This window comes from Mustelus asterias, unplaced genomic scaffold, assembly GCF_964213995.1.
Source record: "Mustelus asterias unplaced genomic scaffold, sMusAst1.hap1.1 HAP1_SCAFFOLD_270, whole genome shotgun sequence".
In the NCBI taxonomy this organism is placed as follows: domain Eukaryota; kingdom Metazoa; phylum Chordata; class Chondrichthyes; order Carcharhiniformes; family Triakidae; genus Mustelus; species Mustelus asterias.
This window is the reverse complement of record NW_027590234.1, coordinates 286-144,464: the sequence shown is the minus strand read 5'-3', so window position 1 is coordinate 144,464 and position 144,179 is coordinate 286. Positions and strand designations below refer to the sequence as shown.

General features: G+C 49.3%; 1 protein-coding gene and 1 non-coding gene across 2 annotated transcripts; one reads left to right on the top strand and one right to left on the bottom strand.

Moving 5' to 3' along the window:
• Positions 1-20,538: 20,538 nt before the first annotated feature.
• On the bottom strand, positions 20,539-20,610 carry trnaw-cca (transfer RNA tryptophan (anticodon CCA)). Its single transcript has one exon. It is a non-coding gene; the product is annotated as a tRNA-Trp (tRNA).
• Positions 20,611-40,645: 20,035 nt separating this feature from the next.
• On the top strand, positions 40,646-134,923 carry LOC144486018 (prolyl 3-hydroxylase 1-like; the record flags this gene model as incomplete). The annotated part of the gene is made up of 11 exons (XM_078204127.1): positions 40,646-41,103; positions 42,234-42,386; positions 42,957-43,146; positions 51,310-51,441; positions 52,275-52,414; positions 53,628-53,717; positions 54,440-54,492; positions 55,550-55,656; positions 75,074-75,201; positions 83,013-83,108; positions 134,773-134,923. Coding segments are annotated over exons 1-11 (1,675 nt in total), but the record flags the coding sequence as incomplete, so codon positions are not given.
• Positions 134,924-144,179: the final 9,256 nt, after the last annotated feature.

Below are 144,179 nucleotides of genomic sequence, written 5' to 3'. Positions count from 1 at the left end.
TGTCCGAACAGAGATTGTGACAGAGATGTTGTTTTATGAACAGAGATGTTTGTTGTATGAACAGAGATGTTTGTTTTATGAACAGAGATGTTTGTTTTATGAACAGAGATGTTTGTTTTATGAACAGAGATGTTTGTTGTATGAACAGAGATGTTTGTTGTATGAACAGAGATGTTTGTTGTCTGAACAGAGATGTTTGTTTTATGAACAGAGATGTTTGTTGTATGAACAGAGATGTTTGTTTTATGAACAGAGATGTTTGTTGTCTGAACAGAGGTGTTTGTTTTATGAACAGAGATGTTTGTTGTCTGAACAGAGATGTTTGTTGTCTGAACAGAGATGTTTGTTGTATGAACAGAGATGTTTGTTGTATGAACAGAGATGTTTGTTGTATGAACAGAGATGTTTGTTTTATGAACAGAGATGTTTGTTGTATGAACAGAGATGTTTGTTTTATGAACAGAGATGTTTGTTGTCTGAACAGAGATGTTTGTTGTCTGAACAGAGATGTTTGTTTTATGAACAGAGATGTTTGTTGTCTGAACAGAGATGTTTGTTGTATGAACAGAGATGTTTGTTGTATGAACAGAGATGTTTGTTGTCTGAACAGAGGTGTTTGTTGTATGAACAGAGATGTTTGTTGTATGAACAGAGATGTTTGTTGTATGAACAGAGATGTTTGTTGTATGAACAGAGATGTTTGTTTTATGAACAGAGATGTTTGTTTTATGAACAGAGATGTTTGTTTTATGAACAGAGATGTTTGTTGTCTGAACAGAGATGTTTGTTGTCTGAACAGAGATGTTTGTTTTATGAACAGAGATGTTTGTTGTATGAACAGAGATGTTTGTTTTATGAACAGAGATGTTTGTTGTCTGAACAGAGATGTTTGTTTTATGAACAGAGATGTTTGTTGTCTGAACAGAGATGTTTGTTGTCTGAACAGAGATGTTTGTTTTATGAACAGAGATGTTTGTTGTCTGAACAGAGATGTTTGTTTTATGAACAGAGATGTTTGTTGTATGAACAGAGATGTTTGTTTTATGAACAGAGATGTTTGTTGTCTGAACAGAGATGTTTGTTTTATGAACAGAGATGTTTGTTGTCTGAACAGAGATGTTTGTTTTATGAACAGAGATGTTTGTTGTCTGAACAGAGATGTTTGTTTTATGAACAGAGATGTTTGTTGTATGAACAGAGGTGTTTGTTGTCTGAACAGAGATGTTTGTTGTCTGAACAGAGATGTTTGTTGTCTGAACAGAGGTGTTTGTTTTATGAACAGAGATGTTTGTTGTATGAACAGAGATGTTTGTTTTATGAACAGAGATGTTTGTTGTATGAACAGAGATGTTTGTTGTATGAACAGAGATGTTTGTTTTATGAACAGAGATGTTTGTTGTATGAACAGAGATGTTTGTTTTATGAACAGAGATGTTTGTTGTATGAACAGAGATGTTTGTTTTATGAACAGAGATGTTTGTTGTCTGAACAGAGATGTTTGTTGTCTGAACAGAGATGTTTGTTGTCTGAACAGAGATGTTTGTTGTATGAACAGAGATGTTTGTTGTCTGAACAGAGATGTTTGTTGTATGAACAGAGATGTTTGTTGTATGAACAGAGATGATTGTTTTATGAACAGAGATGTTTGTTTTATGAACAGAGATGTTTGTTGTCTGAACAGAGGTGTTTGTTTTATGAACAGAGATGTTTGTTGTATGAACAGAGATGTTTGTTTTATGAACAGAGATGTTTGTTTTATGAACAGAGATGTTTGTTTTATGAACAGAGATGTTTGTTGTATGAACAGAGATGTTTGTTGTCTGAACAGAGATGTTTGTTGTATGAACAGAGATTTTTGTTGTCTGAACAGAGATGTTTGTTGTATGAACAGAGATGTTTGTTGTATGAACAGAGATGTTTGTTTTATGAACAGAGATGTTTGTTTTATGAACAGAGATGTTTGTTGTCTGAACAGAGGTGTTTGTTTTATGAAGAGATGTTTGTTGTATGAACAGAGATGTTTGTTGTATGAACAGAGATGTTTGTTGTCTGAACAGAGGTGTTTGTTTTATGAACAGAGATGTTTGTTGTATGAACAGAGATGTTTGTTGTATGAACAGAGATGTTTGTTGTATGAACAGAGATGTTTGTTTTATGAACAGAGATGTTTGTTTTATGAACAGAGATGTTTGTTGTCTGAACAGAGGTGTTTGTTTTATGAACAGCGATGTTTGTTGTATGAACAGAGATGTTTGTTTTATGAACAGAGATGTTTGTTGTATGAACAGAGATGTTTGTTTTATGAACAGAGATGTTTGTTGTCTGAACAGAGGTGTTTGTTGTATGAACAGAGATGTTTGTTGTCTGAACAGAGATGTTTGTTGTATGAACAGAGATGTTTGTTTTATGAACAGAGATGTTTGTTGTATGAACAGAGATGTTTGTTGTATGAACAGAGATGTTTGTTGTATGAACAGAGATGTTTGTTGTATGAACAGAGATGTTTGTTGTATGAACAGAGTTGTTTGTTTTATGAACAGAGATGTTTGTTGTATGAACAGAGATGTTTATTGTATGAACAGAGATGTTTGTTGTATGAACAGAGATGTTTGTTGTATGAACAGAGATGTTTGTTGTCTGAACAGAGATGTTTGTTTTATGAACAGAGATGTTTGTTGTATGAACAGAGATGTTTGTTTTATGAACAGAGATGTTTGTTGTATGAACAGAGATGTTTGTTTTATGAACAGAGATGTTTGTTGTCTGAACATAGGTGTTTGTTTTATGAACAGAGATGTTTGTTGTATGAACAGAGATGTTTGTTGTCTGAACAGAGATGTTTGTTGTATGAACAGAGATGTTTGTTGTATGAACAGAGATGTTTGTTTTATGAACAGAGATGTTTGTTTTATGAACAGAGATGTTTGTTTTATGAACAGAGATGTTTGTTGTATGAACAGAGATGTTTGTTTTATGAACAGAGATGTTTGTTTTATGAACAGAGATGTTTGTTTTATGAACAGAGATGTTTGTTTTATGAACAGAGATGTTTGTTGTATGAACAGAGATGTTTGTTTTATGAACAGAGATGTTTGTTTTATGAACAGAGATGTTTGTTTTATGAACAGAGATGTTTGTTGTCTGAACAGAGGTGTTTGTTTTATGAACAGAGATGTTTGTTGTCTGAACAGAGATGTTTGTTGTATGAACAGAGATGTTTGTTGTATGAACAGAGATGTTTGTTGTATGAACAGAGATGTTTGTTGTATGAACAGAGATGTTTGTTGTCTGAACAGTGATGTTTGTTGTATGAACAGAGATGTTTGTTGTATGAACAGAGATGTTTGTTGTCTGAACAGAGATGTTTGTTGTCTGAACAGAGATGTTTGTTTTATGAACAGAGATGTTTGTTTTATGAACAGAGATGTTTGTTGTATGAACAGAGATGTTTGTTGTATGAACAGAGATGTTTGTTGTATGAACAGAGATGTTTGTTGTCTGAACAGAGATGTTTGTTGTATGAACAGAGATGTTTGTTTCATGAACAGAGATGTTTGTTTTATGAACAGAGATGTTTGTTTCATGAACAGAGATGTTTGTTGTCTGAACAGAGATGTTTGTTGTATGAACAGAGATGTTTGTTGTCTGAACAGAGATGTTTGTTGTATGAACAGAGATGTTTGTTGTCTGAACAGAGATGTTTGTTGTCTGAACAGAGATGGTTGTTGTCTGAACAGAGATGTTTGTTTTATGAACAGAGATGTTTGTTGTATGAACAGAGATGTTTGTTTTATGAACAGAGATGTTTGTTGTCTGAACAGAGATGTTTGTTGTATGAACAGAGATGTTTGTTGTCTGTACAGAGATGTTTGTTTTATGAACAGAGATGTTTGTTGTATGAACAGAGATGTTTGTTGTATGAACAGAGATGTTTGTTGTATGAACAGAGATGTTTGTTTTATGAACAGAGATGTTTGTTGTCTGAACAGAGATGTTTGTTTTATGAACAGAGATGTTTGTTGTCTGAACAGAGATGTTTGTTTTATGAACAGAGATGTTTGTTTTATGAACAGAGATGTTTGTTTTATGAACAGAGATGTTTGTTGTATGAACAGAGATGTTTGTTTTATGAACAGAGATGTTTGTTGTATGAACAGAGATGTTTGTTGTATGAACAGAGATGTTTGTTTTATGAACAGAGATGTTTGTTTTATGAACAGAGATGTTTGTTGTATGAACAGAGATGTTTGTTTTATGAACAGAGATGTTTGTTTTATGAACAGAGATGTTTGTTGTCTGAACAGAGATGTTTGTTTTATGAACAGAGATGTTTGTTTTATGAACAGAGATGTTTGTTTTATGAACAGAGATGTTTGTTGTATGAACAGAGATGTTTGTTTTATGAACAGAGATGTTTGTTGTATGAACAGAGATGTTTGTTGTATGAACAGAGATGTTTGTTTTATGAACAGAGATGTTTGTTTTATGAACAGAGATGTTTGTTGTATGAACAGAGATGTTTGTTTTATGAACAGAGATGTTTGTTTTATGAACAGAGATGTTTGTTGTATGAACAGAGATGTTTGTTTTATGAACAGAGATGTTTGTTTTATGAACAGAGATGTTTGTTTTATGAACAGAGATGTTTGTTGTATGAACAGAGATGTTTGTTTTATGAACAGAGATGTTTGTTGTATGAACAGAGATGTTTGTTTTATGAACAGAGATGTTTGTTGTCTGAACAGAGATGTTTGTTGTATGAACAGAGATGTTTGTTGTATGAACAGAGATGTTTGTTTTATGAACAGAGATGTTTGTTGTATGAACAGAGATGTTTGTTGTATGAACAGAGATGTTTGTTTTATGAACAGAGATGTTTGTTGTATGAACAGAGATGTTTGTTGTATGAACAGAGATGTTTGTTTTATGAACAGAGATGTTTGTTTTATGAACAGAGATGTTTGTTGTATGAACAGAGATGTTTGTTGTATGAACAGAGATGTTTGTTGTATGAACAGAGATGTTTGTTGTCTGAACAGAGATGTTTGTTGTATGAACAGAGATGTTTGTTGTATGAACAGAGATGTTTGTTTTATGAACAGAGATGTTTGTTGTCTGAACAGAGATGTTTGTTGTCTGAACAGAGATGTTTGTTTTATGAACAGAGATGTTTGTTGTATGAACAGAGATGTTTGTTGTATGAACAGAGATGTTTGTTTTATGAACAGAGATGTTTGTTGTATGAACAGAGATGTTTGTTTTATGAACAGAGATGTTTGTTTTATGAACAGAGATGTTTGTTGTATGAACAGAGATGTTTGTTGTCTGAACAGAGATGTTTGTTTTATGAACACTTCATCCGGCCAATATGGCAGACGGCTTTATAAACAAAATAAGTTTCAAAAAAATATAAAAAACCAACCTTACACCTGGAATTTGTGTTTCGGGCTCTGAACAGTGAAATCTTTCACTTCCTTGGTTAACCATGGCTGATTTATTCCTCACCGAGTATCCTTGTTCCTCACTGGTGGATTTCTTTGTTGTGAGTTTCAAATTATTTTCATAAACGTATGGCATTGCTGATCATTCATGGTGTTGTACAGAGCATTGGTTCGGCCGCAGCTGGGCATTCTTGAATGTTATGATATTTCAAGTGCTCATCTAAATGTTTTTTTTAATGTTGTAAGGTTTCCAACCTCCACTCCTTTCCCAGGAAGTGCATTCATGATTCCCACCACTCTGTGTGAAAAGGTTTTTTCTCAAATCCCCTCTGAATCTCCTGCCCCTTACCCAAAAACTATGTTCACTCGTGACTGACCCTTCAACCAAGGGAACAGCTGCTCCCTACTCATCCTGTCCATACCCCGCATAATCTTATACACCTCAATCACGTCCCCTCTCAGCCTTCTCTGTTCTCGAGAAAACAATCTAAGCCAATCTAGTTGCTCCTTGTAGCTAAAATTCTACATCCCAGGCAATATCCTGGTGAACCTCCTCGGTATCTCCTCTAGTGCTATTGCATTCTTCCTATAGTGAGGTGACCAAAACTGCAGACAGTATTCCAACTGCAGCCTAACTAACGCTCGGTACAACTCCAATTGATCAATCAGCAATGCCATACATTTATGAAAATAAGTTGTAACTGACAACAAAGACCTCAACCAGGATACTCGGAAGGGAATAAATCAACGATGGTTAACTAAGGAAGTTAAAGATTCTATTCAACTAAAAAAATCAGACAATGCCATTTTTTAAATGGTCGGACAGAGCACTGGGGAAGTTTAAAAACCAACAAGAGGTGACAAAAAAAAATGAGGAAGGAGATGGACTACAAGTGTAAACTAGCAAGTAATATAAAAAGAGAAAAGGAAGAGCTTCTTTAAATATATAAAAAGGAAGAGAGAGGTCAAAGTGAACATAGGCCCCTTCGAGAATGAGACTGGGAAATAATGAGGAACCAGAAAATGGCAGAGGAGTTAAATAAATAGTTTGTGTCAGGATGGCCGAGTGGTCTAAGACACTTGTTCAGGTTGCAGTCTCCTCTAAAGGTGAGGGTTGAAATCCTGACATTGATAGGGGAAGCAGTGGCGTCATGGACAAGTAATCTAGAGATCCCGGGTAATGCTCTGGGGACCTGAGTTCAAATCCCAACTGGTGAAATTTTAATGCAAGACAAATCTGGAATTGTCAATTATCATAAAACCCCATGTGGTTTACTAATGTTCTTCAGGGAAGGAAATCTGCTGGACAGGAGGAGTGTGTTTGAATCATCAAGCCTACAGGTAACAAAAGCATGGATGAGGGTTTCAGCTACAGGTGAGTTCAGGTATTATCAACAATGTGTGATGTTACACAGCTGGAAACAGGTGATCTTGGTGCAGGAACAGATACGTGGTCAGAATCTCATTTCTGGGTCTAATGCTGTGCTAAGCTTATGTCGGTTTGTTTCAGCCTCAGGCAGTGACCAGGGAGAGGGATGGAGTCATTGACTGGGAATGGAATTTGTGGTGGGAACTTTGGTCTTCCAAATATTTAATTGGAGGAAGTCTCTGCTTATCCAGTACTGGAGGTCAGATAAGCAGTCGAATAATTTAGTAACAGGGGATTGGTTGTGAGAGGTGATGGTGAAGTAGAGCTGGGTGTTATCAGCAGACATGTGAAAGCTAACACTGGGTTTTCAGATAATGTCACTGAGGGGTAAGGTCTAGATGAGAAATAGGAGGGAGACAAGGACAGATCGGGGATTCAGGAGGCAACAGGAGTGGGAAGAGAAACCATTGCAGGTGATATTCTGCATATGGCCAGAAAGATAAGATCGGAAGTGCAGTCTTACCCAGCTGAACAATCCCTGCTCATCCTTCTCAACCTATCCACACCTTTGACATGGTTGACTGCCCCATTATGCTCCAATACCTTCCCACTGTCAGGTCAGTGTTTACAGCAGATGAAGATTGTACCTGACATCCTGGGGAAACTAATGATGAATGAATGGCTGGGCCTCAGTAAACGAGTGTAGAGATGGCTGGAGTTCTCAATCATCTTCATCTCGGCTGGCAGCTCCTCCATCTCAATGGGTGTGGTGAGATCAGGCCATTCTGCCCAGTCAGGAACACCCAGACTGACTGCGAGAGAGAGGCAGGCTGTATTTAGAACCAAAGTATGAGGGAGACCCACTCAGTATAAACCAAACCCTGTCTACAACACAAGAGCACGGGAAGATCCCAGTATCTCTCTCTGGCCTTTGCAGAGTGAGGTGCTCTAACCTGGTGTGGCACTGAGCCCCACAGATGGAGCACAGGAAGATCCCAGTCTCTGTGCTGATTGGTCTGACTTCAGGGGATTTGCAGCGCCGCCACTGCTGAGCCTGGGGTAAACACAGTAAGAAGTTTAACAACACCAGGTTAAAGTCCAACAGGTTTATTTGGTAGCAAAAGCCACACAAGCTTTCGGAGCCCCAAGCCCCTTCTTCAGGTGAGGGTATTATCAACACTGTGTGATGTTACACAGCTGGAAACAGGTGATCTTGCTGCAGGAACAGATACGTGGTCAGAATCTCATTTCTGGGTCGAATGCTGTGCTAAGGGGCTTGGAGCTCCGAAAGCTTGTGTGGCTTTTGCTACCAAATAAACCTGTTGGACTTTAACCTGGTGTTGTTAAACTACTTACTGTGTTTACCCCAGTCCAACGCCGGCATCTCCACTGCTGAGCCCGGGGAACTGCAGCGTGACATGTTTACACAGGAAGCTGCCATTGGAAACCCTGAGCTGCGGATTCACAGCCGGGCGGGACGGGATTCCCGCTGCCAAAACCCTTCCCCCATCCGGAGCCCCGCCGCGGGCTCAGGATCCGGGCCCGGGGACTGAAGCCACTGGCGGGACATTTACTGCCGCTCCGCGCGGTGTCTGATGGGCCCTGGCTCAATCCCCGCCCTCTGTCCAATCAGAAACACCGGCCTGTGACCGGCAGCTGGGAAAACCAATCGGAAATTGGGACTTGGCTGTCATCCAATGGACGCTCTGCGCTGATTGAGTGACATCCATTTTATCCAATCAGTGAACAGCGCCTGTCGAAAATGAGTGAACAATGAAAATGATGCTTTCAATTCTGACCAATAGCCGAGCGACGTTCCCGCTCAACACCTGCCCACATTGTGATTGACATCGATCTTAGCCAATCGAAGAGCGCTGCTGTAATACATTGACCAATCGAAATGTGGCGCTCAACTCCAGCAGCGTCACTCCCAGCCCAGCGTCATTGCGTCATACAATTCGCTCCGGAGCTGTAACCAATGGGAAATCAGAACGCTTGGATGCTGGTTAAACAATCCTTAAAGCGGAACCGCTATGAGAAATACTATTGTACAACCATAATTTAATTATGGCAGTTAAAGCGACAACAGGACTGGTGGAAGTCAGAGCGTGAGAGAAGTGGAATTCGGAGGAAAGGAAGAAATAAATAAATGGAGGAAACGTGATAGGAATGGAAGGGGAAGAAAGCAAGATCGAGGCAGAGAGCTTCAGAGAAGGAATTCTGGAGCTGAGCCCCAGAGAACTGAAAGCACGGCCATCACTGGTGGAATGAATCGATGGTAGTCATGATGTGGAGTTGCCGGTGTTGGACTGGGGTAAACACAGTCAGAGTTTTAACAACACCAGGTTAAAGTCCAACAGGTTTATTATGGTATTTGCTACCAAATAAACCTGTTGGACTTTAACCTGGTGTTGTTAAAACTCTTACGGAATGAATCGAATCAGGGATGCGCAGGAGGCCAGAACTAGAGGAGTTCAGATATCTCAGTGGGTTGTTGGGCTGGAAATGATTACAGGGCGGAAGAGCTGAGGCCATTGATGGAGTTGGAAACACGGGTAAGAATTTTGAAATTCAGGCATTGCTTAACCACGGGTCAGCATTTGTCAATGATCACAGAGTGAATGGGTTAACGGTAGTCGGAGTGAATTCCGATATATGAAATAGATAGTAAAACAAAGGAGGTAGTCATCCACTTTAGCAAGCATAGTAGAGGACATGCCCTTGTCTACATCAATGGTGATGAAGTGGAAATGGTCAAGAGCTTCAACCTGCCCTGCCCCCGCATGCTGATGCTATAGCTAAGAAAACCCACCAATGCCTCTACTTTCTCAGGATGCCAAGGAAAGTTGGCATGTGTGCAACAACTCTCACCAGTTTTTCCCTGCGCACCATGGAAAACACCCTTTCCAGATGTATCTCAGGTTGCTATGGTTTCTGCTCTGACAAAGACCGAAAGAAACTACAAAGGGTTGTGAGCATTGCCCAGTTCATCATGTAAACCAGTCTCCCATCCATTGACTCCAACTACACTTCCTACAGCCTCAGCAAAACAACCAGCATCATCAATGACTTCACGTGCCCCGGACATACTACCTTCCAACTTCTTCCATTGAGCAAAAGGTACAAAAGTCTGGCTACACGTACCCACTGACTTCATAGGAACATTCTGGAATTAGGGCTGAATTTTCCTACGTCTGCTCCTTCAAGCCTGCCTCTGCCATTCAGTCAGATCATGGCTGATCCTGCCCTGGGCTCAAGAACAGCTTCTTCCCTGCTGGCATCGGACTTTTGAGTGGACCTACCGTTTATTGGGTTGATCTTTCTTTAGACCGTAGATATGGCTGTAACATTATTTTGTGCACCCTCTCCTTCCTTCTCTACTTTGTACTCTATGAATGGTATGCTTTGTTGATGTAGTGCGCAAGAAACAATACTTTTCACTGTATCTTAATACATGAGACAATAATAAATCAAATCAAGTCAAAAGGGTCAAAACTCACCGAGTGCAACGTAAACAGACAGGGAATAAGGAACAGAGAATGGAATATAAATCAAAGATTAGGAACTGAGGGATACCAAGCTTCACTTTGAGAGCCTGTAGACTTCAGGAGGGGAGGATTGAGTTCAGTAGTTATCAGATACAAGGGAAAACAAGGAGCAGATGGGGAGAATGGTGTGGATTGCAGCAGAGTGAGGATATCGGGGAGGCAGACTGTATCAGTTGGTGTATTAGGGCTGTAGAAGGGACAAGAGAGGGAAGGTCACTGGATAGGATATGGGATTCCCAGGGTGTTTGACAGGGTAGATGCAAAGAGTTTGTTTCTCCATGTGGAAGAGAAACTGGAACTAGGTGAAGCAGATTTAGGACAGAGTTGAGGAGGAACTTCTTCACACAAAGGGTTGTGAATCTGTGGAATTCCCTGCCCAGTGAAGCAGTTGAGGCTACCTCATTGAATGTTTTTAAGGCAAGGATAGATAATTTTTTGAGCAGTAAAGGGATTAAGGGTTACGGTGAGCAGGCGGGTAAGTGGAGCTGAGTCCACAAAAAGATCAGCCATGATCTTATTGAATGGTGGAGCAGGCTCGAGGGGCCAGATGGCCTACTCCTGCTCCGAGTTCTTATGTTCTTATGTTAAGAGTGGAGGATCAGATGGCATCATCTCACATCACAGTGCTGTCCATTTAAAAATGAGGCAATTAGCAATTTCTTTTCTCAGACATTAGCGAACCTGTGGAATTTTTACCGCAGGAAGCTGTAGAAGCTGGATCAGTAACTATGTTTAAAGCTGACGTCGACAGATATTTTGATCATATCAGATCAATTATGATCTCACTGAATGGGGGAGCAGATTCGATGGGCTGAGCCCAAGTCTTCTGGTTTTTTGAAATCATCTTTGTTTCATGGCTGACCTGCTGATTCTGGAAAGACAAAATCTGCCACCAGTGCCACAAATGAAGCTGGCGTCTCCTTTGGAGATTCTGAAACCACAAGTTCTCATGGTGCCAAACTCCTGCCCAAAACTGGTCTCCTGAATTGAATCGATTGTCAGCTCGAATTTCTCCTGGTGTTAGGAATATGAGAATATGGAATAGTGCTGGACCACTCAAACCTGACTCAAATATTCATTCCTGAATTCCAAAATAAATTATCAGTTCACTCTCAATAAGGAAACGTGTGACCAATGAGGATGGGATTTGAACCCACACGTGCAGAGCACAGTGGATTAGCTTTAACTACTGCAGCCACCTCATCATGCAAGCACTTTATCAAACCGGCTTTAATACTCATTAAAAATCTGAAAAAGGTTGTCTTCACACAGGTTCTGACTGTGCAGCCAGATGTCCTGTGTTGAAAATGGAGTTGCTGTCACCAAATTCCATTCCCATCACATCAGCTCAGGGATTGTTATGAATGGACTGATGTGAAACACTTCAACATCATGTCCAACGTGTTCTACACATTGTAAATAAAACACCGTGGAAAGACTGAAAGATACAATCGTTTAATGTAAAGGCAATTAAATTGGAATGTAACCAAGAATTTGATGGTCGGCTCATACTTGAGCCACTGCAGTCCACGTGGTGTACGTACACACACAGTGCTGTTAGGGATGGAGTTCCAGGATTGCGAGCCAGCCACAGAAATGGCGATATATGTCCAAGTCAGGGTGGTGCATGTCTTGAAGTGGAACTTGCAGGTGGTCGTTGTTTCTCTGCATCTGCTGCCCTTGTACTTCCGGGGGAGAGATTCGGTGCGTTTGGATGGCGTCTCGCGAAGGAAAAACATAAATGCATGGAGTGGGATTTGAACCCATGCCTCCAGAGATGACTGCAACCTGAATACAGCACCCTAGACCGCTCAGCCACCCTGGCATACTGAGCAGCATGTATAAACTCTTCACATAAACCGATTTGAATTCTATCTTCCTCTTCACTGTTCTGTGTTGTTCCCACCAAAATGAATCACTTCATTCTTCATCTGCCACATGTCCTCCCATTCCACCAACCTGTCCGTGTCCTTTCGGAGTTCTACTGGAATTTCTGTAGCTCTTTTCATAACCAGAGGCCGTCCCAAAACATTTTACTGATAATAAAATATTTTGAAATGTAGTCACTGCCCACAATGTCAGAAATTCCCATATTGGAAATGGGATGGGAAATAACTACTACAGGTGTGGCTCTGTGATGTAACGGATAGCGTGGTGGACTTCTAGTCACTGTCCGCTGAGAGATTCAAAGGTTGTCAATTCGTATACCTACAAATCTTCTGTTAGATAAAGTTTGAAGAAATCAGGAACAGGTTTGTCAATGTTCTCAGAGAAGTGAATCTGTCGCCCGACCTTCCTTCTGTAAAGGTGACTCCAGTCACTCTCCAATTTCCCATCAGATCAACTTCACAGAAATAAACTCATCACCTTCTTAGAATGAACATTCGTCAAAAAAATCAAATTTTTCCAAGATGTTGACCAGAATCAGTCTGCTCACTGCTCAGGCAGATTGCAAACTGGACATGTACATCAGCGGGTAGCTGCTCAGTCAACTTTCCAGACTGTGACAGACAGCTCGAAACAAGGATGATGTGAACCTACACCACTGAATGTCAAGACCAACACGTTTATCACAGCTGTAATGAACAGCTCCTGTTGCAGCTTTAGATCAGACAGGGACGGTTTATCACAGGCACTCGGTCAGACTGCATGTTCCTTCAATCAGCTTTTCAACTGGACACATGGAATGAGCGGCTATGTGAACATCAGTGGTTCAGAGTGAGATTCCTCACTGACCCTGTAACCCCACGTATTTACCCTGCTAATCACCCTGACATTAAGTGTCAATTTAGCATGGACGATGCACCTAACCTGCACATCTTTGGAGTGTGGGAGGAAACTGGAGCACCCGGAGGAAACCCACGCAGACACGAGGAGAATGTGCAAACTCCACACAGACAGTGACCCGACGTTGGAATTAAACCCGGATCCTTGGCACTGTAATGCAGCAGTGCTAACCACTGTGCCACCGTGCTGAAGTTTGGACACAGCGTTTAACAGGCTTGAGGAGTGAATAGTCCAGCACCATTCGATATTCCCATCTTTCTAATCCTGTGAGAAACTCGAGCTGGCAATTTCAGCAGTTGTTTGAACCAAAGTTCCATCAGCGAATGCAGACAGGCAGGAGGAGATACCTGTAACTCCATGATCAGACAATGTGGATAAGGACCTGTGTGTTCCGATGGTCAGTGTTCTGTGTGAAGCTGGGAGGGGTTTGATTTTTCCTATTAATCTGTAACCCTTCAGTTAGTTCTTTGTGGAGCTGTTTCTGGGGGTGTTTCCGAATCAGGAATGGTGGAAATGATCTTTAGTTTTCTGCATGTTGCAAACTAAAGTCTCATCTGCTTCTCAGAAGGAATGCTCAGTGAGCTGAGGCTATGTTTCTGAGTTAACACCCACACAAGCTTTTCCTGCAGCCTAGAATTCAATGACTGAAGAGAAATTTTGCCTTTCAAATGAAGAGGGTGCAGGTTGAACAATTTCCTGTCCTTCCTTTGGTAATCTCCAGAGTAAGTTGCTGGGTGACAGGTGCAGTATTGCAGTGAGGAAAATGGAAAAGAGAATTGGGGCAACGTCACAATCTTGTTTGGTTGCAGACTTCACTGAACGGGGTTTGTGTTGTTTCACTTGGTGAGGGTCACTGACTGCATGTGATTGTGGAGTAGGCAGAGGATGGTGACACATGTCAGTGAGCAGACAAGTCTGAGGATAATGGCGAGAGAGTCATGCAGTACAGAAGAGGCGCCTCAGCTCATCAAATCTGCACCGACAATCCTACATGAAACCTGCACCAATCCTACCCTCCAGCACTGGGCCCATGGTCCTGAACGTTATGACATTTCGAGTAGTCATCCACATGCTTTGTAAACTCAGTGAGTGTGGTAAAGCACTGTTAGCTTATTACCTGTATATGTGACATGTCTGGACACATTCCCCCCCCCGGGTCCAGGTATAAAGGCGACTGCTCCCCACCCCCCTGCCTCAGTCTGGACCAGTTCATCGGCATGGGTGTGCTCCTAGTCTTTTGCTAATAAAAGCCTATTTGTTCTTCCATCCAAACTAGTCTTTGCTCGGTTGATGGTGCATCAGTGAGTTTTTCCACTCTACTACCTTCCCAGGGATTGCAATCCAGACTCTGACCATGCTTTGGATGAAAAAAAAATGTTTCCCTCAAATCCCCTCTAAACTTCCTGCCCCTTGGTATCAACCCTGCAACTAAGAGGAACAGCTTCCTATCCACCCTGTCCAGAATCTTATACACCTCAATCAGATCTCCCCTCAGCCTTCTCTGCTCTTAAAAAAACATAAGAACATAAGAAATAGGAGCAGGAGTAGGCCATCTGGCCCCTCGAGCCTGCCCCACCATTCAATAAGATCATGGCTGATCTGAAGTGGATCAGTTCCACTTACCCGCCTGCTCCCCATAACCCCTAATTCCCTTACCGATCAGGAATCCATTTATCCGTGACTTAAACATATTCAACGAGGTGGCCTCCACCACTTCAGTGGGCAGAGAATTCCAGAGATTCACCACCCTCTGAGAGAAGAAGTTCCTCCTCAACTCTGTCCTAAACTGACCCCCCTTTATTTTGAGGCTGTGCCCTCTAGTTCTAGCTTCCTTTCTAAGTGGAAAGAATCTCTCCATCTCTACCCTGTCCAGCCCCTTCATTATCTTATAGGTCTCTATAAGATCCCCCCTCAGCCTTCTAAATTCCAACGAGTACAAACCCAATCTGCTCAGTCTCTCCTCATAATCAACACCTCTCATCTCCGGTATCAACCTGGTGAACCTTCTCTGCACTCCCTCCAAGGCCAAGATATCCTTCTGCAAATAAGGGGACCAATGCTGCACACAGTATTCCAGCTGCGGCCTCACCAATGCCCTGTACAGATGCAGCAAGACATCTCTGCTTTTATATTCTATCCCCCTTGCGATATAGGCCAACATCCCATTTGCCTTCTTGATCACCTGTTGCACCTGCAGACTGGGTTTTTGCGTCTCATGCACAAGGACCCCCAGGTCCCTCTGCACAGCAGCATGTTGTAATTTCTTTCCATTTAGATAATAATCCAATTTGCTATTATTTCTTCCATTATTTCTTCCTCGCATTTGTTAACATTATACTCCATCTGCCAGATCCTCGCCCACTCACTCAGCCTGTCCAAATCTCTCTGCAGACCTTCTACGCCCTCCACACAATTCACTTTTCCACTTATCTTTGTGTCGTCTGCAAACTTTGTTACCCTGCACTCAGTCCCCTCCTCCAGATCGTCTATATAAATGGTAAATAGTTGAGGCCCCAGTACCGATCCCTGTGGCCCACCACTAGTTACCATCCACCAACCAGGAAAGCACCCATTTATTCCGACTCTCTGCTTCCTGTCGGATAGCCAATCCCCAATCCACGATAACACCCTACCCCCAGCTCCGTGTGACCCAATCTTCTTCAGCAACCTTTTGTGATGCACCTTATCACATGCCTTTTGGAAATCCAAAAACACCGCATCCACCGGTTCCCCTCCGTCAACCACACTAGTCACATCTTCATAAAAATCCAATAAGTTCATCAAGCATGACTTTCCCCTCATGAATCCATGCTGTGTCTGCTTAATCGAACCATTCTTATCCAGATGGCCTGCTATTCCTTCTTTAATGATGGATTCCAGCATTTTCCCAACTACAGACGTTAAGCTAACCGGCCTGTAGTTACCCGCCTTTTGTTTACTTCCTTTTTTAAACAGCGGCGTAACATTGGCCGTTTTCCAATCAACCGGCACTACCCCAGAATCCAACGAATTTTGATAAATAACCACCAACGCATCCACTATTACCTCTGACATTTCTTTCAGTCCCCTGGGATGCATTCCATCCGGGCCCGGGGACTTGTCCACCTTCAGTCCCGTTAGTCTACCCAGCACTGCCTCTCTGGTAACATTAATTGTATTGAGTACCTCTCCTCCTACCAACACTCGATCGTTAATATTCGGTAAACTATTTGTGTCTTCCACCGTGAAGACCGACACAAAAAACTTATTTAAAGTTTCAGCCATTTCCTCATTTCCCACTATTAAATCCCTCCTCTCGTCCTCCAAGGGTCCAACATTCACTCTTGCCACTCTATTCCTTTTTATATATTTGTAAAACCTTTTACTATCATTTTTTATATTTAGGGCTAGCCTCGCTTCAAAACAACCCGAGCCTATAAAGTCTCCCTTCATAATTCAAATTCTCCACCCAACTCAACATCCTGTTGAATGGCCTCTGCACCCTCTCCAGTACAATCATATCCCTCCTATAGTGATTTGACCAGAACTGCACTCAGTGCTTCAACTGTGGCCTCACCAAAGTTTTGTACAGCTCCAACATTGCCTTGCTGCTCTTAAAATCATGCATTAATACTCCATCCCTCACATGAATCTTCCATGAATCTTCACAACTCACAGAATAACAGGCTTTTCCAACGTCGAAAAATACTAGGTCCGGCAGCTGGCTCTTTCCCTTGTATTTTCAGGGATCTGGGAATCAGTGGATCATCGAAAAATAGAAAGAAACAAATCGTATCACAGTATTTATTCACATGGCAGCTGGGGAAGCTCTGAGCTGACCGTGTGGCTTAATGGATAAGGCATTTCACATCCGTGCTTTTAGTGATGATGTCAGAAGATTGTAGGTTCCAGTCCTGTCGCGGTCGCTTTCTTCAGAAATCTGGTGGATCTTCCTGGGTAAGAAGTTTAACAACACCAGGTTAAAGTCCAACAGGTTTATTTGGTAGCAAAAGCCACACAAGCTTTCGGAGCTCCAAGCCCCTTCTTCAGGTGAGTGATCTTCCTGGGAACAGAGTTCTTTTGCGTTGCGTGAAATCGGCATTTTCCTTCAAACATTGCAGGACTCTTTCTCAGAAAGATTCCTTGTTATCTTGTCAATTAAATTCTAACTCATGTTAACAATTTTAGCACCGAACAATTCCACAATATCTGTTTGATCCGGATAAATTACTGATGTTCTCAACTGGAACAAAATGCTTTGTTTCAATCGGTTTAGTGAAATTCTGTGGCGGGAATTCTGATCTCCTCAGGAAGAGGTTTAGTAATAAGCTGAATGAACTGCTTTTGTTTACAGGGATAAATTGTTATGTCGCTCGGCTGCTAATCCAGAGGCCCGCGCTAACCTTTGGGGACATGGAGTAAATCCCATCACGGCGGCAGCGGATGAAATTTAAATTAACTGATTTAATACATAGAAATATGGATAGAAAACAGAAACAGGAGTAGACCATTCAGTCTAAATAAACCTGGAATTGAAAGCAAGTCTCTGTAACGGCGGCCTTGAAATTCTCGTCGATTGGTTTCCCACAGAAAACATTTTCACAGAACAGAGAACATTTCACAAAACAGGAAACGCCTTTACAGAACAGAGAAAACTCCTGCTCAAGACGGATCATATTTACACAACAGGAAAGAACTTGACACAACCACAGTGAAGATCTGTCAACGGCAGATCCCAGTTCCAAAACAGAGAGAACAGTTCCACAGCAAAGAGCACAGTTACACAGCAGGAAACACATTTCAAAACAGGGCCTATCTTTGTGTAACAGAGAACACCTTTTCATAAATAATCATTTTGTCCATCTCAGTGTCTTGGTGGTTTGCTCGGCACCTTTTCTATCTGTCATTGCGTGTTTGTCCTGACAGCCACTTACTGCCTTTCTCTGTGTCTTTCTCCATCTGTTACATTCGGGATGCTGTCATGTGTCATTCTCCAGCCAGGGCTGTCTGGCTCCCGCGCAACAGTAATAGGCGGGAAGCAGAGTGGCACAGCGGAAGTGTGCTGGTTGATAACCTTGGGGTCTATGGGTCATAGAGTCATAGAGGTTTACAGCATGGAAACAGGCCCTTCGGCCCAACTTGTCCATGCTGCCCTTTGTTTTAAAACCCCAAAACTAATCCCAATTGCCCGCATTTGGCCCATATCCCTCTATACCCATCGTACCCATGTAACCATCTAAATGCTTTTTAAAAGTTAAAATTGTACCTGCCTCTACTACTACCTCTGGCGGCTTGTTCCAAACATTCACCACCCTCTGTGTGAAAAAATTGCCCCTCTGGACACTTTTGTATCTCTTCCCTCTCACCTTAAACCTATGCCCTCTAGTTTTAGACTCCCCTACCTTTGGGAAAAGATATTGACTATCTACCTTGTCTATGCCCCTCATTATTTTATAGACCTCTATAAGGTCACCCCTCACCCTCCTACGCGCCAGAGAAAAAAGTCCTAGTCTATTCAGTCTCTCCTTATAACTCAATACATCAAGTCCCGGTAGCATCCTAGTAAATCTTTTCTGCACTCTTTCTAGTTTAATAATATCCTTTCTATAATAGAGTGACCAGAACTGTACACAGTATTCCAAGTGTGGCCTTACCAATGTCTTGTACAACTTTAACAAGATGTCCCAACTCCTGTATTCAATATTCTGACCGATGAAACCAAGCATGCCGAATGCCTTCTTCACCACTCTGTCCACCTGTGACTCCACTTTCAAGGAGCTATGAGCATGTACCCCTAGATCTCTTTGTTCTGTAACTCTCCCCAACGCCCTACCATTAACTGAGTAAGTCCTGCCCTGGTTCGATCTACCAAAGTGCATCACCTCACATTTGTCTAAATTAAACTCCATCTGCCATTCGTCAGCCCACTGGCCCAATTGATCAAGAAACCATCATTTTCACTTATATCAAAAGACATAGTCGGCTGCTGTCCAATTGCAAATCTGGAGTTTCTTGTCAGTAAATTTGTTTCATCATCTTGATTTATATTACCGTGGGTCACACAGTGCATTAAACACAGGTTTAGCTCAGTTGGCTGGACAGCAGATTTAGCCAACGACGCGATCAAATCCCGTGTCGCTTGAGATTCATAGAATCATAGAAACCTTACAATGCAGAAAGGGGCCATGGGGCCCATCGAGTCTGCACTGACCACAATCCCACCCAGGCCCTACCCCCACATATTTATCCGCTAATCCCTCTAACCTACGCATCTCAGGACACTAAGGGGCAATTTTAGCATGGCCAATCGACCTAACGTCACAGGTGGAGAAGGTGGTGAAGAAGGCATATGGCATGCTTGCCTTTATAGGATGGGGCATAGAGTATAAAAGTTGGGGTCTGATGTTGCAGATGTATAGAACGTTGGTTCGGCCGCATTTGGAATACTGCGTCCAGTTCTGGTCGCCACACTACCAGAAGGACGTGGAGGCTTTGGAGAGAGTACAGAGGAGGTTTACCAGGATGTTGCCTGGTATGGAGGGGCTTAGTTATGAGGAGAGATTGGGTAAACTGGGGTTGTTCTCCCTGGAAAGACGGAGGATGAGGGGAGACTTAATAGAGGTGTATAAAATTATGAAAGGCATAGATAGGGTGAACGGTGGGAAGCTTTTCCCCAGGTCGGTGGTGACGTTCACGAGGGATCATAGGTTCAAGGTGAAGGGGGGGAGGTTTAGCACAGATATCAGAAGGACATATTTTACACAGAGGGTGGTGGGGGCCTGGAATGCGCTGCCAGGCAAGGTGGTGGAGGCGGACACACTGGGAACGTTTAAGACTTATCTAGACAGCCATATGAACGGAGTGGGAATGGAGGGATACAAAAGAATGGTCTAGTTTGGACTGGGAGCGGCGTGGGCTTGGAGGGCCGAAGGGCCTGTTCTGTATTGTTCTTTGTTCTAACCCGCACATCTTTGGACTGTGAGGAAACCGGAGCACCTGGAGGAAACCCACGCAGAGATGAGGAGAATGTGCAAACTCCACACAGACAGTGACCCAAGCTGGGAATCGAACCCAGGTCCCTGTGAAGCAGCAGTGCTAGCCACTGTGCTACCCCGTTATTGGTTTGTTGAGATTATTGATAAAGGCTCAGCCTTGCTCCCTGCCTGAGGTGAGAATCCTCCGGTTAAATCACCACAGGGGAGCTCACCCCTGAGATGTCCGCTGAATCATCTCGGACCTTGGACCTTGCTTTAAATTCACAAAAACTGCAAAAAATATGATCAGCGGGTGGAAACCGGAAGCATCCCTAAAATATCATTTCATCATCATTTTGAAATGTATCATTTCGGGAACATTTGCAAACAACAACTTCACCCAGATACAAAATCCAAAGAACAACTGTAGAAAAGCTTCATGAGCCTGACGTGATTTGAACACGCAACCTTCTGATCTGGAGTCAGACGCGCTACCGTTGCGCCACAAGCTCAGACTGCTTGCTGCCTTTTAACATCAAGATTATTTTCCGTGAATTGAAAATCAAACAGGGACCAGAGAGGGGACTGCCTTCCTCTGTACTTTCTGTGGATTTGCACCGAATGGAAGAGTAACAGCAAAACGAGAGGGCAGAAACACAACATTATCCTGCGGGAGAAATGCATTCTTTCTAACGGGTGTTAAGAACACAAGAGCTGGTTTGGAGGGGGGAAGTGGCTGCTTGACGAGGTGGCCGAGTGGTTAAGGCGATGGATTGCTAATCCATCGTGTTCTGCACGCGTGGGTCTGAAGCCCATCCTAGTCAGGGGTGCACTTGCACTGTCCCTGTGCTGATCCACTTATTGAGGGCGAACTAATGACTTATTTTGAGGTTCACGAACCAAGGTGAAGTTTCGACTCACAGTTCCACAGGTTTGAAGAGTGAATAATCCAGCATCATTCCATGTTCCTCATCCCAATGGGAAACTCGAGCTGGCAATCATTCAAATCAGGGCACCAGCTTTGGGCAGGATTTTGCCACCATGGAAATATTTGGATTGAGAAGCTCCAAAGCAGACGCCGCTTCGTATGTGGCAGGAGGGCAGATTTTGTCCCTCCAAAATCGGCAGTTCAGCCATGAAAATTAATGCCGGTTTCGGTGGAATGGTCATGTTCAATTGCTCCTCAGTGTCAGGAGGATTAGCATGTTAAATACGTGGGGTTACTGGGATAGGGCCTGCATGTTGTTGGCACAGAATCGATGGGCCGAATGGCCTCCTTCGGGGCGGCCGTTTCACTCCTCAGAATATTCACAAAGTCTCTGATAACATTAAAACTTCTACCCAGTCAATGCCTGTTTGAGAACTGACAGGGAATAGGTTCATATTGAATTAATTACAGCAAATTGATTCTTGAAGAGATGTTAATATAATGCGTTCAGAGGAACTGTCATAGCTTCTGAAAAGATCAGTTGCGCTTGTTTTTTGTTTGTTCAGTAATTTTGTGAATCTATTTGGAGCGGGTGCAGTTGGTCAGTATCTGTGCCTCTTGCTTGGCCAGCTCCGCGGCAGCAGCAGCTCCATTCCTGTCCAGATGTGTGGGCACAAACAGCAAATCCGAAATATTGTTCACTGCTGCCATCTCCTGGCTGAACGCGAGCTGTGCAGCAAGCTAACCGTTCATTCAGAACCTTTATAGATTGAAGTTCTTACCGATTAAACTGATTTCAAAACATGATATTAATCATTTCCCAGAGATCTGCTTTCTGACTGGGCATTTGACCAAGGCTCAGTTCCTGGCCATCACAGTGGTGACTTATTTAATTAGCTATCGCAGGTCAGAACAGAAGAGGGTCACTCCTAAAATGGAATTCACTGAATATTCTCATTATTAATGAGTTATTAACGGAAAATCCAGCTCCAATTTACTTTCAGTGGAAACTTTGTTAAAATGAAAGAACAGGCCTCAAAACTAATCAATGAGTTCTCAGTCAGAAACAATAGTAAAAAGGTGGCTTAAACTGTCCAGAAAAATGAGAGAAGCCAAGTTCAGTTTACAAACTGCTATGGACACACCTGGAACCTGATGAAATCAGCAACTAAGCTCGTTCCGTATTATAACTAATGAAAATAAGGGTTATTTAAGCGCAGTGAGCGGTAGTGGTATGGTGGTGAGTATAGCTGCTTTCCAAGCAGTTGACCCGAATTCGCTTTCATTTATTTAGAACCTTGTCCACGGTTTCTTGTGTTTCAAAGCATGTGGACAAGGCAGTTCGAACGCAACATTTACCGGTAATGAAATAAAACGGACTTTCAGTTGTAATTTTTTTTCGGACGTTAAATTCGGCTTCAATTTCTTTATTTTGAAAAAAAAAATTAAAATAGAAGAAACGTCTCTGAACTAATAAATGAGTTCCCAGTCAAAGGTAAAGATAGCAAAAAAAAGAGGAAAACATTTTTGCGCACACGCTGTGCTCTGCACAATCCAGGTGCCTGGTGAATTTAATATGAACGTTTCTGAGATGGTTTCATCGTTCCTGAATATAGGAGGCTGCGATGGCCGAGTGGTTAAGGCGCTGGACTCAAAACGCAGTATTCTTCCGCCAAGGCTCGAACCCTGCTCACAGTGGTTTCAATCTGAAATACTGCAATTAAGCCTTCTCCAAGACAGCCCACGAAAATGAATCGTAATTTTCAGTGGTCCTTTTTCTATGAAGACCTGGATCTGTGCTGTGAGCCGGGCGCAGGAAGTTGGAATTAGCACCAGGGTGTTCTCAGCTGGCATATGCAAGATGGGCCGAATGGCTTCTGTGCTGTGACTTCCATGAATAAAATCATGACGTGAGAAGAAAAATAGCAGCATAAGGACAAAACAAGGTCTCATGTCAGAGTAACATTCTTATGTCATGACACTCAGGATATAAGAAATACACTTCACCAGAATACATTGAATGGATGAGAATTTCAAAATGCTGCCTAGGTAACAAAACATCATGTTCATTCAAACACATTGCTACAAGCTGGTCATTACTGGGCGTTCGGTATTCCTGGTTGTAACAGTTTGGGAATGGAAGGAGCAGGTGGAAAATAGAGAGGAATATTCATATTGCAACGTTAGTAAAAGAGGATTCTAGAGAATCATTAGACATCATGAAATTTCATGTTAGAATTGATTTCAAAATGTCTATGGGTAAAGTGGTCACTTTGCCCAGGACTCCAAACACAAGCGATAAAGTAGTTGAATATATTCAGAGATTAGAGAATTTTGGTCCCAGATCGATGTTGCTTTAAAAGACCTCTAATCATTTCTGACAGATTGAACCCAGCTGGACAGCTCATTCAGAAAGCAGTTGTTGTCTTGTTTACGCACAAGATATATTTCTGGTACAATATGTCCCAGGCCAACAAGATGATGTCCGACAGTGTGTGGAAAATCTGTGAGAGAGTCAGAACTGGATCCGAAATGAAGCCAGTGGTGGCGGCACAGAGCAACTTAAAGGCAGAGAGCCGACGGAGCAGAGACAAGCTGCTGTCAGCTCCCGGCTCCTCCAACCTCTCTGTGTTTCTCTCTCCTCACAAACTCTCCCAATGCAATTAAAATTGGACACTCCAGATTCTCAGACTGACTTATTTCTGTTACTGAAACCCGAATATTTCCTGTTGAGAAAGTTCCATCCGAATTCAAGGCGGCAATTTCCATTTCAACCCCCTCTTTGCTGCATTGATCGCGCTCTCTCAGTCAAACGCTGACTTATTCGCCGTTTGTCAACTGAAATCTTGAAATGGACGAACATTTTCCATTAAATTCTCTCTTCAGGTCTGAGCAGCGCGATCCTATGACAGGGAAATCTTGTGATTTGACACAAGAAGGACTGGGAAATCAGCCGCTGAGAGCGGACACACAAACACAGTAACATTAGTCTAACCCAGCCGCCCCTTTAGCACACTCTCGCTGACACAGTGTTCACCTCTGCACATTGACAGGTCAAACTGTGTCTCAGATTGACAGCTCCGAGGACAGGCTTTCCTCTCCTCTCGCTCTGTGCTGTGGATTCTCAGGGATTTGTTGGAGTTTCCCAGCTCAGTAACTGTTAAAGTCTCTGAGGCCAGCAATGCTCACAGTGTCTGCTCCCCAGATTCAGGGGGCTGCAGCCAATCAGAGCTGTGCCTGATTTAACCCAGAACTGGTTGAAATGATGATTTTGTTCACAAGCTGAATTCTATTTGATCAGATGAAGATACAGATTGTGTGCACTCAGTCAGGAAACAACAATATCCCGCCTTCATATAGAGTGGATGAGAGTGGGTGGAGGGAGAGACAGAGACAGAGTGAGTTAGGGTGACGAGACACAGACGGCCAGACAATGTCTCAGTGACAGAAATCTTTGTACATTCCGGCTTTAGCCAGAAAGATTCTCTTGGAGAAACAGAAGCTGCAGTCTCAGTTCTCACTGATATTGTGGAAGAGACACATTATTAATCCCACACTCAGGAACAGTGCTGCCTTTTCACAGAAGAGATGGGGAGAGGCAAAATAAACGGAATGGTCCAGTTCGAAACAGTGTGCAGGCCCAGATGGACCAGAGGTTCTGAGAGATCTTTGAAGATGAGAGGAGATTTTGACAGAGCTGTTAGGAAAGCGGATTAGATCCTTGTATAAGGGACTGAGGAAAGTTTGTGGGGATGACATTTACCAGTGTTCTTTGTCCCTTGTGGGTTTCAGTGTCCTGTTTGCCGGGCGGGTGCTGTGAACAGGATGCCGTTGGTTGAGTGATGTGGGCTGGGCCAATGGGATTGCTCTGGGGGCTCTGGAGGGAAAAAAAGGCACCAGGAAGTGAAGCAGCTGCAGAGCTGAGGAGGGAGTGTGCAGAAGAGGGACAGCCACGTTTTTGGAGAGGAGCTTTTCAGAGGCAGTAAAAACTCAGTTCCAAGTGAATCTTTCTCAGGTAGAACTGCTTGGTTTTTCATGACTGCCGAGGAGGACAGCCTTCAGCGCACTGGACCTGTGTTACTACACAGATAGCTCGCGGCACCTCTGCCTCGTGTGCTTGCTCCATCATCTTCCCTCTCGTAGACCCGTCTGGACTGTGTGTGTGTCGGGGTTAAGTGAGTACTATCAGACAGGAACGGTAACAGAATGTGGTTTTCTCCAGATGTGCACCAACGGATGGGCCCCAACGTTTAAAATTCAAAGTGCTTGGTGATATTCTGAACATTTCTCAGGTTGAAACCGTTAATTGGAAAATCTTCAGTTGGGATTCTTTACTTGTTTATATCTGCTAATTATATTGTTAAATATTTTTGTTATTGCGTTTACCTTGTTGTTCCAAACCTTTTCTCATTATAAGGTTTATCTCAATAACATTTTTGGAGGCACCGCGCTAAACATACTCAAATCCTTTCCATGCAAGCCTGTACTGGCATTGATGGGCAAACAGGAAATTTATCCAGCTCAACATCAACTGCTAGGAATTCAGGATCCTGTAAATCGAACAGTTAAATAGTAGCCCCATATAGTGATCAGCCGGGGGTTACATTTTTGGAGGCACCGCTGAGATCATTCCTGTTTACCACACAGGTCAAATATTTTTTTCTACCTTCTTTTTGCCAGTCTGTAACGGTTAACCCAGTAATTACAACACAACCAATTAGCAGCTCACTTAAGACAATGGATTTTTCTCGGGCTGCTGACTGGAGCCGCCAAAGGAATACCAGTCTTTCTCGTGGCATATTACTGAGCAATGTACCAATAGATACTAGTGAGGAGACCATTGCTAGGGTCTTAAACACAGTGAAAGTATTTGGTCACGCCAAGATTTGAGGTCGCCGTGGCGATTCTACTGGCACACAGTTGTTCATACTAGTGGAGACAAGCATTGATTTAACCCCTGACACTGTACCTCCAGATGTAGGTATTGAAGGAGAAGCTGGGCCATGGGCTGTGCATACGCTAGAAAGCTTGGACACACAGGATGCTGTTCCTGAAGAGGACGCTTTCCATCCAAAGCTGGTGTTACTACTACAACAGGAAGGCAAGTCAATGGAGGAATTTCAGGCCATAGTATCAGAAAATCAAGCTCCCAAAGTGGATGTGAACATGGATTTAGTGACTGCTATTGGCAAACTAGTGGACAAGTGAAACCAAGTGTCTACCGATGGGCCTAGCTACAGAAAGCTGAGACTGTTTTCAGGACTGAAACCTGTACCCCCAGGTGAGGAAGAATATGATGCCTGGATGGAGCAGGCTACCCAGATGATCAATGAGTGGCAATGCACTGACGCCGCCAAGAGACAGCGTATAGTGGAGAGTTTAAAAGGGCCTGCTGCTGACATCGTTCGATTTTTGAAAGTTAGCACTCCCACTGCTACGGCCACCGATTATTTATCTGCTCTGGACACAGCTTATGGCACCACAGAGAGTGGAGCCGACATCTTGGCCAAGTTCAGACACACATACCAGGATGAAGGAGAAAAACTCTCTGCTTTTCTATATCGCCTTGACAAACTTCTCCATCGTGCTCTTCTTAAGGGAGGAATTACGGCTGCAGACATGAATCGAGCTCGGGTGGAACAGCTGGTCAAGGGTGCACTCACTCGAGACATGGTTGCTCTGCGTGTAAGGATGAGCCACACCCTGGACAAACCCCCTTCCTTCTTCCAGCTGATGCGGGAGGTAAGAGAGGAAGAAAATTGGATTAGCGCCAGAGAAGGGGTGAAAGCTACTGCCACCGCCAGTGTACCGCAGTCCTCAGTTACGTCTGAGTTGAACAGCCTACGAAATGAGGTAAGGGAACTGACTTCTCAGGTGGCCAGACTGTTGAGCGCCGTTCCAGTTACCCCCACATCTGAAAGTACGACAGCAAGGACTGGGTCCGTACAGCAAGTGCCAGAAGCTGCTGTTCGGGACACGTCGCCCCGAGTGAAAATGTCCAAACCACTGCCGGCAGGAATCTTTTGCTACAGGTGTGGGCAAGATGGGCATACAAGGAGAGAGTGCAAAGAACCCGAGGATCTGAGGAGAGTGAATCAGAAGCTGATCAAAGCAAGCAAACAGCAGGGAAACTTCTCAGGAGCCAGGTGAAGGAACGGTGCTTGGTTCTGTGTGAAATACGTTCCACCCACTGTCCACCCCCAGCAAAGCAAGGCTCAAAACAGTTACCTGCAGGATTAGTGGGGCCCATCTCTGGTGTACCTGTGCAAATAGAAGGAGTTTATGCAAGAGCTTTGCTTGACAGTGGCTCCCAAGTAACCTTCTACCACACCTACCTGAAACACTTACCTCTCCAGCCACTTGAAGACCTGGAAATATGGGGTTTAAGCTCTCACCAATACCCATATGATGGCTACCTGTCCATACAACTCGAGTTCACTGCCGCTGTAACCGGAGTGCCGCAGACAGTTGACACTTTGGCCTTAGTATGTCCTGACCCTGTGAAAGATAACAACATTGCCGTGCTGGTGGGGACAAATACCCGGCTGGTGAGAGAGTTGGTGGAGTCCTGTAAAGAACAGGCGGGAGAACGCTTCTTGGGTACTTTGACCATACACCCCGTCCTCCGAGAAGCTTATGAGACACTCACCCAGTCTGAAACAACAGAAGGGGTAGACAAGCATGGTACTGTGTGGTTTACCCAGCGCAAGCCAATCACCTTGCAACCAGGACAAGTGTTTAAAGTCACTGGCCTCCCAAAGTTTCCTGGTGATTTCACAGACCAGCTAGCACTGATAGATCAGCCTAATGACACATTTTCCCCTGAAGAGTTGTGGGTGAGGCCTGAGGTTCATCCTGCATCAGTTGTTTCCAGCAGACGCATTACTGTGACTGTGAAGAACCTGTCATCCAGAGAAATCTCCTTGAAACGTGGGACTCCAGTAGCCCACATTTTTCCAGTAACCCTTGTTCCTCTGCCGAGGGCACAGTGTGCGGATAAAGCTGCAATCGAACTGACCCATTCATCTTTTGATTTTGGAGCCTCTCCTATGCCAGAGGAGGCAAGGAGGCGTCTCTGTGAGAGAATGATGGAGAGGAAAGAGGTTTTCTCTCAGCACGAGTGGGATGTAGGTTGTTCTAAAAGCACCAGACATGAAATAAGACTGAAGGATGCAAGGCCCTTCCGAGAGAGGTCACGTCGCTTGTCGCCTGCTGACTTTGAGGATGTGCGCCAGCACCTACAGGAACTACAAAGCCATGACATCATCTCTGAATCGCGTAGTCCCTACGCATCGCCAATAGTAGTCGTACGCAAGAAGTCAGGGAAGGTACGAATGTGCGTGGACTACCGAACCCTTAACCTTCGAACAATACCGGACCAGTACACTGTCCCAAGGATAGAAGACGCTCTTTACTGCTTGTCTGGGAGTAAATGGTTCACAGTCCTCGACCTGAGGAGCGGGTACTATCAAATACCCATGAGTGAGGCTGACAAGGAGAAGACTGCTTTTATCTGCCCGTTGGGTTTTTATCAGTTCGAACGCATGCCTCAGGGAATTTCAGGAGCACCGGCCACTTTTCAGAGAGTCATGGAACATACTGTTGGCGACATGAACTTTCTGGAGGTGTTGGTGTACCTGGATGATCTCATTGTGTTTGGACGAACCCTCGAAGAACACGAGGAGCGGTTGCTCAAAGTGCTTGACCGGCTCCAAGAAGAAGGTCTGAAGCTGTCGCTTGACAAGTGCCAGTTTGGCAGGACTTCTGTCACCTACGTTGGACATGTAGTGTCGCAGGACGGAATAGCGACGGACCCATCCAAGGTAGAGGCTGTTGTCTCCTGGCCAAGACCCCAAACGGTGACAGAGCTCAGATCCTTCCTTGGATTTTGTGGCTACTATCGCCACTTTACATAGAAACATAAAAAACTACAGCACAAATAGGCCCTTCGGCCCACAAGTTGTGCCGAACACATCCCTACCTTCTAGACCTACCTATAACCCTCCATCCTATTAAGCTCCATGTACTCATCCAGGAGTCTCTTAAAAGACCCTATTGAGTTTGCCTCCACCACCACTGACGGCAGCCGATTCCACTCGCCCACCACCCTCTGTGTGAAAAACTTCCCCCGAACATTTCCCCTGTACCTACCCCCCAGCACCTTAAACCTGTGTCCCCTCGTAGCAGACATTTCCACCCTGGGAAAAAGCCTCTGAGAGTCCACCCGATTTATGCCTCTCAATATCTTATACACCTCTATTAGGTCTCCTCTCATCCTTCGTCTCTCCAAGGAGAAAAGACCGAGCTCCCTCAGCCTATCCTCATAAGGCATGCCACTCAATCCAGGCAACATCCTTGTAAATCTCCTCTGCACCCTTTCAATCTTTTCCACATCCTTCCTATAGTGAGGCGACAAGAACTGAGCACAGTACTCCAAGTGGGGTCTGACGAGGGTCTTATATAACTGCAGTCAAGGACTTCTCCAAACTCTGCTATCCCCTCAACGGACTCCTTCAAGGATATCCTCCCCATCCCTGCTCCAAGGGGAGTCAGACTGCAAACTCACCTGACAAGACTTACTTCAAGCCTTCTGAACCCTTTGGCTCTCGGTGGAGTGAGCAATGCGAACATGCTTTCCAAGGACTCAAGACCCGGCTCACCAAAGCCCCTGTATTGGCGTTCGCAGATCCACAGAAACCTTACATTCTGCACGTGGATGCTAGCCTAGACGGACTAGGTGGTGTCTTATACCAAGAGCATGATGATGGTCTACGCCCAGTTGCATTCATCAGCAGAAGTCTCTCGCCATCTGAGAAAAACTATCCAGCACACAAACTGGAGTTTTTAGCTCTCAAGTGGGCTATTGTGGATAAGCTACATGACTATCTTTACGGAGCTACTGTACAAGTCAGAACGGACAACAATCCCTTGACATACGTCACAACGTCAGCTAAACTGGATGCCACTGGTCATTGCTGGCTCTCAGCACTGTCCACCTACAACTTTAGCCTTAAGTATAGACCAGGCCGGCGTAACCTTGACGCAGACTCGTTGTCTCGACGTCCACATGACAGCATGACACCAGATGATGAATGGCAAGAAATCCCTGTTCCAGGAGTGCGGGCTCTCTGTCAGACGGTGTCGAGTAGCACACGAGCAGGACACTCCTATCCATGTGTGATCGAACAAATAGGAGCTCATGTGTCGGCAGTTCCCAAGGCTTTCTGTCATACTGCTGCAGTAGTAGCTGATCAGCTGCCCACTTTCAGTCCAGCAGAGCTTCAAGCTGCTCAGAAAAGCGACCCGTGTATAGGAGAAATATGGCTAGCTGTCAATCAGAAGGCACCAGCAAGGCAAGTACAGACAAACCATCCTGATCTTACACTTCTGAAACGAGAGTGGGGGAAGTGGTCAATCGAGCAGGGTCTGCTTTATAGGGCAGTCAAACAGTCTGACCTACGCTTACGGCGACAGCTTGTGCTCCCCAAGCAGTTCCACCGTATGATTCTGAAGTCACTGCATGACAACAATGGACATCTGGGATTTGACAAGACCTATGCACTCGTCTGTGACAGATTCGTCTGGCCCCGCATGAAGCTAGACGTAGAGACATACTGCAAGACCTGTGAACGCTGCATTAAGAGAAAGACTCTGCCACAGAGAGCAGCACCACTTTCCCACATCCAAAGTTCAGGCCCTATGGATCTTGTATGCATTGACTTTCTCTCCATAGAACCTGATTCCCGCAATGTGTGCAATGTGTTGGTAGTCACTGACCACTTCACTCGGTATGCACAAGCATTCCCAACCAAGGATCAGAGAGCCATAACGGTTGGCAGAACTCTATGGGAGAAATACTTCATTCCCTACGGCCTACCAGCTCGCATACATTCAGACCAGGGTCGGGATTTTGAAAGCCAGTTGGTGAGAGAGATGTTGACCATGTTGGGTGTGAGGAAATCAAGAACTTCACCATACCACCCACAAGGTGACCCTCAACCAGAGAGGTTCAATAGAACCTTGTTGAACATGCTAGGAACTCTTGAGCCCAGTCAAAAGTCCAAATGGAGTCAGCACATTGCACATCTGGTCCACGCGCACAACTGTACCCCAAATGAAACTACCGGGTATTCACCCTACTTTTTAATGTTCGGGAGGGAAGCCAGACTTCCTGTGGATGTTTGCTTTGGCGTGTCAGCGGATGGGACCTCAACAACTTCCCACTTGCAGTATGTGTCTAAGATGAAGAAAGAGCTGCAAGCAGCCTATCAGTTGGCCCAAGCCACTTCCGCTAAAATGAACCAAAGTAACAAGGAGAGGTATGACCAGAGAGTGCGCTACCATTGCTTGAAGCCTGGGGATAGAGTCCTCATTGGAAACCTTGGCCTGAAAGGGAAACAGAAGCTTGTTGATCGGTGGAGCGCAAATCCTTATGTGGTTGAGAGTCAAATGTCTGATCTTCCTGTTTATCGTCTAAAGCCTGCAGATGGTTCGGGACCCATTAAGGTCATGCACCAAAATCATATTTTGCCCCTGGGACAAGAGGTCCAATTGAGCAGTGAGGTTGACTCAAAGCCTACTCCCTCTCCCTCAGGCGCAGAAAAGCAAAAGAAAGGAATCAACCTCCTGAGGTTCACAAAGATGACTCCGCAGCTGATGTGCCCCTGAGAGATCAAAACTCTTCAGACTCAGAGTCAGAGTATGGACATTACCCAGAGGACTTGATCATTGACAATCCGGAGGGAATCTGTGAACAACCGGAACAGGATGTCATGCCCACAGGGTCCAATCCCCCCACAAATGCTACAGGAGTGACAGAAGTCGCAGCGAGCTCAGAATCTTCAGAAGGGCTACCTGTTGTGATAGAAGAGGTAGTAACTGGGCAAAGGGAAGTAGAATCAGACAGTTCTGTTGAGGGCACTTACACTACAGACACATCTAACGTAGCCAATCCAGAACCAGCGATAAGGAGATCACAGAGAGAGAGAAAGCCAGCAGACCGTTTCCATTATACAAAGCTGGGAGAGCCGTGTGCAAAGTCTGTAGTAGTAGGACATACAAGTGTTCACTCAGCTACGCCTCCCACTATGCATTTCCCTGAACACTGCAATAGTTGTCATGCATGGTGGTGTAACTCCTTTGCTGAGTGCTCATCCTGTATGAATAAGGTACCAAGCAGGCTTTTTCCGCTGAGGCTGGGGGAGAAAAAAACCAGAGGGCATGGGTTAAGGGTGAAAGGAGAAAAGTTTAAAGGGAATATTAGGGGGGGCTTCTTCACGCAGAGTGGTGGGAGTGTGGAATGAGCTGTCGGATAAAGTGGAAAAACTTGGACGGGTTCATGGATGAGAGGGGTGTGGAGGGATATGGTCCAAGTGCAGGTCAGTGGGACTAGGCAAAAAATGGTTCGGCACAGACAAGAAGGGCCAAAAGGCCTGTTTCTGAGCTGTAATTTTCTATGGTTCTATGGTTCTTTTCACCCACTATTATACCAGTCATCACACTATAAGGTACATGGTGTAATTGGTTAACTGGGTCCTATGTCATGTAGCTCAGCATGGGGGCATGCTGTATTTTTGATGGGGGGAGAATGTAAGGGATTGAGGAAAATTTGTGGGGAAGACAGTTACCAGTGTTCTTTGTCCCTGGTGGGTTTCAGTGTCCTGTTTGCCGGGCGGGTGCTGTGAACAGGATGCTGTTGGTTGAGTGATGTGGGCTGGGCCAATGGGATTGCTCTGGGGGCGGGAAGAAAAATAAGGCATCAGGAAGTGAAGCAGCTGCAGAGCTGAGGAGGGAGTGTGCAGAAGAGGGACAGCCACGTTTTTGGAGAGAAGCTTTTCAGAGGCAGTAAAAACTCAGTTCCAAGTGAATCTTTCTCAGGTAGAACTGCTTGGTTTTTCATGACTGCCGAGGAGGACAGCCTTCAGCGCACTGGACCTGTGTTACTACACAGATAGCTCGCGGCACCTCTGCCTCGTGTGCTTGCTCCATCATCTTCCCTCTCGTAGACCCGTCTGGACTGTGTGTGTGTGTCGGGGTTAAGTGAGTACTATCAGACAGGAACGGTAACAGAATGTGGTTTTCTTCAGATGTGCACCAACGGATGGGCCCCAACGTTTAAAATTCAAAGTGCTTGGTGATATTCTGAACATTTCTCAGGTTGAAACCGTTAATTGGAAAATCTTCAGTTGGGATTCTTTACTTGTTTATATCTGCTAATTATATTTGTTATTACATTTTTGTTATTCCGTTTACCTTGTTGTTCCGAACCTTTTCTCATTATAAGGTTTATCTCAGTAACGCTAAACATACTCAAATCCTTTCCATGCAAGCCTGTACTGGCATTGATGGGTAAACAGGAAATTTATCCAGCTCACCATCAACTGCTAGGAATTCAGGATCGTGTAAATTGAACAGTTAAATAGTAGCCCCATATAGTGATCAGCAGGGGGTTACACTTGGCTTCATAAGTGGAGTCACTGAGTATAAAATCAGGGAAGCTATGCTCCATTTTTATAAAGCTCTGGTTAACTGCAGCTGCTTTAGGATTGCATCCAGGCCTAGATACCATATTTTCAGAAGTGTGTCAGGATCCTTGGGTGGTTGTCAATGAGATTTACTGAATTGGACCAAGCGATGAGAGATCTTAGATGCAAGGTTTGGTTGGGGAATCCGGAGTTCCTCCCATTGAAGCAAACTGGATTGAGTGGTGCTCTGAGAGATCTGTAAAAGTGTATAAAATATTGAACTATATTACACAGTTGCAGTAACTGCTAGCAGAAAGGTTTGGGGATGGTGAAGATTTAAGATGTGTAGGAGGCATAGGAATATTACATTGCGGAAGGAGGCCATTCGGCCCATTGAGTCTGCACCGACTCTCCGACAGAGCGTCCCACTCTATCCCCAGGAGATGACCCCGATACTCACCCTAACCCAAACATTCTGGGACACTAAAGGGCAATTTAGCATGGCCAGTCCAGCAAAGCTGCACATCTTTGAGGAAACACAAAGGAGAATGTGAAAACAGTGAATCAAGAACAGAATTGAAACCGGCTCACTGGCCAGGTGAAGCAGCAGTAAAAGTGGCTGTGGATAAGCTTTTACATCAATTCAACCAATGCGACGGCCGGGAATCGAACCCGCGTTAACTGCATGGGAAGCAGCGATGCTTACCACGATACCACCATCGCTCTCCAGCAGGGGCAGTATTTCACTGTGAGCAATGGATCAATCTCATTCCCCATGAGGATGGTGGAAGCAGAGACGATCAATGATTTCACAGTAATAGTTTGTACATATTAGCTGCAATGTGTCTAATCTCCAGTTCACCCTGCAGTACGTCGCCATGCTTATTTAGACAGCAGCATCTTCCCTGTGACATATATCATTGAGAGGGACAAGAGTTTCAGCACAGCGGAGACTGCATCACATTAAAGACACAATTAATCATTGTTAGATTTATTATAGATTCATTCAAATCTATGAATTTCTATGAATTAGGACATAAATCAACCACTGGTTCAAAACATGGAATTTCATTCCGAAAATCGGCATGAATTGAGAAGGTGAAATTTCCATTCTTTGGGATTGTATTAGAAACATATTGTTCCATATGTTTCTTTCTCAGTCTCTGATTGTTTGTGTTTGCCTGTTAGCACCTGTTCCAATTTAACATGTTCAACTTACCGCTCATTCTGTCCATATCAACCTTACATAAGGTAAAAATTAGAGCATTTGTGTGACCTTTCTCTACCTTAAACATATTGTCATCACTCATTGCTGAATGCTTCTCTGCTGTCAGAATATTAATTAATTCACGCTTATTACTTATTACTGAATTTATCATTAATATTTCTCTTCTGGTTTCAAAGCATCGATGAGGGCAGGGAACACTAAATGACAAAGGGGTTGATGGTATAATGCTGAGGTAAATTGACTAGTATTGAAAGTATAAATGTGTGTAAAATTCCAAGAAATGTACAAAATTGGGACGGCGATTGTACTCTCAAACTGCTGAACATAGTGTTGTGTTTGGAAGGCTGTAAAGTACTCAAGGGAAAGATAGAAACATAGAAACATAGAAAAACTACAGCACAAACAGGCCCTTCGGCCCACAAGTTGTGCCGAACACATCCCTACCTTCTAGACCTACCTATAACCCTCCATCCTATTAAGTCCCATGTACTCATCCAGGAGTCTCTTAAAATACCCTATTGAGATCACCTCCACCACCACTCACTGAAGCCGATTCCACTCGCCCACCACCCTCTGTCTGAAAAGCTTCCCCCTAACATTTCCCCTGTACCTACCCCCCCAGCACCTTAAACCTGTGTCCTCTCGTAGCAGACATTTCCACCCTAGGAAAAAGCCTCTGAGAGTCCACCCGATCTATGCCTCTCAACATCTTATACACCTCTATTAGGTCTCCTCTCATCCTTCATCTCTCCAAGGAGAAAAGACCGAGCTCCCTCAGCCTATCCTCATAAGGCATGCCACTCAATCCAGGCAACATCCTTGTAAATCTCCTCTGCACCCTTTCAATCTTTTCCACATTCTTCCTATAGTGAGGCGACCAGAACTGAGCACAGTACTCCAAGTGGGGTCTGACAAGGGTGTTATATAGCTGCATCATTATCCCCGGACTCCTAAACTCAATCCCTCGATTGATAAAGGCCAGCACACCATACGCCTTCTTAACCACCTCCTCCACCTGCGGGGCCGATTTTAGAGTCCTATGGACCCGGACCCCAAGGTCCTTCTGATCCTCCACAGTACTAAGAGTCTTTCCCTTTATATTGTACTCCTTCATCCCATTTGACCTGCCAAAATGGACCACGACGCATTTATCTGGGTTGAAGTCCACCTGCCACTTCTCCGCCCATAAGATAAGCTTATGTTGAGGCTCATTAGAAAACTGTAGGAGTTTGAAGACAGAAAGGTCAGTGTAAGGACGAGGTGGAGAATTAAAATGGCTGGTAATCAGAAACTCGGTGTCAGACTTACAAACTGAACGGATGTTCCACAAACCAATCACTCAGTTTGCCCAAAGGAGTGAACAGTGACTGTTGGATACTGAGCTTAAGGAAGTGAACACAAATCACTGTTTCTCCTGTGAGGAGAGATATGGAATGTTTCATAAAAAACACTGCTAATTTATCTTCTGTTTCTTTTGTCAACTGATAATCTCCTTTATCTGTGGCTGACAAGGCTGCAAAGTGCTCCTGTCCCATTTAACACACCTTTGCTCTCACCACGTCCCCTCCCTCCCAGAACCTCTGTTCCTTCACTGTCGCTGGGTTAGAATCATGGAACTCCATTCCTCGCAGCACTGTGGCTCTTCCTGCACCTCAAGGCCTGCAGCCGTTCACCACATTCGCAAGATGAATTAGGGCTGGTCACAAAATGTTGGTCTCACTCGCGATGCCTGGATCCCATGAAATAGTTTTAAAATTCCCTTTCGGCTGTTAACTAACCCTGGTTCATTTCTGATTGTTAATTCTACTATAATCTACCCCCTTGTTTCTCTGAGATAAATCTACCCCAGCTATGCCAAAGAAACTCTGTACATTTTTGATATGTGCTGCTCTGCTTATTCCAATGACGAAGGAGCAGCGCTCCGAAAGCTAATGGTATTTGCTACCAAATAAACCGGTTTGACTTTAACCTGGTGTTGTTAAAACTCTTACTGTGTATTCCAATCTACACAGAAGTTCAAATCGCCCAGTGAAACTACACTTACTTCACTGCATGCTTGTCAGACCTCACCATGTATATAAACTATCAATTCCAGGCTGTTACCTGGTGACATATACACAACTCCAGCCAAAATTTTACATATATATCATTTCTTTATTCTATCTATTTCAATCCTGGCTGATCTCACCTTATATCCTCTCTTATTTTGGAAGTTTATGTTTGTTTCTTTATTAGTGTCACATGTAGGCTTAAGTTAACACTGCAATGAAGTTACTGTGAAAGTCCCCAAGTCATCACACTCCGACGCCTGTTCGGGTGCATTGAGGGAAAATTGGCCTTGCCCCAGTTTAGAATTATAACTTTTGGGCCAGACCTATCATTCTCCATAGCTATCTTAAAACTAATAGAATTATGGTCACTTGTCCCAAAGTGATCCCTCACTAACACATCTGTCACCTGCCCTTCCTTATTTCCCAAGAGGAGGTCAAGTTTTGTCCCCTCTCTAGTCGGGCCATCCACATACTGAATGAGAAATTCCTTCAGAATACACTCAACAAATTTCTCACTCCCACTCCCCTCACTGTAACACTCTGATATATCCCATACCCCTCACTGTTAACACTGATATATCCCACACCCCTCACTGTAACACTCTGCTATATCCCATACCCCTCACTGTTAACACTGATATATCCCACACCCCTCACTGTAACACTCTGATATATCCCACACCCCTCACTGTAACACTCTGCTATATCCCACACCCCTCACTGTTAACACTGATATATCCCACACCCCTCACTGTAACACTCTGCTATATCCCACACCCCTCACTGTAACACTCTGCTATATCCCACACCCCTCACTGTAACACTCTGATATATCCCACACCCCTCACTGTCGCACTTTAATATGTCCCACACCTCTCACTGTAGCAACGATATGTCCCATGCATCCCACTGTAACCTCACTGTAACACTACGCTATAACCCATTCTGTCACACTCTGATATACCCCACACCCCTCTCTGTAACACTCTGAGATATCCCATAACCCAACTGACACATTCTGCTATATCCCACACCCCTCACGGTAACACTCTGACCTACCCCATATCCCTCACTGTAACACTCTGACCTACCCCATATCCCTCACTGTAACACTCTGACCTACCCCATATACCTCACTGTAACACTCTGACCTACCCCATATCCCTCACTGTAACACTCTGACCTACCCCATATCCCTCACTGTAACACTCTGACCTACCCCATATCCCTCACGGTAACACTCTGACCTACCCCATATCCCTCACTGTAACACTCTGACTTACCCCATATCCCTCACTGTAACACTCTGACCTACCCCATATCCCTCACTGTAACACTCTGACCTACCCCATATCCCTCACAGTAACACTCTGACCTACCCCATATCCCTCACTGTAACACTCTGACCTACCCCATATTCCTCACTGTAACACTCTGACCTACCCCATATCCCTCACTGTAACACTCTGACCTACCCCATATCCCTCACTGTAACACTCTGACCTACCCCATATCCCTCACTGTAACACTCTGACCTACCCCATATCCCTCACTGTAACACTCTGACCTACCCCATATCCCTCACTGTAACACTTTGATATTTCCCACACTCCTCACTGGTGCACTGATATATCTGGGGCAGCACAGTGGTTAGCACTGCTGCCTCATAGTGCCAGGGACCCAGGTTCGATTCCCAGCCTTGGCTCACTGTGTGGGGTTTGCATATTCTCCCCTTGTCTGGGTGGATTTCCTCTGGGAGCTCCGGTTTCATCCCACAGTCCAATTTAGGTGGATTGGCCATGCTAAATTGCCCCTTAGTGTCAGGGAAACTAGCTATGGGTAAATGCCTGGGTGGGATTGTGGTTGTTGCAGACTTGATGGGTTGAATGGCCTCCTTCTGCACTGTAGGATTCTATAAATTCTATCCCACACCCCTCACTGTAACACTCTGATATATCCCACACTCCTCACTGTAACAAACTCTGACATACCCCTCACTGTAACACTGATATATCCCACACACCACACTGTAACACTCAGATATCCCATAATCCTCACTGACATTGCTATATTCCACACCCCTCATGGTAACACTGTGACATACCCCACACCCCTCACCGAAACACTCTGATATATCCCACTCCACTCACCATAAAACTCTGATATATCCCACTCCCCTCAATGTAACACTCTGATGTATCCCACTCCCCTCAATGGAACACTCTGATGTATCCCACTCCCCTCAATGGAACACTGCGATATACCCCACACCCCTCACTGTAACTCTCTGAGATATCCCATAACCCTCACTGACACACTCTGCTATATCCCACACCCCTCATGGTAACACTGTCATACCCCACAACTGTAACTGTAACACTCTGATATATCCCACAATTTTGGAGGTGTAATATAGATAGGAAATATACAGTAAATGGGAGAACCCTATTGATAGGCAAAGGGATTTATCTGGATGTCCAGGTCCACAGGTCACTGAAGGTGGCCATGCAGGTGGAGAAGGTAGTCAAGAAGGCATTCAGCATGCTTACCTTCATCAGCTGGGGCATTGAGTTTAAAAATTGGCAAGTCATGTTGCAGCTTTATAGAAGCTTAGTTAGGCCGCACTTGGAATATAGTGTTCAATTCTGGTCGCACACTACCAGAAGGATGTAGAGGCTTTGGAGAGGGTACAGAAAAGATTTACCAGGATGTTGCCTGGTATGGAGGGCATTAGCTATGAGGAGAGGTTGGAGAAACTTGGTTTGTTCTCACTGAAACGACGGAGGTTGAGGGGCGACCTGATAGAAGTCAACAAGATTATGAGAGGCACGGACAGAGTGGATAGTCAGAAGCTTTTTCCCAGGTGGAAGAATCAATGATGAGGGGGCACAGGTTTAAGGTGCGAGGGGCAAGATTTAAAAGAGATGTACGAGGCAAGTTTTTTTTTTACACAGAGGGCGGTGGGTGCTTGGAACTCATTGCCGGGGGAGGTAGTGGAAGCGGATACGGTAGTGACTTTTAAGGTGCGTCTTGACAAATACATGAATAGGATGGGAATAGAGGGATATGGTCCCCAGAAGGGTAGGGGGTTTTAGTTCAGTCGGGCAGCATGGCCAGTGCAGGCTTGGAGGGCCAAAGGGCCTGTTTCTGTGCTGTAAGTTTCTTTGTTCTTTGTAACCCTCACTGTCACACTTTGACATATTCCACACTGCTCACTGTAACTCTCTGATATATAAAGGACGGCCTAAACCGGGATGTTGGGTTTATGTCACACTATCAGTAACCCCCACAGCTTGTCTCCTGGACTTGCAGAATCTCACTGGCTGTCCTGTCTGGAGACAATACACATCTCTTTAACCTGTGTTTAATGTTCCCTCCACCCACATTGTCTGTATCTTTAAGACCTGGTTGGTTGTAGAAATTCGCATTCTAATCAGTATTCTGTAACTTGATTTTGTGTCTCTGTGCCCTGTTTGAGAGCAGATTTCCACTCCATCTGACGAAGGAGCAGCGCTCCGAAAGCTAATGGTACTTGCTACCAAATAAACCTGTTGGACTTTAACCTGGTGTTGTTAAAACTCTTACTATATTCCATACCCCTCAGTGTAACATTCTGATATATCCCACACTCCTTAATTTAATAAACCAGTCATTCTCACTTTCTTTCTGCCTGTGTCCCTCACACTTTGTCTCTCTTTCTCACTCTCTGTTTCTCTCCTTATGTCTGTCTATCTCTCAATCTCACTCTCAGAGAGTTTGTTTCTATCTGTCTGTCTTTCTCCCTCTCTGTCTATCTTACTTCAATCTCTCCATCTTTCTCCCACCCACCCATTTCCTTTTCCCAGTCCTTCCCCTTCCTCTCTCTGTGCTGGGTGGGACGTGTCCAGCCGCTGTCGGGAATGGAGCTTTTGGCGCTTCTGCTGCTGCTGCTCGGCTGCGGGGGGCGTCATTCCGCAGTCGGGCTGCTCGACTACGAGGGGCAGCCTCTGGGTTCTGAGCCGCTGCTCCAGCAGCCCTACGACCTGCTGTACGCCGGGGGGCTGCGGGAATACCACCAGGGCCACTGGGGCCAGGCAATCTCCCTGCTGGAGAGGTCGCTGCTGGCCCATTCGGCCCTTCGCCGCCTGCGAGCCCGCTGCCAGCGCCTGTGCGTCCAGGAGAGCCCTCCGCAGCTCCGCGGCATCTTCGGCAGCCTCCTGCAGCGGGCTGCCTGTCTGCAGCACTGTCTGACAGCCTGTCTGGGTCAGCCGTCCCGACACAGAGTCACCCAGCAGATCCAGACAGAGTTCCAGAGGAGAACAGCCTATAACTATCTTCAACTGGCTTATTACAGGGTGAGAGAGAGAGACTAACTTTCTCCAACTGGCTTAGTACAGGGAGAGAGAGACTAACTCTCTCCAACTGGCTTAGTACAGGGAGAGAGAGAGAGACTAACTCTCTCCAACTGGCTTAGTACAGGGAGAGAGAGAGAGACTAACTCTCTCCAACTGGCTTAGTACAGGGTGAGAGACAGAATGTAACTCTCTCCAACTGGCTTAGTGCAGGGTGAGAGAGAGATTTATAAAGAGCTCTGTCATTCCCCAGGCAGCAGGAATGTTTCCAATGTTGTTCCTGATTCAGGAATGTTAACGGCTTCTTCCCAACATCTGGAAAGTTAACTCCTTGTGACCCGGATCCCAGGATCGTTAACTCGCTGTGATCCTGAATCCAGGAACATTCATTCTGTTTGATCCCAATTGTGGAAACGGAGACTGGGGCCAAGCTCTGAGTGGGAGGATGTGATTCAGGGAGGATGTGATTCAGGCCCTCAGCCCCGGCTTCAGAATCTCCCTCAGCCCAGGTTTCAGAATCTCCCTCAGCCCAGGTTTCAGAATCTCCCTCAGCCCAGGTTTCAGAATCTCCCTCAGCCCCGGCTTCAGAATCTGTCCCCAGCCTTGGGCCAGTCCTCGGGGTCAGGGTTTGGGGCCTGTCCTTGAGGTCAGGGTTCGGGGCCTGTCCTCGGGGTCAGGATTCAGGGCCTGTCCTTCGGGTCATGGTTTGGCGCCTGTCCTTGAGGTCAGGGTTCGGGGCCTGTCCACAGGGTCAAGGTTCGGGGCCTGTCTTTGGGGTCACAGTTCGGCGCCTGTCCTCAGGGTCAGGGTTCAGATCCTGTCCTCAGGATCAGGGTTCAGGACCTGTCCTCAGGGTCAGGGTTCGGGGCCTGTCTTCAGGGTCCGGGTTCAGGACCTGTCCTCGGGGTTAGGGTTCAGGACCTGTCCTCAGGATCAGGGTTCAGATCCTGTCTTCAGGGTCTGGGTTCGGGACCTGTCCTTGGGGTCAGGGTTCAGGGCCTGTCCTCGGGGTTAGGGTTCAGGACCTGTCCTCGGGGTCAGGGTTCGGGGCCTGTTCTCGGTGTCAGGGCCTGGGGATGCAATGGAGGATATGATCCAAGACCTATCCTGAGCGCTCTTTCCCTCTCCCGCAGGTGAAACAAGTGGATAAAGCAGCAGCTGCCGCCCAGACCTTCTTCGAGGTGAATCCAGATCATCAGGAAATGCGGGAAAACCTGGAGATGTACCGGAAGATGGAGGGAGTGAAGCCAGAAGATTTCAGGGACTTGGAGGCTCAACCACACTGGGTGAGTGTGGTGGACAGAGAGAGAAGTGAGGGGGAGAGGGAGGGAAGGTGATAAAGAGGGAGGGAGGGAAGAGAAAGAGAGGAAGAGGGAAGAGAGGAAGGAATAGAGAGAGAGGATGGGAGAAAGGTGAAGTGAGGGAGGGAAGAGGAGGGAATGATGGAGAAGGGATAGAGGGAGGTGGAGAGAGGGGAAAATAGTATTTAAGAGACGGAATGGGAGACACAAGGAGTGAGTGGGGGAGAGGGAGAGGACACGTGACAGACGGGAAGTGGACAGAGAGGAATGGGGAGAAAGTGGATGGGGGCGAGGAATAGGGAGAGGAATGGGGAGAGAAAGGAGTGGGTGTGGGAGGAGCAAGGAAGAGGGGGAGAGAGGAGTGGGTTAGAGAGGGGAGGGGAGTGAGCAGAAGGGGAGGGTGAGAGAGTGGGGAAGAGAGGAAGGGAAGTGAGGGAGTGATCCAAGTAACCTTAGTTCTGTCTTACTCTTACTGTCGCTGTCTCTATCTCACACATGCATTCTCTCTCTCTCTCTCTCACTCTCTCTCCCTCCCTCCCCCGTTCTCTCATCCAGGTGTCCTACAGTGAAGGGATGAAGCTGTACCAGTCCGAGCAGTTTGCAGAATCCATTCCACGACTGGAGGGAGCGATCCAGGAGTACATGACAGAGCTGGAGGAGTGTCGGGCGCAATGCGAGGGTCCGTACCAGTCCCCGGACTATGCCTATCTCCACTATCAGAGCCACTTGTACGAAGCCATCAGTGGTGAGCAATTGCATGGGGAGGCTGCGTGCGAAGGGGGGGTGAGGGAGGGTGGGGGAGGTTTCCTCCGGGTGCTCCTGTTTCCTCCTACACGCCAAAGATGTGCAGATTAGGTGGATAATGCCCGGGGTTACAGAGTGAAGGACCTTGGTTGGGATGCTGTCCTGGAGAATCAGTACAGACTCGATGAGCCGAATGGCCTCTTTCTGCACTATATAGAATTCTACGGTTGGATGGAAACACGGGATCACATTCTCAGGATAAGTGGAACAATCCTTGAAGACGGAGATGAGGAGAAACGTCTTCACTCGAAGGGTTGTCAATCTTTGGAATTCTCTCTGTCAGATGGTTGTGGAAGCTGTGTTATTGAACACAGTCAAAGAACAAAAGAACAAAGAACAATACAGCACAGGACCAGGCCCTTCGGCCCTCCAAGCCTGCGCCGCTCATGTGCCCAACGAGACCATTCTTTTGTATCCCTCTATTCCCAGTCTGTTCATGTGGCTATCTAGATAAGTCTTAAACGATCCCAGCGTGTCCGCCTCAATCACCTTGCTTGGCAGTGCATTCCAGGCCCCCACCACCCTCTGTGTAAAATACGTTCCCCTGACATCTGTGTTGAACCTTGCCCCCCTCACCTTGAACCCGTGACCCCTTGTGTTCGTCACCTCCGACCTGGGAAAAAGCTTCCCACTGTTCACCCTATCTATGCCCTTCATAATTTTATACACCTCTATTACGTCGCCCCTCATCCTCCGTCTTTCCAGGGAGAACAACCCCAGTTTACCCAATCTCTCCTCATAGCTAAGACCCTCCGTACCAGGCAACATCCTGGTAAACCTCCTCTGCACTCTCTCCAAAGCCTCCACGTCCTTCTGGTAGTGCGGCGACCAGAACTGGGCGCAGTATTCCAAATGTGGCCTAACCAGCGTTCTATACAGCTGCAACATCATATGCCAACTTTTATATTCTGTGCCCCGTCCAATAAAGGCAAGCATGCCATATGCCTTCTTCACCACCCTCTCCACCTGTGCTGCCACCTTTAAGGATCTGTGGACTTGTACACCCAGGTCCCTCTGTGTGTCTATACTCCTGATGGTTCTGCCATTTATTGTATAGCTCCCATTAGATCTACTGAAAAGCATCACTTCGCATTTATCTGGATTAAATTCCATCTGCCATTTCTCCGCCCAATGTTCCAGCCTATCTATATCCTGCTGTATTCTCTGACAATGTTCATCACTATCCGCAACTCCAGCAATCTTCGTGTCGTCCGCAAACTTACTGATCACACCAGCTATATCTTCCTCCAAATCATTTATGTATATCACAAACAGCAGAGGTCCCAGTACAGAGCCCTGCGGAACACCACTAGTCACAGACCTCCAACCGGAAAAAGACCCCTCCACTGCTACCCTCTGTCTTCTATGGCTAAGCCAGTTCTTCACCCATAGAAATCATAGAAACCCTACAGTTCAGAAAGAGGCCATTCGGCCCATCGAGTCTGCACCGACCACAATCCCACCCAGGCCCTACTCTCATATCCCTACATATTTACCCACTAATCCCTCTAACCTACGCATCTCAGGACACTAAGGGCAATTTTTAGCATGGCCAATCAACCTAACCTGCCCATCTTTGGACTGTGGGAGGAAACCGGAGCACCCGGAGGAAACCCACGCAGACACGAGGAAAATGTGCAAACTCCACACAGACAGTGACCCAAGTTGGAATCAAACCCAGGTCCCTGGAGCTGTGAAGCAGCAGTGCTAACCACTGTGCCACCGTGCCACCCCCATCTAGCTAGCTCACTTTTATCCCGTGAGATTTAACCTTTTGCACCAGCCTGCCATGAGGGACCTTGTCAAACGCTTTACTAAAATCCATATAGACGACATCCACGGCCCTTCCTTCGTAATCGTTTTTGTCACCTCCTCAAAAAACTCAACCAAATTTGTGAGGCATGACCTCCCTCGTACAAAACCATGCTGTCTATCGCTAATGAGATTATTCTGTTCTAAATGCGCATATATCCTATCTCGAAGAATCTTCTCCAACAACTTGCCTACCACGGACGTCAAGCTCACCGGCCTATAATTACCCGGGTTATTCTTGCTACCCTTCTTAAATAACGGGACCACATTTGCTATCCTCCAATCCTCTGGGACCTCACCTGTGTCCAGGGAAGAGACAAAGATTTCTGTTAGAGGCCCAGCAATTTCATCTCTTGCCTCCCTGAGGAGTCGAGGATAGATGCCATCCGGTCCTGGGGATTTGTCTGTCTTAATGTTTCCTAAAAGACCTAACACTTCCTCCCTTGTAATTGAGATTTTTTCTAACGGGTCAACACATCTGTCTGAGACAATACCAGTCAACATGTCCCTCTCCTTTGTGAATACTGATGCAAATTATTCGTTTAGGATCTCTCCTACTTCCTTTGGTTCTAAGCATAATTCCCCTCCTTTGTCCCCGAGAGGTCCGATTCTTTCCCTAACAACCCTCTTGTTCCTAACGTATGTGTAAAATGCCTTAGGATTCTCCTTAATCCTGTCTGCCAAGGACATTTCGTGACCCCTTTTTGCCCTTCTAAGTCCCTGTTTGAGTTCTTTTCTACTTTCTCTGTATTCCTCCAGTGCTCCATCTGTTTTTAGCTGCCTGGATCTCATGTATGCCTCATTTTTCTTTTTGATTAGACCCACAATTTCCCTGGTTATCCACGGCTCTCGAATCCTACCTTTCCTATCCTTCCTCTTTACAGGCACATGCCTATCCTGCAGTCCTATCAACTGCTCCTTAAAGGACTCCCACATGCCAGATGTGGATTTACCCTCGAACAGCCTCTCCCAATCAACAGCCATCAAATCCTGCCTAATCCGACTGTAGTTAGCCTTCCCCCAATTCAGCACCTTACCCATAGGACAACACTCATCTTTTTCCATTACTATCCTAAAGTTAGAACATAGAACATAGAAAAACTACAGCACAAACAGGCCCTTCGGCCCACAAGTTGTGCCGAACACATCCCTACCTTCTAGACCTACCTATAACCCTCCATCCTATTACGCTCCATGTACTCATCCAGGAGTCTCTTAAAAGACCCTATTGAGTTCGCCTCCACCACCACTGACGGCAACCGATTCCACTCGTCCACCACCCTCTGTGTGAAAAACTTACCCCTAACATTTCCCCTGTACCTACCCCCCAGCACCTTAAACCTGTGTCCTCTCGTAGCAGCCATTTCCACCCTGGGAAAAAGCCTCTGAGAGTCCACCCGATCTATGCCTCTCAACATCTTATATACCTCTATTCGGTCTCCTCTCATCCTACATCTCTCCAAGGAGAAAAGACCGAGCTCCCTCAGCCTAAAGTTTACAGAATTGTGGTCACTATTTGCCACATGTTCCCCTACTGCAACTTTGAAGACCTGACCGGGCTCATTCCCCAGTACTCGGTCCAGTATAGCCCCATCTCTCGTTGGACTGTCAACATATTGTTCCAAAGAACCTTCCTGTACACATTTTATAAATTCTTCCCCGTCCGGACCCCCAGCCCGAAGCGATTTCCAGTCTATGTGAGGGAAATTAAAGTCTCCCACTACAACAACCGTACTTTTTCTGCACCTGTCCAGGATCTCCTTACATATCCGTTCCTCAACTTCCCGTGGGCTGTTGGGAGGCCTGTAGTATACCCCCAGCATAGTGACTGCGCCCTTCCTGTTTCTGAGCTCCACCCACTGTGACTCGTTACCTGACCCTTCCATATTGTCCACCCTCTGTACCGCTGTAATATGCTCCCTAATCAGCATTGCTACTCCCCCACCTCTCCTCACCCCTCCTCTGTCTCACCTAAAACACTTGTACCCTGGAATATTCAGCTGCCAGTCCTGTCCTTCTTTTAACCAAGTCTCCATCACTGCAACCACATCCAAGTTCCGCGCAAGCATTAAGGCTCTAAGCTCGTCTGTCTTGCCCGTAACACTCCTTGCATTGAAGCAGATACACTCCAGACCTCCAGGCCCACTGAGGTCATCCTCCCCCAGAATGCTCTTCCTCTTAGATAGCCTTGTCTTGGCCCCAACCTCGTCTCCAGCCTCCATGCTTATTGACCTATTGTTCTGATCCCCACCCCGCTGCCACATAGAGGTTTACAGCATGGAAAGAGGCCCTTTCGCCCAACTTGTCCATGCTACCCAATTTTTACCATTAAGCTAGTCCCAATTGCCCACGTTTGACCCATATCCCTCTATATCCATCTTACCCATGTAATTGTACCCACCTCTACTACTAGCTCTGGCAGCTTACTTCAGACACTCACCCCCCTGTGTGTGGAAAAAACAATGCTCCTCTGGTCCTTTTTGTATCTCTCCTCTCTCACCTTAAACCTATGCCTCCAGTTTTAGAATCCCCTACCTTTGGGAAAAAGATGTTGAATATCTACCTCATTTATCTATGCCCCTCATTATTTTATAGACCTCTGTAAGATCACTCCTAAGCCTCCCAATGTCCATGGAATAAAGTCCCAGTCTCTCCAGCCTCTCCTTGTAACTCAAACCATCAAGTCCCGGTGGCATCCTAGTAAATCTTTTCTGCACTCTTTCTAGTTTAATATATCCTTTCTATAATAGGTTGACCAGAACTGTACTCAGTATTCCAGGTGTGGCCTTACCAATGTCTTATATAACTTCAACAAGATGCCTCAACTCCTGTATTCAATGTTCTGACCAATGAAACCAAGCATGCTGAATGTCTTCTTCACCACTCTGTCCACCTGTGACTCCGCTTTCAAGGAGCTATGAACCTGTACCCCTAGATCTCTTTGTTCTGTAACTCTCCCCAACGCCCTACCATTAACTGAGTAAGTCCTGCCTTGGTTCGATCTACCAAAATGCATCATCTCGCATTTATTTAAAGTAAACACCATCTGCCATTCGTCAGTCCACTGGCCCAATTGATCAAGATCCTGTTGCAATCCTCGATAACCTTCTTCACTGTCCACTATGCAGCCAATCTTGGTGTCATTTGCAAACTTATTAACCATGGCTACTAAATTCTCATCCAAATCATTCATATAAATGACAATTTATATTAAAAATTGTCATTTAATAACAATGACAATTGTTATTGGACCCAGCACCAATCCCTGAGGCACACCGCTGGTCACAGGCCTCCAGTTTGAAAAACAACCCTCTCCAACCACCCTCTGCCTTCTGTCATCAATCCAATTTTGTATCCAATTTGGCTACCTCATCCTGGATCCCATGAGATTTAACCTCATGCAACAACCTACCATGTGGTACCTTGTCAAACGCCTTGCTAAAGTCCATGGAGACAACATCAATTGCACTGGCCTTATCTACCTTCTTGGTTACCCCTTCAAAAAACTCGTGAGACATGATTTTCCATTCACAAAGCCATGCTGACTGTCCCTAATCAGTCCTTGCCTCTCTTAATGCCTGTAGATCCTGTCTCTCAGAATACCTTCTGACAACTTACCCACTACAGATGTGAGGCTCACTGGCCTGTAGTTCCCAGGCTTTTCCCTGCAACCCTTCTTAAACAAAGGCACTTCTTCAAGCACCTCACCTGTGGCTGTTGATGATTGAAAATCTCTGCTAGGGGACCTGCAAATTCCTCCCTAGCTTCACAATGTCCTGGGATACACTTTTCATAGATTTTTCATAGAATCCCTACAGTGCAGAAAGAGGCCATTCGGCCCATCGAGTCTGCACCGGCAATCCCACCCAGACCCTACTCCCACATCCCTACACATTTATCCGCTAATCCCTCTAACCTACGCCTCTCAGGACTCTAAGGGGCAATTTTTAGCATGGCCAATCAACCTAACCCACACATCTTTGGACTGTGGGAGGAAACCGGAGCACCCGGAGGAAACCCACGCAGACACGAGGAGAATGTGCAAACTCCACACAGACAGTGACCCAAGCCGGGAATCGAACCCAGGTCCCTGGTGCTGTGAAGTAGCAGTGCTAACCACTGTGCTACCGTTCATCAGGTCCCGGGGAATTTATCAACCTTGATGCGCTTTAAGACTTCCAGCACCTCCTTCTCTGTAATATGTACACTCCTTAAGACATCACTGTTTATTTTGAATGATATTTATTTATGGACATTCATTTTGAATGAATTCTTAGAATTATAGAATTCCTACAGTGCAGAAGGAGGCCATTTGGCCCATCGAGCCTGCACCGACCACAATCCCACCCAGGTCCTAACCCCATAACCGAATGTATTTACCCTGCTAATCTTCCCGACATTCAGGAGCAATTTAACATGGCCAATCCACCTCACCTGCACATCCTTGGGCTGTGGGAGGAAACCGGATCACCCAGAGAAAAACTACACAAACACAGGGAGAACGTGCCAACTCCACAAAGACAGTCACCCAAGGCCAGAATTGAATGCGGGTCCCTGGTGCTGTGAGGCAGCAGTGCAAATCACTGTGCCAACGTGCCACCCGTATTCAAGACAGAATGATGAATAAAACCAGCTAATTGATTTAATCAATCGGGACATATGGACACAAAGAGTGTGTTTTGATTTGATTTATTACTGTCACATGTATTGGGATACAGTGAAAAATCTTGTTTCTTGCGCGCTATATAAACAAAACATAGAATACATAGGGGAGAAGGAAAGGAGAGGATGCAGAATATAGTGTTACAGTCATAGCTCGGTTGTAGAAAAAGATCAATTTAATATGTGGCATCGCACTCCTGACTGGTGGACAGGTTTTGGGGTGAGTCAGGAGTTGAGTTACTCTCCAAGTTTCCCCGCCTCTGACCTGCCCGTGTAGCCACAGTATTTATATGGCTGGGTCCCAGTTCAGTTTCTGGTCAGTGGTAACACCCAAGATGTTGATAGTTTGGCGATTTAGCAATGGGAATGCCATTGAAGGTCAAGGGGGAGATGGTTAGATTCTCTCTAACTGGCTGGGTCCCAGTTTAGTTTTGGGTCAATGATAACCCCAGGATGTTGATAGTGGGGAGGGGGCTTCAGTAAATGTTATTTGCCACTTGTCAGCCCAAGCCTGGATATCGTCCAGGTCTTGCTGCATTTGGACATGGACTGCGTCAGTATCTGAGGAGTTGGGAATGGTGCTGAACATTGTGCAATCATCGGCGAACATTCCCATTTCTGACTGCATGATGGAAAGGAGATGATTGATGACATTGTCCAGGTCTTGCTGCATTTAGACACGGACTGCTTTGGCAATCTGGAGGATTCCGAGCTCTGCGTTTTGGAAAGGTGTGAGTCCCTTTTGGAGGCAGTCCAGGGAGAATATCCATGGGAATTGTCACAGCGGATAAGTGAGTTCAGGAGAAAAGCTGGGAGTGTTGGTCTCTGAGCAGAGAAGGTCGGGGAGAGATTTCATCGAGGTGTTCAAAACCGTGCTGCCAGGAGCGGGGTGCGGTGGGATGTGGGTGAGGTTTGGATGGGAGTCGAGAAGGAGAAAGTCATAGAAATCATAGAAACCCTACAGTGCAGAAAGAGGCCATTCGGCCCATCGAGTCTGCACCGACCACAATCCCACCCAGGCCCTACCCCCATATCCCTACATATTTTACCCACTAATCTCTCTAATCTACACATCCCAGGACACTGAGGGCAATTTTAACCTGGCCAATCAACCTAACCCACACATCTTTGGACTGTGGGAGGAAACCGGAGCACCCGGAGGAAACCCACGCAGACACGAGGAGAATGTGCAAACTCCACACAGACAGTGACCCAAGCCGGGAATCGAACCCAGGTCCCTGGAGCTGTGAAGCAGCAGTGCTAACCACTGTGCTACCGTGCCGCCCCTTTTGTATCTGAGGAGTGTTCCCAGTGACGGAGGGGGAGGCATTGAAGAGAATCGGTGAAGGGGTTAGTTGGCAGTGGGGTGAGAAGCAGAAAATGCCGGAAGAATGGAGCAGGAGAAAACAAGAGTTATCATTGGCAGTCAGTGTGACTCTTTGTTTGAGCTGATCTAGCAAAGGGGCCAGGATGGGGGTGATGGGCCAGGAGGCCTCTTTCTCTGTTGCTTGCTGGTTTCTTTCCTTAATCCAGTTAGGGGAAGGTCAGTGAGTGAGGGTTTCTGGGAGAGTGGGGTCAGGAAAGGGATGGGGCTGCGAGTCGGCTGGTCTAACTCCCGTCTCCTCCCCAGACCACTACGTCCAGGTGTTGGGCTGTAAGCAGGACTGCGTCAGGGAGCTGGCCACCAAACCGGGCAGTGCCACGGCCGTCGAGGATTTCCTCCCCTCCCACTTCTACTTGCTTCAGTCTGCCTATCACAAAGGTGGGTCAAAGTTCGGGGGTCGAGCAGATAACCATCGGTGCAGCCGAGTGCATCCGGGTTCCCGTGCGGGGGGGGGGGGGGGGGGCGGGGGGAGGGGGCGTGGGGTGGTTGGCGAAGGGAGGCGGCAGTGTCAGGGGGTTGGGTGTGGGAGTGCGGGTTTGGGGCACATACAGTGTCCTCAGGGGTCATATGGAGGGTTTGGGGGAAATACAGTGGGTCAGAGGTCATACAGTGGGTTCGGGGAGAAGGGGGGAATCATGCGGTGGGTTCTGAAATCATACAGTGGATTCAGAATTGTTCAGTGGGTTCAGATGTCGCAAGGTCGCCTTGGAGGCTCGTGCAGGCATTTGGGGGGGGATTCAGCTGCCCTGACAGTGGGTTCAAGGGTCGTACAGAGAGATCAAGGGTCACATGGTGGGTTTGGGAGGGGAGTGGGTCACACAATGTGTTTAAGGTTTCATACAGTGGGTTTGAAAGTGTCCAGTGGGTTTGAGGTTCAGACAATGAGATCAGGGGCTGTAAAATAGGTTCAGGGGTCATGCTGGGACTTCAGGAGTTGTACAGAGATATTGGGGGCCACGTGATGGGTTTGGGTGTCAGGCAAGACAATCGAGGTTCAGACATTGGAATGAGCTGGGTTCAAAGGGTGGAGGGGTCAGAGGTCGAGGGGGAGTAAGGCATTCGCAAGTGGGTCTGGCCAATGTATCAGAGGTCTGGGATCTGATGAGGGGGTCAAAGGGGAGGGTTCAGATGCCGGGAGGGTTCGGAGTTGGATGGGGTCAGGCCGTGTCGGCCTCCAGTCATTGACGCTCTGTGCTTTCCCACATGGACAGTTGGGAATTATGAGAAAGCTGTGGAGTGTTCCAGAACCTTCCTCCTCTTCCGACCCAAGGATAGCTCCGTCCGACAGAACCTGGAATTTTACCGATCGAAGCTCCCGGCCGGAGAGACAGACGTGATCCTGCCCAGAGAGGTGGGTCAACCTCCCTCCATCTTTAATTCACTCACAGGATGTGGCCATTGCTGGCTGGGTCCAGCATTTATTCCCCATCCCTCATTGCCCTTTGAGAAGGTGCTGGTGAGCTGCCGCCTTGTACTGCAGGGGAAGATAAAAACTGTGACCCTTGACCTGACCCTGACCCCTGTCTGACCCTTGACCCAACCCTGACCCCTATCTGGCCCCCTGGCCCCAACCCTGACCCCTATCTGGCCCCCTGGCCCCAACCTCTGTCCAACTCTCGATCCACTCCTGACCCCTATCAGACCCCCGACCCAACCCTGACCCTTATTGGCTCCCGACCCAACCCTGACCCCTATCGACCCCCGACCCAACCCTGACCCTTATTGGCTCCCGACCCAACCCTGACCCCTATCAGACCCCCGACCCAACCCTGACCCCTATCAGACCCCCGACCCAACCCTGACCCTTATTGGCTCCCGACCCAACCCTGACCCTTATTGGCTCCCGACCCAACCCTGACCCCTATCAGACCCCCGACCCAACCCTGACCGCTATCTAACCCTCAGCCTGGCTCCATTCCCCAGCGTGACCCTTGACCCTCCTCTGACCAACACGGGACTTTCAACATTTTCCCTGATATTTGTCCTGTTGTTGGGCAAGAGCTTGAGTCTGAGCAGAGATATCCGCTTGTCTCAGAGATACGTGGAACCGCTGTCTGTCTCTCTGACTCTCTGTCTGTCTCTTTGACCATCTGTCATCTCTCCCCATCTGTCTGTCTCGGTCTCTCTCTGTCTGTCTGTCTCGGTCTCTCTCTGTCTGTCTGTCTCGGTCTCTCTCTGTCTGTCTGGGTCTCTCTCCGTCTGTCTGTCTCGGACTCTCTCTGTCTGTCTGTCTCGGTCTCTCTCTGTCTGTCTGTCTCAGTCTCTCTCTGTCTGTCTGTCTGGGTCTCTCTCCGTCTGTCTGTCTCGGTCTCTCTGTGTCTGTCTATCTCGGTCTCTCTCTGTCTGTCTGTCTCGGTCTCTCTCCGTCTGCCTGTCTCGGTCTCTCTCGCTCTTCTGTCTCGGCCTCTTTCTCTCTCTCGCTCTCTCTCTCTCTCGGTCTCTCTCTCTCTCTTGGTCTCAGTCTCTCTCTCTCTCTCTCTCAGTCTTGAAGTTTCTCTCTCTCAGTGTCTCTCTCTTTCTCGGTATGTCTCTCTCCCACTTATCTCTTTGTCTTTCTCTTTCAGGATATTAAAGTTCATATCAATGAGTCCCTGTTACAGAAAGAGATGTTGTTTACTGCCGTGGTGTCTCTGGGAGTTCTCTTCAGTGATCCGGTAAGAGACAGTATTCTCAGAGCCGGGTGAGAGGGAGATCAGTGTGTCTGTAATTGTCTCTCTCTTGGTCTCTCTGTCTGTCTCTCTCTTTCTCCTTGTTCTCTCTGTCTCTATATATTTTTCTCTGTATTCCTTTCTCTCACATGGTGAAAGAGGCTCAAGAGGGGCTGAATGGCCTCCTCCTGTTCCTGTGTAACAGGCTCGAGTGAGGGGCTGAATGGCCTCCTCCTGTTCCTCTGTAAGAGCCTCAAATGAGGGGCTGAATGGCCATCCCTGTTCCTATGTAACAGGCTCAAATTATGGGCTGAATGGCCACCTCCTTTTCCTGTGTAACAGGTTCGAGTGAGGGGCTGAATGGCCTCCTCCGGTTCCTGTGTACAGACGCAAATGAGGGGCTGAATAGCCTTCTCCTTGTCCTGTATAACAGGTTCGAGTGAGGGGCTGAATGGCCTCCTCCTGTTCCTGTATAACAGGTTCGAGCGAGGGGCTGAATGGCCTCCTCCTGTTCCTGTATAACAGGTTCGAGTGAAGGGCTGAATGGCCTCTTCCTGTTCCTGTATAACAGGTTCGAGTGAGGGGCTGAATGGCCTCCTCCTGTTCCTGTGTAACAGGCTAGATTTGAAGTGTGGAGAATATGAGCTGTATTAACAGAGTTGTCAGTCAAATGTGTTTTGACCGCTTTCCCTCTTTTCATCCTCCTCCTCGATTTTCCCTTTCCCAAGGATTCCTGGACTCCAGCTGAACTGGTCCCGCAGTCGATTCGCGACATACCCAGGTACAGTGCAGCGCTCCCTCAGCACTGACCCTCTGACAGTGCAGCGCTCCCTCAGCACTGACCCTCTGACAGTGCAGCGCTCCCTCAGCACTGACCCTCTGACAGTGCAGCGCTCCCTCAGTACTGACCCTCTGACAGTGCGGCACTCCCTCAGCACTGACCCTCTGACAGTGCAGCGCTCCCTCAGTACTGACCCTCTGACAGTGCAGCGCTCCCTCAGTACTGACCCTCTGACAGTGCAGCACTCCCTCAGCACTGACCCTCTGACAGTGCAGCGCTCCCTCAGTACTGACCCTCTGACAGTGCGGCACTCCCTCACTACTGACCCTCTGACAGTGCGGCACTCCCTCAGTACTGACCCTCTGACAGTGCTGCACTCCCTCAGCACTGACCCTCTGACAGTGCGACACTCCCTCAGTACTGACCCTCTGACAGTGCGGCACTCCCTCAGTACTGGCCCTCTGACAGTGCGGCACTCCCTCAGTACTGACCCTCTGACAGTGCTGCACTCCCTCAGTACTGACCCTCTGACAGTGCGGCACTCCCTCAGTACTGACCCTCTGACAGTGCGGCACTCCCTCAGTACTGACCCTCTGACAGTGCGGCACTCCCTCAGTACTGACCCTCTGACAGTGCGGCACTCCCTCAGTACTGACCCTCTGACAGTGCGGCACTCCCTCAGTACTGACCCTCTGACAGTGCGGCACTCCCTCAGTACTGACCCTCTGACAGTGCTGCACCCCCTCACTACTGACCCTCTGACAGTGCGGCACTCCCTCACTACTGACCCTCTGACAGTGCGGCACTCCCTCACTACTGACCCTCTGACAGTGCGGCACTCCCTCAGTACTGACCCTCTGACAGTGCGGCACTCCCTCACTACTGACCCTCTGACAGTGCGGCACTCCCTCAGCACTGACCCTCTGACAGTGCGGCACTCCCTCAGCACTGACCCTCTGACAGTGCGGCACACCCTCAGTAGTGTCCCTCCGACAATATGGGTGGGGTAAGTGTGTGTAATGGGGTCTCAGAGGATCTGGTGTGCATCCTGTTACAGGTGGGAAACCTCCGAGGGTCAGATGACCTCAGCTGAGACAGACACCGTTCAGGAGGAGGCATCAGAGATCAACGTGGAGATAGAAGATGACATTGCAATTCTGAGAGGTTTGTCCTTGTACAGACGCAGGGCCAGAATTGGGAAAAAAGGGGATAATCCTTTGCCCAGAAGTGGGTGGAGGGGGTGACTGAAGGTTGGGGTTCAGTTATTGCCTCCGAGAAATTGGTCGGTTGGATTTCAGCAGCCTCAGAGCTGGAACCACAATGAGATTTTCAGCACACAGCCAGGCCTGGGGACAGGGCCTGTCCCCTCTGTGCTGGTGCTTTTGCTCCATACAAACACTCATCCCCTTCAGCTCACTTCATTAACAAATCTGTTATTCCTTTCTCCCTCACCCCTTGTTCCAGCATTCCTCTGCTAAACATATTGACGCTGTTCATCTTGAGCACCCCCCTGAGAGCTAGTCCCACCCCCACTCTCCGGGTAAAGACTTTTATTCACATTGCCCTTCCTGCGAGTGTTTGATGGGGGACAGTGTAGAGGGAGCTTTACTCTGTATCTACCCCCGTGCTGTACCTGTCCTGGGTTTGTTTGATGGGGTCAGTGTAGAGGGAGCTTTACTCTGTATCTAACCCCGTGCTGTACCTGTCCTGCGAGTGTTTGATGGGGACAGTGTAGGGGGAGCTTTACTCTGTATCTAACCCCGTGCTGTACCTGTCCTGGGAGTGTTTGATGGGGACAGTGTAGTGGGAGCTTTACTCTGTATCTAACCCCGTGCTGTACCTGTCCTGGGAGTGTTTGATGGGGACAGTGTAGAGGGAGCTTTACTCTGTATCTAACCCCGTGCTGTACCTGTCCTGCGAGTGTTTGATGGGGACAGTGTAGAGGGAGCTTTACTCTGTATCTAACCCCGTGCTGTCCCTGTCCTGGGAGTGCTTGATGGGGACAGTGTAGAGGGAGCTTTACTCTGTATCTAACCCCGTGCTGTCCCTGTCCTGGGAGTGTTTGGTGGGGACAGTGTAGAGGGAGCTTTACTCTGTATCTCACCCTGTGCTGTACCTGTCCTGGGAGTGTTTGATGGGGACATTGTAGAGGGAGCTTTACTCTGTATCTAACCCTACCCTGAGTCTGTCCTGGGAGTGTTTGATATGGAGTGTAGAGGGAGCTTTACTTTATATCTAACACAACGCTGTACCTGTCCTGAGTGTATTTAATGAGGGATTGTGTCGAGGGAGTTTTACTCTGTATCTAACCCCATGCTCAACATGTCCTGGGAGTGTTTGGTGTGGACAGAGTAGAGGGATTTATACTCAGTATATAATCCCGTGCTGTCCCTGTCCTGGAAGTGTTTGAATGGAACAGTGTAAATCATAGCATTATAAACTATAGTACAGAATTAGGCCATTCGGCCAACTGAGTCTACTCCACCATTCAATCATGGTTGATAGGTTTCTCAACCTCATTCACTTGCCTTTTCCCCAAGATCTTTGATCTCCTTGCCAGTCAAGGTACAATCTATCTCTGTCTTAAATATGCTCAATGAACTTGCCTCCATAGCCTTCTGTGGCAATGAATTCCATCGATTCACCACGTTCTGGCTGTAGGAATTCCTCCTCATCTCGGTTCTGAAGGGTCATCCCTTTATTCTGAGGCTGTGCCCTCGGATTTCAGTCTCGCCTCCTAATGGAAACACCTTCCCCATGTCTGCTCTCTCCAGGCTGTTCAGTATTCTGTAAGTTACAATGGGAGTGTAAAGGGAGCTTTATTCTGTATCGAACCCCGTGTGGTACCTGTCCTGGGAGTGTTTGATGGGTACAGTGTAGCGGGAGCTTTACTCAGTACCTAACACCGTGCTGTACCTTTCCAGGAAGTGTTTGATAGGGACAGCGTAGAGGATGCCTTCTTGTGTAGCTAACCCCTGCTGTACCTGTCCCGGGAGTGTTTAATAGAAATAGGTTAGAGGGAGCTTACTCTGTACCTAACACCGTGCTATAACTGTCCTGGGAAGTGTGGCTTTTGCTACGAAATAAACCTGTTGGACTTGAACCTGGTGTGGTTAGACTTCTTACTGTGTTTGATGGGCACAGTGTAGTGGGTGGTTTACTCTATATCTAATCTCGTGCAGTACCAGTCCTGGGTGTGTTTGACTTGGTCATTGTAGAGGGAGCTTTATTCAGTATCTAACCGTGTTCTGAGCCTGTTCAGGGAGTGTTTCATGTCGAGAATGTAAAGGGTGGTGTACTTTGTATCTAACCCAATGCTGTACCTGCCCTGGGTGTGTATAATGAGGGATCATGTCGAGGGAGCATCACTCTGTATCTAACACTGCGCTTTACTTGTCCTGGGAGTGTTTGAATGATGTGGAGATGCCGGCGTTGGACTGGGGTAAACACAGTAAGAAGTCTCACAACACCAGGTTAAAGTCCAACAGGTTTATTTGGTAGCAAAAGCCACTGGCTTTCGGAGCGCTGCTCCTTCGTCAGGTAAGTGGGAGTTCTGTTCACAAACAGGGCATATAAAGACACAAACGCAAATTACAAAATAATGGTTGGAATGCGAATCTTTATAGATAATCAAATCTTAAAGGTACAGACAATGTGAGTGGAGAGAGCGTTAAACACAGGTTAAAAAGATGTGTATTGTCTCCAGCCAGGACAGTTAGTGAGATTTTGCAAGCCCACGCAAGTCGTGGGGGTTACAGATAGTGTGACATGAACCCACGATCCCAGTTGAGGCCGTCCTCATGTGTGCGGAACTTGGCTGTCAGTTTCTGCTCAGCGACTCTGCCTTGTCATGTGTCGTGAAGGCCGCCTTGGAGAACATTTACCCGAAGATCAGAGGCCAAATTGCCTTTTCCCCAAAATCTTTGATCTCCTTGCCAGTCAAGATCCTATCTATCTCTGTCTTAAATATGCTCAATGAACTGGCCTCTGATCTTCGGATGAAGATAAGATGACGTTGGCTCCACAGCTTTTTGTGGCAATGAATTCCATAGATTCAGCAGCCTCTGGCTGTAGAAATTCCTCCTCATCTCAGTTCTAAAGGGTCATCCTTTTATTCTGAGGCTGTGTCCTTGGATTCCAGTCTCGCCTATTAATGGAAACACCTTCCCCATGTCCACTCTATCCAGGCCTATCAGTATTCTGTAAGTTCCAATGAGATTGCAGAGGGAGTTTCACTCTGTATCTAACCCCGTGCTGTACCTGTCCTGGGAGAGTTTGGTGAGGACAGTGTAGAGGGTGATTTACTCTGTATCTAACGCTGAACTGTACCTCTCCTGGAAGTGTTTGTTGGGGACAATGTAGAGGGAGATTTATTCTGTATCTAACCCTGTGCTGTTTCTGTCCAAGGTATGTTTAAAGAGGGATAGTTCAGAAGGAGCTATATTCTGTATCTAACCCCGTGCTGTATCTGTCCTGGGAGTGGTTGAAGGGTGACAGTGTGGAGGGAGCTTTGCACTGTGTTGAAACCAGTGCTGTGTGATAACCTGGGAGTGTTTGATAGGGACAGTGTAGAGGGAGCTTTACTGTGTATCTAATCCGGTGCTGTACCTGCCCTGGAAGTGTTTAATAAGGGATAGTGTAGAGTGAACTTTACTCTATACTTAACACTGTGCTGTACCTGTCCTGGGAGTGTTTGATGGGCACAGTGTAGTGCGAGCTTTACTCTATATGTAACCCTGTGCTGTACCTGTCCTGGCAATTGTTGATGGGGACAGTACAGAGGGAGCTTTACTCTGTATTAACCCCGTGTTGTACATATCCTGGGAGTGATTGATATGGATAGAGTAGGGAGCTTTATACTCTGTATGTAACCCCATGCTGTACCTGTCCTGGGTGTGTTTAATGGGGGACAGAGTAGAGGGAGCTTTACTCTGTATCTAACCCCGTGCTGTACCTGTCCTGGGCATGTTTGAATGGGACAGTGTAGATCATAGGATTAAAAGGTATAGTAACATATATTATACCATTCGGCCCATCATGTCTGCTCCACCATTCAATCATGACTGATAAGTTTTTCAATCTGATTCTCTTGCCTTTTCCCCCACAATCTTTCATCCCCTTGCCAATCAAGATCTATCTCTGTCTGAAATACATTCAATGACGTGGCCTCCACAACCTTCTATGGAAATGAGTTCCACAGATTCACCACCCTCTGGCTGTAGAAATTGCTCCTCATCTCGGTTCTAAAGGATCATCCCTTTATTCTGAGCCTGTGCCCTCGGAACCGAGTCATGCCTATTAATGGTAACACCTTCCCCACGTCCACTCTATCCAGGCCTTTCAGTATTCTGCAAGTTTCAATAAGAGTGCAGGGGGGCTCCACTCTGTATCGAACCCCGTGCTGTACCTGTCCTGGGAGTGTTTGATGGGGACAGTGAAGAGGGAGCTTTACTCTGTATCTAACCCTGTGCTGTACCTGTCCTGGGAGTGTTTGATGGGGACAGTGTAGAGGGAGCTTTACTCTGTATCTAACCCCGTGCTATACCTGTCCTGGGAGTGTTTGATGGGGACAGTGTAGAGGGAGCTTTACTCTGTATCTAACCCCATGCTGTACCTGTCCTGGGAGTGTTTGATGGGGACAGTGCAGCGGGAGCTTTACTCTGTATCTAACCCCGTGCTGTACCTGTCCTGGGAGTGTTTGATGGGGACAGTGTAGAGGGAGCTTTACTCTGTATCTAACCCCATGCTGTACCTGTCCTGGGAGCGTTTGATGGGGACAGTGTAGAGGGAGGTTTATTCCATATCCAACCTTGAGTCTCACCTACTAATGGAAACATCTTCCCCACGTCCATTCAATCTGGTTCTTTCCGTATTCTGTAAGTTTCAATGAGAATCCAGAGGGAACTTCATTCTATATCTAACTCCATCCTGTACAGCGAATCAAGTCTTAAAGGTACAGACAATGTGAGTGGAGAGAGGGTTAAGCACAGGTTAAAGAGATGTGTATTGTCTCCAGACAGGACAGCGAGTGAGATTTTGCAAGTCCAGGCAAGTTGTGGGGGTTACAGATAGTGTGACATGAACCCAAGATCCCGGTTGAGGCCGTCCTCATGTGTGCAGAACTTGGCTATCAGTTTCTGCTCAGCGACTCTGCGCTGTCGTGTGTCGTGAAGGCCACCTTGGAGAACGCTTACCCGAAGATCAGAGGCTGAATGCCCGTGACTGCTGAAGTGCTCCCCAACAGGAAGAGAACAGTCTTGCCTGGTGATTGTCGAGCGGTGTTCATTCATCCGTTGTCGTAGCGTCTGCATGGTTTCCCCAATGTGCCATGCCTTGGGACATCCTTTCCTGCAGCGTATCAGGTAGACAACGTTGGCCGAGTTGCAAGAGTAGATACCGTGTACCTGGTAGATGGTGTTCTCACGTGAGATGATGGCATCCGTGTCGATGATCCGGCACGTCTTGCAGAGGTTGCTGTGGCAGGGTTGTGTGGTGACGTGGTCACTGTTCTCCTGAAGGCTGGGTAGTTTGCTGCGGACAATGGTCTGTAGTAGTCCTTTACTCTCCGGAATCGGTTGCATTCTTGGACACATGCATCTCCATTAAGGACGGTCACCTCAGCACCTCACTGTACCGCAAGCCCACGGATAACCTCACGATGCTCCACTTCTCCAGCTTCCACCCACAACACGTTAAAGAAGCCATCCCCTACGGACAAGCCCTCCGAATACACAGGATCTGCTCGGATGAGGAGGATCGCAACAGACACCTCCAGACGCTGAAAGATGCCCTCATAAGAACAGGATATGGCGCTCGACTCATCGATCGACAGTTCCGACGTGCCACAGCGAAAAACCGCACCGACCTCCTCAGAAGACAAACACGGGCACGGTGGACAGAGCACCCTTCGTCGTCCAGTACTTCACTGGAGCGGAGAAGCTACGACATCTCCTCCAGAGCCTTCAACATGTCATTGATGAAGACGAACATCTCGCCAAGGCCACCCCCACACCCCCACTTCTTGCCTTCAAACAACCGCACAACCTCAAACAGACCATTGTCCGCAGCAAACTACCCAGCCTTCAGGAGAACAGTGACCAAGACACCACACAACCCTGCCACAGCAACCTCTGCAAGACGTGCCGGATCATCGACACGGATGCTATCATCTCACGTGAGAACACCATCCACCAGGTACACGGTATCTACTCTTGCAACTCGGCCAACGTTGTCTACCTGATACGCTGCAAGAAAGGATGTCCCGAGGCATGGTACATTGGGGAAACCACGCAGACGGATGAATGAACACCGCTCGACAATCACCAGGCAAGACTGTTCTCTTCCTGTTGGGGAGCACTTCAGCGGTCACGGGCATTCAGCCTCTGATCTTCAGGTAAGCGTTCTCCAAGGCGGCCTTCACGACACACGACACCGCAGGGTCGCTGAGCAGAAACTGATAGCCAAATTCCGCACACATGAGGACGGCCTCAACCGGGATCTTGGGTTCATGTCACACTGTCTGTAACCCCACAGCTTGCCTGGACTTGCAAAATCTCACTAACTGTCCTGGCTGGAGACATCTCTTTAACCTGTGCTTAACCCTCTCTCCACTCACATTGTCTGTACCTTTAAGACTTGATTAGCTGTATTAGCATTGATTAGCTTGATTAGCATTCCAATCATTGTTCTGTAAATTGAGTTTGTGTCTCTGTATGCCCTGTTTGTGAGCACATCTCCCACTCCATCTGACGAAGGAGCAGCGCTCCGAAAGCTAGTGGCATTTGCTACCAAATAAACCTGTTGGACTTTAACCTGGTGTCGTTAGACTTCTTACTGTGTTTACCTCAGTCCAACGCCGGCATCTCCACATTATGTTTTACTTGGACATTGTAGAAGGAGCATTACTCGGTATCTGAGCCTGTCCTGGAAGTGTTTTATGTGGAGAGTGTAGAGGGTGCTGGAATTTGTATCTAACCCAATGTTCTACCTGTCCTGGGGGTGTATAATGTGGGATCGTGTTGAGGGAGCTTTACTCTGTATCTAATTCTGTGCTGTACTTGTCCTGGGAATGTTTGAATGGGACAGTGTAGATCATAGGATTATAAGGCATCAGAGCAAAATTAGACCTTTTGGCCCATTGAGTCTGCTCCACCATTCAATCATGGCTGATAAGTTTCTCAACTCCATTCATAGAACATAGAACAGTACAGCACAGAACAGGCCCTTCGGCCCACGATGTTGTGCTGAGCTTTATCTGAAACCAAGATCAAGCTATCCCACTCCCTATCATCCTGGTGTGCTCCATGTGCCTATCCAATAACCACTTAAATGTTCCTAAAGTGTCTGACTCCACTATCACTGCAGGCAGTCCATTCCACACCCCAACCACTCTGCGTAAAGAACCTACCTCTGATATCCTTCCTATATCTCTCACCATGAACCCTATAGTTATGCCCCCTTGTAATAGCTCCATCCACCCGAGGAAATAGTCTTTGAACGTTCACTCTATCTATCCCCTTCATCATTTTATAGACCTCTATTAAGTCTTCCCTCAGCCTCCTCCGCTCCAGAGAGAACAGCCCTAGCTCCCTCAACCTTTCCTCATAAGACCTACCCTCCAAACCAGGCAGCATCCTGGTAAATCTCCTCTGCACTCTTTCCAGTGCTTCCACATCCTTCTTATAGTGAGGTGACCAGAACTGCACACAATATTCAAAATGTGGTCTCACCAAGGTCCTGTACAGTTGCAGCATAACCCCACGGCTCTTAAACTCCAACCCCCCGTTAGTAAAAGCTAACACACTATAGGACTTCTTCACAGCTCTATCCACTTGAGTGGCAACCTTTAGAGATCTGTGGATATGAACCCCAAGATCTCTCTGTTCCTCCACAGTCTTCAGAACCCTACCTTTGACCCTGTAATCCACATTTAAATTAGTCCTACCAAAATGAATCACCTCACATTTATCAGGGTTAAACACCATTTGCCATTTTTCAGCCCAGCTTTGCATCCTATCTATGTCTCTTTGCAGCCTACAACAGCCCTCCACCTCATCCACTACTCCACCAATCTTGGTGTCATCAGCAAATTTACTGATCCACCCTTCAGCCCCCTCCTCTAAGTCATTTATAAAAATCACAAAGAGCAGAGGACCAAGCACTGATCCCTGCGGCACTCCGCTAGCAACCTGCCTCCAATCCGAAAATTTTCCATCGACCACCACCCTCTGTCGTCGATCAGACAGCCAGTTACCTATCCAATCGGCCAACTTTCCCTCTATCCCACACCTCCTCACTTTCATCATAAGCCGACCATGGGGGACCTTATCAAATGCCTTACTAAAATCCATGTATATGACATCAACTGCCCTACCTTCATCAACACACTTAGTTACCTCCTCAAAAAATTCAATCAAATTTGTGAGGCACGACTTGCCCTTCACGAATCCGTGCTGACTATCCCGGATTAATCCGCATCTTTCTATATGGTCGTAAATCCCATCTCTAAGGACCTTTTCCATCAATTTACCAACCACTGAAGTAAGACTAACCGGTCTATAATTACCAGGGTCATTTCTACTCCCTTTCTTAAACAGAGGAACAACATTCGCCATTCTCCAGTCCTCTGGCACCTTCCCCGTGGACAGAGAGGACCCAAAGATCAAAGCCAAAGGCTCTGCAATCTCATCCCTTGCCTCCCAAAGAATCCTAGGATACATTTCATCAGGCCCAGGGGACTTATCGACCTTCAGTTTATTCAAAACTGCCAGGACATCCTCCCTCCGAACATCTATTTCCTCCAGCCTATTAGCCTGTAACACCTTCTCTTCCTCAAAAACATGGCCCCTCTCCTTGGTGAACACTGAAGAAAAGTATTCATTCATCACCTCGCCTATCTCTACTGACTCCATACACAAGTTCCCACTACTGTCCTTGACCGGCCCTAACCTCACCCTGGTCATTCTTTTATTCTTTTATTCCTCACATGTCTTTTTCCTGTAATCTTTCATCCCCTTGCCAATCAAGAACTGATCTATCTCTGTCTTAAATACATCCAATGATCTGGCCTCCACGTCTTTCTGTGGCAATGAATTCCATCGATTCACCACGTTCTGGCTGTAGGAATTCCTCCTCATCTCGGTTCTAAAGGGTCATCCCTTTATTCTGAGGCTGTGCCCTCGGATCCGAGTCTCGCCTCCTAATGGAAACACCTTCCCCACGTCCATTCAATCCGGTCCTCTCCGTATTCTGTAAGATCCAATGAGAGTCCGGAGGGCGCTTCACTCTGTGTCTAACTCCATGCTGTACTTGTCCTGGGAGTGTTTGATGGGGACAGTGTCGAGGGAGTTTTACTCTGTATCTAACCCCGTGCTGTACCTGTCCTGGGAGTGTTTGATGGGGACAGTGTTGAAGGAGATTTACTCTGTATGTAACCATGTGCTGTACTTGTCCTGGGAGTGTTTGATGAGAACATTTCAGCAAGGCCTTTGACAAGGTCCCTCATGGGAGGTTAGTTCGGAAGGTTCAGTCGCTAGGTATACATGGGGAGGTAGTAAATTGGATTAGACACTGGCTCAATGGAAGAAGCCAGAGAGTGGTTGTGGAGGATTGCTTCTCTGAGTGGAGGCCTGTGACTAGTGGTGTGCCGTAGGGATCGGTGTTGGGTCCATTGTTGTTTGTCATCTATATCAATGATCTGGATGATAATGTGGTAAATTGGATCAGCAAGTTTGCTGATGATACAAAGATTGGAGGTGTAGTGGACAGTGAGGAAGGTTTTCAAAGCTTGCAGAGGGATTTGGAAAAATGGGCTGAAAAATGGCAAATGGAATTTAACGCAGACAAGTGTGAGATATTGCACATTGGAAGGACAAACCAAAGTAGAACGTACAGGGTAAATGGTAGGACTCTGAAGAGTGCAGTTGAACAGAGGGATCTGGGAATACAGGTACAGAATTCCCTAAAAGTGACGTCACAGGTGGATAGGGTCGTAAAGAGTGCCTTTGGTACATTGGCCTTTATAAATCGGAGTATCGAGTATAAAAGTTGGAGTGTTATGGTAAGGTTATATAAGGCATTGGTGAGGCCGAATTTGGAGTATTGTGTACAGTTTTGGTCACCTAGTTACAGGAAGGATGTAAATAAGGTTGAAAGAGTGCAGAGAAGGTTCATAAGGATGTTGCCGGGACTTGAGAAGCTGAGTTACAGAGAGAGATTGAGTAAGTTGGGACTTTATTCCCTGGAGCGCAGAAGATTGAGGGGAGATTTGATAGAGGTGTATAAGATTTTGATGGGTATAGATAGAGTGAATGCAAGCAGGCTTTTTCCGCTGAGGCTAGGGGAGAAAAAAACCAGAGGGCATGGGTTAAGGGTGAAAGGAGAAAAGTTTAAAGGGAATATTAGGGGGGGCTTCTTCACGCAGAGAGTGGTGGGAGTGTGGAATGAGCTGCCGGATAAAGTGGTAAATGCCACCTTGCCATGATTGAATGGTGGAGCAGTCTCGATGGGCTGAATGCCCGAATTCTGCTCCTATACCTTATAATCCTATGATCTACACCACGGGTCTCCAAACTATGGCCCACGAGCCACACCCGGCCCGCAGCGGGCTAACATCTGGCCCGCAGCCAGTGGGGCGGGACGGGATTCCCGCTGCTGAAAACACTCCCGCGTCCGGAACCCCGCTGCTGACTCAGGATCCGGACGCGGGGACGGAAGCCACAGGCCGGACATTTGCTGCCGCGCAATAGGCCGGTAAAGAGGGCGGGGATTCCCATGGGTCCATCAGACACCGTGCGGAGCGGCAGCAAATGTCCGGCCTGTGGCTTCCGTCCCTGCGTCCGGATCCTGAGCCCGCGGCGGGGTTCCGGACGCGGGAGTGTTTTCAGCAGCGGGAATCCCGTCCCGCCCCACTGGCTGCGGGCCGGATGTTAGCCCGCTGCGGGCCGGATGTGGCTCGTGGGCCATAGTTTGGAGACCCGTGGTGTAGATCATAGGATTATAAGGTATAGGAGCAGAATTCGGGCATTCAGCCCATCGAGACTGCTCCACCATTCAATCATGGCAAAGACCAAAAACTTGGATGGGTTCATGGATGAGAGGGGTGTGGAGGGATATGGTCCAAGTGCAGGTCAGTGGGACTAGGCATAAAATGGTTCGGCACAGACAAGAAGGGCCAAAAGGCCTGTTTCTGAGCTGTAATTTTCTATGGTTCTACAGTTCTAACAGCGAGGAGGGTGCTTTACTCTGTATTTAATGCTAAACTGTACCTGTCCTGGGAGTGTTTGTTGGGGGCAGTGTAGAATGAGTTTTAGTCTGCATCTAATCTTGTGCTATTCCTGTCCAGGGTGTGTTTAATGAGGGATAGTTCAAAGGAAGCTATATTCTGTATCCAAACCCATGCTGTACCTGTCCTGGGAGTGTTTGATGGGGAAAGTGTCGAGGGTGCTTTATTCTCTGTCTAACCCCGTGCTGTACCTGTCCTGGGAGTGGTTGAGAGGGGACAGTCTAGAAGGAGCTTTACACTGTATTGAAACCAGTGCTGTGCCTAACCTGGGAGTGTTTGAATGGGATAGTGTTGAGAGTGATTGACTGATTATCTAACCCCGTGCTGTACCTGTACTGGGAGTGTTTGAATGGGACAGTGTAGAGGGAGTTTGAATGGGACAGTGTAGAGGGAGTTTGATGGGGATAGTGTAGAGGGAGTTTGATGGGGATAGTGTAGAGGGAGTTTGATGAGGACAGTGTAGAGGGAGTTTGAATGGGACAGTGTAGAGGGAGTGTTTGAATGGGACAGTGTAGAGGGAGTTTGAATGGGACAGTGTAGAGGGAGTTTGATGGGGATAGTGTAGAGGGAGTTTGATGAGGACAGTGTAGAGGGAGTTTGAATGGGACAGTGTAGAGGGAGTGTTTGAATGGGACAGTGTAGAGGGAGTTTGAATGGGACAGTGTAGAGGGAGTTTGAATGGGACAGTGTAGAGGGAGTTTGAATGGGACAGTGTAGAGGGAGTTTGAATGGGATAGTGTAGAGGGAGTTTGATGAGGATAGTGTAGAGGGAGTTTGAATGGGATAGTGTAGAGGGAGTTTGAATGGGACAGTGTAGAGGGAGTTTGAATGGGACAGTGTAGAGGGAGTTTGATGAGGACAGTGTAGAGGGAGTTTGAATGGGACAGTGTAGAGGGAGTTTGATGAGGACAGTGTAGAGGGAGTTTGAATGGGACAGTGTAGAGGGAGTGTTTGAATGGGACAGTGTAGAGGGAGTTTGAATGGGACAGTGTAGAGGGAGTTTGATGGGGATAGTGTAGAGGGAGTTTGATGGGGATAGTGTAGAGGGAGTTTGATGGGGATAGTGTAGAGGGAGTTTGATGGGGATAGTGTAGAGGGAGTTTGAATGGGATAGTGTAGAGGGAGTTTGAATGGGATAGTGTAGAGGGAGTTTGAATGGGACAGTGTAGAGGGAGTTTGAATGGGACAGTGTAGAGGGAGTTTGAATGGGATAGTGTAGAGGGAGTTTGATGAGGATAGTGTAGAGGGAGTTTGAATGGGATAGTGTAGAGGGAGTTTGAATGGGACAGTGTAGAGGGAGTTTGAATGGGACAGTGTAGAGGGAGTTTGATGAGGACAGTGTAGAGGGAGTTTGATGAGGACAGTGTAGAGGGAGTTTGATGGGGATAGTGTAGAGGGAGTTTGATGGGGACAGTGTAGAGGGAGTTTGAATGGGACAGTGTAGAGGGAGTTTGATGAGGACAGTGTAGAGGGAGTTTGACGAGGACAGTGTAGAGGGAGTTTGATGGGGATAGTGTAGAGGGAGTTTGATGAGGACAGTGTAGAGGGAGTTTGATGAGGACAGTGTAGAGGGAGTTTGATGGGGATAGTGTAGAGGGAGTTTGAATGGGACAGTGTAGAGGGAGTTTGATGGGGACAGTGTAGAGGGAGTTTGATGGGGATAGTGTAGAGGGAGTTTGAATGGGACAGTGTAGAGGGAGTTTGAATGGGACAGTGTAGAGGGAGTTTGAATGGGACAGTGTAGAGGGAGTTTGAATGGGACAGTGTAGAGGGAGTTTGATGGGGACAGTGTAGAGGGAGTTTGATGGGGATAGTGTAGAGGGAGTTTGAATGGGACAGTGTAGAGGGAGTTTGAATGGGACAGTGTAGAGGGAGTTTGAATGGGACAGTGTAGAGGGAGTTTGAATGGGACAGTGTAGAGGGAGTGTTTGAATGGGACAGTGTAGAGGGAGTTTGAATGGGACAGTGTAGAGGGAGTTTGAATGGGACAGTGTAGAGGGAGTTTGAATGGGACAGTGTAGAGGGAGTTTGATGGGGACAGTGTAGAGGGAGTTTGATGGGGACAGTGTAGAGGGAGTTTGATGAGGACAGTGTAGAGGGAGTTTGATGGGGACAGTGTAGAGGGAGTTTGATGGGGATAGTGTAGAGGGAGTTTGAATGGGACAGTGTAGAGGGAGTTTGAATGGGACAGTGTAGAGGGAGTTTGAATGGGACAGTGTAGAGGGAGTTTGAATGGGACAGTGTAGAGGGAGTGTTTGAATGGGACAGTGTAGAGGGAGTTTGAATGGGACAGTGTAGAGGGAGTTTGATGGGGATAGTGTAGAGGGAGTTTGAATGGGACAGTGTAGAGGGAGTTTGATGGGGATAGTGTAGAGGGAGTTTGAATGGGACAGTGTAGAGGGAGTTTGAATGGGACAGTGTAGAGGGAGTTTGATGGGGACAGTGTAGAGGGAGTTTGATGGGGATAGTGTAGAGGGAGTTTGATGGGGATAGTGTAGAGGGAGTTTGATGGGGATAGTGTAGAGGGAGTTTGCATGGGACAGTGTAGAGGGAGTTTGATGGGGATAGTGTAGAGGGAGTTTGAATGGGACAGTGTAGAGGGAGTGTTTGAATGGGACAGTGTAGAGGGAGTTTGATGGGGACAGTGTAGAGGGAGTTTGATGGGGATAGTGTAGAGGGAGTTTGATGGGGATAGTGTAGAGGGAGTTTGATGGGGATCGTGTAGAGGGAGTTTGAATGGGACAGTGTAGAGGGAGTTTGATGGGGATAGTGTAGAGGGAGTTTGAATGGGATAGTGTAGAGGGAGTTTGAATGGGACAGTGTAGAGGGAGTTTGAATGGGACAGTGTAGAGGGAGTGTTTGAATGGGACAGTGTAGAGGGAGTTTGATGGGGACAGTGTAGAGGGAGTTTGATGGGGATAGTGTAGAGGGAGTTTGATGGGGATAGTGTAGAGGGAGTTTGATGGGGATAGTGTAGAGGGAGTTTGAATGGGACAGTGTAGAGGGAGTTTGATGGGGATAGTGTAGAGGGAGTTTGAATGGGATAGTGTAGAGGGAGTTTGAATGGGACAGTGTAGAGGGAGTTTGATGGGGATAGTGTAGAGGGAGTTTGAATGGGACAGTGTAGAGGGAGTGTTTGATGGGGATAGTGTAGAGGGAGTGTTTGATGGGGACAGTGTAGAGGGAGTTTGAATGGGACAGTGTAGAGGGAGTGTTTGATGGGGATAGTGTAGAGGGAGTGTTTGATGGGGATAGTGTAGAGGGAGTGTTTGATGGGGATAGTGTAGAGGGAGTTTGAATGGGATAGTGTACATCAGGGGTCTCCAAACGTTTCAGTACGAGGGCCACATCGTATATTTTACACATTTTTGGGGGCCAAAGAAAAAAAATTAGTTTTATAAATGAACTGGCGATGATTAAGCCCGTGAGATCGAATGAAATTCACTATTGAAACAACAGGTTTCAGAACGCAAGACATATCCACATATTTTCCGCACAATACTTGTTGATGGATAATGCAATGCAGAAACATGGGCTTTGAGAATCCACCAACCTCACAAGCTTTTGTGATTTGTCCAACCAAACCTTTCTTCACCCCAGACATGTTCTTTCCTTCATCAATTGTCACGCATTGCAGTTTATTCCACTCCAGGTTATATTCTAACACAGCTTTTTGCAATTCTTTGAAGATGTCTTCTCCAGTTACTGTGCTGTGCATGCTATGCACTGATGCTAATTCTTGTGTCACATTAAATTCACTGTCGACGCCACGGATGAATACTAGGAGTTGTGATGTGTCACACACATCAGTCGATTCATCAAGTGCGAGAGAATACAACTGAAAATTTCTTGCTTTGTCTGCAATTTGATGAAATATATTGTTTCCTATATCCTCAATTCTACGAGCAACAGTATTTGGCGCAAGACTGATGATTTTGAACAGGTTTGCTTTTTCTGGGCATAACTCTTCCACTGCTTCCATTATACACTCTTTGATGAGATCTCCATCGGTGAATGGCTTTCCTCTTTTAGCCAACACATAAGCTAGTTTGTAGCTGGCCCTGGTTAAAGCTTCATTTTCAGTTATCTTCTGCGTAAAAAAAGCTTGTTGGGAAAGCAACCTGCGTTGCATTGATTCAAATTTTTCCAAACGCTGTGTTCCTGTGAATTGGGAATAACTTGGTTCATGTTTGGTCTCATAGTGCCGACGTACATTGTACTCCTTCAAAACTGCAACAGTTTTGTTGCATATGACACACGAGGCTTTATCACCTGCTTCTACAAAGTAGTACTTTACACCCCATTCTTCATTAAACAGGCGGCACTCACTGTCCACTTTTCTTTTCTTTTTTCCTTCCATAACTGATTGGTCTGAATTGCCGCCATCATTGTCATTGTTCTCGCTCAGTTCAGACAGATGGAGCTTACGGATTGGATAAAGCAGCTGTCACTCAGGCAATGCGGAGCGGCAATTGGATAACAGATGTCTCAATTGCTGATTCGTTTAATGAACTGTCAGTCACAGGACGACAGCTCTGATTGGACAATAGGCCGGTAAAGAGGGCGGGGATTCCCATGGGTCCATCAGACACCGCGCGGAGCGGCAGCAAATGTCCGGCCTGTGGCTTCCGTCCTCGCGTCTGGATCCTGAGTCAGCAGCGGGGTTCCGGACGCGGGAGTGTTTTCAGCAGCGGGAATCCCGTCCCGCCCCACTGGCTGCGGGCCAGATGTTAGCCCGCTGCGGGCCGGGTGTGGCTCGTGGGCCATAGTTTGGAGACCCGTGGTGTAGATCATAGGATTATAAGGTATAGGAGCAGAATTCGGGCATTCAGCCCATCGAGACTGCTCCACCATTCAATCATGGCAAAGACTTTTCTCAACTCCATTCTCCTGCCTTTTCCCTGTAACCTTTGATCCCACTACGAATCAAGAACCTGTCTACCTCTGTCTTAAATACACTCAGTGCCTCGACTCCACAGCGCTCTGTGACAATGAATTCCATAGATTCACCACCTGCTTGTAGAAATTCTTCCTCAGCTCATTTCTAAAGAGTCATCCCTTTATTCTGAGGCTGTGCCCTCGGATCCGAGTCTACTAATGGAAACACCTTCCTCACGTCCAGTCTATCCAGGCCTTTCAGTATTCTGTAAGTTTCAATAAGAGTGCAGATCTAACCCCATGCTGTATCTCTACTGAGAGTGTTTGATGGGGACAATGTAGAGAGAGCTTTACTCTGTATCTAACCCCGTGCTGTACCTGTCCTGGGAGTGTTTGATGAGGACAGTGTAGAGGGAGCTTTACTCTGTATCTAACCCCGTGCTGTACCTGTCCTGGGAGTGTTTGATGAGGACAGTGTAGAGGGAGCTTTACTCTGTATCTAACCCCGTGCTGTACCTGTCCTGGGAGTGTTTGATGGGGACAATGTAGAGAGAGCTTAACTCTATATCTAACCCCGCGCTGTACTGTCCTGTGAGTTTTTGATGAGGACAATATAGAGGGAGATTTACTCTTTATCTGACCCCTTGCTATATCTGTCCTGGGAGTGTTTAATGAGGACAGTGTAGAGGGAGCTTTCTCTGTATCTAACCCCGTGCTGTACCTGTCCGGGAGTGTTTGGTGGGGACAGTGTAGAGGGAGCTTTACTCTGTATCTAACCCCGTGCTGTACCTGTCCTGGGAGTGTTTGATGGGGACAGTGTAGAGGGAGCTTTACTCTGTATCTAACCCCATGCTGTACCTGTCCTGAGAGTGTTTAGTGAGGACAGTGTAGAGGGTGCTTTATTCTGTATCTAACGCTTTGTTCTGTAACTCTCCCCAATGCCCTACCATTAACCGAGTAAGTTCTGCCCTGACTTTATCGATCATAGAAACATATAAGATTATGAAGGGAATAGATAAGATAGAAGCAGGGAAGTTGTTTCCACTGGCAGGTGAAACTAAAATTTTTAAACAGTACAGACGTTAAGGGTTATGGTGAGCGGGCGGGTAAGTGGAGCTGAGTCCACGAAAAGATCAGCCATGATCCTATTGAATGGCGGAGCAGGCTCGAGGGGCCAGATAGCCTACTCCTGCTCCTAGTTCTTATGTTGTTAAACATAGAAACATTGAAAAACTACAGCACAATACAGGCCCTTCAGCCCACAAAGTTGTGCCGAACATGTCCCCACTTTCGCAATTTGTTAACTAACCCTGTGATGTAACTCCTGGGAGTGTTTGATGCGTCAGTGTAAGGGAAGCTTTTTTCTGTATCTAACTCTGTGCTGTACCTGTCCTGGCAGTAATTGATGAGGACAGTATAGAGGGAGGTTTACTCTGTATCTAACCCCATGCTGTACCTCTCTTGGGAGTGTTTGAACGGGGACACTGTGGAGGGATCTTTGCTCTGTATCTAACCCCATGCTTTACCTGCCCTGGCTGTGTTTGATGAGGACAGTGTAGAGGGAGCTTGACTAGTATCTAACCCCATGCTTTATCTGTACTTGTGTGTTTGATGGGTCAGTGTAGTGGGAGCTTTTTTCTGTATCTAACTCCGTGCTGCACCTGCCCTGGAAGTGTTTAATGAGGACAGTGTGGCTGGAGCTTTACTCTGTATCTATCTCTGTGTTGTATCTGTCCTGGGATTTGCAGCTGTATAAGGTGCTGGTGAGGCCACACCTGGAGTACTGTGTACAGTTTTGGTCTCCTTACTTGAGAAAGGATATACTGGCACTGGAGGGGGTGCAGAGGAGATTCACTAGGTTGACTCCGGAGTTGAGAGGGTTGGCCTATGAGGAGAGACTGAGTAGACTGGAGCTATACTCATTGGAATTCAGAAGAATGAGGGGAAATCTTTTGGAAACATAAAAGATTATGAAGGCAATAGATAAGATAGAAGCAGGGAAGTTGTTTCCACTGGCGGGTGAAACTAGAACTAGGGGGCATAGCCTCAAAATAAGGGGAAGCAGATTGAGGACTGAGTTGAGGAGGAACTTCTTCACACAAAGGGTTGTGAATCTGTGGAATTCCCTGCCCAGTGAAGCAGTTGAGGCTACCTCATTGAATGTTTTTATGGCAAGGATAGATACATTTTTAAATGGTAAAGGAATTAAGGGTTATGGTGAGCAGGCGGGTAAGTGGAGCTGAGTCCTCAAAAAGATCAGCCATGATCTTATTGACTGGTGGAGCAGGTTCAAGGGGCCGGATAAGAACCCTAGTTCTTATGTTGTTATCTAACCCTGTGATGTAACTCTCCTGGGAGTGTTTGATGCGTCAGTGTAAAGGAAGCTTTTTTCTGTATCTAACTCCATGCTGTACCTGTCCTGGCAGTATTTGATGGGGACAGTGTAGAGGGGGCTTTTCTCTGTATCTAACCCCGTGCTGTATCTGTCCTGGGAGTGTTTGATGGGGACAATGTAGAGGGAGCTTTACTCTGTATCTAACCCCGTGCTGTCCCTGTCCTGGGAGTGTTTGATGGGGACAGTGTAGAGGGGGCTTTTCTCTGTATCTAACCCCGTGCTGTCCCTGTCCTGGGAGTGTTTGATGGGGGCAGTGTAGAGGGAGCTTTACTCTGTATCTAACCCCGTGCTGTACCTGTCCTGGGAGTGTTTGATGGGGACAGTGTAGAGGGGGCTTTTCTCTGTATCTAACCCCGTGCTGTCCCTGTCCTGGGAGTGTTTGATGGGGACAGTGTGGAGGGAGCTTTACTCTGTATCTAACCCCGTGCTGTACCTGTCCTGGGAGTGTTTGATGGGGGCAGTGTAGAGGGAGCTTTACTCTGTATCTAACCCCGTGCTGTCCCTGTCCTGGGAGTGTTCGATGGGGGCAGTGTAGAGGGAGCTTTACTCTGTATCTAACCCCGTGCTGTACCTGTCCTGGGAGTGTTCGATGGGGACAGTGTAGAGGGAGCTTTACTCTGTATCTAACCCCGTGCTGTCCCTGTCCTGGGAGTGTTCGATGGGGGCAGTGTAGAGGGGGCTTTTCTCTGTATCTAACCCCGTGCTGTCCCTGTCCTGGGAGTGTTTGATGGGGGCAGTGTACAAGGAGCTTTACTCTGTACCTAAACCTATGCTGTACCTGTCCTGGGAGTGTTTGATGGGGTAAGAAGTCTAACAACACCAGGTTAAAGTCCAACAGGTTTATTTGGTAGCAAACGCCACTCGCTTTTGGAGCGCTGCTCCTTTGTCAGTTGAGTGGGAGGTTGAATGACCTATTCCTGTGTCATAGGCTCGAGCGGGCTGAATGGTCCCTCCTGTTCCTGTGTAACAGAATTGAGGGAGGGATTCCTTCTGTTTCTGTCTAACTCTCCTTCCTCTCTGTGCAGCCTCCTCCCTGCCCTTTGCAAATCTGAAAGTGCTGATGGATTGGAACCAGTTGAGTGGGTCCCAGCGAGTGGTTTTCGATGGAGTCCTGGCACCCGAGGAGTGCATGGCTCTCCGTAACCTTGGCAACGTGAGTTATTGGGCAAGGGGCTGAGTGTGAGACTGAGGGGATGCAGAAAGAGGGAGCTGATCTCACCTCCTGCACCTCACCCTCGATCTTTCCTCTGTCCTGCATTGTAACGTTCAACCCTTCCCCTGGCCCCTGTCCTGCCTCATGTCCCTTGGCCTTCTCCTTACCCCTTCCCTGCCTTGTGACCCTCAACCTTCCCCCAAACTGTCCTGCCTTGTGACCTTCGACCTTCCCGACCCATGTCCTGCTGCGTGACCCTCGACCTTCCCCTAACTCTTGTCCTGTCAACTGACCCTCGACGATTCCCCTGACCCTTCTATTGCATCGTGACCCTCGACCTTCCTCCTGATCCCTGTTCCACACTGGCTCTTCCCCTGACTCCTGTCCAGAACCATGACTCACAACCTTTCCCCTTTCCCGGTCATACACTGTGTGACCCTTGACCCTTCCCTGACTCCTGTCACACACTGTGACCCTTGGGTCTTGAACTGGCCTCTGCTGTGATCCTGAACCCTTCCACTGACCCCTGTCACACAATGTGACCCTCGACCCTTAGAGTCATAGAGGTTTAAGAACAAAGAACAATACAGCACAGGAACAGGCCCTTCGGCCCTCCAAGCCCGCGCCGCTCCCTGGTCCAAACTAGACCATTCTTTTGTATCCCTCCATTCCCACTCTGTTCATATGGCTGTCGAGATAAGTCTTAAACGTTCCCAGTGTGTCCGCCTCCACCACCCTGCCTGGCAGCGCATTCCAGGCCCCCACCACCCTCTGTGTAAAATATGTCCGTCTGATATCTGTGTTAAACCCCCCCCCCCTTCACCTTGAACTTATGACCCCTCGTGAACGTCACCACCGACCTGGGGAAAAGCTTCCCACCGTTCACCCTATCTATGCCTTTCATAATTTTATACACCTCTATTAAGTCTCCCCTCATCCTCCGTCTTTCCAGGGAGAACAACCCCAGCTTACCCAATCTCTCCTCATAACTAAGCCCCTCCATACCAGGCAACATCCTGGTAAACCTCCTCTGCACTCTCTCCAAAGCCTCCACGTCCTTCTGGTAGTGTGGCGACCCGAACTGGGCGCAGTATTCCAAATGCGGACGAACCAACATTCTATACATCTGCAACATCAGACCCCAACTTTTATACTCTATGCCCCGTCCTATAAAGGGAAGCATGCCATATGCCTTCTTCACCACCTTCTCCACCTGTGACGTCACCTTCAAGGATCTGTGGACTTGCACACCCAGGTCCCTCTGCGTATCTACACCTTTATGGTTCTGCCATTTATCGTATAGCTCCTCCCTACATTATTTCTACCAAAATGCATCACTTCGCATTGATCAGGATTGAACTCCATCTGCCATTTCTTTGCCCAAATTTCCAGCCTATCTATATCCTTCTGTAGCTTCTGACAATGCTCCTCACTATCTGCAAGTCCTGCCAATTTTGTGTCGTCTGCAAACTTACTGATCACCCCAGTTACACCTTCTTCCAGATCATTTATATAAATCACAAACAGCAGAGGTCCCAATACAGAGCCCTGCGGAACACCACTAGTCACAGGCCTCCAGCCAGAAAAAGACCCTTCCACTACCACCCTCTGTCTTCTGTGACCAAGCCAGTTCTCCACCCATCTAGCCACCTCCCCCTTTATCCCATGAGATCCAACCTTTTTCACCAGCCTACCATGAGGGACTTTGTCAAACGCTTTACTAAAGTCCATATAGACGACATCCACGGCCCTTCCCTCGTCAACTATTCTGGTCACTTCTTCAAAAAACTCCACCAGGTTAGTGAGGCATGACCTCCCTCTCACAGAACCATGTTGACTATCGTTAATGAGTTTATTCCTTTCTAAATGCGCATACATCCTATCTCTAAGAATCTTCTCCAACAACTTCCCCACCACGGATGTCAAGCTCACCGGCCTACAATTACCCGGGTTATCCTTCCTACCCTTCTTAAATAACGGGACCAGATTAGCTATCCTCCAATCCTCTGGGACCTCACCTGCGTCCAGTGACGAGACAAAGATTTGCGTCAGAGGCCCAGCGATTTCACCTCTCGTCTCCCTGAGCAGCCTTGGATAGATTCCATCAGGCCCTGGGGATTTGTCAGTCTTTATATTCTCTAACAAAACTAACACTTCCTCCTTTGTCATGGAGATTTTCTCCAACGGTTCAACACTCCCCTCCGAGACACTCCCAGTCAACACATCCCTCTCCTTTGTGAATACCGACGCAAAATATTCATTTAGGATTCTTTGGGCTCCAAGCATAATTCCCCACTTTTGTCCCTGAGAGGTCCGATTTTTTCCCTGACAACCCTTTTGTTCCTAACGTATGAATAAAATGCCTTGGGATTCTCCTTAATCCTGTCTGCCAAGAACATTTTGTGACCCCTTTTTGCTCTTCTAATTCCCCGTTTGAGTTCTTTCCTACTTTCTTTGTACTCCTCCAGAGCTCCCTCCGTTTTTAGCTGCCTGGACCTAACATACGGAGGGCCGAAGGGCCTGTTCCTGTGCTGTATTGTTCTTTATACTTTCTTTTTGACCAGTCCCTCAATTTCCCTGGTTATCCACGGTTCTCGAATCCTACCCTTCCTATCCTTTTTTACAGGCACATGCCTGTCCTGTAGCCCTAACAACTGTTCCTTAAAAGACTCCCACATGCCAGATGTGGATTTACCCTCAAACAGCCTCTCCCAATCAACAGCTGCCAATTTCTGCCTAATCCCACTTAAGTTAGCGTTCCCCCAATCCAACACCTTACCCTTGGGACACCACTCATCCTTTTCCATCACTATCCTAAAGCTAACAGAATTGTGGTCACTATTTGCCACATGTTCCCCTACCGAAACTTTGAAGACCTGAGCGGGCTCATTCCCCAGTACCAGGTCCAGTGTAGCCCCCTCTCTAGTCGGGCTGTCTACATATTGTTCCAAAGAACCCTCCTGTACGCATTTTACAAATTCCTCCCCATTCAGAGTCCCAGCTCTCAGCGATTTCCAGTCCATACCAGGGAAATTGAAGTCTCCCACTACAACAACCCTATTTTTCCTGCACCTATCCAGTATCTCCTGACATATCCGTTCTTCCACTTCCCTTGGGCTGTTGGGGCGCCTGTAGTATACCCCCAACATAGTGACTGCGCCCTTCCTGTTTCTAAGCTCCACCCAGAGTGACTCGTTACATGACCCCTCTGAATTGTCCTCCCTCTGCACCGCTGTAATATGCTCTCCAACTAATACTGCTACTCCCCCACCTCTTTTGGCCCCTCCTCTGTCTCGCCTAAAACACTTGTACCCTGGAATATTCAGCTGCCAGTCCTGTCCCTCTTTCAACCAAGTCTCTGTCACCGCAACCACATCCAAATTCCTCGTGCGCATTAAGGCCCCACGTTCGTCTGTCTTACCTGCTACGCTCCTTGCATTGAAGTATAAGCACTCCAGACCTCCAGGCCCAGTGAGGTCATCCTCCCCCAGAGTGCTCTTCTTCTTTGCCAGCCTTGTCCCAGCCCCAAGCTCGCCCCAGCCTCTACACTTGTAGACCTAATATTTTGATCCCCACCCCCCTGCCATACTAGTTTAAAACCCCCCGAACTGCACTAGCAAAACTCCCAGCCAGGATATTCGTGCCCTTCCAACTTAGTTGTGACCTGTCCTTCTTGTACAGGTGCCATCCTCTCCTGAAAACTTCCCATTGATCTATGAAAATGAAGCCCTCCCTCCTGGACCAGTCCTTTAGCCAAGCATTCAATTGTACTAACTCCCTATTCTTCGCCTCACTGGCACGAGCCATTGGGAGCAGCCCAGAGATGGCCACCCTAAAGGCCCTACTTTTTAGTCTATTTCCCAACTCCCTGAATTGCTCTCGTAGAATCCCCCTGCTCTTCCTATCTACGTCATTTGCACCAATGTGTACAATGACATCCGTTTCTTTATCTTCCCCTTTTAATATGCCTCCTATCCGCTCGGAGACATCCGTGACCCCAGCACCAGGTAGGCAGACTACCATCCTGGAGTCCCGTTCGCACCCACAGAATCGCCTGTCCGTGCCTCGAACCAACGCGTCCCCCACCACTATTGCTCTCCTAACCCCCCTCTTTCCTTTCCGGGCCACAGAGCCTGACTCTGTGCCAGTGACCTGGTCACTGTGTCTTACCACTGGAGAGTCATCCTCCTCCACACTATCCAAAACAATATACCTGCTTTGGAATGGGACAACCACAGGTGACCCCACCACTAATTGCTCACTCCCCTCCCCTCTCACACCTGTCACCGAGCCCTTCCTATTTTGAGAGACAGCCACTGGAGTACTCCCTGGTACTTTACCCTTCTGCCCTTTACTCCTCCTAACTGTGACCCACGTGTCTTCCTCCCGATGCCCTGGTGTAACTAGTTCCCTATAACTCATGTCAATTATTCTCTCATTCTCCCTGACTAGACCAAGGTCAGCAATCTGCAGCTCCAGTTCCATGACACGGTCCCTCAGGAGCTGCAGTTCCACGCACCTGGCGCAAATGTGAACCTCCGGGAGGCTAGGTGTTTCCAGGAACTCCCACATCCCACACCGGAAGCACCGAACTGGCCTATCGCTCATAGTTACCCTTATCCTATATAGGTTTGGATAAAAATAACTAGCCTTGCCTCGCCCTTTCTGCCTAAGCCCTGTGAGCCAAAGCCCTTATAGCTCACACTCTGCTTCCCACTCACTCTGCTGCCCACACATTATGCTGCTCGCTGTATAGTGCGGCCGGCTTTTTATGCTCCAGTCGAACAAAGAGGTTGAACCCCCCGGGTAACTGAATTTTATACTAAGAACTCAACCTCCCAGAATCCCCTTCAGCTGATGTCACTTCCCTTAATTTAAAACCTTGAAAAAAGCCCGCGAAACAAACAAGGAATACAATAAATAAATAAATCAGTACTTTGCTTCCCCTCAGCACTCCTGCTAAGAATCTCTCCCTCAGTCCTGCTCCAGTCGAACAAAGAGGTCGAACCCCCCAGGGAACTGACAGGTTTACAGCATGGAAACAGGCCCTTCGACCCAATTTGTCCCTGCCACCCTTTTTTTTTAAACCCTGAAGCTAGTCCCAATTGCCCACATTTGGCCCATATCCCTCTATACCCATCTTGCCCATGGAATGTCTAAACGCTTTTTAAAAGACAAAATTGTATCCGCCTCTACTACTACCTCTGGCAGCTTATCCCAGACACTCACCACCCTCTGTGTGAAAAATTTGCCCCTCTAGACACTTCTGTATCTCTCCCCTCTCACCTTAAACCTATGCCCTCTAGTTTTAGACTCCCCTACCTTTGGGAAAAGATATTGACTATCTAGCTGATCTGTGCCCCTCATTATTTTGTAGACCTCTATAAGATCCCCCTTCAGCCTCCTACGCTCCAGAGAAAAAAGTCCCAGTCTATCCAGCCTCTCCTTATAGCTAAACCATCAAGTCCCGGTAGCAGCCTAGTAAATCTTTTTTGCACTCTTTCTAGTTTAATAATATCCTTTCTATAACAGGGTGACCAGAATTGCACACAGTATTCCAAGTGTGGCCTTACCAATGTCTTGCACAACTTCAACAAAATGTCCCAACTCCGGTATTCAATGTTCTGACTGATGAAACCAAGCATGCCAAATGCCTTCTTCACCACTCTGTCCACCTGTGACTCCACTTTCAAGGAGCTGTGAACATGTACCGCAAGATCTCTTTGTTCTGTAACTCTCCCCAATGCCCTACCATTAACTGAGTAAGTCCTGCCCTGGTTCAATCTACCAAAATGCATCACCTCACATTTATCTAAACTCCATCTGCCATTCGTCAGTCCACTGGCCCAATTGGTCAAGGTGCCGTTGCAATCCGAGATAATCGGCACGGGCGGCACGGTAGCACAGTGGTTAGCACTGCTGCTTCACAGCTCCAGGGTCCTGGGTTCGATTCCCGGCTCGGGTCACTGTCTGTGTGGAGTTTGCACATTCTCCTCGTGCCTGCGTGGGTTTCCTCCGGGTGCTCCGGTTTCCTCCCACAGTCCAAAGATGTGCGAGTTAGGTTGATTGGCCAGGTTAAAAAAAAAATTGCCCCTCAGTGTCCTGAGATGTGTACGTTGGAGGGATTAGTGGGTAAATATGGAGGGATATGGGGGTAGGGCCTGGGTGGGTTTCTGGTCAGTGCAGACTCGGTGGGCCGAATGGCCTCTTTCTGTACTATAGGGTTTCTATGATTCTATGAACCTTCTTCACTGTCCACTATGCCACCAATCTTGGTGTCATCTGCAAACTTACTAACCATGCCTCCTATATTCTCATCCAAATCATTAAGATAAATGTCAAATAACAGTGGGCCCAGCACAGATCCCTGAGGCACACCGCTGATCACAGACCTCCAGTTTGAAAAACAACCCTTTACAACTAGCCCCTGGCTTCTGTCATCAAGCCAATTTTGTATCCCTTGAACTGACTCATGTTACATACCATGACCCTTGAACCTTTGCCTACTCCTACTGTGACCCTGAAAGCCTCACCTGACCCCTGTTGTGCATTGTGACACTCGACCCCTCGTCTGACCCCGACTGTGACCCTGAGCCCTTCCTCTGACAATAAACCCTTACACTTTAGCAGACGAAATCTGGAGACAGCGAGCGAGAGAGAGAGAGAGACGGGGAGAGGGAAAGACGGAGAGGGGAAAGGGGGAGAGAGAGGGGGAGAGAGGGACAAAGGGAGAGGGGAGAGACAGGGAGGGAGTGAGGGAGAGAGAGAGGGAGAGGGAAATACGGAGAGGGGAAAGGGGGAGGGAGAGGGGAGAGACAGGGAGGGAGTGAGGGAGAGAGAGGGGGAGAGGGAGGGGTGGAGAGGAATAAGGGAGAGAGAGGGGGAGAGGGAGGGGTGGAGGGGAATAAGGGAGAGACAAGCAGAGATGGGGAGAGGGGGTTGAGGGAGGGAGAGGCAGAGATGGGAGATGGGCGGTAGGGGGAGGGTAGGAGAGAGGCAGAGATGGGGAGAGAGGGAGGAGCAGGGGGAAGGAGTGGAGAGCAGGGGGAAGATGGAGTGGGGAGCGTGAGGCAGAAGAGCTAGCGACAGAGAGAGAAAGATGGGGAGAGGGGGAGAGCGAGGAGAGGAAGAGAGGAGGAGGATGGGGGAGGAAGAGGAGAGGAGAGATGTCTGTGTGGGTGGTCTGCGGGGTGAGAATGCTAAGACCATAAGACATAGGAGCAGAATTAGACCACTCGGCCCATCGAGTCTGCTGTGTCATTCAATCATGGCTGATATTTTTCTCATCCCCATTCTCCTGCCTTTTCCCCATCGCCCTGATCCCCTTATTAATCAAGAACCTATCTATCTCTGTCTTAAAGACACTCAATGACCCGGCCTCCACAGCTACTGCAGCAAAGAATTCTGCAGATTCACCACTCTCTGGCTGAAGAAATTCCTCCTCATCTCTGTTTTAAAGGATCGCCTGAGGTTGTGCCTCTGGTTCTAGTTTTTCCTACTGGTGGAAACATCCTCTCCACATCCACTCTATCCAGGCCTCGCAGTATCCTGTAAGTTTCAATAAGATCCCCCCTCATCCTTCTAAACTCCAATGAGTACAGACCCAGAGTCCTCAAGTGTTCCTCATACGACAAGCTCTTCATTCCAGGGATCATCCTTCTGAACTTCCTCTGGACCCTTTCCAAGGCCGGCACATCCTTCTTTTGATATGGAGTCCAAAACGGCTCACAATACTCCAAATGTTCTTGGTCATGTTGAGACAGTAACCTTTCCCCTCTCTTTCCACCCCTCTCCTTCCTCCCCAACCCCAGGCAGCAGCGGCCATGGGAACGTTTTCTGGATCGGGCTCACACGCTGACCCTCCGAGCGGGCACCCGGAGACTCTCACCATCCTGCGGGCACTGACGGTAAGTCTGCTGGGACAGAGCTGAGTCTGATTCCCTCACACCCCGGGAGCGGGGGGGGGTTGTGTGTAACTGCAATCTCTCTCTCTCCCTCTTTCTCTCTTTCTTTCTAATGCTTGCTCCCTCTCTCTCTCCCTAACGCTCACTCTCTCCCTAACGCTCTCTCTATTCCTAACGCTCTCTCTATTCCTAACGCTCTCTCTCCCTCTAATGCTCTCTGTCTAATGCCGTTACTCTCTAATGCTTTCTCTCTCTAACGCTCTCTCTCTAACGCTCTCTCTCTCTAATGTTCTCTCTCTCTCTCTCTAATGCCCTCTCTCTCTCTCTCTCTAATGCTCTCTCTCTCTCTCTTTAATGCTCTCTCTCTCTTTAATGCTCTCTCTCTCTCTAATGCTCTCTCTCTCTCTCTTTAATGCTCTCTCTCTCTTTCTTTAATGCTCTCTCTCTCTCTCTCTCTAACGCTCTCCCTAAAGCTCTCTCTCTCACGCACTCTCTCTCTAACGCACTTTCTCTCTCTAACGCTCTCTCTAAAGCTCTCTCTCTCACGCACTCTCTCTCTGACGCACTTTCTCTCTCTAACGCTCACTCTCTCCAACGCACTCTCTCTAACGCTCTCTCTCTCTCTAACGCACTCTCTCTCTCCAACGCACTCTCTCTAACGCACTCTCTCTCTCCAACGCACTCTCTCTATAACGCACTCTCTCTCTCGAACGCACTCTCTCTCTAACGCACTCTCTCTCTCTAACGCACTCTCTCTCTAACGCACACTCTCTCTCTAACGCACTCTCTCTCTCTAACGCACTCTCTCTCTCTAACGCACTCTCTCTCTCTAACGCACTCTCTCTCTCCAACGCACTCTCTCTAACGCTCTCTCTCTCTAACGCACTCTCTCTAACGCACTCTCTCTAACGCACTCTCTCTAACGCACTCTCTCTCTCTAACGCTCTCTCTCTCTAACGCACTCTCTCTAACGCACACTCTCTCTCTAATGCACTCTCTCTCTAACGCACACTCTCTCTCTAACGCACTCTCTGTCTCTAACGCACTCTCTCTCTCTAACGCACTCTCTCTCTCTAACGCTCTCTCTCTCTAACGCTCACTCTCTCTAACGCACTCTCTCTCTCCAACGCACTCTCTCGAACGCACTCTCTCTCTAACGCACTCTCTCTCTCTAACGCACTCTCTCTCTAACGCACTCTCTCTCTCCAACGCACTCTCTCTAACGCACTCTCTCTCTAACGCACTCTCCCTCTAACGCACTCTCTCTAACGCACTCTCTCTCTAACGCACTCTCTCTCTCTAACGCACTCTCTCTAACGCACTCTCTCTCTCCAACGCCCTCTCTCTCTAACGCCCTCTCTCTCTAACGCACTCTCTCTCTCTCTAACGCATTCTCTCTAACGCACTCTCTCTCTCCAACGCACCCTCTCTAACGCTCTCTCTCTCTAACGCAGTCTCTCTCTCCAACGCACTCTCTCTCTAACGCACTCTCTCTAATGCTCTCTCTCTCTCTAACGCACTCTCTCTAACGCACTCTCTCTAACGCACTCTCTCTCCAACGCACTCTCTCTAACGCACTCTCTCTCTCCAACGCACTCTCTCTAACACACTCTCTCTCTCTAACGCACTCTCTCTCTCTAACGCACACTCTCTCTCTAACGGTCTCTCTCTCTAACGCACTCTCTCTAACGCACTCTCTCTCTCCAACGCACCCTCTCTAACGCTCTCTCTCTCTAACGCAGTCTCTCTCTCCAACGCACTCTCTCTCTAACGCACTCTCTCTAATGCTCTCTCTCTCTCTAACGCACTCTCTCTAACGCACTCTCTCTAACGCACTCTCTCTCCAACGCACTCTCTCTAACGCACTCTCTCTCTCCAACGCACTCTCTCTAACACACTCTCTCTCTCTAACGCACTCTCTCTCTAACGGTCTCTCTCTCTAACGCTCTCTCTCTAACGCACTCTCTCTAACGCACTCTCTCTCTAACGCACTCTCTCTAACGCACTCTCTCTCTTTAACGCACTCCCTCTCTCTAACGCACTCTCTCTCTCTAACGCACTCTCTCTCTCTAACGCTCTCTCTCTCTCTAACGCACTCTCTCTCTCTAACGCACTCTCTCTCTCTAAGGCTCTCTCTCTCTAACGCACTCTCTCTAACGCACTCTCTCTCTCCAACGCACTCTCTCTAACGCACTCTCTCTAACGCACTCTCTCTCCAACGCACTCTCTCTAACGCACTCTCTCTCTCCAACGCACTCTCTCTAACACACTCTCTCTCTCTAACGCACACTCTCTCTCTAACGGTCTCTCTCTCTAACGCTCTCTCTCTAACGCACTCTCTCTAACGCACTCTCTCTCTAACGCACTCTCTCTCTCTAACGCACTCTCTCTCTTTAACGCACTCTCTCTCTCTAACGCACTCTCTCTCTAACGCTCTCTCTCTCTCTAACGCACTCTCTCTATAACGCACTCTCTCTCTCTAACGCACTCTCTAACGCACTCTCTCTCTAACGCACTCTCTCTCTCTAACGCACTCTCTCTCTAACGCACACTCTCACTCTCAGCACTCTCTCTCTCTAACGCACTGTCTCTCTAACGCACTCTCTCTCTCTAACGCACTCTCCCTAACGCACTCTCTCTCTCCAACGCACTCTCTCTAACGCACTCTCTCTCTAACGCACTCTCTCTCTCTAACGCTCTCTCACTCTCTCTAACGCACGCTCTCTCTCTAATGCACTCTCTCTCTAACGCACACACTCTCTCTAACGCACTCTCTCTCTAACGCACTCTCTCTCTCTAACGCTCTCTGTCTCTCTAACGCACACTCTCTCTCTAACGCACTCTCTCTCTAACGCACTCTCTCTCCAATGCACTCTCTCTAACGCACTCTCTCTCTAACGCACACTCTCTCTAACGCACACTCTCTCTCTAACACACTCTCTCTCTAACGCACTCTCTCTCTCTAACGCACTCTCTCTCTAACGCACTCTCTCCAACGCACTCTCTCCAACGCACTCTCTCTAACGCACTCTCTCTCTAACGCACTCTCCTTCTCTAACGCACTCCCTCTCTAACGCACTCTCTCTCTCTAACGCACTCTCTCCCTAACGCACTCTCTCTCTCTAACGCTCTCTCTCTCTAACGCTCTCTCTCTCTAACGCTCTCTCTCTCGAACGCTCTCTCTCTCTAACGCACTCTCTCTAACGCACTCTCTCTCTAACGCTCTCTCTCTCTAACGCACTCTCTCTCTCTAACGCTCTCTCTCTCTCTAACGCTCTCTCTCTCTAACGCTCTCTCTCTCTAACGCACTCCCTCTCTCTAACGCACACTCTCTCTCTCACGCACTCTCTCTAACGCACTCTCTCTCTAACGCACTCTCTCTCTCTAACGCACTCTCTCTAACGCACTCTCTCTCTAACGCACTCTCTCTTTCTAACGCACACTCTCTCTCTAACGCTCTCTCTAACGCTCTCTCTCTCTCTAACACACTCTCTCTAACGCACTCTCTCTCTAACGCACTCTCTCTCTCCAACGCACTCTCTCCAACGCACTCTCTCTCTAACGCACTCTCTCTCTCTAACGCACTCTCTCTCTCTAACGCTCTCTCTCTCTAACGCACTCTCTCTCTCTAACGCTCTCTCTCTCTAACGCTCTCTCTCTCTAACGCACTCTCTCTCTCTAACGCTCTCTCTCTCTAACGCACTCTCTCTCTCTAACGCACTCTCTCTCTCTAACGCTCTCTCTCTCTAACGCTCTCTCTCTAACGCACTCTCTCTAACGCACTCTCTCTCTAACGCACTCTCTCTAACGCACTCTCTCTCTTTAACGCACTCCCTCTCTCTAACGCACTCTCTCTCTCTAACGCTCTCTCTCTCTCTAACGCACTCTCTCTCTCTAACGCACTCTCTCTATAATGCACTCTCTCTCTCTAACGCACTCTCTAACGCACTCTCTCTCTAACGCACTCTCTCTCTCTAACGCACTCTCTCTCTAACGCACACTCTCTCTCTAATGCACTCTCTCTCTCTAACGCACTCTCTCTCTAATGCTCTCTCTCTCTAACGCACTCTCTCTAACGCACACTCTCTCTCTAACGCACTCTCTCTCTAACGCACACTCTCTCTCTAACGCACTCTCTCTCTCTAACGCACTCTCTCTCTCTAACGCACTCTCTCTCTCTAAGGCTCTCTCTCTCTAACGCACTCTCTCTAACGCACTCTCTCTCTCCAACGCACTCTCTCGAACGCACTCTCTCTCTAACGCACTCTCTCTCTCTAACGCACTCTCTCTAACGCACTCTCTCTCTAACGCACTCTCTCTCTCCAACGCACTCTCTCTAACGCACTCTCTCTCTAACGCACTCTCCCTCTAACGCACTCTCTCTAACGCACTCTCTCTCTAACGCACTCTCTCTCTCTAACGCACTCTCTCTAACGCACTCTCTCTCTCCAACGCACTCTCTCTAACGCCCTCTCTCTCTAACGCACTCTCTCCCTCTCTAACGCACTCTCTCTAACGCACTCTCTCTCTCCAACGCACTCTCTCTAACGCTCTCTCTCTCTAACGCAGTCTCTCTCTCCAACGCACTCTCTCTCTAACGCACTCTCTCTAACGCTCTCTCTCTCTCTAACGCACTCTCTCTAACGCACTCTCTCTAACGCACTCTCTCTCCAACGCACTCTCTCTAACGCACTCTCTCTCTCCAACGCACTCTCTCTAACACACTCTCTCTCTCTAACGCACTCTCTCTCTCTAACGCACACTCTCTCTCTAACGGTCTCTCTCTCTAACGCTCTCTCTCTAACGCACTCTCTCTAACGCACTCTCTCTCTAACGCACTCTCTCTCTCTAACGCACTCTCTCTCTTTAACGCACTCTCTCTCTCTAACGCACTCTCTCTCTAACGCTCTCTCTCTCTCTAACGCACTCTCTCTATAACGCACTCTCTCTCTCTAACGCACTCTCTAACGCACTCTCTCTCTAACGCACTCTCTCTCTCTAACGCACTCTCTCTCTAACGCACACTCTCTCTCTAAGCACTCTCTCTCTCTAACGCACTGTCTCTCTAACGCACTCTCTCTCTCTAACGCACTCTCCCTAACGCACTCTCTCTCTCCAACGCACTCTCTCTAACGCACTCTCTCTCTAACGCACTCTCTCTCTCTAACGCTCTCTCACTCTCTCTAACGCACGCTCTCTCTCTAACGCACTCTCTCTCTAACGCACACACTCTCTCTAACGCACTCTCTCTCTAACGCACTCTCTCTCTCCAATGCACTCTCTCTAACGCACTCTCTCTCTAACGCACACTCTCTCTAACGCACACTCTCTCTCTAACACACTCTCTCTCTCTAACACACTCTCTCTCTAACGCACTCTCTCTCTCTAACGCACTCTCTCTCTAACGCACTCTCTCTCTAACGCACTCTCTCCAACGCACTCTCTCTAACGCACTCTCTCTCTAACGCACTCTCCTTCTCTAACGCACTCCCTCTCTAACGCACTCTCTCTCTCTAACGCACTCTCTCCCTAACGCACTCTCTCTCTCTAACGCTCTCTCTCTCTAACGCTCTCTCTCTCTAACGCTCTCTCTCTCGAACGCTCTCTCTCTCTAACGCACTCTCTCTAACGCACTCTCTCTCTAACGCTCTCTCTCTCTAACGCACTCTCTCTCTCTAACGCTCTCTCTCTCTCTAACGCTCTCTCTCTCTAACGCTCTCTCTCTCTAACGCACTCTCTCTCTCTAACGCACACTCTCTCTCTCACGCACTCTCTCTAACGCACTCTCTCTCTAACGCACTCTCTCTCTAACGCACTCTCTCTGTCTAACGCACTCTCTCTCTAACGCACTCTCTCTTTCTAACGCACACTCTCTCTCTAACGCTCTCTCTCTAACGCTCTCTCTCTCTAACACACTCTCTCTAACTCACACTCTCTCTAACGCACTCTCTCTCTCCAACGCACTCTCTCCAACGCACTCTCTCTCTAACGCACTCTCTCTCTCTAACGCACTCTCTCTCTCTAACGCTCTCTCTCTCTAACGCACTCTCTCTCTCTAACGCTCTCTCTCTCTAACGCTCTCTCTCTCTAACGCTCTCTCTCTCTAACGCACTCTCTCTCTCTAACGCTCTCTCTCTCTAACGCACTCTCTCTCTCTAACGCACTCTCTCTCTCCAACGCTCTCTCTCTAACGCACTCTCTCTCTCTAACGCACTCTCTCTATAACGCACTCTCTCTCTCTAACGCATTCTCTAACGCACTCTCTCTCTCCAACGCACTGTCTCCCTAACGCACTCTCTCTCTCCAACGCTCTCTCTCCAACGCACTCTCTCTAACGCACTCTCTCTCTCTAACGCACTCTCTCTCTCTAACGCTCTCTCTCTCTCTAACGCACTCTCTCTCTCGAACGCACTCTCTCTCTAACGCACACTCTCTCTCTAACGCACACACTCTCTCTAACGCACTCTGTCTCTAACGCACTCACTCTCTCTAACGCTCTCTCTCTCTCTAACGCACACTCTCTCTCTAACGCACTCTCTCTCTCTTACGCACTCTCTCTCTCTAATGCACTCTCTCTCTAACGCACTCTCTCTCTCTAACGCACTCTCTCTCTAACGCACTCTCTCTCTAACGCACTCTCTCTCTCTCTAACGCACTCTCTCTCTCTCTAACGCACTCTCCCTCTAACGCACACTCTCTCTCTAACGCACACTCTCTCTCTAACGCACTCTCTCTCTCTAACGCACTCTCTCTCTAACGCACTCTCTCTCTCTAACGCACTCTCTCTCTAACGCACTCTCTCTCTAACACACTCTCTCTCTCTAACGCACTCTCTCTCTCTAACGCACTCTCTCTCTAACGCACTCTCTCTCTCACGCACTCTCTCTAACGCACTCTCTCTAACGCACTCTCTCTCTAACGCACTCTCCTTCTCTAACGCACTCCCTCTCTAACGCACTCGCTCTCTCTAACGCACACTCTCCCTAACGCACTCTCTCTCTAACGCTCTCTCTCTCTAACGCACTCTCTCTAACGCACTCTCTCCCTAACGCACTCTCTCCCTAACGCACTCTCTCTCTCCAACGCTCTCTCTCTCTAACGCACTCTCTCTAACGCACTCTCTCTCTAACACTCTCTCTCTCTAACGCACTCTCTCTCTATAACGCTCTCTCTCTCTCTAACGCACTCTCTCTCTCTAACGCTCTCTCTAACGCACTCTCTCTCTCTAACGCTCACTCTCTCTCTAACGCACTCTCTGTCTCTAACGCACTCTCTCTCTCTAACGCACTCTCTCTCTCTAACGCACTCTCTCTCTCTAACGCACACTCTCTCTCGAACGCACTCTCTCTCTAACGCACTCTCTCTCTAACGCACTCTCTCTCCAACGCACTCTCTCTAACGCACTCTCTCTCTAACGCACTCTCTCTCTCCAACGCACTCTCTCTAACGCACTCTCTCTCTAACGCACTCTCTCTCTCTAACGCACTCTCTCTATAACGCACTCTCTCTCTCTAACGCACTCTCTAATGCACTCTCTCTCTAACGCACTCTCTCTCTCTAACGCACTCTCTCTCTCTAACGCTCTCTCTCTCTCTAACGCTCTCTCTCTCTAACGCTCTCTCTCTCTAACGCACTCTCTCTCTCTAACGCACACTCTCTCTCTCACGCACTCTCTCTAACGCACTCTCTCTCTAACGCACTCTCTCTCTCTAACGCACTCTCTCTAACGCACTCTCTCTCTAACGCACTCTCTCTTTCTAACGCACACTCTCTCTCTAACGCTCTCTCTCTCTAACGCTCTCTCTCTCTCTAACACACTCTCTCTAACGCACTCTCTCTCTAACGCACTCTCTCTCTCCAACGCACTCTCTCCAACGCACTCTCTCTCTAACGCACTCTCTCTCTCTAACGCACTCTCTCTCTCTAACGCACTCTCTCTCTCTAACGCTCTCTCTCTCTAACGCACTCTCTCTAACGCACTCTCTCTCTCCAACGCACTCTCTCGAACGCACTCTCTCTCTAACGCACTCTCTCTCTCTAACGCACTCTCTCTCTCTAACGCACTCTCTCTAACGCACTCTCTCTCTAACGCACTCTCTCTAACGCACTCTCTCTCTAACGCACTCTCCCTCTAACGCACTCTCTCTAACGCACTCTCTCTCTAACGCACTCTCTCTCTCTAACGCACTCTCTCTAACGCACTCTCTCTCTCCAACGCACTCTCTCTAACGCCCTCTCTCTCTAACGCACTCTCTCTCTCTCTAACGCACTCTCTCTAACGCACTCTCTCTCTCCAACGCACTCTCTCTAACGCTCTCTCTCTCTAACGCAGTCTCTCTCTCCAACGCACTCTCTCTCTAACGCACTCTCTCTAACGCTCTCTCTCTCTCTAACGCACTCTCTCTAACGCACTCTCTCTAACGCACTCTCTCTAACGCACTCTCTCTCCAACGCACTCTCTCTAACGCACTCTCTCTCTCCAACGCACTCTCTCTAACACACTCTCTCTCTCTAACGCACTCTCTCTCTCTAACGCACACTCTCTCTCTAACGGTCTCTCTCTCTAACGCTCTCTCTCTAACGCACTCTCTCTAACGCACTCTCTCTCTAACGCACTCTCTCTCTCTAACGCACTCTCTCTCTTTAACGCACTCTCTCTCTCTAACGCACTCTCTCTCTAACGCTCTCTCACTCTCTAACGCACTCTCTCTATAACGCACTCTCTCTCTCTAACGCACTCTCTAACGCACTCTCTCTCTAACGCACTCTCTCTCTCTAACGCACTCTCTCTCTAACGCACACTCTCTCTCTAAGCACTCTCTCTCTCTAACGCACTGTCTCTCTAACGCACTCTCTCTCTCTAACGCACTCTCCCTAACGCACTCTCTCTCTCCAACGCACTCTCTCTAACGCACTCTCTCTCTAACGCACTCTCTCTCTCTAACGCTCTCTCACTCTCTCTAACGCACGCTCTCTCTCTAACGCACTCTCTCTCTAACGCACACACTCTCTCTAACGCACTCTCTCTCTAACGCACTCTCTCTCTCCAATGCACTCTCTCTAACGCACTCTCTCTCTAACGCACACTCTCTCTAACGCACACTCTCTCTCTAACACACTCTCTCTCTCTAACACACTCTCTCTCTAACGCACTCTCCTTCTCTAACGCACTCCTTCTCTAACGCACTCTCTCTCTCTAACGCACTCTCTCCCTAACGCACTCTCTCTCTCTAACGCTCTCTCTCTCTAACGCTCTCTCTCTCTAACGCTCTCTCTCTCGAACGCTCTCTCTCTCTAACGCACTCTCTCTAACGCACTCTCTCTCTAACGCTCTCTCTCTCTAACGCACTCTCTCTCTCTAACGCTCTCTCTCTCTCTAACGCTCTCTCTCTCTAACGCTCTCTCTCTCTAACGCACTCTCTCTCTCTAACGCACACTCTCTCTCTCACGCACTCTCTCTAACGCACTCTCTCTCTAACGCACTCTCTCTGTCTAACGCACTCTCTCTAACGCACTCTCTCTCTAACGCACTCTCTCTTTCTAACGCACACTCTCTCTCTAACGCTCTCTCTCTAACGCTCTCTCTCTCTCTAACACACTCTCTCTAACTCACTCTCTCTCTAACGCACTCTCTCTCTCCAACGCACTCTCTCCAACGCACTCTCTCTCTAACGCACTCTCTCTCTCTAACGCACTCTCTCTCTCTAACGCTCTCTCTCTCTAACGCACTCTCTCTCTCTAACGCTCTCTCTCTCTAACGCTCTCTCTCTCTAACGCTCTCTCTCTCTAACGCTCTCTCTCTCTAACGCTCTCTCTCTCTAACGCACTCTCTCTCTCTAACGCTCTCTCTCTCTAACGCACTCTCTCTCTCTAACGCACTCTCTCTCTCTAACGCACTCTCTCTCTCCAACGCTCTCTCTCTAACGCACTCTCTCTCTCTAACGCACTCTCTCTCTCTAACGCACTCTCTAACGCACTCTCTCTCTCCAACGCACTGTCTCCCTAACGCACTCTCTCTCTCCAACGCACTCTCTCTCACGCACTCTCTCTCTCTAACGCACTCTCTCTCTCTAACGCTCTCTCTCTCTCTAACGCACTCTCTCTCTCGAACGCACTCTCTCTCTAACGCACACTCTCTCTAACGCACACACTCTCTAACGCACTCTCTCTCTAACGCACTCACTCTCTCTAATGCTCTCTCTCTCTCTAACGCACACTCTCTCTCTCTTACGCACTCTCCCTCTCTAATGCACTCTCTCTCTAACGCACTCTCTCTCTCTAACGCACTCTCTCTCTAACGCACTCTCTCTCTAACGCACTCTCTCTCTCCAATGCACTCTCTCTAACGCACTCTCTCTCTCTCTAACGCACTCTCCCTCTAACGCACACTCTCTCTCTAACGCACACTCTCTCTCTAACGCACTCTCTCTCTCTAACGCACTCTCTCTCTAACGCACTCTCTCTCTCTAACGCACTCTCTCTCTAACGCACTCTCTCTCTAACACACTCTCTCTCTCTAACGCACTCTCTCTCTCTAACGCACTCTCTCTCTAACGCACTCTCTCTCTCACGCACTCTCTCTAACGCACTCTCTCTCTAACGCACTCTCCTTCTCTAACGCACTCCCTCTCTAACGCACTCGCTCTCTCTAACCCACTCTCTCCCTAACGCACTCTCTCTCTAACGCTCTCTCTCTCTAACGCACTCTCTCTAACGCACTCTCTCCCTAACGCACTCTCTCTCTCCAACGCTCTCTCTCTCTAACGCACTCTCTCTAACGCACTCTCTCTCTAACACTCTCTCTCTCTAACGCACTCTCTCTCTATAACGCTCTCTCTCTCTCTAACGCACTCTCTCTCTCTAACGCACTCTCTCTCTCTAACGCACACTCTCTCTCGAACGCACTCTCTCTCTAACGCACTCTCTCTCTAACGCACTCTCTCTCTAACGCACTCTCTCTCCAACGCACTCTCTCTAACGCACTCTCTCTCTAACGCACTCTCTCTCTCCAACGCACTCTCTCTAACGCACTCTCTCTCTAACGCACTCTCTCTCTCTAACGCACTCTCTCTATAACGCACTCTCTCTCTCTAACGCACTCTCTAACGCACTCTCTCTCTAACGCACTCTCTCTCTCTAACGCACTCTCTCTCTCTAACGCTCTCTCTCTCTCTAACGCTCTCTCTCTCTAACGCTCTCTCTCTCTAACGCACTCTCTCTCTCTAACGCACACTCTCTCTCTCACGCACTCTCTCTCACGCACTCTCTCTCTAACGCACTCTCTCTCTCTAACGCACTCTCTCTAACGCACTCTCTCTCTAACGCACTCTCTCTTTCTAACGCACACTCTCTCTCTAACGCTCTCTCTCTCTAACGCTCTCTCTCTCTCTAACACACTCTCTCTAACGCACTCTCTCTCTAACGCACTCTCTCTCTCCAACGCACTCTCTCCAACGCACTCTCTCTCTAACGCACTCTCTCTCTCTAACGCTCTCTCTCTCTAACGCACTCTCTCTCTCTAACGCTCTCTCTCTCTAACGCTCTCTCTCTCTAACGCACTCTCTCTCTCTAACGCTCTCTCTCTCTAACGCACTCTCTCTCTCGAACGCACTCTCTCTCTCTAACGCTCTCTCTCTCTAACGCTCTCTCTCTAACGCACTCTCTCTAACGCACTCTCTCTCTAACGCACTCTCTCTAACGCACTCTCTCTCTTTAACGCACTCCCTCTCTCTAACGCACTCTCTCTCTCTAACGCTCTCTCTCTCTCTAACGCACTCTCTCTCTCTAACGCACTCTCTCTATAACGCACTCTCTCTCTCTAACGCACTCTCTAACGCACTCTCTCTCTAACGCACTCTCTCTCTCTAACGCACTCTCTCTCTAACGCACACTCTCTCTCTAATGCACTCTCTCTCTCTAACGCACTCTCTCTCTAACGCTCTCTCTCTCTAACGCACTCTCTCTAACGCACACTCTCTCTCTAACGCACTCTCTAACGCACACTCTCTCTCTAACGCACTCTCTCTCTCTAACGCACTCTCTCTCTCTAACGCACTCTCTCTCTCTAAGGCTCTCTCTCTCTAACGCACTCTCTCTAACGCACTCTCTCTCTCCAACGCACTCTCTCGAACGCACTCTCTCTCTAACGCACTCTCTCTCTCTAACGCACTCTCTCTAACGCACTCTCTCTCTAACGCACTCTCTCTCTCCAACGCACTCTCTCTAACGCACTCTCTCTCTAACGCACTCTCCCTCTAACGCACTCTCTCTAACGCACTCTCTCTCTAACGCACTCTCTCTCTCTAACGCACTCTCTCTAACGCACTCTCTCTCTCCAACGCACTCTCTCTAACGCCCTCTCTCTCTAACGCACTCTCTCTCTCTCTAACGCACTCTCTCTAACGCACTCTCTCTCTCCAACGCACTCTCTCTAACGCTCTCTCTCTCTAACGCAGTCTCTCTCTCCAACGCACTCTCTCTCTAACGCACTCTCTCTAACGCTCTCTCTCTCTAACGCACTCTCTCTAACGCACTCTCTCTAACGCACTCTCTCTAACGCACTCTCTCTCCAACGCACTCTCTCTAACGCACTCTCTCTCTCCAACGCACTCTCTCTAACACACTCTCTCTCTCTAACGCACTCTCTCTCTCTAACGCACACTCTCTCTCTAACGGTCTCTCTCTCTAACGCTCTCTCTCTAACGCACTCTCTCTAACGCACTCTCTCTCTAACGCACTCTCTCTCTCTAACGCACTCTCTCTCTTTAACGCACTCTCTCTCTCTAACGCACTCTCTCTCTAACGCTCTCTCTCTCTAACGCACTCTCTCTATAACGCACTCTCTCTCTCTAACGCACTCTCTAACGCACTCTCTCTCTAACGCACTCTCTCTCTAACGCACTCTCTCTCTAACGCACTCTCTCTCTAACGCACACTCTCTCTCTAAGCACTCTCTCTCTCTAACGCACTGTCTCTCTAACGCACTCTCTCTCTCTAACGCACTCTCCCTAACGCACTCTCTCTCTCCAACGCACTCTCTCTAACGCACTCTCTCTCTAACGCACTCTCTCTCTCTAACGCTCTCTCACTCTCTCTAACGCACGCTCTCTCTCTAACGCACTCTCTCTCTAACGCACACACTCTCTCTAACGCACTCTCTCTCTAACGCACACTCTCTCTAACGCACACTCTCTCTCTAACACACTCTCTCTCTCTAACACACTCTCTCTCTAACGCACTCTCTCTCTCTAACGCACTCTCTCTCTAACGCACTCTCTCTCTAACGCACTCTCTCCAACGCACTCTCTCTAACGCACTCTCTCTCTAACGCATTCTCCTTCTCTAACGCACTCCCTCTCTAACGCACTCTCTCTCTCTAACGCACTCTCTCCCTAACGCACTCTCTCTCTCTAACGCTCTCTCTCTCTAACGCTCTCTCTCTCTAACGCTCTCTCTCTCGAACGCTCTCTCTCTCTAACGCACTCTCTCTAACGCACTCTCTCTCTAACGCTCTCTCTCTCTAACGCACTCTCTCTCTCTAACGCTCTCTCTCTCTCTAACGCTCTCTCTCTCTAACGCTCTCTCTCTCTAACGCACTCTCTCTCTCTAACACACACTCTCTCTCTCACGCACTCTCTCTAACGCACTCTCTCTCTAACGCACTCTCTCTGTCTAACGCACTCTCTCTAACGCACTCTCTCTCTAACGCACTCTCTCTTTCTAACGCACACTGTCTCTCTAACGCTCTCTCTCTAACGCTCTCTCTCTCTCTAACACACTCTCTCTAACTCACTCTCTCTCTAACGCACTCTCTCTCTCCAACGCACTCTCTCCAACGCACTCTCTCTCTAACGCACTCTCTCTCTCTAACGCACTCTCTCTCTCTAACGCTCTCTCTCTCTAACGCACTCTCTCTCTCTAACGCTCTCTCTCTCTAACGCTCTCTCTCTCTAACGCTCTCTCTCTCTAACGCACTCTCTCTCTCTAACGCTCTCTCTCTCTAACGCACTCTCTCTCTCTAACGCACTCTCTCTCTCTAACGCACTCTCTCTCTCCAACGCTCTCTCTCTAACGCACTCTCTCTCTCTAACGCACTCTCTCTATAACGCACTCTCTCTCTCTAACGCACTCTCTAACGCACTCTCTCTCTCTAACGCACTGTCTCCCTAACGCACTCTCTCTCTCCAACGCACTCTCTCTAACGCACTCTCTCTCTCTAACGCACTCTCTCTCTCTAACGCTCTCTCTCTCTCTAACGCACTCTCTCTCTCGAACGCACTCTCTCTCTAACGCACACTCTCTCTCTAACGCACACACTCTCTCTAACGCACTCTCTCTCTAACGCACTCACTCTCTCTAACGCTCTCTCTCTCTAACACACTCTCTCTCTCTAACGCACTCTCTCTCTCTAACGCACTCTCTCTCTAACGCACTCTCTCTCTCACGCACTCTCTCTAACGCACTCTCTCTCTAACGCACTCTCCTTCTCTAACGCACTCCCTCTCTAACGCACTCGCTCTCTCTAACCCACTCTCTCCCTAACGCACTCTCTCTCTAACGCTCTCTCTCTCTAACGCACTCTCTCTAACGCACTCTCTCCCTAACGCACTCTCTCTCTCCAACGCTCTCTCTCTCTAACGCACTCTCTCTAACGCACTCTCTCTCTAACACTCTCTCTCTCTAACGCACTCTCTCTCTATAACGCTCTCTCTCTCTCTAACGCACTCTCTCTCTCTAACGCACTCTCTCTCTCTAACGCACACTCTCTCTCGAACGCACTCTCTCTCTAACGCACTCTCTCTCTAACGCACTCTCTCTCTAACGCACTCTCTCTCCAACGCACTCTCTCTAACGCACTCTCTCTCTAACGCACTCTCTCTCTCCAACGCACTCTCTCTAACGCACTCTCTCTCTAACGCACTCTCTCTCTCTAACGCACTCTCTCTATAACGCACTCTCTCTCTCTAACGCACTCTCTAACGCACTCTCTCTCTAACGCACTCTCTCTCTCTAACGCACTCTCTCTCTCTAACGCTCTCTCTCTCTCTAACGCTCTCTCTCTCTAACGCTCTCTCTCTCTAACGCACTCTCTCTCTCTAACGCACACTCTCTCTCTCACGCACTCTCTCTCACGCACTCTCTCTCTAACGCACTCTCTCTCTCTAACGCACTCTCTCTAACGCACTCTCTCTCTAACGCACTCTCTCTTTCTAACGCACACTCTCTCTCTAACGCTCTCTCTCTCTAACGCTCTCTCTCTCTCTAACACACTCTCTCTAACGCACTCTCTCTCTAACGCACTCTCTCTCTCCAACACACTCTCTCCAACGCACTCTCTCTCTAACGCACTCTCTCTCTCTAACGCTCTCTCTCTCTAACGCACTCTCTCTCTCTAACGCTCTCTCTCTCTAACGCTCTCTCTCTCTAACGCACTCTCTCTCTCTAACGCTCTCTCTCTCTAACGCACTCTCTCTCTCTAACGCACTCTCTCTCTCTAACGCACTCTCTCTCTCTAACGCTCTCTCTCTCTAACGCTCTCTCTCTAACGCACTCTCTCTAACGCACTCTCTCTCTAACGCACTCTCTCTAACGCACTCTCTCTCTTTAACGCACTCCCTCTCTCTAACGCACTCTCTCTCTCTAACGCTCTCTCTCTCTCTAACGCACTCTCTCTCTCTAACGCACTCTCTCTATAACGCACTCTCTCTCTCTAACGCACTCTCTAACGCACTCTCTCTCTAACGCACTCTCTCTCTCTAACGCACTCTCTCTCTAACGCACACTCTCTCTCTAATGCACTCTCTCTCTCTAACGCACTCTCTCTCTAACGCTCTCTCTCTCTAACGCACTCTCTCTAACGCACACTCTCTCTCTAACGCACTCTCTAACGCACACTCTCTCTCTAACGCACTCTCTCTCTCTAACGCACTCTCTCTCTCTAACGCACTCTCTCTCTCTAAGGCTCTCTCTCTCTAACGCACTCTCTCTAACGCACTCTCTCTCTCCAACGCACTCTCTCGAACGCACTCTCTCTCTAACGCACTCTCTCTCTCTAACGCACTCTCTCTAACGCACTCTCTCTCTAACGCACTCTCTCTCTCCAACGCACTCTCTCTAACGCACTCTCTCTCTAACGCACTCTCCCTCTAACGCACTCTCTCTAACGCACTCTCTCTCTAACGCACTCTCTCTCTCTAACGCACTCTCTCTAACGCACTCTCTCTCTCCAACGCACTCTCTCTAACGCCCTCTCTCTCTAACGCACTCTCTCTCTCTCTAACGCACTCTCTCTAACGCACTCTCTCTCTCCAACGCACTCTCTCTAACGCTCTCTCTCTCTAACGCAGTCTCTCTCTCCAACGCACTCTCTCTCTAACGCACTCTCTCTAACGCTCTCTCTCTCTCTAACGCACTCTCTCTAACGCACTCTCTCTAACGCACTCTCTCTAACGCACTCTCTCTCCAACGCACTCTCTCTAACGCACTCTCTCTCTCCAACGCACTCTCTCTAACACACTCTCTCTCTCTAACGCACTCTCTCTCTCTAACGCACACTCTCTCTCTAACGGTCTCTCTCTCTAACGCTCTCTCTCTAACGCACTCTCTCTAACGCACTCTCTCTCTAACGCACTCTCTCTCTCTAACGCACTCTCTCTCTTTAACGCACTCTCTCTCTCTAACGCACTCTCTCTCTAACGCTCTCTCTCTCTAACGCACTCTCTCTATAACGCACTCTCTCTCTCTAACGCACTCTCTAACGCACTCTCTCTCTAACGCACTCTCTCTCTAACGCACTCTCTCTCTAACGCACTCTCTCTCTAACGCACACTCTCTCTCTAAGCACTCTCTCTCTCTAACGCACTGTCTCTCTAACGCACTCTCTCTCTCTAACGCACTCTCCCTAACGCACTCTCTCTCTCCAACGCACTCTCTCTAACGCACTCTCTCTCTAACGCACTCTCTCTCTCTAACGCTCTCTCACTCTCTCTAACGCACGCTCTCTCTCTAACGCACTCTCTCTCTAACGCACACACTCTCTCTAACGCACTCTCTCTCTAACGCACTCTCTCTCTCCAATGCACTCTCTCTAACGCACTCTCTCTCTAACGCACACTCTCTCTAACGCACACTCTCTCTCTAACACACTCTCTCTCTCTAACACACTCTCTCTCTAACGCACTCTCTCTCTCTAACGCACTCTCTCTCTAACGCACTCTCTCTCTAACGCACTCTCTCCAACGCACTCTCTCTAACGCACTCTCTCTCTAACGCATTCTCCTTCTCTAACGCACTCCCTCTCTAACGCACTCTCTCTCTCTAACGCACTCTCTCCCTAACGCACTCTCTCTCTCTAACGCTCTCTCTCTCTAACGCTCTCTCTCTCTAACGCTCTCTCTCTCGAACGCTCTCTCTCTCTAACGCACTCTCTCTAACGCACTCTCTCTCTAACGCTCTCTCTCTCTAACGCACTCTCTCTCTCTAACGCTCTCTCTCTCTCTAACGCTCTCTCTCTCTAACGCTCTCTCTCTCTAACGCACTCTCTCTCTCTAACACACACTCTCTCTCTCACGCACTCTCTCTAACGCACTCTCTCTCTAACGCACTCTCTCTGTCTAACGCACTCTCTCTACCGCACTCTCTCTCTAACGCACTCTCTCTTACTAACGCACACTGACTCTCTAACGCACTCTCTCTCTAACGCACTCTCTCTCTAACGCACTCTCTCTCTAACGCACTCTCTCTCTAACGCACACTCTCTCTCTAAGCACTCTCTCTCTCTAACGCACTGTCTCTCTAACGCACTCTCTCTCTCTAACGCACTCTCCCTAACGCACTCTCTCTCTCCAACGCACTCTCTCTAACGCACTCTCTCTCTAACGCACTCTCTCTCTCTAACGCTCTCTCACTCTCTCTAACGCACGCTCTCTCTCTAACGCACTCTCTCTCTAACGCACACACTCTCTCTAACGCACTCTCTCTCTAACGCACTCTCTCTCTCCAATGCACTCTCTCTAACGCACTCTCTCTCTAACGCACACTCTCTCTAACGCACACTCTCTCTCTAACACACTCTCTCTCTCTAACACACTCTCTCTCTAACGCACTCTCTCTCTCTAACGCACTCTCTCTCTAACGCACTCTCTCTCTAACGCACTCTCTCCAACGCACTCTCTCTAACGCACTCTCTCTCTAACGCATTCTCCTTCTCTAACGCACTCCCTCTCTAACGCACTCTCTCTCTCTAACGCACTCTCTCCCTAACGCACTCTCTCTCTCTAACGCTCTCTCTCTCTAACGCTCTCTCTCTCTAACGCTCTCTCTCTCGAACGCTCTCTCTCTCTAACGCACTCTCTCTAACGCACTCTCTCTCTAACGCTCTCTCTCTCTAACGCACTCTCTCTCTCTAACGCTCTCTCTCTCTCTAACGCTCTCTCTCTCTAACGCTCTCTCTCTCTAACGCACTCTCTCTCTCTATCACACACTCTCTCTCTCACGCACTCTCTCTAACGCACTCTCTCTCTAACGCACTCTCTCTGTCTAACGCACTCTCTCTAACGCACTCTCTCTCTAACGCACTCTCTCTTTCTAACGCACACTGTCTCTCTAACGCTCTCTCTCTAACGCTCTCTCTCTCTCTAACACACTCTCTCTAACTCACTCTCTCTCTAACGCACTCTCTCTCTCCAACGCACTCTCTCCAACGCACTCTCTCTCTAACGCACTCTCTCTCTCTAACGCACTCTCTCTCTCTAACGCTCTCTCTCTCTAACGCACTCTCTCTCTCTAACGCTCTCTCTCTCTAACGCTCTCTCTCTCTAACGCTCTCTCTCTCTAACGCACTCTCTCTCTCTAACGCTCTCTCTCTCTAACGCACTCTCTCTCTCTAACGCACTCTCTCTCTCTAACGCACTCTCTCTCTCCAACGCTCTCTCTCTAACGCACTCTCTCTCTCTAACGCACTCTCTCTATAACGCACTCTCTCTCTCTAACGCACTCTCTAACGCACTCTCTCTCTCTAACGCACTGTCTCCCTAACGCACTCTCTCTCTCCAACGCACTCTCTCTAACGCACTCTCTCTCTCTAACGCACTCTCTCTCTCTAACGCTCTCTCTCTCTCTAACGCACTCTCTCTCTCGAACGCACTCTCTCTCTAACGCACACTCTCTCTCTAACGCACACACTCTCTCTAACGCACTCTCTCTCTAACGCACTCACTCTCTCTAACGCTCTCTCTCTCTAACACACTCTCTCTCTCTAACGCACTCTCTCTCTCTAACGCACTCTCTCTCTAACGCACTCTCTCTCTCACGCACTCTCTCTAACGCACTCTCTCTCTAACGCACTCTCCTTCTCTAACGCACTCCCTCTCTAACGCACTCGCTCTCTCTAACCCACTCTCTCCCTAACGCACTCTCTCTCTAACGCTCTCTCTCTCTAACGCACTCTCTCTAACGCACTCTCTCCCTAACGCACTCTCTCTCTCCAACGCTCTCTCTCTCTAACGCACTCTCTCTAACGCACTCTCTCTCTAACACTCTCTCTCTCTAACGCACTCTCTCTCTATAACGCTCTCTCTCTCTCTAACGCACTCTCTCTCTCTAACGCACTCTCTCTCTCTAACGCACACTCTCTCTCGAACGCACTCTCTCTCTAACGCACTCTCTCTCTAACGCACTCTCTCTCTAACGCACTCTCTCTCCAACGCACTCTCTCTAACGCACTCTCTCTCTAACGCACTCTCTCTCTCCAACGCACTCTCTCTAACGCACTCTCTCTCTAACGCACTCTCTCTCTCTAACGCACTCTCTCTATAACGCACTCTCTCTCTCTAACGCACTCTCTAACGCACTCTCTCTCTAACGCACTCTCTCTCTCTAACGCACTCTCTCTCTCTAACGCTCTCTCTCTCTCTAACGCTCTCTCTAACGCTCTCTCTCTCTAACGCACTCTCTCTCTCTAACGCACACTCTCTCTCTCACGCACTCTCTCTCACGCACTCTCTCTCTAACGCACTCTCTCTCTCTAACGCACTCTCTCTAACGCACTCTCTCTCTAACGCACTCTCTCTTTCTAACGCACACTCTCTCTCTAACGCTCTCTCTCTCTAACGCTCTCTCTCTCTCTAACACACTCTCTCTAACGCACTCTCTCTCTAACGCACTCTCTCTCTCCAACGCACTCTCTCCAACGCACTCTCTCTCTAACGCACTCTCTCTCTCTAACGCTCTCTCTCTCTAACGCACTCTCTCTCTCTAACGCTCTCTCTCTCTAACGCTCTCTCTCTCTAACGCACTCTCTCTCTCTAACGCTCTCTCTCTCTAACGCACTCTCTCTCTCTAACGCACTCTCTCTCTCTAACGCACTCTCTCTCTCTAACGCTCTCTCTCTCTAACGCTCTCTCTCTAACGCACTCTCTCTAACGCACTCTCTCTCTAACGCACTCTCTCTAACGCACTCTCTCTCTTTAACGCACTCCCTCTCTCTAACGCACTCTCTCTCTCTAACGCTCTCTCTCTCTCTAACGCACTCTCTCTCTCTAACGCACTCTCTCTATAACGCACTCTCTCTCTCTAACGCACTCTCTAACGCACTCTCTCTCTAACGCACTCTCTCTCTCTAACGCACTCTCTCTCTAACGCACACTCTCTCTCTAATGCACTCTCTCTCTCTAACGCACTCTCTCTCTAACGCTCTCTCTCTCTAACGCACTCTCTCTAACGCACACTCTCTCTCTAACGCACTCTCTAACGCACACTCTCTCTCTAACGCACTCTCTCTCTCTAACGCACTCTCTCTCTCTAACGCACTCTCTCTCTCTAAGGCTCTCTCTCTCTAACGCACTCTCTCTAACGCACTCTCTCTCTCCAACGCACTCTCTCGAACGCACTCTCTCTCTAACGCACTCTCTCTCTCTAACGCACTCTCTCTAACGCACTCTCTCTCTAACGCACTCTCTCTCTCCAACGCACTCTCTCTAACGCACTCTCTCTCTAACGCACTCTCCCTCTAACGCACTCTCTCTAACGCACTCTCTCTCTAACGCACTCTCTCTCTCTAACGCACTCTCTCTAACGCACTCTCTCTCTCCAACGCACTCTCTCTAACGCCCTCTCTCTCTAACGCACTCTCTCTCTCTCTAACGCACTCTCTCTAACGCACTCTCTCTCTCCAACGCACTCTCTCTAACGCTCTCTCTCTCTAACGCAGTCTCTCTCTCCAACGCACTCTCTCTCTAACGCACTCTCTCTAACGCTCTCTCTCTCTCTAACGCACTCTCTCTAACGCACTCTCTCTAACGCACTCTCTCTAACGCACTCTCTCTCCAACGCACTCTCTCTAACGCACTCTCTCTCTCCAACGCACTCTCTCTAACACACTCTCTCTCTCTAACGCACTCTCTCTCTCTAACGCACACTCTCTCTCTAACGGTCTCTCTCTCTAACGCTCTCTCTCTAACGCACTCTCTCTAACGCACTCTCTCTCTAACGCACTCTCTCTCTCTAACGCACTCTCTCTCTTTAACGCACTCTCTCTCTCTAACGCACTCTCTCTCTAACGCTCTCTCTCTCTAACGCACTCTCTCTATAACGCACTCTCTCTCTCTAACGCACTCTCTAACGCACTCTCTCTCTAACGCACTCTCTCTCTAACGCACTCTCTCTCTAACGCACTCTCTCTCTAACGCACACTCTCTCTCTAAGCACTCTCTCTCTCTAACGCACTGTCTCTCTAACGCACTCTCTCTCTCTAACGCACTCTCCCTAACGCACTCTCTCTCTCCAACGCACTCTCTCTAACGCACTCTCTCTCTAACGCACTCTCTCTCTCTAACGCTCTCTCACTCTCTCTAACGCACGCTCTCTCTCTAACGCACTCTCTCTCTAACGCACACACTCTCTCTAACGCACTCTCTCTCTAACGCACTCTCTCTCTCCAATGCACTCTCTCTAACGCACTCTCTCTCTAACGCACACTCTCTCTAACGCACACTCTCTCTCTAACACACTCTCTCTCTCTAACACACTCTCTCTCTAACGCACTCTCTCTCTCTAACGCACTCTCTCTCTAACGCACTCTCTCTCTAACGCACTCTCTCCAACGCACTCTCTCTAACGCACTCTCTCTCTAACGCATTCTCCTTCTCTAACGCACTCCCTCTCTAACGCACTCTCTCTCTCTAACGCACTCTCTCCCTAACGCACTCTCTCTCTCTAACGCTCTCTCTCTCTAACGCTCTCTCTCTCTAACGCTCTCTCTCTCGAACGCTCTCTCTCTCTAACGCACTCTCTCTAACGCACTCTCTCTCTAACGCTCTCTCTCTCTAACGCACTCTCTCTCTCTAACGCTCTCTCTCTCTCTAACGCTCTCTCTCTCTAACGCTCTCTCTCTCTAACGCACTCTCTCTCTCTAACACACACTCTCTCTCTCACGCACTCTCTCTAACGCACTCTCTCTCTAACGCACTCTCTCTGTCTAACGCACTCTCTCTAACGCACTCTCTCTCTAACGCACTCTCTCTTTCTAACGCACACTGTCTCTCTAACGCTCTCTCTCTAACGCTCTCTCTCTCTCTAACACACTCTCTCTAACTCACTCTCTCTCTAACGCACTCTCTCTCTCCAACGCACTCTCTCCAACGCACTCTCTCTCTAACGCACTCTCTCTCTCTAACGCACTCTCTCTCTCTAACGCTCTCTCTCTCTAACGCACTCTCTCTCTCTAACGCTCTCTCTCTCTAACGCTCTCTCTCTCTAACGCTCTCTCTCTCTAACGCACTCTCTCTCTCTAACGCTCTCTCTCTCTAACGCACTCTCTCTCTCTAACGCACTCTCTCTCTCTAACGCACTCTCTCTCTCCAACGCTCTCTCTCTAACGCACTCTCTCTCTCTAACGCACTCTCTCTATAACGCACTCTCTCTCTCTAACGCACTCTCTAACGCACTCTCTCTCTCTAACGCACTGTCTCCCTAACGCACTCTCTCTCTCCAACGCACTCTCTCTAACGCACTCTCTCTCTCTAACGCACTCTCTCTCTCTAACGCTCTCTCTCTCTCTAACGCACTCTCTCTCTCGAACGCACTCTCTCTCTAACGCACACTCTCTCTCTAACGCACACACTCTCTCTAACGCACTCTCTCTCTAACGCACTCACTCTCTCTAACGCTCTCTCTCTCTAACGCACACTCTCTCTCTAACGCACTCTCTCTCTCTTACGCACTCTCTCTCTCTAATGCACTCTCTCTCTAACGCACTCTCTCTCTCTAATGCACTCTCTCTCTCTAACGCACTCTCTCTCTAACGCACTCTCTCTCTAACGCACTCTCTCTCTCCAATGCACTCTCTCTAACGCACTCTCTCTCTCTCTAACGCACTCTCCCTCTAACGCACACTCTCTCTCTAACGCACACTCTCTCTCTAACGCACTCTCTCTCTCTAACGCACTCTCTCTCTAACGCACTCTCTCTCTCTAACGCACTCTCTCTCTAACGCACTCTCTCTCTAACACACTCTCTCTCTCTAACGCACTCTCTCTCTCTAACGCACTCTCTCTCTAACGCACTCTCTCTCTCACGCACTCTCTCTAACGCACTCTCTCTCTAACGCACTCTCCTTCTCTAACGCACTCCCTCTCTAACGCACTCGCTCTCTCTAACGCACTCTCTCCCTAACGCACTCTCTCTCTAACGCTCTCTCTCTCTAACGCACTCTCTCTAACGCACTCTCTCCCTAACGCACTCTCTCTCTCCAACGCTCTCTCTCTCTAACGCACTCTCTCTAACGCACTCTCTCTCTAACACTCTCTCTCTCTAACGCACTCTCTCTCTATAACGCTCTCTCTCTCTCTAACGCACTCTCTCTCTCTAACGCTCTCTCTAACGCACTCTCTCTCTCTAACGCACACTCTCTCTCTAACGCACTCTCTGTCTCTAACGCACTCTCTCTCTCTAACGCACTCTCTCTCTCTAACGCACTCTCTCTCTCTAACGCACACTCTCTCTCGAACGCACTCTCTCTCTAACGCACTCTCTCTCTAACGCACTCTCTCTCCAACGCACTCTCTCTAACGCACTCTCTCTCTAACGCACTCTCTCTCTCTAACGCACTCTCTCTAACGCACTCTCTCTCTAACGCACTCTCTCTCTCTAACGCACTCTCTCTATAACGCACTCTCTCTCTCTAACGCACTCTCTAACGCACTCTCTCTCTAACGCACTCTCTCTCTCTAACGCACTCTCTCTCTAACGCACACTCTCTCTCTAATGCACTCTCCCTAACGCACTCTCTCTCTCCAACGCACTCTCTCTAACGCACTCTCTCTCTAACGCACTCTCTCTCTCTAACGCTCTCTCTCTCTCTCTAACGCACTCTCTCTCTCTAACGCACTCTCTCTCTAACGCACACTCTCTCTCTAACGCACACACTCTCTCTAACGCACTCTCTCTCTAACGCACTCTCTCTCTCTAAGGCTCTCTCTCTCTCTAACGCACACTCTCTCTCTAACGCACTCTCTCTCTCTTACGCACTCTCTCTCTCTAATGCACTCTCTCTCTAACGCACTCTCTCTCTCTAACGCACTCTCTGTCTAACGCACTCTCTCTCTAACGCACTCTCTCTCTCCAATGCACTCTCTCTAACGCACTCTCTCTCTCTAACGCACTCTCTCTCTAACGCACACTCAATCTCTAACGCACACTCAATCTCTAACGCACACTCTCTCTCTAACGCACTCTCTCTCTCTCTAACGCACTCTCTCTCTCTAACGCAATCTCTCTCTAACGCACTCTCTCTCTAACACACTCTCTCCAACGCACTCTCTCTAACGCACTCTCTCTCTAACGCACTCTCCTTCTCTAACGCACTCCCTCTCTAACGCACTCTCTCTCTCTAACGCACTCTCTCCCGAACGCACTCTCTCTAACGCTCTCTCTCTCTAACGCACTCTCTCTCTAATGCTCTCTCTCTCTAACGCACTCTCCCTCTCTAACGCTCTCTCTCTCTCTAACGCACTCTCTCCAACGCACTCTCTCTAACGCTCTCTCTCTCTAACGCATTCTCTCTAACGCACTCTCTCTCTCTAACGCTCTCTCTCTCTCTAACGCACTCTCTCTCTCTAACGCACTCTCTCTCTAACGCACTCTCTCTCTCTAACGCACACTCTCTCTCTAACGCACTCTCTCTCTAACGCACTCTCTCTCTAACGCACTCTCTCTCTAACGCACTCTCTCTAACGCACTCTCTCTCTAACGCACTCTCTCTCTCCAACGCACTCTCTCTAACGCACTCTCTCTCTAACGCACTCTCTCTCTCTAACGCACTCTCTCTAACGCACTCTCTCTCTAACGCACTCTCTCTCTCCAACGCACTCTCTCTAACGCACTCTCTCTCTAACGCACTCTCTCTCTAACGCACTCTCTCTAACGCACTCTCTCTCTAACGCACTCTCTCTCTCTCTAACGCACTCTCTCTAACGCACTCTCTCTCTCCAACGCACTCTCTCTAACGCCCTCTTTCTCTAACGCACTCTCTCTCTCTAACGCACTCTCTCTAACGCACTCTCTCTCTAACGCACACTCTCTCTCTAAGCACTCTCTCTCTCTAACGCACTCTCTCTCTCTAACGCACTCTCCCTAACGCACTCTCTCTCTCCAACGCACTCTCTCTAACGCACTCTCTCTCTAACGCACTCTCTCTCTCTAACGCTCTCTCACTCTCTCTAACGCACGCTCTCTCTCTAACGCACTCTCTCTCTAACGCACACACTCTCTCTAACGCACTCTCTCTCTAACGCACTCTCTCTCTCTAACGCTCTCTCTCTCTCTAACGCACACTCTCTCTCTAACGCACTCTCTCTCTAACGCACTCTCTCTCTCCAATGCACTCTCTCTAACGCACTCTCTCTCTAACGCACACTCTCTCTAACGCACACTCTCTCTCTAACACACTCTCTCTCTCTAACACACTCTCTCTCTAACGCACTCTCTCTCTCTAACGCACTCTCTCTCTAACGCACTCTCTCTCTAACGCACTCTCTCCAACGCACTCTCTCTAACGCACTCTCTCTCTAACGCACTCTCCTTCTCGAACGCACTCTCTCTCTAACGCACTCTCTCTCTCTAACGCACTCTCTCCCTAACGCACTCTCTCTCTCTAACGCTCTCTCTCTCTAACGCTCTCTCTCTCTAACGCTCTCTCTCTCGAACGCTCTCTCTCTCTAACGCACTCTCTCTAACGCACTCTCTCTCTAACGCTCTCTCTCTCTAACGCACTCTCTCTCTCTAACGCTCTCTCTCTCTCTAACGCTCTCTCTCTCTAACGCTCTCTCTCTCTAACGCACTCTCTCTCTCTAACGCACACTCTCTCTCTCACGCACTCTCTCTAACGCACTCTCTCTCTAACGCACTCTCTCTTTCTAACGCACACTCTCTCTCTAACGCTCTCTCTCTCTAACGCTCTCTCTCTCTCTAACACACTCTCTCTAACGCACTCTCTCTCTAACGCACTCTCTCTCTCCAACGCACTCTCTCCAACGCACTCTCTCTCTAACGCACTCTCTCTCTCTAACGCAGTCTCTCTCTCTAACGCTCTCTCTCTCTAACGCACTCTCTCTCTCTAACGCTCTCTCTCTCTAACGCTCTCTCTCTCTAACGCTCTCTCTCTCTAACGCACTCTCTCTCTCTAACGCTCTCTCTCTCTAACGCACTCTCTCTCTCTAACGCACTCTCTCTCTCTAACGCACTCTCTCTCTCTAACGCACTCTCTCTATAACGCACTCTCTCTCTCTAACGCACTCTCTAACGCACTCTCTCTCTAACGCACTCTCTCTCTCTAACGCACTGTCTCCCTAACGCACTCTCTCTCTCCAACGCACTCTCTCTAACGCACTCTCTCTCTCTAACGCACTCTCTCTCTCTATCGCTCTCTCTCTCTCTCTAACGCACTCTCTCTCTCGAACGCACTCTCTCTCTAACGCACACTCTCTCTCTAACGCACATACTCTCTCTAACGCACTCTCTCTCTAACGCACTCTCTCTCTCTAACGCTCTCTCTCTCTCTAACGCACACTCTCTCTCTAACGCACTCTCTCTCTCTTACGCACTCTCTCTCTCTAATGCACCCTCTCTCTAACGCACTCTCTCTCTCTAACTCACTCTCTCTCTAACGCACTCTCTCTCTAACGCACTCTCTCTCTCCAATGCACTCTCTCTAACGCACTCTCTCTCTCTAACGCACTCTCCCTCTAACGCACACTCTCTCTCTAACGCACACTCTCTCTCTAACGCACTCTCTCTCTCTAACGCACTCTCTCTCTAACGCACTCTCTCTCTCTAACGCACTCTCTCTCTAACGCACTCTCTCTCTAACACACTCTCTCTCTCTAACGCACTCTCTCTCTCTAACGCACTCTCTCTCTAACGCACTCTCTCTCTTACGCACTCTCTCTAACGCACTCTCTCTCTAACGCACTCTCCTTCTCTAACGCACTCCCTCTCTAACGCACTCTCTCTCTCTAACGCACTCTCTCCCTAACGCACTCTCTCTCTAACGCTCTCTCTCTCTAACGCACTCTCTCTAACGCACTCTCTCCCTAACGCACTCTCTCTCTCTAACGCTCTCTCTCTAACGCACTCTCTCTCTAACGCTCTCTCTCTCTAACGCACTCTCTCTCTATAACGCTCTCTCTCTCTCTAACGCACTCTCTCTCTCTAACGCTCTCTCTCTCTAACGCACTCTCTCTCTCTAACGCACACTCTCTCTCTAACGCACTCTGTCTCTAACGCACTCTCTCTCTCTAACGCACTCTCTCTCTCTAACGCACTCTCTCTCTCTAACGCACACTCTCTCTCGAGCGCACTCTCTCTCTAACGCACTCTCTCTCTAACGCACTCTCTCTCCAATGCACTCTCTCTAACGCACTCTCTCTCTAACGCACTCTCTCTCTCCAACGCACTCTCTCTAACGCACTCTCTCTCTAACGCACTTTCTCTCTCTAACGCACTCTCTCTATAATGCACTCTCTCTCTCTAACGCACTCTCTAACGCACTCTCTCTCTAACGCACTCTTTCTCTCTAACGCACTCTCTCTCTAACGCGCACTCTCTCTCTAATGCACTCTCCCTAACGCACTGTCTCTCTAACGCACTCTCTCTCTAACGCACTCTCTCTCTCCAATGCACTCTCTCTAACGCACTCTCTCTCTCTAACGCACTCTCTCTCTAACGCACACTCAATCTCTAACGCACACTCTCTCTCTAACGCACTCTCTCTCTCTAACGCACTCTCTCTCTCTCTAACGCACTCTCTCTCTCTAACGCAATCTCTCTCTAACGCACTCTCTCTCTAACACACTCTCTCCAACGCACTCTCTCTAACGCACTCTCTCTCTAACGCACTCTCCTTCTCTAACGCACTCCCTCTCTAACGCACTCCCTCTCTAACGCACTCTCTCTCTCTAACGCACTCTCTCCCGAACGCACTCTCTCTAACGCTCTCTCTCTCTAACGCACTCTCTCTCTAATGCTCTCTCTCTCTAACGCACTCTCCCTCTCTAACGCTCTCTCTCTCTCTAACGCACTCTCTCCAACGCACTCTCTCTAACGCTCTCTCTCTCTAACGCATTCTCTCTAACGCACTCTCTCTCTCTAACGCTCTCTCTCTCTCTAACGCACTCTCTCTCTCTAACGCACTCTCTCTCTCTAACGCACTCTCTCTCTCTAACGCACACTCTCTCTCTAACGCACTCTCTCTCTAACGCACTCTCTCTCTAACGCACTCTCTCTAACGCACTCTCTCTCTAACGCACTCTCTCTCTCCAACGCACTCTCTCTAACGCACTCTCTCTCTAACGCACTCTCTCTCTCTAACGCACTCTCTCTCTAACGCACTCTCTCTCTCCAACGCACTCTCTCTAACGCACTCTCTCTCTAACGCACTCTCTCTCTAACGCACTCTCTCTCTAACGCACTCTCTCTAACGCACTCTCTCTCTAACGCACTCTCTCTCTCTCTAACGCACTCTCTCTAACGCACTCTCTCTCTCCAACGCACTCTCTCTAACGCCCTCTTTCTCTAACGCACTCTCTCTCTCTAACGCACTCTCTCTAACGCACTCTCTCTCTAACGCACACTCTCTCTCTAAGCACTCTCTCTCTCTAACGCACTCTCTCTCTCTAACGCACTCTCCCTAACGCACTCTCTCTCTCCAACGCACTCTCTCTAACGCACTCTCTCTCTAACGCACTCTCTCTCTCTAACGCTCTCTCACTCTCTCTAACGCACGCTCTCTCTCTAACGCACTCTCTCTCTAACGCACACACTCTCTCTAACGCACTCTCTCTCTAACGCACTCTCTCTCTCTTACGCTCTCTCTCTCTCTAACGCACACTCTCTCTCTAACGCACTCTCTCTCTAACGCACTCTCTCTCTCCAATGCACTCTCTCTAACGCACTCTCTCTCTAACGCACACTCTCTCTAACGCACACTCTCTCTCTAACACACTCTCTCTCTCTAACACACTCTCTCTCTAACGCACTCTCTCTCTCTAACGCACTCTCTCTCTAACGCACTCTCTCTCTAACGCACTCTCTCCAACGCACTCTCTCTAACGCACTCTCTCTCTAACGCACTCTCCTTCTCGAACGCACTCTCTCTCTAACGCACTCTCTCTCTCTAACGCACTCTCTCCCTAACGCACTCTCTCTCTCTAACGCTCTCTCTCTCTAACGCTCTCTCTCTCTAACGCTCTCTCTCTCGAACGCTCTCTCTCTCTAACGCACTCTCTCTAACGCACTCTCTCTCTAACGCTCTCTCTCTCTAACGCACTCTCTCTCTCTAACGCTCTCTCTCTCTCTAACGCTCTCTCTCTCTAACGCTCTCTCTCTCTAACGCACTCTCTCTCTCTAACGCACACTCTCTCTCTCACGCACTCTCTCTAACGCACTCTCTCTCTAACGCACTCTCTCTTTCTAACGCACACTCTCTCTCTAACGCTCTCTCTCTCTAACGCTCTCTCTCTCTCTAACACACTCTCTCTAACGCACTCTCTCTCTAACGCACTCTCTCTCTCCAACGCACTCTCTCCAACGCACTCTCTCTCTAACGCACTCTCTCTCTCTAACGCAGTCTCTCTCTCTAACGCTCTCTCTCTCTAACGCACTCTCTCTCTAACGCACACTCTCTCTCTCACGCACTCTCTCTAACGCACTCTCTCTCTAACGCACTCTCTCTTTCTAACGCACACTCTCTCTCTAACGCTCTCTCTCTCTAACGCTCTCTCTCTCTCTAACACACTCTCTCTAACGCACTCTCTCTCTAACGCACTCTCTCTCTCCAACGCACTCTCTCCAACGCACTCTCTCTCTAACGCACTCTCTCTCTCTAACGCAGTCTCTCTCTCTAACGCTCTCTCTCTCTAACGCACTCTCTCTCTCTAACGCTCTCTCTCTCTAACGCTCTCTCTCTCTAACGCTCTCTCTCTCTAACGCACTCTCTCTCTCTAACGCTCTCTCTCTCTAACGCACTCTCTCTCTCTAACGCACTCTCTCTCTCTAACGCACTCTCTCTCTCTAACGCACTCTCTCTATAACGCACTCTCTCTCTCTAACGCACTCTCTAACGCACTCTCTCTCTAACGCACTCTCTCTCTCTAACGCACTGTCTCCCTAACGCACTCTCTCTCTCCAACGCACTCTCTCTAACGCACTCTCTCTCTCTAACGCACTCTCTCTCTCTATCGCTCTCTCTCTCTCTCTAACGCACTCTCTCTCTCGAACGCACTCTCTCTCTAACGCACACTCTCTCTCTAACGCACATACTCTCTCTAACGCACTCTCTCTCTAACGCACTCTCTCTCTCTAACGCTCTCTCTCTCTCTAACGCACACTCTCTCTCTAACGCACTCTCTCTCTCTTACGCACTCTCTCTCTCTAATGCACCCTCTCTCTAACGCACTCTCTCTCTCTAACTCACTCTCTCTCTAACGCACTCTCTCTCTAACGCACTCTCTCTCTCCAATGCACTCTCTCTAACGCACTCTCTCTCTCTAACGCACTCTCCCTCTAACGCACACTCTCTCTCTAACGCACACTCTCTCTCTAACGCACTCTCTCTCTAACGCACTCTCTCTCTAACGCACTCTCTCTCTCTAACGCACTCTCTCTCTAACGCACTCTCTCTCTAACACACTCTCTCTCTCTAACGCACTCTCTCTAACGCACTCTCTCTCTAACGCACTCTCTCTCTTACGCACTCTCTCTAACGCACTCTCTCTCTAACGCACTCTCCTTCTCTAACGCACTCCCTCTCTAACGCACTCTCTCTCTCTAACGCACTCTCTCCCTAACGCACTCTCTCTCTAACGCTCTCTCTCTCTAACGCACTCTCTCTAACGCACTCTCTCCCTAACGCACTCTCTCTCTCTAACGCTCTCTCTCTCTAACGCACTCTCTCTAACGCACTCTCTCTCTAACGCTCTCTCTCTCTAACGCACTCTCTCTCTATAACGCTCTCTCTCTCTCTAACGCACTCTCTCTCTCTAACGCTCTCTCTCTCTAACGCACTCTCTCTCTCTAACGCACACTCTCTCTCTAACGCACTCTCTGTCTCTAACGCACTCTCTCTCTCTAACGCACTCTCTCTCTCTAACGCACTCTCTCTCTCTAACGCACACTCTCTCTCGAGCGCACTCTCTCTCTAACGCACTCTCTCTCTAACGCACTCTCTTTCCAACGCACTCTCTCTAACGCACTCTCTCTCTAACGCACTCTCTCTCTCCAACGCACTCTCTCTAACGCACTCTCTCTCTAACGCACTTTCTCTCTCTAACGCACTCTCTCTATAACGCACTCTCTCTCTCTAACGCACTCTCTAACGCACTCTCTCTCTAACGCACTCTTTCTCTCTAACGCACTCTCTCTCTAACGCGCACTCTCTCTCTAATGCACTCTCCCTAACGCACTCTCTCTCTAACGCACTCTCTCTCTAACGCACTCTCCCTAACGCACTCTCTCTCTCCAACGCACTCTCTCTAACGCACTCTCTCTCTAACGCACTCTCTCTCTCTAACGCTCTCTCTCTCTCTCTAACGCACTCTCTCTCTCTAACGCACTCTCTCTCTAACGCACACTCTCTCTCTAACGCACACACTCTCTCTAACGCACTCTCTCTCTAACGCACTCTCTCTCTCTTAGGCTCTCTCTCTCTCTAACGCACACTCTCTCTCTAACGCACTCTCTCTCTCTTACGCACTCTCTCTCTCTAATGCACTCTCTCTCTAACGCACTCTCTCTCTCTAACGCACTCTCTCTCTAACGCACTCTCTCTCTAACGCACTCTCTCTCTCCAATGCACTCTCTCTAACGCACTCTCTCTCTCTAACGCACTCTCTCTCTAACGCACACTCTATCTCTAACGCACACTCTCTCTCTAACGCACTCTCTCTCTCTAACGCACTCTCTCTCTCTCTAACGCACTCTCTCTCTCTAACGCAATCTCTCTCTAACGCACTCTCTCTCTAACACACTCTCTCCAACGCACTCTCTCTAACGCACTCTCTCTCTAACGCTCTCTCTCTCTAACGCGCTCTCTCTCTCTAACGCACTCTCTCTCTCTAACGCACTCTCTCTCTCTAACGCACACTCTCTCTCTAACGCACTCTCTCTCTCTAACGCACTCTCTCTCTCTAACGCGCTCTCTCTCTCTAACGCACTCTCTCTCTAACGCACTCTCTCTCTAACGCACTCTCTCTAACGCACTCTCTCTCTCCAACGCACTCTCTCTAACGCACTCTCTCTCTAACGCACTCTCTCTCTCTAACGCACTCTCTCTAACGCACTCTCTCTCTAACGCACTCTCTCTCTCCAACGCACTCTCTCTAACGCACTCTCTCTCTAACGCACTCTCTCTCTCTAACGCACTCTCTCTAACGCACTCTCTCTCTAACGCACTCTCTCTCTAACGCACTCTCTCTCTCCAACGCACTCTCTCTAACGCCCTCTCTCTCTAACGCACTCTCTCTCTCTAACGCACACTCTCTCTCTAACGCACTCTCTGTCTCTAACGCACTCTCTCTCTCTAACGCACTCTCTCTCTCTAACGCACTCTCTCTCTCTAACGCACACTCTCTCTCGAGCGCACTCTCTCTCTAACGCACTCTCTCTCTAACGCACTCTCTCTCCAACGCACTCTCTCTAACGCACTCTCTCTCTAACGCACTCTCTCTCTCCAACGCACTCTCTCTAACGCACTCTCTCTCTAACGCACTTTCTCTCTCTAACGCACTCTCTCTATAACGCACTCTCTCTCTCTAACGCACTCTCTAACGCACTCTCTCTCTAACGCACTCTTTCTCTCTAACGCACTCTCTCTCTAACGCGCACTCTCTCTCTAATGCACTCTCCCTAACGCACTGTCTCTCTAACGCACTCTCTCTCTAACGCACTCTCCCTAACGCACTCTCTCTCTCCAACGCACTCTCTCTAACGCACTCTCTCTCTAACGCACTCTCTCTCTCTAACGCTCTCTCTCTCTCTCTAACGCACTCTCTCTCTCTAACGCACTCTCTCTCTAACGCACACTCTCTCTCTAACGCACACACTCTCTCTAACGCACTCTCTCTCTAACGCACTCTCTCTCTCTAAGGCTCTCTCTCTCTCTAACGCACACTCTCTCTCTAACGCACTCTCTCTCTCTTACGCACTCTCTCTCTCTAATGCACTCTCTCTCTAACGCACTCTCTCTCTCTAACGCACTCTCTCTCTAACGCACTCTCTCTCTAACGCACTCTCTCTCTCCAATGCACTCTCTCTAACGCACTCTCTCTCTCTAACGCACTCTCTCTCTAACGCACACTCTATCTCTAACGCACACTCTCTCTCTAACGCACTCTCTCTCTCTAACGCACTCTCTCTCTCTCTAACGCACTCTCTCTCTCTAACGCAATCTCTCTCTAACGCACTCTCTCTCTAACACACTCTCTCCAACGCACTCTCTCTAACGCACTCTCTCTCTAACGCTCTCTCTCTCTAACGCGCTCTCTCTCTCTAACGCACTCTCTCTCTCTAACGCACTCTCTCTCTCTAACGCACACTCTCTCTCTAACGCACTCTCTCTCTCTAACGCACTCTCTCTCTCTAACGCGCTCTCTCTCTCTAACGCACTCTCTCTCTAACGCACTCTCTCTCTAACGCACTCTCTCTAACGCACTCTCTCTCTAACGCACTCTCTCTCTCCAACGCACTCTCTCTAACGCACTCTCTCTCTAACGCACTCTCTCTCTCTAACGCACTCTCTCTAACGCACTCTCTCTCTAACGCACTCTCTCTCTCCAACGCACTCTCTCTAACGCACTCTCTCTCTAACGCACTCTCTCTCTCTAACGCACTCTCTCTAACGCACTCTCTCTCTAACGCACTCTCTCTCTAACGCACTCTCTCTCTCCAACGCACTCTCTCTAACGCCCTCTCTCTCTAACGCACTCTCTCTCTAACGCACTCTCTCTAACGCACTCTCTCTCTAACGCACTCTCTCTCTCTCTAACGCACTCTCTCTAACGCACTCTCTCTCTCCAACGCACTCTCTCTAACGCCCTCTTTCTCTAACGCACTCTCTCTCTCTAACGCACTCTCTCTAACGCACTCTCTCTCCAACGCACTCTCTCTAACGCTCTCTCTCTCTAACGCTCTCTCTCTCTAACGCAATCTCTCTCTTCAACGCACTCTCTCTCGAACGCACTCTCTCTAACGCTCTCTCTCTCTCTAACGCACTCTCTCTAATGCACTCTCTCTAACGCACTCTCTCTAACGCACTCTCAATAACGCACTCTCTCTAACGCACTCTCTCTCTCCAACGCACTCTCTCTAACGGACTCTCTCTCTCCAACGCACTCTCTCTAACGCACTCTCTCTCTCTAACGCACTCTCTCTCTCTAATGCACTCTCTCTCTCGAACGCACTCTCTCTCTCTAACGCACACTCTCTCTCTAACGTACTCTCTCTAACGCTCTCTCTCTCTAACGCACTCTCTCTAACGCACTCTCTCTCTAACGCACTCTCTCTCTCTAACGCACTCTCTCTATAACGCACTCTCTCTCTCTAACGCACTCTCTCTCTCTAACGCACTCTCTCTCTAACGCACTCTCTCTCTCTTACGCACTCTCTCTCTCTAATGCACTCTCTCTCTAACGCACTCTCTCTCTCTAACGCACTCTCTCTCTCTAACGCACTCTCTCTCTAACGCACTCTCTCTCTAACGCACTCTCTCTCTCCAATGCGCTCTCTCTAACGCACTCTCTCTCTCTCTAACGCACTCTCCCTCTAACGCACACTCTCTCTCTAACGCACACTCTCTCTCTAACGCACTCTCTCTCTCTAACGCACTCTCTCTCTAACGCACTCTCTCTCTCTAACGCACTCTCTCTCTAACGCACTCTCTCTCTAACACACTCTCTCTCTCTAACGCACTCTCTCTCTCTAACGCACTCTCTCTCTAACGCACTCTCTCTCACGCACTCTCTCTAACGCACTCTCTCTCTAACGCACTCTCCTTCTCTAACGCACTCCCTCTCTAACGCACTCGCTCTCTCTAACGCACTCTCTCCCTAACGCACTCTCTCTCTAACGCTCTCTCTCTCTAACGCACTCTCTCTAACGCACTCTCTCCCTAACGCACTCTCTCTCTCCAACGCTCTCTCTCTCTAACGCACTCTCTCTAACGCACTCTCTCTCTAACACTCTCTCTCTCTAACGCACTCTCTCTCTATAACGCTCTCTCTCTCTCTAACGCACTCTCTCTCTCTAACGCTCTCTCTAACGCACTCTCTCTCTCTAACGCACACTCTCTCTCTAACGCACTCTCTGTCTCTAACGCACTCTCTCTCTCTAACGCACTCTCTCTCTCTAACGCACTCTCTCTCTCTAACGCACACTCTCTCTCGAACGCACTCTCTCTCTAACGCACTCTCTCTCTAACGCACTCTCTCTCCAACGCACTCTCTCTAACGCACTCTCTCTCTAACGCACTCTCTCTCTCCAACGCACTCTCTCTAACGCACTCTCTCTCTAACGCACTCTCTCTCTCTAACGCACTCTCTCTATAACGCACTCTCTCTCTCTAACGCACTCTCTAACGCACTCTCTCTCTAACGCACTCTCTCTCTCTAACGCACTCTCTCTCTAACGCACACTCTCTCTCTAATGCACTCTCCCTAACGCACTGTCTCTCTAACGCACTCTCTCTCTAACGCACTCTCCCTAACGCACTCTCTCTCTCCAACGCACTCTCTCTAACGCACTCTCTCTAACGCACTCTCTCTCTCTAACGCGCTCTCTCTCTCTCTCTAACGCACTCTCTCTCTCTAACGCACTCTCTCTCTAACGCACACTCTCTCTCTAACGCACACACTCTCTCTAACGCACTCTCTCTCTAACGCACTCTCTCTCTCTAAGGCTCTCTCTCTCTCTAACACACACTCTCTCTCTAACGCACTCTCTCTCTCTTACGCACTCTCTCTCTCTAATGCACTCTCTCTAACGCACTCTCTCTCTCCAATGCACTCTCTCTAACGCACTCTCTCTCTCTAACGCACTCTCTCTCTAACGCACACTCTATCTCTAACGCACACTCTCTCTCTAACGCACTCTCTCTCTCTAACGCACTCTCTCTCTCTCTAACGCACTCTCTCTCTCTAACGCAATCTCTCTCTAACGCACTCTCTCTCTAACACACTCTCTCCAACGCACTCTTTCTAACGCACTCTCTCTCTAACGCACTCTCCTTCTCTAACGCACTCCCTCTCTAACGCACTCTCTCTCTCTAACGCACTCTCTCCCGAACGCACTCTCTCTAACGCTCTCTCTCTCTAACGCACTCTCCCTCTCTAACGCTCTCTCTCTCTCTAACGCACTCTCTCCAACGCACTCTCTCTAACGCTCTCTCTCTCTAACGCACTCTCTCTAACGCACTCTCTCTCTCTAACGCTCTCTCTCTCTCTAACGCACTCTCTCTCTCTAACGCACTCTCTCTCTCTAACGCACTCTCTCTCTCTAACGCACACTCTCTCTCTAACGCACTCTCTCTCTAACGCACTCTCTCTCTAACGCACTCTCTCTAACGCACTCTCTCTCTAACGCACTCTCTCTCTCCAACGCACTCTCTCTAACGCACTCTCTCTCTAACGCACTCTCTCTCTCTAACGCACTCTCTCTAACGCACTCTCTCTCTAACGCTCTCTCTCTCCAACGCACTCTCTCTAACGCACTCTCTCTCTAACGCACTCTCTCTCTAACGCACTCTCTCTAACGCACTCTCTCTCTAACGCACACTCTCTCTCTAAGCACTCTCTCTCTCTAACGCACTCTCTCTCTCTCTAACGCACTCTCTCTAACGCACTCTCTCTCTCCAACGCACTCTCTCTAACGCCCTCTTTCTCTAACGCACTCTCTCTCTCTAACGCACTCTCTCTAACGCACTCTCTCTCTAACGCACACTCTCTCTCTAAGCACTCTCTCTCTCTAACGCACTCTCTCTCTCTAACGCACTCTCCCTAACGCTCTCTCTCTCTCCAACGCACTCTCTCTAACGCACTCTCTCTCTAACGCACTCTCTCTCTCTAACGCTCTCTCACTCTCTCTAACGCACGCTCTCTCTCTAACGCACTCTCTCTCTAACGCACACACTCTCTCTAACGCACTCTCTCTCTAACGCACTCTCTCTCTCTAACGCACTCTCTCTCTCTAACGCACTCTCTCTCTCTAACGCACACTCTCTCTCGAACGCACTCTCTCTCTAACGCACTCTCTCTCTATCGCACTCTCTCTCTCCAACGCACTCTCTCTAACGCACTCTCTCTCTAACGCACTCTCTCTCTCCAACGCACTCTCTCTAACGCACTCTCTCTCTAACGCACTCTCTCTCTCTAACGCACTCTCTCTATAACGCACACTCTCTCTCTAACGCACTCTCTAACGCACTCTCTCTCTAACGCACTCTCTCTCTCTAACGCACTCTCTCTCTAACGCGCACTCTCTCTCTAATGCACTCTCCCTAACGCACTCTCTCTCTAACGCACTCTCTCTCTCCAACGCACTCTCTCTAACGCACTCTCTCTCTAACGCACTCTCTCTCTCTAACGCACTCTCTCTCTAACGCACTCTCTCTCTCTAACGCTCTCTCTCTCTAACGCACTCTCCCTAACGCACTCTCTCTCTCCAACGCACTCTCTCTAACGCACTCTCTCTCTAACGCACTCTCTCTCTCTAACGCTCTCTCTCTCTCTCTAACGCACTCTCTCTCTCTAACGCACTCTCTCTCTAACGCACACTCTCTCTCTAACGCACACACTCTCTCTAACGCACTCTCTCTCTAACGCACTCTCTCTCTCTAAGGCTCTCTCTCTCTCTAACGCACACTCTCTCTCTAACGCACTCTCTCTCTCTTACGCACTCTCTCTCTCTAATGCACTCTCTCTCTAACGCACTCTCTCTCTCCAATGCACTCTCTCTAACGCACTCTCTCTCTCTAACGCACTCTCTCTCTAACGCACACTCTATCTCTAACGCACACTCTCTCTCTAACGCACTCTCTCTCTCTAACGCACTCTCTCTCTCTCTAACGCACTCTCTCTCTCTAACGCAATCTCTCTCTAACGCACTCTCTCTCTGACACACTCTCTCCAACGCACTCTCTCTAACGCACTCTCTCTCTAACGCACTCTCCTTCTCTAATGCACTCCCTCTCTAACGCACTCTCTCTCTCTAACGCACTCTCTCCCGAACGCACTCTCTCTAACGCTCTCTCTCTCTCTAACGCACTCTCTCTCTAATGCTCTCTCTCTCTAACGCACTCTCCCTCTCTAACGCTCTCTCTCTCTCTAACGCACTCTCTCCAACGCACTCTCTCTAACGCTCTCTCTCTCTAACGCACTCTCTCTAACGCACTCTCTCTCTCTAACGCTCTCTCTCTCTCTAACGCACTCTCTCTCTCTAACGCACTCTCTCTCTCTAACGCACTCTCTCTCTCTAACGCACACTCTCTCTCTAACGCACTCTCTCTCTAACGCACTCTCTCTCTAACGCACTCTCTCTAACGCACTCTCTCTCTAACGCACTCTCTCTCTCCAACGCACTCTCTCTAACGCACTCTCTCTCTAACGCACTCTCTCTCTCTAACGCACTCTCTCTAACGCACTCTCTCTCTAACGCACTCTCTCTCTAACGCACTCTCTCTCTAACGCACTCTCTCTCTCCAACGCACTCTCTCTAACGCACTCTCTCTCTAACGCACTCTCTCTCTAACGCACTCTCTCTAACGCACTCTCTCTCTAACGCACTCTCTCTCTCTCTAACGCACTCTCTCTAACGCACTCTCTCTCTCCAACGCACTCTCTCTAACGCCCTCTTTCTCTAACGCACTCTCTCTCTCTAACGCACTCTCTCTAACGCACTCTCTCTCTAACGCACACTCTCTCTCTAAGCACTCTCTCTCTCTAACGCACTCTCTCTCTCTAACGCACTCTCCCTAACGCTCTCTCTCTCTCCAACGCACTCTCTCTAACGCACTCTCTCTCTAACGCACTCTCTCTCTCTAACGCTCTCTCACTCTCTCTAACGCACGCTCTCTCTCTAACGCACTCTCTCTCTAACGCACACACTCTCTCTAACGCACTCTCTCTCTAACGCACTCTCTCTCTCTAACGCTCTCTCTCTCTCTAACGCACACTCTCTCTCTAACGCACTCTCTCTCTAACGCACTCTCTCTCTCCAATGCACTCTCTCTAACGCACTCTCTCTCTAACGCACACTCTCTCTAACGCACACTCTCTCTCTAACACACTCTCTCTCTCTAACACACTCTCTCTCTAACGCACTCTCTCTCTCTAACGCACTCTCTCTCTAACGCACTCTCTCTAACGCACTCTCTCCAACGCACTCTCTCTAACGCACTCTCTCTCTAACGCACTCTCCTTCTCGAACGCACTCCCTCTCTAACGCACTCTCTCTCTCTAACGCACTCTCTCCCTAACGCACTCTCTCTCTCTAACGCTCTCTCTCTCGAACCCTCTCTCTCTCTAACGCTCTCTCTCTCGAACGCTCTCTCTCTCTAACGCACTCTCTCTAACGCACTCTCTCTCTAACGTTCTCTCTCTCTAACGCACTCTCTCTCTCTAACGCTCTCTCTCTCTCTAACGCTCTCTCTCTCTAACGCTCTCTCTCTCTAACGCACTCTCTCTCTCTAACGCACACTCTCTCTCTCACGCACTCTCTCTAACGCACTCTCTCTCTAACGCACTCTCTCTTTCTAACGCACACTCTCTCTCTAACGCTCTCTCTCTCTAACGCTCTCTCTCTCTCTAACACACTCTCTCTAACGCACTCTCTCTCTAACGCACTCTCTCTCTCCAACGCACTCTCTCCAACGCACTCTCTCTCTAACTCACTCTCTCTCTCTAACGCACTCTCTCTCTCTAACGCTCTCTCTCTCTAACGCACTCTCTCTCTAACGCTCTCTCTCTCTAACGCTCTCTCTCTCTAACGCTCTCTCTCTCTAACGCACTCTCTCTCTCTAACGCTCTCTCTCTCTAACGCACTCTCTCTCTAACGCACTCTCTCTCTCTAACGCACTCTCTCTCTCTAACGCTCTCTCTCTAACGCACTCTCTCTCTCTAACGCACTCTCTCTATAACGCACTCTCTCTCTAACGCACTCTCTAACGCACTCTCTCTCTCTAACGCACTGTCTCCCTAACGCACTCTCTCTCTCCAACGCACTCTCTCTAACGCCCTCTCTCTCTAACGCACTCTCTCTCTAACGCACTCTCTCTAACGCACTCTCTCTCTAACGCACTCTCTCTCTCTCTAACGCACTCTCTCTAACGCACTCTCTCTCTCCAACGCACTCTCTCTAACGCCCTCTTTCTCTAACGCACTCTCTCTCTCTAACGCACTCTCTCTAACGCACTCTCTCTCCAACGCACTCTCTCTAACGCTCTCTCTCTCTAACGCAATCTCTCTCTCCAACGCACTCTCTCTCGAACGCACTCTCTCTAACGCTCTCTCTCTCTCTAACGCACTCTCTCTAATGCACTCTCTCTAACGCACTCTCTCTAACGCACTCTCAATAACGCACTCTCTCTAACGCACTCTCTCTCTCCAACGCACTCTCTCTAACGGACTCTCTCTCTCCAACGCACTCTCTCTAACGCACTCTCTCTCTCTAACGCACTCTCTCTCTCTAATGCACTCTCTCTCTCGAACGCACTCTCTCTCTCTAACGCACACTCTCTCTCTAACGTACTCTCTCTAACGCTCTCTCTCTCTAACGCACTCTCTCTAACGCACTCTCTCTCTAACGCACTCTCTCTCTCTAACGCACTCTCTCTATAACGCACTCTCTCTCTCTAACGCACTCTCTCTCTCTAACGCACTCTCTCTCTAACGCACTCTCTCTCTCTAACGCACTCTCTCTAACGCACTCTCTCTCTCCAACGCACTCTCTCTCTAACGCACTCTCTCTCTCTAACGCTCTCTCTCTCTCTGTACCGCACTCTCGCTCTCTAACGCACTCTCTAACGCACACTCTCTCTCTAACGCACACACTCTAACGCACTCTCTCTCTAACGCACTCTCTCTCTCTAACGCTCTCTCTCTCTCTAACGCACACTCTCTCTCTAACGCACACTCTCTCTCTAACGCACTCTCTCTCTCTAACGCACTCTCTCCCTAACGCTCTCTCTCTCTAACGCTCTCTCTCTCTAACGCACTCTCTCTAACGCACTCTCTCCCTAACGCACTCTCTCTCTCTAACGCTCTCTCTCTCTAACGCACTCTCTCTAACGCACTCTCTCTCTAACGCTCTCTCTCTCTAACGCACTCTCTCTCTATAACGCTCTCTCTCTCTCTAACGCACTCTCTCTCTCTAACGCTCTCTCTCTCTAACGCACTCTCTCTCTCTAACGCACACTCTCTCTCTAACGCACTCTCTGTCTCTAACGCACTCTCTCTCTCTAACGCACTCTCTCTCTCTAACGCATTCTCTCTCTCTAACGCACACTCTCTCTCGAATGCACTCTCTCTCTAACGCACTCTCTCTCTATCGCACTCTCTCTCTCCAACGCACTCTCTCTAACGCACTCTCTCTCTAACGCACTCCCTCTCTCCAACGCACTCTCTCTAACGCACTCTCTCTCTAACGCACTCTCTCTCTCTAACGCACTCTCTCTATAACGCACTCTCTCTAACGCACTCTCTAACGCACTCTCTCTCTAACGCACACTCTCTCTCTAACGCACTCTCTCTCTAACGCGCACTCTCTCTCTAATGCACTCTCCCTAACGCACTCTCTCTCTAACGCACTCTCTCTCTCCAACGCACTCTCTCTAACGCACTCTCTCTCTAACGCACTCTCTCTCTCTAACGCACTCTCTCTATAACGCACTCTCTCTCTCTAACGCACTCTCTAACGCACTCTCTCTCTAACGCACTCTCTCTCTCTAACGCACTCTCTCTCTAACGCGCACTCTCTCTCTAATGCACTCTCCCTAACGCACTGTCTCTCTAACGCACTCTCTCTCTAACGCACTCTCCCTAACGCACTCTCTCTCTCCAACGCACTCTCTCTAACGCACTCTCTCTAACGCACTCTCTCTCTAACGCACTCTCTCTCTCTAACGCTCTCTCTCTCTCTCTAACGCACTCTCTCTCTCTAACGCACTCTCTCTCTAACGCACACTCTCTCTCTAACGCACACACTCTCTCTAACGCACTCTCTCTCTAACGCACTCTCTCTCTCTAAGGCTCTCTCTCTCTCTAACGCACTCTCTCTCTCTTACGCACTCTCTCTCTCTAATGCACTCTCTCTCTAACGCACTCTCTCTCTCTAACGCACTCTCTCTCTAACGCACTCTCTCTCTAACGCACTCTCTCTCTCCAATGCACTCTCTCTAACGCACTCTCTCTCTCTAACGCACTCTCTCTCTAACGCACACTCTATCTCTAACGCACACTCTCTCTCTAACGCACTCTCTCTCTCTAACGCACTCTCTCTCTCTCTAACGCACTCTCTCTCTCTAACGCAATCTCTCTCTAACGCACTCTCTCTCTAACACACTCTCTCCAACGCACTCTCTCTAACGCACTCTCTCTCTAACGCACTCTCCTTCTCTAACGCACTCCCTCTCTAACGCACTCTCTCTCTCTAACGCACTCTCTCCCGAACGCACTCTCTCTCTCTAACGCACTCTCTCTCTAACGCTCTCTCTCTCTAACGCACTCTCTCTCTCTAACGCTCTCTCTCTCTCTAACGCACTCTCTCTCTCTAACGCTCTCTCTCTCTAACGCACTCTCTCTCTCTAACGCACTCTCTCTCTCTAACGCACACTCTCTCTCTAACGCACTCTCTCTCTCTAACGCACTCTCTCTCTCTAACGCGCTCTCTCTCTCTAACGCACTCTCTCTCTAACGCACTCTCTCTCTAACGCACTCTCTCTAACGCACTCTCTCTCTAACGCACTCTCTCTCTCCAACGCACTCTCTCTAACGCACTCTCTCTCTAACGCACTCTCTCTCTCTAACGCACACTCTCTAACGCACTCTCTCTCTCTAACGCTCTCTCTCTCTAACGCACTCTCTCTAACGCACTCTCTCTCTAACGCTCTCTCTCTCTAACGCACTCTCTCTCTATAACGCTCTCTCTCTCTCTAACGCACTCTCTCTCTCTAACGCTCTCTCTCTCTAACGCACTCTCTCTCTCTAACGCACACTCTCTCTCTAACGCACTCTCTGTCTCTAACGCACTCTCTCTCTCTAACGCACTCTCTCTCTCTAACGCACTCTCTCTCTCTAACGCACACTCTCTGTCGAACGCACTCTCTCTCTAACGCACTCTCTCTCTATCGCACTCTCTCTCTCCAACGCACTCTCTCTAACGCACTCTCTCTCTAACGCACTCTCTCTCTCCAACGCACTCTCTCTAACGCACTCTCTCTCTAACGCACTCTCTCTCTCTAACGCACTCTCTCTATAACGCACTCTCTCTCTCTAACGCACTCTCTAACGCACTCTCTCTCTAACGCACTCTCTCTCTCTAACGCACTCTCTCTCTAACGCGCACTCTCTCTCTAATGCACTCTCCCTAACGCACTCTCTCTCTAACGCACTCTCTCTCTCCAACGCACTCTCTCTAACGCACTCTCTCTCTAACGCACTCTCTCTCTCTAACGCACTCTCTCTATAACGCACTCTCTCTCTCTAACGCACTCTCTAACGCACTCTCTCTCTAACGCACTCTCTCTCTCTAACGCACTCTCTCTCTAACGCGCACTCTCTCTCTAATGCACTCTCCCTAACGCACTGTCTCTCTAACGCACTCTCTCTCTAACGCACTCTCCCTAACGCACTCTCTCTCTCCAACGCACTCTCTCTAACGCACTCTCTCTAACGCACTCTCTCTCTAACGCACTCTCTCTCTCTAACGCTCTCTCTCTCTCTCTAACGCACTCTCTCTCTCTAACGCACTCTCTCTCTAACGCACACTCTCTCTCTAACGCACACACTCTCTCTAACGCACTCTCTCTCTAACGCACTCTCTCTCTCTAAGGCTCTCTCTCTCTCTAACGCACTCTCTCTCTCTTACGCACTCTCTCTCTCTAATGCACTCTCTCTCTAACGCACTCTCTCTCTCTAACGCACTCTCTCTCTAACGCACTCTCTCTCTAACGCACTCTCTCTCTCCAATGCACTCTCTCTAACGCACTCTCTCTCTCTAACGCACTCTCTCTCTAACGCACACTCTATCTCTAACGCACACTCTCTCTCTAACGCACTCTCTCTCTCTAACGCACTCTCTCTCTCTCTAACGCACTCTCTCTCTCTAACGCAATCTCTCTCTAACGCACTCTCTCTAACACACTCTCTCCAACGCACTCTCTCTAACGCACTCTCTCTCTAACGCACTCTCCTTCTCTAACGCACTCCCTCTCTAACGCACTCTCTCTCTCTAACGCACTCTCTCCCGAACGCACTCTCTCTCTCTAACGCACTCTCTCTCTAACGCTCTCTCTCTCTAACGCACTCTCTCTCTCTAACGCTCTCTCTCTCTCTAACGCACTCTCTCTCTCTAACGCTCTCTCTCTCTAACGCACTCTCTCTCTCTAACGCACTCTCTCTCTCTAACGCACACTCTCTCTCTAACGCACTCTCTCTCTCTAACGCACTCTCTCTCTCTAACGCGCTCTCTCTCTCTAACGCACTCTCTCTCTAACGCACTCTCTCTCTAACGCACTCTCTCTAACGCACTCTCTCTCTAACGCACTCTCTCTCTCCAACGCACTCTCTCTCTAACGCACTCTCTCTCTAACGCACTCTCTCTCTCTAACGCACACTCTCTAACGCACTCTCTCTCTAACGCACTCTCTCTCTAACGCACTCTCTCTCTCCAACGCACTCTCTCTAACGCACTCTCTCTCTAACGCACTCTCTCTCGAACGCACTCTCTCTAACGCACTCTCTCTCTAACGCACTCTCTCTCTCTCTAACGCACTCTCTCTAATGCACTCTCTCTCTCCAACGCACTCTCTCTAACGCCCTCTTTCTCTAACGCACTCTCTCTCTCTAACGCACTCTCTCTAACGCACTCTCTCTCTCCAACGCACTCTCTCTAACGCTCTCTCTCTCTAACGCAATCTCTCTCTCCAACGCACTCTCTCTCTAACGCACTCTCTCTAACGCTCTCTCTCTCTCTAACGCACTCTCTCTAATGCACTCTCTCTAACGCACTCTCAATAACGCACTCTCTCTAACGCACTCTCTCTCTCCAACGCACTCTCTCTAACGGACTCTCTCTCTCCAACGCACTCTCTCTAACGCACTCTCTCTCTCTAACGCACTCTCTCTCTCTAATGCACTCTCTCTCTCGAACGCACTCTCTCTCTCTAACGCACACTCTCTCTCTAACGTACTCTTTCTAACGCTCTCTCTCTCTAACGCACTCTCTCTAACGCACTCTCTCTCTAACGCACTCTCTCTCTCTAACGCACTCTCTCTATAACGCACTCTCTCTCTCTAACGCACTCTCTCTCTCTAACGCACTCTCTCTCTAACGCACTCTCTCTCTGACGCACACTCTCTCTCTAACGCACTCTCTCTAACGCACTCTCTCTCTCTAACGCACTCTCTCTCTCCAACGCACTCTCTCTCGAACGCACTCTCTCTCTCTAACGCTCTCTCTCTCTCTGTAACGCACTCTCTCTCTCTAACGCACACTCTCTCTCTAACGCACACTCTCTCTCAAACGCACACACTCTAACGCACTCTCTCTCTAACGCACTCTCTCTCTCTAACGCTCTCTCTCTCTAACGCACACTCTCTCTCTAACGCACTCTCTCTCTCTTACGCACTCTCTCTCTCCAATGCACTCTCTCTCTAACGCACTCTCTCTCTAACGCACTCTCTCTCTCCAACGCACTCTCTCTAACGCACTCTCTCTCTCTAACGCACTCTCTCTCTAACGCACACTCTCTCTCTAACGCACACTCTCTCTCTAACGCACTCTCTCTCTCTAACGCACTCTCTCTCTAACGCACTCTCTCTCTCTAACGCACTCTCTCTCTAACGCACTCTCTCCAACGCACTCTCTCTCACGCACTCTCTCTCTAACGCACTCTCCTTCTCTAACGCACTCCCTCTCTAACGCACTCTCTCTCTCTAACGCACTCTCTCCCTAACGCACTCTCTCTCTCTCACGCTCTCTCTCTCTCACGCTCTCTCTCTCTAACGCACTCTCTCTCTAACGCACTCTCTCTCTCCAACGCACTCTCTCTAACGCACTCTCTCTCTAACGCACTCTCTCTCTAACGCACTCTCTATCTAACGCACTCTCTCTAACGCACTCTCTCTCTCTAACGCTCTCTCTCTCTAACGCACTCTCTCTAACGCACACTCTCTCTCTAACGCACTCTCTCTCTCTAACGCACTCTCTCTCTAACGCACACTCTCTCTCTAACGCACACTCTCTCTCTAACGCTCTCTCTAACGCTCTCTCTCTCTCTAACGCACTCTCTCTAACGCACTCTCTCTCTAACGCACTCTCTCTCTCTAACGCACACTCTCTCTCTAACGCTCTCTCTCTCTAACGCTCTCTCTCTCTAACGCTCTCTCTCTCTCTAACGCACTCACTCTCTAATGCACTCTCTCCCTAACGCACTCTCTCTCTCTAACGCACACTCTCTCTCTAACGCTCTCTCTCTCTAACGCTCTCTCTCTCTCTAACGCACTCTCTCCAACGCACTCTCTCTAACGCACTCTCTCTCTAACGCACTCTCTCTCTCTAATGCTCTCTCTCTCTCTAACGCACTCTCTCCAACGCACTCTCTCTAACCCTCTCTCTCTCTAACGCACTCTCTCTAACGCACTCTCTCTCTCTAACGCTCTCTCTCTCTCTAACGCACTCTCTCTCTCTAACGCACTCTCTCTCCCTAACGCACACTCTCTCTCTAACGCACTCTCTCTCTCTAACGCACTCTCTCTCTCTAACGCACTCTCTCTCTCTAACGCACACTCTCTCTCTAACGCTCTCTCTCTCTAACGCTCTCTCTCTCTAACGCTCTCTCTCTCTAACGCACTCTCTCTAATGCACTCTCTCTCTCCAACGCACTCTCTATAACGCACTCTCTCTCTCACGCACTCTCTCTCTCTAACGCACTCTAACGCACTCTCTCTAACGCACTCTCTCTCTAACGCACTCTCTCTCTCTAACGCACTCTCTCTAACGCACTCTCTCTCTCCAACGCACTCTCTCTAACGCCCTCTCTCTCTAACGCACTCTCTGTCTCTAACGCACTCTCTCTAACGCACTCTCTCTCTCCAACGCACTCTCTCTAACGCTCTCTCTCTCTAACGCACTCTCTCTCTCCAACGCACTCTCTCTCTAACGCACTCTCTCTAACGCTCTCTCCCTCTCTAACGCACTCTCTCGAACGCACTCTCTCTAATGCACTCTCTCTCACGCACTCTCTCTCTCCAACGCACTCTCTCTAACGCACTCTCTCTCTCTAACGCTCTCTCTCTCTCTAACGCACTCTCTCTCTCTAACGCACTCTCTCTCCCTAACGCACACTCTCTCTCTAACGCACTCCCACTCTCTAACGCACTCTCTCTCTCTAACGCACTCTCTCTCTCTAACGCACTCTCTCTCTCTAACGCACTCTCTCTCTAACGCTCTCTCCCTCTCTAACGCACTCTCTAACGCACTCTCTCTAACGCACTCTCTCTAACGCACTCTCTCTAACGCACTCTCTCTAACGCACTCTCTCTCTCTAACGCACTCTCTCTCTCTAACGCACTCTCTCTAACGGTCTCTCTAACGCACTCTCTCTCTAACGCACTCTCTCTCTAACGCACTCTCTCTCTGTAACACACTCTCTCTCTCTAACGCACTCTCTCTCTCTAACGCACTCTCTCTCTCTAACGCACTCTCTCTCTCTAACGCACTCTCTCTCTCTAACGCTCTCTCTCTAACGCTCTCTCTCTCTAACGCACTCTCTCTCTCTAATGCACACTCTCTCTCTAACGCACTCTCTCTCTCTAACGCTCTCTCTCTCTAACGCACTCTCTCTCTAACGCACTCTCTCTCTAACGCACTCTCTCTCTCTAACGCACTCTCTCTCTCTAACGCACTCTCTCTCTAACGCACTCTCTCTCTCTAATGCACTCTCTCTCTAACGCACACTCTCTAACGCGCACTCTCTCTCGCTCTCACGCTCTCTCTCTCTCTAACGCTCTCTCTCTCTAACGCTCTCTCTCTCTAACGCACTCTCTCTCTCTAACGCACTCTCTCTCTCTAACGCACTCTCTCTCTCTAACGCACTCTCTCTCTCTAACGCACTCTCTCTCTCTAACGCACTCTCTCTCTCTAACGCACTCTCTCTCTAACGCACACTCTCTCTCTAACGCTCTCTCTCTCTAACGCACTCTCTCTCTAACGCTCTCTCTCTCTAACGCACTCTCTCTAACGCACTCTCTCTCTAACGCACTCTCTCTCTCTACCGCACTCTCTCTCTCTAACGCACTCTCTCTAACGCTCTCTCTCTCTCTAACGCACACTCTCTAACGCACTCTCTCTCTCCAACGCACTCTCTCTAACGCTTCTCTCTCTAACGCACTCTCTCTCTCTAACGCACTCTCTCTCTCTAACGCTCTCTCTCTCTAACGCACTCTCTCTCTCTAACGCACTCTCTCTAACGCTCTCTCTCTCTAACGCTCTCTCTCTAACTCTAACGCACACTCTCTAACGCACTCTCTCTCTCCAACGCACTCTCTCTAACGCTCTCTCTCTCTAATGCACTCTCTCTCTCTAACGCACTCTCTCTCTCTAACGCTCTCTCTCTCTAACGCACTCTCTCTCTCTAACGCACTCTCTCTCTCTAACGCACCCTCTCTCTCTAACGCACTCTCTCTCTCTAACGCTCTCTCTCTCTCTAACGCTCTCTCTCTAACGCTCTCTCTCTCTAACGCACTCTCTCTCTCCAACGCACTCTCTCTCTCTAATGCACACTCTCTCTAACGCACTCTCTCTCTCTAACGCTCTCTCTCTCTAACGCACTCTCTCTCTAACGCACTCTCTCTCTAACGCACTCTCTCTCTCTAACGCACTCTCTCTCTCTAACGCACTCTCTCTATAACGCACTCTCTCTCTCTAACGCACTCTCTCTCTCTAACGCACTCTCTCTCTCTAACGCACTCTCTCTCTCTAACGCACTCTCTCTCTAACGCACACTCTCTCTCTAACGCACTCTCTCTAACGCACTCTCTCTCTCTAACGCACTCTCTCTAACGCACTCTCTCTCTCCAACGCACTCTCTCTCTAACTCACTCTCTCTCTCTAACGCTCTCTCTCTCTCTGTAACGCACTCTCTCTCTCTAACGCACTCTCTCTCTAACGCACACTCTCTCTCTAACGCACACTCTCCCTCTAACGCACACACTCTAACGCACTCTCTCTCTAACGCACTCTCTCTCTCTAACGCTCTCTCTCTCTCTAACGCACATTCTCTCTCTAACGCACTCTCTCTCTCTTACGCACTCTCTCTCTCCAATGCACTCTCTCTCTAACGCACTCTCTCTCTAACGCACTCTCTCTCTCTAACGCTCTCTCTCTCTAACGCACGCTCTCTCTCTAACGCACACTCTCTCTCTAACGCACTCTCTCTCTCTAACGCACTCTCTCTCTAACGCACTCTCTCTCTCTAACGCACTCTCTCTCTAACGCACTCTCTCCAACGCACTCTCTCTAACGCACTCTCTCTCTAACGCACTCTCCTTCTCTAACGCACTCCCTCTCTCACGCACTCTCTCTCTCTAACGCACTCTCTCCCTAACGCACTCTCTCTCTCTCACGCTCTCTCTCTCTCACGCTCTCTCTCTCTAACACACTCTCTCTCTAACGCACTCTCTCTCTCCAATGCACTCTCTCTAATGCACTCTCTCCCTAACGCACTCTCTCTCTCTAACGCACTCTCTCTCTCTAACGCACTCTCTCTCTCTAATGCACTCTCTCTCTAACGCTCTCTCTCTCTAACGCACTCTCTCTCTCTAACGCACTCTCTCTCTCTAACGCACTCTCTCTCTCTAACGCACTCTCTCTCTCTAACGCACTCTCTCTCTAACGCACTCTCTCTCTCCAATGCACTCTCTCTAACGCACTCTCTCCCTAACGCACTCTCTCTCTCTAACGCACTCTCTCTCTCTAACGCACTCTCTCTCTCTAATGCACTCTCTCTCTAACGCTCTCTCTCTCTAACGCACTCTCTCTCTCTAACGCACTCTCTCTCTCTAACGCACTCTCTCTCTCTAAAGCACTCGCTCCCTCTCACGCACTCTCTCTCTCTAACGCACTCTCTCTAACGCTCTCTCTCTCTCTAACGCACTCTCTCTCTCTAACGCACTCTATCTAACGCACTCTCTCTAACGCTCTCTCTCTAAAACGCTCTCTCTCTCTAACGCTCTCTCTCTCTCTAACGCACTCTCTCTCTCTCGAACGCTCTCTCTCTCTCTAACGCTCTCTCTCTCTCTAATGCACTCTCTCTCTCTCTAACGCTCTCTCTCTCTAACGCTCTCTCTCTCTCTAACGCACTCTCTCTCTCTCTAACGCACTCTCTCTCTAACGCTCTCTCTCTCTCTAACGCACACTCTCGCTCCAATGCACTCTCTCTCTAACGCACTCTCTCTCTAACGCTCTCTCTCTCTCTAACGCTCTCTCTCTCTCTAACGCTTTCTCTCTCTCACTCTCTAATGCTCTCTCTAACGCGCTCTCTCTCTCTCTCGCTAACGCTCTCTCTCTCTCTCGCTAACGCTCTCTCTCTCTCGCTAATGCTCTCTCTCTCTCGTCAATGCTCTCTCTCTCTCTCCAACACGCGCTCTCTCTCTCTCGAAAGCTCTCTCTCTCTGTCTCTCTCTGTCTCTCTCTGTCTCTCTCTGTCTCTCTCTGACGCTCTCTCTGTCTCTCTCTGTCTCTCTCTGACGCTCTCTCTGTCTCTCTCTGTCTCTCTCTGTCTCTCTCTGTCTCTCTCTGACGCTCTCTCTGCCTCTCTCTGTCTCTCTCTGTCTCTCTCTGACGCTCTCTCTGTCTCTCTCTGTCTCTCTCTGACGCTCTCTCTGACGCTCTCTCTCTCCCTTTCCCGCAGCTTGCCCGTGACGGTCTCCTCCGCCGGGACAATTCCCGACTCTACCACCAGGTGAGCGAGCGAGCGAGGATGGCTGTCCAGGCGCACTTCAGCTCGATCTCCCTGCTCCATCTCACCTTCTCCCAGCTGGGATGTCGGGATGCCCGTGGAGGTGAGTCCCGATGGTGTGAGTGGATGGTGGGGGGTAACAGGCTGATTCCACCCTGGTGTGGGTTCTGAGGGGAGAGCACAGCAAGAAGCCAGGATTGGGGATGGGTCTTCAATCCATTCCCCTCCCAGCAGACCCCGGGGGGCCGGTTGGAGACTCTCTCTCCGCATCGCTGATGGGATGTTTAGTTATTTGTCGTGATGCCGGGTCCGGGTTTAACATCCAGTCTCTCGTCCCTCCCCCCTCACACCCCCCTCCCCCCTCCCTCACTAACACACTCCCCCCTCACCCCCCTCCCTCACTATCACCCTCGCCCCCTCCCCCTCCCTCACTAACACACACCCCCCCTCGCCCCTCCCTCACTAACACCCTCCCCCCTCACCCCCCTCCCTCACTAACACCCTCCCCCCTCCCTCACTATCACACTCTCCCCCACGCCCCTCCCTCACTAACACCCTCTCCCCCTCGCCCCTCCCTCACTAACACCCTCCCCCCTCACCCCCCTCCCTCACTATCACCCTCACCCCCTCCCCCTCCCTCACTAACACCCTCTCCCCCTCGCCCCTCCCTCACTATCACCCTCGCCCCCTCCCCCCTCCCTCGCTAACACCCTCTCCCCCACGCCCCTCCCTCGCTAACACCCTCTCCCCCACCCCCTCCCTCGCTAACACCCTCACCCCCTCGCCCCTCCCTCACTAACACCCTCCCCCCTCGCCCCTCCCTCACTAACACCCTCTCCCCCTCGCCCCTCCCTCACTAACACCCTCCCCCCTCATCCCCCTCCCTCACTATCACCCTCACCCCCTCCCCCCTCCCTCACTAACACCCTCTCCCCCTCGCCCCTCCCTCACTATCACCCTCGCCCCCTCCCCCCTCCCTCGCTAACACCCTCTCCCCCTCACCCCTCCCTCACTATCACCCTCGCCCCCTCCCCCCTCCCACACTATCACACTCTCCCCCACGCCCCTCCCTCACTAACACCCTCTCCCCCTCGCCCCTCCCTCGCTAACACCCTCTCCCCCACCCCCTCCCTCGCTAACACCCTCACCCCCTCGCCCCTCCCTCACTAACACCCTCCCCCCTCACCCCCCTCCCTCACTATCACCCTTGCCCCCTCCCCCCTCCCTCACTAACACCCTCTCCCCCTCCCCCCTCCCTCACTATCACCTTCGCCCCCTCCCCCCTCCCTCGCTAACACCCTCTCCCCCACCCCCTCCTTCACTAACACCCTCTCCCCCACCCCCTCCCTCACTAACGCCCTCTCCCCCACCCCCTCCTTCACTAACACCCTCCCCCCTCACCCCCCTCCCTCACTAACACCCTCTCCTCCACGCCCCTCCCTCACTAACACCCTCTCCCCCTCCCCCTCCCTCACTAACACCCTCTCCCCCTCCCCCTCCCTCACTAACACCCTCTCCCCCTCCCCCTCCCTCACTAACACCCTCTCCCCCTCCCCCTCCCTCACTAACACCCTCTCCCCCTCCCTCACTAACACCCTCTCCCCCTCGCCCCTCCCTCACTAACACACTCTCCCCCTCCCTCACTAACACCCTCTCCCCCTCGTCCCTCCCTCACTAACACCCTCTCCCCCGCGTCCCTCCCTCACTATCCCCCTCTCCCCCTCCTTCACTAACACCCTCTCCCCCTCGCCCCTCCCTCTCTAACACCCTCTCCCCCTCGTCCCTCGCTCGCTAACACCCTCTCCCCCTCGCCCCTCCCTCACTAACACCCTCTCCCCCTCGTCCCTCCCTCGCTATCACCCTCTCCCCCTCGCCCCTCCCTCACTAACACCCTCTCCCCCTCGTCCCTCCCTCGCTATCACCCTCTCCCCCTCGCCCCTCCCTCACTAACACCCTCTCCCCCTCGTCCCTCCCTCGCTATCACCCTCTCCCCCTCGCCCCTCCCTCACTAACACCCTCTCCCTCTCGCCCCTCCCTCACTAACACCCTCTCCCCCTCCCCCCTCCCTCACTAACACTCTCTCCCCCTCGCCCCTCCCTCACTAACACCCTCTCCCCCTCGTCCCTCCCTTGGTATCACCCTCTCCCCCTCCCCCCCTCCCTCACTAACACCCTCTCCCCCTCGCCCCTCCCTTGGTATCACCCTCTCCCCCTCCCTCCCTCCCTCACTAACACCCTCTCCCCCTCCCCCTCCCTCACTATCACCCTCGCCCCCTCCCCCTCCCTCACTATCACCCTCTCCCCCTCGCCCCTCCCTCACTAACACCCTCTCCCCTCGCCCCTCCCTCACTATCACCCTCTCCCCTCGCCCCTCCCTCACTAACACCCTCTCCCCCTCGCCCCTCCCTCGCTAACACCCTCCCCCCTCGCCCCTCCCTCGCTAACACCCTCTCCCCCTCGCCCCTCCCTCACTAACACCCTCTCCCCCTCGTCCCCCCCTCGCTAACACCCTCTCCCCCTCGCCCCTCCCTCACTAACACCCTCTCCCCCTCGTCCCTCCCTCACTAACACCCTCTTCCCCTCGCCCCTCCCTCACTAACACCCTCTCCCCCTCACCCCTCCCTCACTATCACCCTCCCCCCTCACCCCTCCCTCGCTAACACCCTCTCCCTCTCACCCCTCCCTCACTAACACCCTCTCACCCTCCCCCCTCCCTCACTAACACCCTCTCCCCCTCCCCCCTCCCTCACTAACACCCTCTCCCCCTCCCCCTCTCCCCCTCCCTCACTAACACCCTCTCCCCCTCCCCCTCCCTCACTAACACCCTCTCCCCCCCCTCCCTCACTAACACTCTCTCCCCCTCGTCCCCCCCTCGCTAACACCCTCTCCCCCTCCCCCCTCCCTCACTAACACCCTCTCCCCCTCGTCCCCCCCTCGCTAACACCCACTCACCCTCCCCCCTCCCTCACTAACACCCTCTCCCCCTCGTCCCTCTCTCACTAACACCCTCTCCCCCTCGCCCCTCCCTCACTAACACCCTTTCCCCCTCGTCCCTCCCTCACTTACACCCTCTCCCCCTCCCCCTACCTCACTAACACCCTCTCCCCCTCGTCCCTCCCTCACGAACACCCTCTCCCCCTCGTCCCTCCCTCACTAACACCCTCTCCCCCTCGTCCCTCCCTCACTAACATCCTCTCCCCCTCGCCCCTCCCTCACTATCACCCTCTCCCCTCGCCCCTCCCTCGCTAACACACTCTCCCCCTCCCTCACTAACACCCTCTCCCCCTCCCCCCTCGCTAACACCCTGTCCCCCTCGCCCCTCCCTCAGAAACACCCTCTCCCCCTCCCCCCTCGCTAACACTCTCTCCCCCTCGCCCCTCCCTCAAAAACACCCTCCCCCCCTCGCTAACACCCTCTCCCCCTCACCCCTCCCTCACTAACACCCTCTCCCCCTTGTCCCTCCCTCACTATCACCCTCTCCCCCTCGTCCCTCCCTCACTAACACCCTCTCCCCCTCGCCCCTCCCTCACTAACACCCTCTCCCCCTCGCCCCTCCCTCACTAACACCCTCTCCCCCTCCCCCCTCGCTAACACCCTGTCCCCCTCGCCCCTCCCTCAGAAACACCCTCTCCCCCACCCCCCCTCGCTAACACCCTCTCCCCCTCGCCCCTCCCTCAAAAACACCCTCCCCCCCTCGCTAACACCCTCTCCCCCTCACCCCTCCCTCACTAACACCCTCTCCCCATTGTCCCTCCCTCACTATCACCCTCTCCCCCTCGTCCCTCCCTCACTAACACCCTCTCCCCCTCGCCCCTCCCTCACTAACACCCTCTCCCCCTCGCCCCTCCCTCGCTAACACCCTCTCCTTAAAAGACAAAGACCAAAGAAAATTACAGCACAGGAACAGGCCCTTCGGCCCTCCAAGCCTGCACCGACCATGCTGCCCGACTGAACTAAAACCCCCTACCCTTCCGGGGACCATATCCCTCTCTTCCCATCCTATTCATGTACTTGTCAAGACGCCCCTTAAAAGTCACGACCGTATCCACTTCCACTACCTCCCCTGGCAACGAGTTCCAGGCACCCACTACTCTCTGTGTAAAGAATCTGCCTCGTACATCTCCTTTAAACCTTGCCCCTCGCACCTTAAACCTGTGCCCCAGAGTAATTGACTCTTCCACCCTGGGAAAAAGCTTCTGACTATCCACTCTGTCCATGCCCCTCATAATCTTGTTGACTTCTATCAGGTCTCCCCTCAACCTCCATCGCTCCAGTGAGAACAAACCAAGTTTCACCAACCTCTCCTCATAGCTAATGCCCTCCATACCAGGCAACATCCTGGTAAATCTTTTCTGTAGCCTCTCCAAAGCCTCCACATCCTTCTGGTAGTGTGGGGACCAGAATTGAACCCAATATTCCAAGTGCGGCCTCACTAAGGTTCCATAAAGCTGCAGCATGACTTGCCAATTTTTAAACTCAATACCCCGGCCGATGAAGGCAAGCATGCCGTATGCCTTCTTGACTACTTTCTCCACCTGCATTGCCACTTTCAGTGACCTGTGTATCTGTACACCCAGATCCCTTTGCCTATCAATACTCTTTAGGGTTCTGCCATTTACTGTATATTTCCTATCTGTATTAGACCTTCCAAAATGCATTACCTCACATTTGTCCGGATTAACCTCCATCTGCCATCTCTCCGCCCAAGTCTTCATCTGATCTATATCCTGCTGTATCCTCTGATGATCCTCATCGCTATCCCCAAATCCACCAACCTTTGTGCCGTCCGCAAACTTACTAATCAATCCAGTTACATTTTCCTCCAAATCATTTATATATATTACAAACAGCGAAGGTCCCAGCACTGATCCCTGAGGAACGCCACTTGTCACAGCCCTCCATTCAGAAACACACCCTTCCACTGCTACCCTCTGTCTTCTTTGACCGAGTCAGAAGTCTCACAACACCAGGTTAAAGTCCAACAGGTTTATTTGGCAGCACAAGCTTTCGGAGCCCCAAGCCCCTTCTTCAGGTGAGTGAGGACCCGTGTTCACAAACAGGGCATATAAAGACACAAACTCAATTTACAAGATAATGGGTGGAATGCAAGTCTTTACAGGTTCTTTGACCGAGCCAGTTTTGTATCCACCTTGCCAGCTCATCTCTGATCCCATGCGACTTCACCTTCTGCACCAGTCTGCCATGAGGGACCTTGTCAAAGGCCTTACTGAAGTCCATGTAGACAACATCCACTGCCCGACCCTCATCAATAATCTCCATCGCTTCCTCGAAAAACTTGATCAAGTTAGTGAGACACGACCTCCCCTTCACAAAACCATGTTGCCTCTCGCTAATACATTCACTTATTTCCAAGTGGGAATAAATCATGTCCCGAAGAATCTTCTCCAATAATTACCCTACCACTGATGTAACGCTCACCGGCCGCCTCGCCCCTCCCTCGCGAACACCCTCGCCCCGTCGCCCCTCCCTCACTAACACCCTCTCCCCCTCGCCCCTCCCTCACTATCACTCTCTCCCCCTCGCCCCTCCCTCACTATCACCCTCTCCCCTCCCCCCTCCCTCACTAACACCCTCTCCCCCTCGCCCCTCCCTCACTATCACCCTCTCCCGCTCGCCTCTCCCTCACTATCACCCTCTCCCCTCGCCCCTCCCTCACTAACACCCTCTCCCCCTCGCCCCTCCCTCATTATCACCCTCAACCCTCGCCCCTCCCTCGCTAACACACTCTCCCCCTCCCCCCTCACTAACACCCTCTCCCCCTCCCCCTCCCTCACTAACACCCTCTCCCCTCCCCCCCTCGCTAACACCCTCTCCCCCTCGCCCCTCCCTCAAAAACACCCTCTCCCCCTCCCCCCCTCGCTAACACCCTCTCCCCCTCGCCCCTCCCTCAAAAACACCCTCTCCCCCTCCCCCACTCGCTAACACCCTCTACCCCTCACCCCTCCCTCACTAACACCCTCTCCCCCTCACCCCTCCCTCACTAACACCCTCTCCCCCTTGTCCCTCCCTCACTATCACCCTCTCCCCCTCGTCCCTCCCTCACCAACACCCTCTCCCCCTTGCCCCTCCCTCACTATCACCCTCTCCCCCTCGTCCCTCCCTCACCAACACCCTCTCCCCCTCGGCCCTCCCTCACTAACACCCTCTCCCCCTCGCCGCTCCCTCACTAACACCCTCTTCCCTCACCCCTCCCTCACTAACACCCTCTCCCCCTCGCCCCTCCCTCGCTAACACCCTCTCCCCCTCGCCCCTCCCTCGCTAACACCCTCTCCCCCTCGCCCCTCCCTCGCTAACACCCCCTCCCCCTCGCCGCTCCCTCACTAACACCCACTCCCCTCACCCCTCGCTCACGAACACCCTCTCCCCCTCGCCCCTCCCTCACTATCACCCTCTCCCCCTCGTCCCTCCCTCACTAACACCCTCTCCCCCTCGTCCCTCCCTCGCTAACACCCTCTCCCCCTCGCCCCTCCCTCACTATCACCCTCTCACCCTCGCCCCTCCCTCGCTAACACCCTCTCCCCCTCGCCCCACCCTTGCTAACTCCCTCTCCCCTCATCCCTCCCTTGCTAGCACCCTCTACCCCTCGTCAACCCTCACTTACACCCTCTCCCCCTCACCCCTCCCTCACTAACACCCTCTCCCTCGCCCCTCCCTCACTAACACTCTCCCCCTCCCCCTCCCTCGCTAACACCCTCTCCCCCCTCCCTCACTATCACCCTCTCCCCTTCGCCCCTCCCTCACTATCACCCTCTCCCCCTCGCCCCTCCCTCGCTATCACCCTCTCCCCTCCCACTCCCTCACTAACACCCTCTCCCCCACGCCCCTCCCTCACTATCGCCCTCTCCCCCTCGCCCCTCCCTCACTATCACCCTCTCCCCTCGCCCCTCCCTCACTAACACCCTCTCCCCCTCGCCCCTCCCTCACAATCAACCTCTCCCCTCGCCCCTCCCTCGCTAACACCCCCTCCCCCTCGCCGCTCCCTCACTAACACCCACTCCCCTCACCCCTCCCTCACGAACACCCTCTCCCCCTCCCCCCTCCCTCACTAACACCCTCTCCCCCTCCCCCACTCGCTAACACCCTGTCCCCCTCGCCCCTCCCTCAGAAACACCCTCTCCCCCACCCCCCCTCGCTAACACCCTCTCCCCCTCGCCCCTCCCTCAAAAACACCCACCCCCCCTCGCTAACACCCTCTCCCCCTCACCCCTCCCTCACTAACACCCTCTCCCCCTTGTCCCTCCCTCACTAACACCCTCTCCCCCTCGCCCCTCCCTCGCTAACACCCTCTCCCCCTCGCCCCTCCCTCGCTAACACCCTCTCCCCCTCGCCCCTCCCTCACTAACACCCACTCCCCTCGCCCCTCCCTCAAAAACACCCTCTCCCCCTCCCCCCCTCGCTAACACCCTCTCCCCCTCGCCCCTCCCTCAAAAACACCCTCTCCCCCTCCCCCACTCGCTAACACCCTCTACCCCTCACCCCTCCCTCACTAACACCCTCTCCCCCTCACCCCTCCCTCACTAACACCCTCTCCCCCTTGTCCCTCCCTCACTATCACCCTCTCCCCCTCGTCCCTCCCTCACTAACACCCTCTCCCCCTCGTCCCTCCCTCACTAACATCCTCTCCCCCTCGCCCCTCCCTCACTATCACCCTCTCCCCTCGCCCCTCCCTCGCTAACACACTCTCCCCCTCCCCCCTCCCTCACTAACACCCTCTCCCCCTCCCCCCTCGCTAACACCCTGTCCCCCTCGCCCCTCCCTCAGAAACACCCTCTCCCCCTCCCCCCTCGCTAACACTCTCTCCCCCTCGCCCCTCCCTCAAAAACACCCTCCCCCCCTCGCTAACACCCTCTCCCCCTCACCCCTCCCTCACTAACACCCGCTCCCCCTTGTCCCTCCCTCACTATCACCCTCTCCCCCTCGTCCCTCCCTCACTAACACCCTCTCCCCCTCGCCCCTCCCTCACTAACACCCTCTCCCCCTCGCCCCTCCCTCACTAACACCCTCTCCCCCTCGCCCCTCCCTCACTAACACCCTCTCCCCCTCGTCCCTCCCTCACCAACACCCTCTCCCCCTTGCCCCTCCCTCACTATCACCCTCTCCCCCTCGTCCCTCCCTCACCAACACCCTCTCCCCCGCCGCCCTCCCTCACTAACACCCTCTCCCCCTCGTCCCTCTCTCACTAACACCCTCTCCCCCTCGCCCCTCCCTCACTAACACCCTTTCCCCCTCGTCCCTCCCTCACTTACACCCTCTCCCCCTCCCCCTACCTCACTAACACCCTCTCCCCCTCGTCCCTCCCTCACTAACACCCTCTCCCCCTCGTCCCTCCCTCACTAACATCCTCTCCCCCTCGCCCCTCCCTCACTATCACCCTCTCCCCTCGCCCCTCCCTCGCTAACACACTCTCCCCCTCCCTCACTAACACCCTCTCCCCCTCCCCCCTCGCTAACACCCTGTCCCCCTCGCTCCTCCCTCAGAAACACCCTCTCCCCCTCCCCCCTCGCTAACACTCTCTCCCCCTCGCCCCTCCCTCAAAAACACCCTCCCCCCCTCGCTAACACCCTCTCCCCCTCACCCCTCCCCCACTAACACCCTCTCCCCCTTGTCCCTCCCTCACTATCACCCTCTCCCCCTCCCCCCTCGCTAACACCCTGTCCCCCTCGCCCCTCCCTCAGAAACACCCTCTCCCCCACCCCCCCTCGCTAACACCCTCTCCCCCTCGCCCCTCCCTCAAAAACACCCTCCCCCCCTCGCTAACACCCTCTCCCCCTCACCCCTCCCTCACTAACACCCTCTCCCCATTGTCCCTCCCTCACTATCACCCTCTCCCCCTCGTCCCTCCCTCACTAACACCCTCTCCCCCTCGCCCCTCCCTCACTAACACCCTCTCCCCCTCGCCCCTCCCTCGCTAACACCCTCTCCTTAAAAGACAAAGACCAAAGAAAATTACAGCACAGGAACAGGCCCTTTGGCCCTCCAAGCCTGCACCGACCATGCTGCCCGACTGAACTAAAACCCCCTACCCTTCCGGGGACCATATCCCTCTCTTCCCATCCTATTCATGTACTTGTCAAGACGCCCCTTAAAAGTCACGACCGTATCCACTTCCACTCCCTCCCCTGGCAACGAGTTCCAGGCACCCACTACTCTCTGTGTAAAGAATCTGCCTCGTACATCTCCTTTAAACCTTGCCCCTCGCACCTTAAACCTGTGCCCCAGAGTAATTGACTCTTCCACCCTGGGAAAAAGCTTCTGACTATCCACTCTGTCCATGCCCCTCATAATCTTGTTGACTTCTATCAGGTCTCCCCTCAACCTCCATCGCTCCAGTGAGAACAA